The sequence below is a fragment of the Nesoenas mayeri genome (genome assembly GCF_963082525.1).
Source record: "Nesoenas mayeri genome assembly, chromosome: 1".
In the NCBI taxonomy this organism is placed as follows: domain Eukaryota; kingdom Metazoa; phylum Chordata; class Aves; order Columbiformes; family Columbidae; genus Nesoenas; species Nesoenas mayeri.
In genome coordinates, this window is record NC_137541.1 from 146377780 (window position 1) to 146498536 (window position 120757).

Below are 120757 nucleotides of genomic sequence, written 5' to 3' on the forward strand. Positions count from 1 at the left end.
CCCCAGCTACATCCACAAATTCAGGTAGGAATTGAGGGTTTTATTGCAGATCGGTCTGTTTGTAGGTGTTGATGTCAATGATTTACTGGAATATACACAGCAAATCTAATAAGAAAACTGCTCTGGTGTTAAGAACAGGAAAAGATGATAAGACTGTCAAGAGCGAGGGAGTAATTCAGTTATTTTAGGGTCTTGCAACAACTGGCACTGCAACAATACAGCTGATGGAACTCTTGTTTTTAAAAGAAAAAGTGTTTTTCCATGTGAAGTTACAGTCATCACCATACAGACGATGGGCTGCTGTAGTCTGTAATCCACCCTGGCAGAAGTATGTGCTTGACAAATGTTAGCATTAAGAAGACTGAGACTCACTCTTCATCCAAATCACAAAGGTGCAGACTTCCCCTTGGAGACATAGTTCCCACATAGAGCCTATAAATAGCCCTTTGGAAAATATTTTGCTGTATTTAGCATTTTATTAAAAGCATTGTGTAAAATGAATTCTCCATTACTCTGTGCTCTTCATCTGCATGTAATACCAATGCTAATTGATTTTCTGATTGTGCATGAACTGCTAATGTAAAAGCTCTGCAGAAGACTTAAAGGTGAAATCTATTTTCCCTGCAGAAAGTCTGTAAAATCTGTTTTTATACAGGAGAAGTACATCTTAAAGGAAGTGGAGGGGACTGCAGTTCCCACATCCCAGTTCCTACTGCAACCTGTGATGAGGGAGGTAAGTATCAGCCAAGCCTCTCCATGCCCTCTGCAAAGGCGGCAGCATCAGGCAGCCACTGGTGGTAATTTAAACACCTCTTATTCAGTATTAAATTGCTAACATGAATTTGCAGCATTTTCTCCCGCTCAGTCCCTGTGTTTGCACCCACACGCTATTGTGTTTGTGTCTCCGTGCCCATCGCTCCCGTTCCCTGCAAACCTCCCAGTTGGATGCTGCTCCCACTTCCAGCAGCAGGGAGACGGAAGACACTGGATGCCCCGTTGGGTTCGCATCTGTGCTCAATTAGTGCACCCACATCAGGATCAGGCCCCACGGGCTGAGACAACTTGCTTTCTCCTCTGCAAACACAGATGAGGGCAAATATTGCCTACAGCATTTGCTGATGCTGGAACACTGCAATTACTTCTGAAATCTAACCTAATTACAGTTGCTGAAGATTTTTTTTCTCCATCCTTTCTGGCTCATTTACAGTTCTCCCACATTCTTCTTTATGCCTTCTTCTTTGAGTCAATATTTACCTTTTCAAGACTTTCTCTTCCCCTGCTTCCTTCCCTCCTGCAACGCTCTGTGCAAGCAGAATAGCACAGCCTCTGCTAGCAGCCGTGTCTGAATGCAACCTGCCTTAACAACAGAGGCCAAATACACCTTCCAAGTTTTTACAGCCAAAGCTCTGACTTCGCAAAAGCAACAGAACACCTCACCTGATTTTGCATTAGTGAAATTGTGTTTGAGGGGGTTGTTTGTATTTTGATGCCTTCCTGTGGTGCTCACAATGAAATCAGAATCATGTTTGCATTAATATCAGTGAGGGGAGCTGACAGCCACAAAAAACAAAGAACAGTCCATGAAGCAGCCCATTTTCATTGACAACACAGAATGGAAATGATCTATATCAAAGGAAAAATGTTTTCTGGATTGTTTTCTTTTTAACTATATGACTATGCTCAAACTAAGTTTAAAACAGCAAAGTAAATTGTTTTTACATGCATGATTTAATTCGCTAGGGTATTCGTTTTTTTCATTGTCACCGAGAACTTAGTGTCTGTTTGGACAGGGGTGAACACGTTGCAGAACACTCCTAGTGCCTCATTGACACCTAGTGCCTACTGACTGCTGCAGCTTAAGCAACACCAGTCAAAACACTGAGAGACAATGAAGAAATGAACCTGATTTGGTGGTGGTGGTTTGTTTTCTTTTGTTTGTTTGTTTTGGTTTTTTTTAAGTCAAGATCAACGTATTTTTAAAATATGACAATAAGGTACCTGGTCAAATGCACTAAGAGGAAATTCGGTGTCCTGAATTTGTTCAGGAGGTCAGAATCAATGGTCCTCATAGCCCCTTCTCATATGTAGAGCTGTATAAGAGAACATAATGAGAAAGATCTGAGCACATGTGCTGCAAACATCCTGGAATAAAACCTTCTGAGCTGATTTTTTTTAAGTGAAGCAGCTAAATTCAGGTTTACACATTGTCTTGGTTGCTTACTGCTTCGAATAATGAATGGCAGAACTGCATTTGTGAGGGCAGATCCATATAAGCCTGAGTTTTAAGATTGTTTATATTTCCTCCGTTATTTACTTTCATATTTCAATTTCCCATAGTTTTACTAAAGTATGTTATTAGTAATAATAGCATAATACGCTTAAGGTAGGTGCAAGACTGGAGTGACGTGCAGAATCATGGCAAGCTGAGATTTTGAAAGAGCGAGTGTGTGGTATAAGTAGCATAACTCCAAGACTGTGTGCAAAAACATTACTCGGGTCAGGGGGAAGAAAAGAGGGAGCAATAATTAGCAAAGAATTAGCAAATAATTTGGAAACCTGTGCAGAATCCTGAAAGTAAAGATGAACTCCAGGTGTAACCCATTTCCTGCAGACGTCAGCAGAGAAGGTGATCAGGATGCCTGTTGTAAGGAGAGAAGCAATGGTTCATTACACCTTTTCTACTGCTCATCAAGTGTTTCTGAAAGAGGTAGAAGGTCTCTGTGAAATGGGCCAGAAATCAAAATATTTGTACAGATCCATAGGGTTTATGTCTTGCCAAAAAAATATTACAGCAGAAAATATTACAGCAGTCCAACATTGTTGCAGTTGTTTTTCTCAGTCAAGGTAAAGCTGAAGATGCTGTATTTGCCTTCAGACTTCTCCCAGCCGTTCTTAATTCAGCTGTGACACTACAGTCCTTTATTATTTGCTGGCTCAGGTTGCCCAGAGAGGTGGTAGATGCCCCATCCCTGGAGACATTCCAGGCCAGGCTGGATGGGGCAACCTGATCTAGTTGCAGATGTCCCTGCTCATTGCATTGGACTAGAAGAGCTTTGGAGGTCCCTTCCAACCCACCCCATTCTATGATTCTATGATTATCTTGTGTTGTACTGGGACTTCCAGAGAAAAGTAGCAGATGCTATACTCCTGGGTCTAAGTCTGAATTTGATGTTCTTGAACAGCTCCCAAGGCTGAACAAGCTCTCTCAGCCTGATTTCAGACCAGAGCCTTTCTCTCAGTTACAGCCTCACCATAATTCCTTATTCCAATTAATCGGTGCAGCCCCACTGAAACCAGACTTTGTCACAAGATGTATTCCCATCCTGCTGCAAGAGAAGGAAAAGTATTGTATGGACCAAGAGGTGCACTGGCACAAAGGCCACTGTCAACCAGAGGAGAAGTGGATCATCTTCTCTTTCCCACACGAGAAAGGATTATTTCCACAGCCTTGAGCTCGCCAGGCTGACAAACACACAGAGTACACTTTGTGGCAATTGAGCGCATATGTATAGCTCATGGTTCGGAACAGTTCTGCTTCAGGGGAAGGCTGTAAATGCTCAGCCACAAGATGCCAGGCAGTGGTAGGCCTCAGGGCTTTCTGGACACCCAGTAGCCATTTTAGCCCTTCCAGACATGAAGTCTACTCAGTGTTTAGTCACTAATTTTGCAACCCCTCCCTTTTTTCTCCTTACTCTGTGCATTAACCACTTAAAGAAAACCTGCAAACTCTTTTGTGAATAAGCTGGCAAAGTCAAACCTTTGGGTAGGTTGTACACATGACTAAGTTCTTCCATTAAAACCCTGGCAATTAATATATTTTTGCTTTAAAATAGATCAGACTAAGTTAAGCTCAAATCAGCAAATTTGTTCTGTTATTGTAGTAACTATACAGAAAAACAGGAAGCTTGGTTTTCTAGCTAAAGAGATCCTGAAGACCTATCAGATACCTTACTCCAATGCTTGGAGCAGCACTAGTAGGATGCATCTCAAGTCCATGTCTCTGTGACATCTCTCTGCCATTCCCTGATACAAAGGCTGAGCTGCTGCTTGATAAGTATGCTCTACATCTCCTTCAGGAAGCTGTAATCTGCAGAACGAAAAATAACGCTGATCCTCTGAAGACTGCTCCTCTCCGCAGAAATTTCTGCCAAAATTAGTTACAGAAGTGTGTTACCCAAAGAAGGAGCTCCCCATATGGGTCCCCATGCTCCCGTGCTAACCTCCACCAGACAGCCCAGCTGGAAATCAGTGCAGAGCTCCCAGCAACCATGGCTGGTGCAACTCCTTGGACTAACAGGAGCCACTAGATTTATTTGCCATGTATTTGTCCCTGTTGCTCCCTCATTCAGCATGGACAGTAAGGAAACAAGCGGCCCAAGGTCTGTCCTGCCCCCTAATTAATAATCAAATCAATCCTTTTCCATTTCTTTCTTACTCACTCTAAAACTTTAGAGAATAGCTTGGTATTCAGTATGATTTGATCTGCAATTTGGCCCTTAATTCTTTTCCATCATACCCCTCTCTCCCATAGTACCATTCCTGACTTTTGCACCATTGTTGCCACTTAGGTTGATTAGAGGATGATTATTTGGGGTACCTCTTTTTACTTCTGCACAAACACTAATTCAATTTAAATTAAGGGCTGCAAATCACATCTTATTTCCTCACAACCTGTACTTGTGTCTGTTAAAGGTTCGAAGCATTGATCTTGCACAGGTAATGCCTATGCTTCCAGGTTGTGGTAGCCAGGCTCGGACTCTGGACCCACGTGATGTCCAAGTGTCGCAGGTTAACACGAGCTAGCAACTCAGAACCATGATATCTACTCACTCACTTCTCCCTCCCACCCTAAAATAGGGGAGAGAATCAAAAGAGAAGGGAGAAATTAATAGATTGAGATAAACAGAGTTTAATAGAATAACAAAATAACACTAATATACTACTACTACTGTATGTATAAAATGGAAATAGAATATAAAATAAAAGATACTCAATGCAATTGCTCACAAACTCCATCCGCATCAAGCAGCCAGTTCCAGGAAGAGAGAGAGCACCCTGATCCTGAACTAGAGGATCCGATCCTCATCCAGTCCCAGAGGAAGAGAAAAAAACGCAGAACACCCCAGGAGGCCTCTGCAAAACAGCAGGATGGCAAAAAGCCGAACTAAAGAGAGCTCCCAAATGGAATCCCACTGAAACAGAGCAGAAGCAGAACAGGTCTCCATCTACATCCTCCTTGCCAGAAAATCCCAACTCTCCTTAAATATGAAGGATGATGCTAATGGCATGGAATATTCTTATTGATCAGTCTGGATGTCAGTCAAGGTCTGTGCCATTTTTGCTGCCCTTCCCAGCTGCCTCACACCTGTGGGCAGAGCTCAGAAAAGTCCTTGGTTCCCAGACAACAACAATTAAAAAAACATTAACTCTGTTCTGGGGTGTTATCTTCTTGTTCTCAAACTAAATCCAAACAATGACCATGCTAGCTATGAAAAAGAAAAGTTTCTAACTGCATAAAGAAAACTGATGCGCTTTCAGTCAAATCAGTGCACCAAGATAGTTCCCTTGCTGAGGGTTACATCACGCAGCAGTGGTGGCACCACATGATCCGAATCCCTGGCAGCGAGAGAAAGCAAGCCAGCAGAACTAAACCCGGCATGTCCGGGCTGAACTCGCACCCAACCCCACATCCCTCCCCTGGGCTTGCCACAATGGAGCAGTGGGGTCCCGGGGGAGCCGCTGTCCTCTCCCGCTCTTCCCCTTGGCCCTCCACCCTGGGAGGCACCTAGCTTGTGGTTCATGGTCCATTGAAAACCCTGAAGCATCATTTCTGGGCCACAAAGGTTGGCCAGCCTATTCTAGTCGAAACAAAAGGGATTGCAGCTTTGGATCACAGGCTCTGGGTGTCTGAAAAATTACTTACTGATATTTCATGATTATAAAATGATTTTTTTTTTTTTTTTTTTTTTTTTTACATTAAGCACTGGGCTCCTGCCCTAAAGTTTATACATGTGGCATCTAGTGTAACCCATTGTCTAATTTCCAAACCAAACACAATATTGAGAGTATTGGGTTATTTTACATGTGTCACCAGGCCAAGAGAAAGGCTGTGTGTTTGGAACGGTTGGTGTTTCACAACGGGGCTCAGGTATGCGCTGGGAAAAGCCTGCCTTACCCACAGCGAATCTGCTGTTTGTTGTCCTAATTAAAGTTTGCACTGGTGACCTAGGGAATGAATGAAGAAAAAAAACCTTAAGCAGTCTCACTTCTTCACTTGTGCAATAGAGACCTTATAAATTCACAGGGAAAATGTTAAAACATGGCAGAGATGTAATTTGGTATATACGCCCCTGTGTCTTGCTGATTGCCTTTCTCAGTGTGGTATTTTCCTCAAGTTACTTGGTTTCCCACTTTTGAAAGCATGGGGTTGTTTAGGGTGCAGGGTTTTGGTAGGTTTTGGTAGGTTTTCAAAAGGACTGGAATATCAAATCATGTGGTATATATAATCCTGGGAAATTCCTGTTCTCTAACCTTACAAGGCTTGAAGATTTTATGCTATACTTCATTGTGCAACACAAGAAAAATACCTCATGAACAGAAATGTCTTTTATTCCACTCCCCATGTATCTGATGCTTTATTCCCTCAGGCACTTCTTGTTTGCCAAAGGATTGTTTAACCACTGTTTGACAATTTCCAAATGGGAAAAAAATGCTGGGTTTCATCCAAAGGAAGGGAGGAGCTTTTCAAAGTTTTGTATTTAATCTTTGTTAAAAGTAAACAACTTTACCCTTTCAACATTAGTCATGCCTGTTGTATAAAGTACAGCGTGAAACATTCAGCAAAAGAGCGTAAGGTTTTTCCATACTTCGTAATTATTAACATTCGCATTCGGGATTGAATCGGATCGAATAACCCAGCTGGATGCGGTGCACGGGGGGAGCTGTGCATGGCGGCGGGGTGACTGGGTGAGCTGGGTGGTGGGAGAAGCAACACGGCTCCTTGCTGGAGCCAGGTAGCAGGAGCAGCCTTCAGCCCACACGCTGCGCCCACACACGCACACCCCGCGTGGGCAGAGAGATCTCCGCTGGCTGGTGTTTTGCGAGGATTAACGCGTCTTTAAAAGGGAGCAGAATGGACCGGGGAAGATGGGGAAACAGCCCGTGCCACACCACACAAACTCTGCCGGCATAGAGTGGGGACAGAGCCTGCACCAGCTAAAGGGGCTTTTCCCTCCCCAGCAAATCTCTTCTCTGAGAAAAAAAAAAAGGCGACTATCCTAAAAATCAAATACACCATCCCAGAAGGAGACGCCTTTTGCGGGTAGAAGAGGTGTCTGCTCCAGGTGTTTCCTTGGCATAGCATTAGGCACAAGGGGGGCTGGCCGGGTTGAAGCAGCGGTGCCAGCAAGCCCCGGTGCGGAGGCGGTGCATGGACGGCAGCGGGCGGGGGGCAACAGCCGGCGGGAGGGGCTGTGGGGGAAGCGAAAATTTGGAGGCTGCGTGGATATCAGGGACCTGCGCCCCAAACGTGCCCACGCTCCTCGGCCATTTCTGCCCTTCTTGGAGGAGAAGGGACACCCCAAAACCCACTCGCTGCCGCCGTCAGAAGTCGGCAGGAATGCCCGGCAAGGCGAAAGCAAGCCTCCGAATCAACAGCTCCTCCCAAGCTCCAGCACACTTCCTTATCTCTCACTGGCCACTTTGCAGGAGGAGTATTAGGAAAAAAAAAAAAAAGAAAGAAGAAGCAAAGTGGGGAATAAAAAGAATGACCTACTTTGCAACAAGGGAAAAAAAAAAAAAAAGCGCTGTCAAGGTTTTGCTCTAATTGCCGGTGCGCGTTGCATAACCAAATCGGGAGCTCCCGCCTGTGCCCGGGGAGGCCGGGAACCTGCCCCGAGGCAGCCCGGTGCCGTGTCCCGTTCCCGCTCGGCCCCTGCCACCACCGCCGCCCGGGGGAGCGGACAGGGTCACTCCCCGGGCCCGGGACAATGCGGGGAGGGTGTCCCCAGCCCGCCGAGCGAAGCTGGGCAGAACCTGATCCCGCCGGGGAGCCCCGGGAACCGGCGGCGGGGCACCTGAGCGCAGCCCTGCCCGGTGGGGACGGCGGCACCGTGGCCGGATAACGTGGCGTGGCGGCGGGTCCCGGGGTCAGGCTACAGGGGCGGCCGCCGGTGCAGCGCTGGGATGTCGCTAAAGACATATGTAAACGCAGGCTCGCTGGGGTTTGCTCGGGGCGTTGTGAATCCATCCTTGATGCGGGGCTGGCATTTTGGTAGAGGTTTTTATTATTTTATTTTTCCTTGCTCCCCCTTTCGTTCTCTTTCCAGCTTCTCCTTTTCTTGGATCCTCGCCTGTCTCCTCCCACAGAATGAGAGAAAAAAAAAAAAAAAGGTCACGTATGTTTGGAAAAATATGTAGGTCAGTGGAACATTCCCTGCACTTGTGCACAGGGAGCCGGCGAGGGAGAGCTCCTCCGCAGCCCTCTCGCTACCCACCGCCCCAGCCCGGCCCTCCCGCAGCCCACCGCGGGGTGGGGGGAGGCGAGCACCGGGTTCCCTTTTCCTCCTCCCTGACCCATTTTGCGCGCCGGCCTCCGGTTTGGGCTCCCCCCACTCCGTCCCTGCCGGGGAAGGCGAGCGAGCGGCGGAGGAAGCCGGCGCGGGCGAGCCGCCGCCAGCCGCCGGGGCCGCGGCCGCTCATGGGCGAGGGGCGCGGAGCGCAGCCCCCCAGTGCCGCCGGCTGAGGGCGCGGGGCGACGGCCCTGCGGCGGGGGCAGGCGAGGGGAGGCGGCGGCGGCGGCCGGCGATGAAGGGCCGGCGGAGAGGAGGATGCCCCCGCCTCGCCCGCCGGGCTCTAACTTCGCGGAGAACTATCAACCCCGAAGCCCCCGCGCCCGCCCTGCCTCTCCCGGCCGCGCGTCCAACTTAATGCCCCAGCGGGAGCCCCAGCCAGCAGCCCCTCCGGCCCCCGGCCTCCTCCTCCCCCCGCAGCAGCCCGGGCTCCCGGCGGCCTCCCGCTGCCGGCGGAGCCCCTGGCCCCGGCGCGCGTGGGTCCCGCGGCGCCCGGGGCGGCGGCAGCGCGGCATGCGGCGGCCCCGCGCACCATGAGACACGACACCGGCACCAGCGGCAGGCAGGAGGCGGGCAGCGTCCCCGGCTCCTTGTCGGCGAGGAAGAGTTTGCCGGTTCCCGAGGCCGGCCTCCTGCGCGGCTGGAGCAGCGGCGGCCGCTGCCGCAGCGGCACCGGCAGGCATCGGAAAAGCGGCGGCGTCCAGCCCGGCGGCACAGGCAGCGGCACCGCCGGCACCGGCACCGGCGGCGGCTCCCGCGCCCAGGTGGCCACCGCGGACAGCAGCAGCAGCGGCGGCTGGGGCTTCCCCGCCGCGCTCCCGCAGCACCGGCACCCCAGGTAACGCGCGGCCCTGCGGCCCCGGCCCTCCTTCCGCCCCGCGGGGCGCCCACCCGCGGGCAGCCTGCGCGGGGGGGTGCCTGCTCGCGCTTCCCCCCCTCCCGCGCCGCCCACGCAGGACGCCCGCCCACGCGTGAACCCCCTCGCGGCGGCGATCGGGGTCAGCTCCCCTCCCTCCCCGGTGCTCCCACGCCCCGCAGGGGTGGCGGAGGTGCCCGGCGGTGCAGGGTGGCATCGCCTCTGCCGCGGGAAAGTTTCCGTGGGGATTGCGCCATGTGCGGCGCGTCTGCCCCGGCCGGGCTGGCCCCTGCCTTTGGAAAAATTAAATACCCCCCGTTTTGTTCCCCATCCCATCTCGGCATGGTTGGCGGTTTCTTGACGTTGAGGGTTCATTTAGGCTGGACTGGCACAGGGGCAGTGACGTGGCCGGTCGAGGAGAACTTCCAGTGAGACCAGTGGGATATCTGAATGGGAGAGGGTTCCGAGTGGGAGCCGCGGGTGTGTGATGTGCCGTGGAGCCCCGCTGCTGCTGCAGCCCCGCACCGCGATCCCGCGTGTTTGCCTTCCTTCAGTGTGCAGAACGGGGCGGGAGGGGGGGGACACACACGTTAAATCCACGGCTGAGTGGCAGCACAGGACTTAATTCAACAAGAGTTGTGCAGTGGTGTTTCTCCTCGATGGTCACCAGCCTGATTTGTCAATTAACAAGCACGTTCATCCAGAAACTTTCCTCCGTACTCCTTAACTGTCTACAGGATGGCAGTTTACTTTCACTCGAGTGACTCAGAAATAATTAGTGGTTATAAGCGTTACAGGCAGCAGAGGAACTTGAAGATTTTCACGGTGCTAAATCTCCAGAAGGGCTGTGGGGTTCCCTTGGACAGGCACGGCTGACCTAAGCATGCAGCTCAACAAGTGGTCGCTTCTTGAAGTGGAAAATTCGCACTCTCTCACCCAGGTGTGAAATGTTAATCTGTATCCCACCACGGGTTTACTTTGTTTGGTGATACCAAATAATTAGTGGTCACAGTTTCCAGACCAAGCCAGCTGATCTGTGTCTGATTCTGAGAGCTGTTGGCTGGCAGAGGGCCCAATCCTGCATACACATCTGTAGATTAATCTCCACAGGACTTGCTCTGTAGGGATGGCCTGGAAACAGTAGTATTTGGAGAATATAATTGCCAAACTGTGCACTGTCTCACTGAACATGTGAAAACAAAGGTTTTCCAGAACTGGGTATCTGAGACCAGGGTGATTCCCCAAGCTGGCACCACTTCTGTGCCCCACATCGATGCCTGGAGACAGCAGGTTTGCCTAAAATTGCTTTCCCTCCTGAATAAAAGGTGCCACCCCGCACATGTGCAGGATTGAACACACAGACTAGACTTTGCAGAATTACAACTATTACCCCGTTTTCTAGAATAGAGCATACGAGAGCACTTGAAGAAGTTGTTGTTTCATCATAGACAGTAATGTTGTCTACAGTTAAAATCATCTAGTGCTTTCCAGTACAGTGCTCTGCTTTCAGGTGCTTGTGTGTTTGCTAAGCTTAAAACTAGGCTGACATTTTCCAGGTTGAGTGTTTGCTCTCCTTGGGACGTTTCAGATGAAATGGTTCAGCTATTTCCGAGAACGTGGTTAGAGGGAAATGTATTCTTTGGCCACGTATCTGATGAAGATGGTTTAGGTGCACATCACCCTGCATTAGGAGACCTTGATCTTTCTTTTTCTGTGAATCTGTGTTTTTTGACCCTGTTGAGAAACACTTTCATTAAGGCTGTTGTATTCTTGTGGCTTCGTGTTTAGAGCCGGAAAAAGATACTTGGCTTGGAATCAGTCTTGTGATAGGGGTGTGCCTTATGTTGAGACTATGAAAAGCTTCCAGAATTTGTCTTGCTTATCATTTTGTCACAATGCTCAGGTGGTGCGTGTGCTCAGTGGAGGAATGTTGAGGGCTTGACCATTGCACTCACTCACTGAAGATGCTCTAAGCACGGATTACGCTGAACACCCCAGCGTTGTTAGGAGCTGAGCAACTTCTTGTCTTCCTGGGAAGAATGAGAGTGCTCCAGTGGGTGGCTGAAAGGCTGAGTGGATTTTCTCCCACAGTTATTCTTCCCAGATGCTACTGCTGTGGTGAGCACCAAAAGGAGGGAGCACTGAAGGCTGTCTTGGCTGTGTCTTTGGTGGCAGATTGTGTCTGCTGATGTGGAGGCAGGGTGGAGAAGGAAACTGCTTGATTCACATGCATAGTGAGAAGAAATGGTGGAACCAGAGTGGAGAAGATGTGTTGTTGGTGGAGGCATGGGGAAAGTGAACAGAAGGAACATTGTATTAAGGTGAAGGACTTGATGTGGTCATAGATGATAAATCTTGGGAACAAGGTGCAGGGAATTGTAGGTAGAAATGGAAAATCCAGACCAAAAAAAGGAATGGCTGGCAGAAAAAGGTAATGAGAGAGTTGTGATGGAGAGGGACAGGAGATCTGAGCCTACAAAAGCAATGGTTTCCAGTCGTTCAATGATCAGGTCACAGTACTACTGCTTTTTCATACTTCTCATCTTCCTCTTCACACAACCTACTGTGTTCTTTAGCCCCTGCCTCCACTTCTTTGCCCCTCCCCTGATCCCCTCACAGAAATTATTGCTGTCTCCTTGCCACAAGGACCAACTGTTGTTGCTCCAGTCACAGACCTTGGACCTAGAGGGGAGCTATCTCCATTGTAGAGCCCAGGCTTTGGAGTCATGCTGACCCCATGTGTTTGTTCTCCTCCTTATCCTGTACCCCACCATCAGACAGCACCCCAAGGAGCAGGACTTGGCACCAGGGCCAGTCTTAGGCCTCCACCATGGTGTCTGCCCATCTTCTCCTAGCACTCACTAGGTTTGCCATGGGCAGCATAGTAACTTTGCCCCAGTGAAGTCTCATGCTAGCTTTTTTATGCTTTTTTTTGCATTGTAATACATTCATACAGGGTAGGAAAATTAAGATAAAAAACTTATGGTTTTGATTCATAGCTCTAAATTATTTAAGGATAGGACATTTTGCACAGCAAACTTAATTTAAGTAATCATTGCCTATGCTCTACTGTAAGTTTTGAGCAATCAGATTACTTACATCACTATACAACTGACTACTGTAAATATCATACAGTTGAAAATGACAGCCAAGCGTGTGTTTTATGTGCAGTTCATTGCTTTTCTTTCTAAGCTGGACAGTATAGAATTTAAGTGACTTTCAGTTGTGTTTATAGTTTTGCTTTCAGGCTCTTAGGGCAGATGCACTTGAGTTGCAGATTTTGTAGTAGGATTTAAATAAAAAGCAGTCATTTTCTTAGATTTGGTTTAGCTTTCTGTTGATCCTTGATCTTATAAAAACTTGTTTTTGAAAAACTAGGCAAAGGCAGTGCTAATTTAATTCATCAGAAATCAGCATCAGCTCATCAACTGACTTTATGAGTCTGATTACTGGAGTCTGAAAGAGAAACACCATGTAGTAGTATTTAGCAGAATGCATAGCTGTTGGTGGATTTGTTTATGTAGCGGTGCTTTTGGTATTTCACAGCTTTTTGGGAGAGACTAAAGCCATTACTCTTTGTCATGACCAGCTATGGGCCAAACAGGATACATATATATATATATATATATATATATATATATATATATATATATACTAGTATATTGCCAGCTGAATTCAGAAATACAAGAGTTAGAGACAGGAAAGACATGGAGGAGAGAAGGGATGTGGTCCTGTGGACTTGTGTTCTGAGTAAGCAGCTAAGAAACTGCAGACCTGGTTTACTCTCCACTGTTTGCATTTATCTTTCAGTGGCTCAGGGATGACAGAGATCAGGCTGAGGGATTTGGGGGTACAGCTTTCTTGGACTTGTACACAAAAATTCAATGTGCATTTTGGGAGGTGGAGGGGTAAGTAATATTTTTTAACCTTCTCTTTCTGTGTCGCTTTCCCCCAAAGGCAAACCCTAGAGCACAACTAAGTCCAAACAAAATGTTTGTTTAGTTACACTTCAGTAAAGATATTCTGTTCCAAGGACCATGGCAAAGATTAGTATTTCTTGCATGCTGCCTGCCACGTTTGGGAGGAATAGCCTTTTGCACCCCCAAAGCTAGTTTTAATCCTGCTTCCATCTGAAAATTCTCCTGTTACTTCATAAAAATGAAACTCTCATAAAAGTTAGGTCACCAGTGAGCTTGGACCTTTGTCACTGGGAAGCAGTATTGCCACACACATTGCTTCATGCTCTGTCAGTACCTGCCTGCTGTTCCTTATCTTCTCCTCTGCCTACAAGCTCTCTGAGGCAATGCCACCTCTTTCTTCTGTGCCTATGCAGCAGGTAGCATTCCCAGAGCTCCAAGATACTCCAAAAATGACCATGTAAATGGTGGGAACAAGGAGGTTATCTCATCTTCTCCTCCTTGGGCACAAGTCCGTGTAAAACAGCTGGTCTTTTGCTGGCCTGATTATGACAGAAGGTGTTTTTCAGCTGGTTTACCACAGTTCTTAGGGATCTGTGCATAAAATAGAAGATGTCTAGCCAAGTGAAATGATGATATAGCAAAAACATCTAATGGATGTGTATGTACATTTGAGATCAGAATGGAAATTTGGAAGTTTGGGTGCGAAACCTCTTTGTCATTTCAAAACACACAAGAAGTGCTAGCATGGCTGAGCATCATCTACTGGGACAATTCAGTCACTCTTTGAGTATCTTCATGTCAGATGAATGTAATATGTACGTCAGGTCGAAAGTTAATAGAAGAAAGTATACATATAATCATATGTAAGCATAGGTATAATAATAGAAATTCGTTTCTATGGGTCACTGAAGATGCAAAAGCTTAGACAAAATCTTCCATAGACAACTCAGAAAAAAAAAATCAATGCAACGCTCAGATGTTAATTAAAAAGAAAAAAAAGGCAAATAGAACCTTAGGGATTATTTTTGAAAGGATGGAAAACAACAAAAAAGGACCCCATTGTTTCACTGTATAAACTATGGCGTGCCCATGTCCTCTGTATCATGTGTTGTTGATTCCCCCACCTCAAAGGTAGATAATGGTGAGGGAGGAGATTTAGAGGGAGGCAGCAAAGGGGATCAGAGGGACAGAGCAGCTCCTGCCTGAAGAGTGACGATGCTGATAAAGTGATGCAACAGAAATTGGTGGAATTAAGCAAAAGCATGGAGAAGGCAAAGTGAGAATGAGTGATCACAGCAGAAGTGAGCATCGGGTGAAGCAGGCAAGTTGTGGGGATGGGAACAAAAGGAGGTGGCTCCTCACGTGGCGTGGTCAGGCTGCCGAGCTCCTCACCACAGGATGTGGACGCTGAGAGGTTACATCAGCTAATGAGGTGACTGGATGAGTTCATGAGAGAGAAATCCATCAAGGGCTATTAAACACAAAACCACTGCCTCTGGCTTAGGAAGTTCTGAGCTGCAAATTCTTGGAAGCTCTCTGAGTATCCTGAGTAAATATTGTGGTTGGTTTGCCTTGTTCTCTATACTTGCCCCTTAGCAACCTTGTCTGACCATGGCTGAGAGGAGGTGCTGAGCCAGGTGGTCCCCCAGGCTGTATCTGCTGTGCCAAATGAAGTGGGTCGGTGTCCAGCTCCTTCTAGGCTCCTGAGGTCCAGGGGCTCCTGGTGGCTTTCACCTTCACTGCTCAGGGCTGGCCCCATTATAGCACACCTGCCTTGGAGAGAGCTAGCTGGAAGAAGCTAGTTGAAGTGCTCCAAAGCAAAGCCAGGGCATGAGCTAGAACATCAGCGGTGCCACAAAAAGCAGGGTATGGTGCTCAAGCTCACTTCCTGGTGTCCTGTTACTGAGCTGTGCAGGCATGGCCAGGGTAGGCAGCCTTATCTTCCTGGGTTCAAGGAGGTTCAGAAAACAATTATGTTATTCACAGAAGCAACCACACCACGAGGCATTGAATACCGAGATATGATGCCTGGCTGAAGAAGTCTCCACTGGGACACTGTAATATTGCTCCAGGCCTGCCCTGCTCGTGCAGGCTTCCCCAGCCTTTGCTGCTGCCCCTGTCAGGGAGAGGATTCAGGGCAAGTGGGTCATCTTCCCTGGCCTGGTGTTGCTGTAGTTACTGTTTTATCAGTCTGTACAAGAACAGGCTTTGGAATTCAGAACGGACAACATGAGGAAGCGTTGGAAATTAATTTTCTTCAGCTATCCACTGCACTTAAGCACTGTTTAAAACAATAATGTTGTGTTGACTGCTGTTTACTAAACCAGACAATTTGCTTAATCATCTGAAAGGCAGATTTTAAAACCCTAGGTCATGCTTTCCACAGCTTGTATTATACTTACTACAGCTGTGCTAAACCAGAGCCTGTAATGCTGTTCTCTTAAGCAGTGGTCAAAGCACAATGTATTCAAATGTAGCTCGTGTTGTTGATATTTGCGAGCTTTTAGGTGAGATCTCTTGCTATTAAAACAAAAGCAACAATCCCCAACTTAGCAATGTCTAAGTACTTCTGATTGTTTCTTGAAATTTCTCGACGCGAACTGTAAGTCCTTCTGATCATTTATTGAAATTTCTAGATGTTAACCGGTACGGAAACTCCAACACAGTGCTTAATGGAGCTCATGACTGCCTGGCTGTATTTTTGGGCTACTTTATGTAATAAAATGGCAGGCCCTTGCACTGCCTGCGCGATCGAGGTTGCATAAGCAGCCTGGGGAAACAGCCGGAGCTCCCAGAGCCCTCCTGAATCCTGCGTGTCGTGTTTGATCTCATTTAACATTATTTAATAAGCTATATTAACCTCTCCCCTCCCTCTTCCCTCCCCCCTCGTCCCCCCACCGTGTTATCTCGGAGCAGTGATACTGATTTAATTTCACGCACAGACCTCACTTTTTAGAGAAGTCATCAAACTTTTCAGTCAATTGAGCAGTCTGATGTCCGGGTAGCCTTGAATTTTCTGTAATCAGCACTCAATCCAGTTAAAAATAAAAGCACATTAAAAAGAAAACCTTGAACAGGAAAATACTTGTTTTTCATTCTCAGCTCTCATTTAGTAACTATTCTTAAAGTTCATCACTATGATTTGTTCTATCTTGGGATAAACAATTTATTATTCAGGCAGCCTTTTTTTTTTTTTTTTTCTTTAAAAATAGACAATATTGTTCAAGCATTGGGAAGAAAACCAGCATGAGAAAATTGTAATCAACTTTAACAAGCTTACAGATGGCAATGAATTTCTCTAAGCATAATTTTAGCCCTGCAAACAATAATAATTGTGTTTGATTATTTATTATCATTTTGTTATTGATGAGCAGACCAGACTGTTTTTCTCTCAATTCCCTCTGTTAGGTGTGCCAAATTTTTAAGCTGGAGAGCAATTTTAATAAGGCAGCTCCCACCTGTAATCTCTAAATCAACAGGTGGATGTAACCATGCAAAATATGAGAATTGTTGGTTATCTGATTGAGTCGATGGCTGAATGAATCCAACTTTGAGCGTGTCCTAGACTTATTGGTTTGGATGGGACACCTCTCATTAATACGTCATGGAGAACTGACATGATATTTCCCATATTATGTGTAAGAATGGTATGCTCGCAAAATCTTGTTGATAATAAATATTATTACTGCGTGCAATGCGATCAGCTGGAGACGGAATAATTTTCTGCTTTTCCTAGTTCTCATACAGAATATCTGCCTTGGTGTTTTTGTTGGTAATTCTACAGATTTTACTTGTGGTATTTTGTCTTTTCCTGGTTCTGACATCTAAAACAGTAAAAGGTTTTAAATTGGAGGTTTTGCATCAGACTTACCCACATTCCAATTACTCTTTCAGTGAGAGGTCCTTTAATTTATGATTTATAAAGGGGAGAATAGCTATATAATTTCCACATGCACCATTAAGGCCACTACTTACTTAGACGGAGTCTTCATCCTATTCATCAGATGAACAAGATGCTTACCAAGCTGAGAAGAATATTTTATTCTCCAATGTGCTTATCTTATGCATTCTTCTCAATATATTTATATAACTTACGGGAAAGATACTTTCAGCCAAAGTATCAACAACAGTCGAGCCAAACAATAGTTCTGTGAACCAGATGGGTGCATTTCAGCAAGAGCAATACTAATAAAAAATAAATAGGTCGCTCATTCACTTTTGTATTTATATTTTTTTTATAAGAAGGACTTGCTTGTTTTCTGGGCTGTCACTGAAGTCAATTTGAAACTTTGGTGGAATAATTCTGGACCTTTAATTTGATTGTTTGCTAGGTGGCATGAGTCAGTTTTTTCATCTTTTTTCCTTTCTTTCCAGCACAAAAGACCTTATTGTCAGCTGATGCACACTGGTATAACTCAGCTGGTTGTAGCAATTACGTTTATAGTGCCTGGCTCCTAATATCTGTACTCCTTCAAAAATGCGTGTTCTTTCTCAACAACAGAATATCTTGCTATATCTTGCTGTTATTCAAGTATAAGAAGGAAACCTGCATTTGGTGCCTATCCTACTGTCCTCATTAAGGCAAAACTCCCACTGAAATCAAGGAGAGTTTGGCTGACAAAGAATTAAAGGCTTGAGCTTCTGAAAAGCCTGAACCTTCTCTGTCCCTGTTTGTTTGTTTGTTGTTTTAATTTTATTTTATTTTTTATCTGACCTTGTATATTAACTGTTCCCTCTCCTTCTTCTGTATATATATTTTTGAATCTTTAGCTTACTTCAATAGAATCTTTCTTTATTTTTACTTCAGGCAAGCCTTAGGACCATTCTACTTCTCACCTTTCCCCTTTTTTCTTCTCTCCTCTTACTATCTGTCTCTCTCTTCCAGTTTTCCTTCTGTTATCCTCACCTTCACTGACTTCACTGTAAAAAGTTGATATACATCATGCATGTATCCCCTTCTACATCCAGGTGCCTATATTCAGGTACTTGCCTTAGGGCAAAGCACCAGTTTGTAAGATAGGTGATTTAGGCAGAGATTTATTTGAACAACATTCATCTTTGTAATCTTTCCTCCTCTCTGGGCAGCATCTTAGAAGTTCCTCTGACATATTGATGCAGGGTTTCAGCACTAAATTGAGTTTTGGACTGATAAAATAAATATTTGGCATACTATTGTAGTCAGAAAAAAATACTTAAGGATTTTGAAGTCTGTGTAAAAGGGGTTTTGTTGAGGGCAACAAAACTGGAAATCTCCAGAGAAATGGGTTTTATTCATAATTCTTCTACTGTGCAGTGTTACGAGCTTAGACCACACATATAACGCCTTTGTGCATCACTCTTCTGATCCGCAAACTAGGGCAGCTTTGTGGAGTATTGTGGGCTATGATCCGTTCTGGGTGCCATTTGTAGCCAGCTATTTGAGGGGGGCATGAAGCTGCAGGCTCTGGGGTGCTAAATATCTCATTGATAGAAAGAGGAGCCACAGTGAAGGCTTTTTGAGGTGTTGATCCACCTGGGTGGTTAGTGTATGTCAGGCAGTACCGTGTCACCGCAGGTGTTGTGCTTCCAGCTGTGCCACACCTGGCGGCATTGGGGCTTTCCCTGAGTGTCCTGGCCCACACAAAGGCTTGGTTCCCCTCTCCTACCTCCTAATTATTTGCATTTTCTTGGATGCAAAGCATTTTGAAAGTGCCAAGTAATTGCTGTTTTCTTGCAAGTTTGACTGAAATTCAGGTTATTTTCCAGAAGACCTAATTCGTGCTTCTGAAATAAATAGTAGGTGTATGGCTTCTTAATGTATAGCGTAGCATTTCAAACGAATGTCATCAGCCTACTGTTTCTTAGCATCTGGATCCCTGCAGACATACTTCTTAAAGTAAAAGGCGTAACGCTAGACTTGCTTATTCTCCCTTAAATAAGTAAACACATTTTCTCTTATTGTAATGGTAACAAATACTTTTTCATGGTGTCCAATTGCCTGTTACTCTGGCAAAGCTAAAATGTATCAAAAACTACAGGCTATATAGAGAGAGTAATTCCAGTTTAAAAGGCATTTCTTCTTTTTTTAATGCAATTTCTATTTGATTTTCTCAAACCCCTTCTTTTCCAAAGAACAATTTAAACCACCTCTGAACAATAGATTTATTGTTGTCGACAGAACGAGAAATTTGATAAAGATAGCTTTTCAATTTCCATTAAAAATACATTATTTTTCAGAAGACTGAAGGATATAAGTTCAATTTTTAACTTTGAATTTCACATTTCGTTTGCCTAGTCTATAATATATATTTTTTCAAAGTCTTAATTGGCATTAGACTTGGCATATTTCTCTGCATATTTTTTCTCAGCGTGAAGCTACTGGAGGGTCATTGTGCTGGTTAATGAAAGAGGGCAGACATACTTTGTAAGCCGTGAGTATTTAAATATTTTTCTATGCAAATTTTGCCTTTTCATGAAAAAAAAAAGTTTAAAGAGACATCTTAAAAAAAAATCCTTAGAAGTGTTGAAAAATGCAGGTTGCATTCATTCAAAATCTAGATATCCAGTGGTGGGAGGTGATGACACATTTCGAATTTGCTACTGTATAATTAAGAGGGGATTCCATGTAGGAGATGCAAGCATAAAAATCGAGTACAGCTCTTCACAATGCTGCTACTTTTGCAGCTGAATTCCTCAGTACTTTTCTTAGAGTGTATAATCAGATATGCTTGTGGTGATTTAATCAATTATTCTTGTGCACAAACAAATACAAATAAAACCCCGCTAATTTCAGACTGTCTTTGAAATATCAGAACTAGAGATTTCACTTACAATGAAAGAAATATTAATTTCAAGCCTCTAGAATGATTTTTAAAATGGCAAAGATATATTTGGGAAATATCATACTTTTGGGTACTGGCAGCTGTGTATCCTTATGCGAAAGTGGATTTGGCTGAAAGACCAATTCATAAATATTGTATCTGAAGACTGCAGCAAGCTTTCATATTTGCAAGAGATAATGTAAAATGTGCAACGTTTTTTTCTTCACCCCAAGAAGTTTCGGCTTAAACAGCTCGGTCTCCCAAATCTAATGAATAATGGCTAACAAACAAAAGTATCTGTGACTTCTTGAATCACGAGGGCTGGACACTATTCTGCCCATGGAGAAGGAGAAGTCAGTCTGCTGTGGTCAGTCTGAAAACCCTCCTGTGACTGCCAGGCTGTGAAGCAGCTTGGAGGAGGGAAATGTCAATAAATAACTTGACTCCTGCGCTCCGTGACTTCCCATCTTACTGTCTAGGAGCTTCCAACAAGCAACAGACTGCTCCTAGATGCATGACTTGGAGAAACCAAGTGGGAGATGGAGGAACTTCTCATTTCTCTGTTAGAATTTCTTTTTCTCTAGACCTTCTCCACATTGACCTGCTGTTTGGGGAAGTGAGGAGTGTAGTGGGGGAGGTAAGACTTATCTTTGATCTGATGGCTCCTTTCATTCTGGACTGCTCTCCTGGAAAAATTTTTCCCATTGGGGACACAGCGTTTTTCACGGCAGAGTCTCTGCAGTGAGAGCGCTGAGGAAGATCCTGAGCTCGCCTGACGTGCGCTTGACATTTTAGCACAGATTCAGCAAAGCAGCTTTATTCAGGTAAACACTTACGCACATGCTTTTCATTACACATTTGCTCAGAATCACATCTGAGTTTTTCTCCTGAATATGGAAAGACTTAAGCATGTATTTAAGGGCTGAGTATGTCCTCGAACTGACTCACGTATAGCGTGGCAAGGATGAGTTGGGTGGAAAGGGAAGAGTCATCACGGTAGCACAGCAGCCGAGAAATGGGACGTCTTGTCTGAACATCAGCATGTTACAAAGGGGCCTTGTTCTTCTGGGAGGCAGCTTTTCATCTGGATGTGGCCCCAAGAAGAGGAGTTGGCCCGAACTTTCTACTTTCATCTGCCCATTTGTTCTCCCGTTTCTCTTCCTTTTGAATTTCTCTGCATAGGGCTTGGATGATCTGCAGTAGGTTCATAACTAAAATTAGTTTGATTGTTCTGCAACCTCGTGTTTGTCAGTTTTAAGATTTACCCATCTGGCACCCCAAAAAAGAGGACAGCGTTCTTTTGCAAAATATTTTGGCTGATCTGTGTGTAAAGGTGGTGCTGTATGCTAAGTCACAGAATCACAGAATGTTAGGGATTGGAAGGGACCTCCGAAGATGATCTAGTCCAATCCCCCTGCCAGAGCAGGAACACCCAGATGAGGTTACACAGGAATGTGTCCAGGCGGGTTTTGAATGTCTCCAGAGAAGGAGACTCCACAACTGCCCCGGGCAAAAAGTCCTCTGAAGGTTACTCGGAGCACATCAGCCATGGAAACTTTCTGAAAATGATGAAGTATTTGTCAGCAGCAAACACATACCCAAACCTTTTTGTCTCTTTCTGGTTACTTTACTGAGGAAAATGTTGGTTAACAGTTCTGCCTGCAAAACTTGAATTGATTCGGTTGAATTTTTTGCTTCTTTTGAGGATCTGAATTATGAACCTAGGTTAGTGTTTTGCAACACAGAGAAGAAAAGCGAAAGGCACTTTGGCGTGAGCTCAGAAACGCTTCTCCAGGAAGGTCATTTCGGTGAGCCAGGTCTTCTCTGCTGGTAAAGGTCTTTGCTGACAATAACACATGCAAGGGCACAGTTTTTTCACATCCCTCACTAACAATGCCCCCTGAAATCTGAAATACAGACTACACCTAGGTAGAAAATGGATAATGGGTTCTAAAGCCTTAATTGTTGCATTTCTTTTTGCACTTTAACCTGGAGTGTGGCTACTTTGGAAGTTGGATGTTTTTCAGGGATTATTACATAGGAAGTGGCTTACTTCAGGACAACCTTTTTTTTCTGCATTTTAATCTGGAGTTAGTAACTTTTTGTGGATGTTTCTTCCCAGTCTTGTTTCCCACCTAGTCTACAGGTTTCTTTTGGAGAAGTTTATCTGATATGAAACCCCGCTCACCCTTCCAGAACACAACAGCTTTTGCAAGACAATTGTCTTAAAGAACAAAGCAGTAACTGGGGAGTTGTGGGACATTTCTGGCATGAACTCAGGCAGCACTGCCCCCATAGCACGTTCTTCCATTTAAGACTGATTTTCCTTTGCTTTATCAAATGTTACCCATTAGTACTAAATCCGTGGCTGCAAGACTGCTTTAATCCACTTAAGTCTTTGTGGCTACTGTAAAGGAGGATCCTGCCTTACTGCCAGTTCTGGACACTCATTTCTGTTATTTCTCTTGTCCTGGAGAGGTGGGCCAGAGCAGGAAGCCAATCTTGCTGAAATTTAACCTTTTCTATGTGTGGATGCGTTAATTTCCAGCTGTTGTGTTTTCCTAAGCTGGTTCACTGTGCAGCACACAAATGGTGGCGGGGAGGTCAAAGGGGGAAAGTGGGATTTCCTTTGGAGCCACTGTGGGTTTAAGCCACTTTACAGTGCCCACTGAACATTTTCCATGTGGGTGTCCTGGAGGAGAAGTGGGAATGGGGTTTGTCCTGACGATAGCTTGCGAGAGAAGAAATGGATGCAAGGCTGAGACTGGCAGATGGAAGTTGTACAGGTCAGGCAAGAAGACAGTGAGCTGGGGAGAAAAATGGAGTAGAAAACATTGAACAGCAAGAGAGAGAACATGGAGAGTGGATGAAGTGGAAAATAATGACCAGGAGAAGAAAGAACACGGGGAGTGCATGAAGAGCAAGGGAGACAAGGAAATATGAGCTGCAATCCTTGGCAGTGGGGAGAGAGGAGAGAGAAGGGGTGGAGAAAGAGCCCCTGGTACAAGCTTGGGTAAGGAGGGGATGCTGCAGACAGCTGGAAAAAGAAGGTGTCAGGAAGGGAGTGAGCATGGAGCTGAGCCTGGGAGAGGGACATCAGGGTGGCAACATGGCAGCAGCGCAGTAGGGAGAAAGAGGCTGGAAGAGAAGTCAAGGAGGTCTTTGAGCTGTGTAAACACTGAAAGTGGGGTTGGAAAGCAGGGCGTGACCCTCAGAGTTGCTTGGGAAGTCCCTGGGACTTGGAAATCCAGAAATAAAGATGAGCCCTTAAAGCGTGGGGCTGGAGTGAGGAGTCTGGGATGTGGGAAGAGTAGTCAGGATGGAGTTTGGGAGGACAGACAGGGGCATCTCATTCCTGCCTCTCCCTGCTCCCCCTTGTCCCTACCTACTGTGGGACCCTGTGACCGCTCCAGCTGCCACAGCTCATTAGCTGAGGTGACGGGGAGGCTGCTGATATTTTGGAAATGTCACAACAATGCCAAGTAGTGAGGTTTTTCACTTTTTACAAGACTTATCAAAGCCACACGCTCACAGAAACTGCATTAAATGCTAACTGCTACGGATGCAGTCAAGCACTCAAAAATTAGGAAATAGTATAATTAAGTCTGCCTATGTAATTTTAATTTATTCACTTCCTGCATATTCATTATGATTCAGTGCTTAATGATTTAATGATCACACCATGATCAAATAATTTTTTTGTTTTGTTGTTGCAGGTCATTTTAAGTCCTTTTGATTCTCTGGCAGTTTCCAATCAGTTCACTGAGTCACTTCACAAATCCTGGCATAAGGAGGGGGAGCAGGGGAGGGATGTCACCGTTTTTGTGCCAGCAATTCTAGCTTAGCCTGGTCTAAACCAAGTCTGAAATGACAACATTAATCTCCATGTAGTAGGGTAACGACTTCAGTTTTATTAAAGGTCGGCAAATCCAGGCAGGTTTTTAAACAGGGTTGTCCTTGTTGCAAAGAGCCCGCACATGCAAAGCATTGACTAACTTTTCTCAATAACATGTCATCTCTACTTCTTAACTCTTTTGGCTGAAATCAGGAATAATTATAATTCCAAGGCAGACACCACACGGCAAATTTTCAGTCCAAATGGTTTGATGATGGAAATGTTCTGTGTAACCAAGAAAAGATCTCGTAACTGGATTGGACTAGATGATCTTTCGAGGTCCCTTCCAATTCGTAACATTTTGTGATTCTGTGAACTGCAAGAACCAGGCAAGGCTTCCTGGCAGGTGTCATCCCCAGACCCCTCCCTAGAAAAGGCAAGAGCTGAGGGAGGTTTGATGAGGCCAGCCCTAAATAAAATTCATATTTCCTCCAGGCAAATACTTGAGTCTTAATAAAACCCTGAAGACTTCAGACTTTCTCCTTGATCATTCTGCAAAGCTGTAGGTGCGTTTACTGAGCAAAGCTTTCTTAGAGGAGCTCCTCCGTTTTCTCTTAAAATTATTGTTCCTGTAACTTTAGGTCAGAGGAAAAATGGAAGAATAAAGCTCATTTACAGTTCTACTGGGTACAAGTGGCCATGTGCAAAAACAGGGCTAAAGAGTGGTATTTTATGCACAATATAATAAAATTGTGAAGGGCAGCGCCAAAGTACCTACCACAGGTAGAGAGTGGACATGATCAATGGCTGCCACTGCTACCAGCATTGCCTAGTTGGCCAAGAGAGCCAACCGTGTCCTGGGGTGCATCCAGCACAGCACTGCCAGTCGGGCAAGGGAGGTGATTGTCCGGCTCTGCTCTGCACTGGTGCGGCCTCACCTGGAGCACTGTGTGCAGTTCTGGGCAACACAAGATAAAAAGGATATAAAGCTACTGGAGAGTGTCCAGAAGAGGGACATGAAGTTGGTGAAAGGTTTGGAGGGGGAACTGTATGAGGAGCAGCTAAAGTCGCTGGGTTGTTCAGCCTGGAGAAGAGGAGACTGAGAGGAGACCTCATGGTGGCTACAGCTTCCTCACAAGGGGAGGTGCAGGGGCAGGCGCTGATCTCTTCTCTCTGGTGACCAATGACGGAACCCAAGGGAATGTCCGAAAGATGTGCCAGAGGAGGTTTAGGTTGGACTTCAGGAAAAGGTTCTTCACCCAGAGGGTAGTGAAGCACTGGAACAGGCTCCCCAGGGAGGTGTTACAGCCCCAAGCCTGACAGTGTTCAAGCAGAGACTGGACAACGCCCTCAGACACATGGTGTGAACTGTGGGGTTGTCCTGTGCAGGGACAGGAGTTGGACTTGATGATCCTTGTGGGTCCCTTCCAGCTCAGGACATTCTATGATTCTAGTTTAGCTGCTAACAGGCCCAAAGATAATTTCGAAGAGCAGGACGAGCACAATAAAAAGGTGTTTCTGGGTCATGGCCAGTCCCCTTGTACCCCTATGCAGCTGCAGGCGGGGGGACGGCACATGGTGGCTGGCTGAGCTTTTCAAACTGGGGCATTTCCAGTGACTGGCTACTGGCTTCACATCGACTTTGCACCAGTGACAAGCACATTTAGGATGAGATTCTGACTCCTTTGAACTTCAACGTGACCAAAATTTTGCCTTTATGACCCAGAGGCTTGGGGCTGCACTGAGGCCATTAGATGCTGTTTCCTGGTGAGCCCTTTCTGCTACTTTGGCTCAACAAACATCATTTCTGGCCTCTTTATGTGCTTTAAAAAGGGAGTCTTTGTGGTTCAGCAAGCTTGAGGCAGGTCAAAGGGGAAAAAATATGTATTTTGTTTAATTGCAAAGTATTTCCCTGGAATCTTTGTTTCTAACACATTATACAGTTTAAAAGCTAGTTTAAAAAATTAATTGACACAGAATTGGTAATTTGTATTTTGAAACGTACGTAATTGAGAAATAATAAATATTGAGCCCACAATGCTACTTTCTTGTTTGTTTTCATGTGTTTCTGCTGCTATGATATCTGTTTTAGTATGTTTAAATCAGCCTTTTGAGATTTTAAATTAAAAATTACAGCTGGTTTAACTAGAGTAAGAAAGACTTTTTCTTACTAATAGCTAAAGTCACTACCTTAGTGATATAATTTTCATTTTAAAGAACTATGGACTGTATTTATATCTTAGAAAAAATATCAGTTGTTCCTGTTCAGAAATATAAAGCTTCCACAGTTTTGCTTTCTGATATGAATTATTTCAAGATTGTCAGTATGTAACCAAACTCTTGAGATCAAACAGACTTTCTAATTAGTTTTCTGATCTTCTAATTACATCTTTTAGAAGCAAATTGACAGGCATTAATGAAACTTTTAATGTATATTTATAATTTATTCTCTACAAAGCCTCATGCAAAAGGAATTTTATTGTCTATTCATATACTCTTTAAGCTAAAGAAATACAAACTTTAAGAATCCTGCTGTAACAATGTTGCTTTTTGCTTGCTGAGCTGGAGTTGCATGTACTGTTTTGTAGTACATCTGTAATTCAACGAGGTATTAAAACTTGTGCTTAAGTTTGAAGTTATTTTTATTGTTGAAGTGACTTGATTACTCTCATGCATCAATGTCTTCAGGAGAGTAATAGGTCTTGTTTCTATCATGTATTTTTACACTCCAAGGCTATATGTATGCAAAATATCATCCTTTAGTTGTGAGCTGTTTAAGAGCAAAGCTTTATGCATTTTTCTTCTGCTGTGCAAGGCTGGAAAGCTCTGAAAAGAAGAATAATGTAAAGAGTAAGAATAAAAACCTTCGTGGTGTCCATACGTCACATCCTGTCAGATTGATGCATTAACTTGCTGGATTACGGGCTTCAGTCAGCAAAAAACAAAGCAAGTAAATAGAAATCTGACCTGTTTTTCCATATAATTAAAATAGTCAGTAAACTGATGGAATGCAGTGGACTTCGCTAAAAGAGCAGGCAGAAATTGAAAGCAAACGTAAGTTACCTGTTAGATAGCTCTGCAGTAAAGAGAGTTACTCTTTCATTTAACCTCATACATGGAGACCAAAAGCTCCCCTGTGGACTTTCGAGGGACCCAGTTAACATCTGAAGTCCATCTATTATAGCTACAGTAAATATGTTGTTGTCATGGTAATGCAATGATCAAAGTCTGAGAGAAAAACTCCGGCATTTCTATGGTTCATAGTGTGAGATGAAAGAAAGGCTTGACGAGAAATAAAATAGAATTGATAAGCTTTTAGTTTAAGTTGATTTTGCAACCTCCCAGAAAGATGTTATGAATTTTAATTTTAAATGAAACAATTTCAATTTAATTATGTGATTTTGTATAGCTATTCTGATATTGTTCATACTCAGAATAATGCTGTCATTGTTGCCTTGGAAAGGTTGTGATTTTCTTCTCTAAATCAATTTCTAGTTTTTCGGGACAAAGTTGACCCACCTGGGCCCCTTGGGAGGCTGTGCAGGGAAATAGCTGTGAGCAATTGGGAGGATTCACAGGCAGATCTACCGATGGATGTGAAGTGAGGTTTCACAACAGACTAGAGGTTTTTTAAGTCCACTCTACTATCGAATGCACTTAAATGGTGGAGAGCCGGTCCCATTTGCACCCCTCGCTGCCAGCCCCTGTCCCCTGCTCCTAGCCATGCACTCCTACTAGTTGCCTTCTGCTGTCTGACCTGGTGAGGCTTCTCCAGAAATCCCTTCAGCTCTCTACATCAGAAAATAAAATTAAAAAAAAAAAGGAAAATATGGCTATGTTTTGCCAAATTGCAGAACTGAACTGGCTCACAGAAGGAGCATGGAACAGCAGTAAAGAGGAGCAGAGCAGGAGGGGAGGGAGAAAGACCTCCTCTGTTTGGTGGCCATAAGCCATTTGTCTGGCCCTCTGTTTGTGGCCTTGAGCACTCAAGATGCAGGGCCCGAGCTGCTTGTTCACCAGGCAGGTGAAATGCACATCCCCAAGGAACTGCAGGGTAGAAATGTGGCTTGAAACCCTGCTTTACTATGCTACTTTGGTGCTGTACTAATGGTTGTGGTTAGGGCCAGCTGTAAGATTGGAATACAAAGCTCCAGTCCTTTTTTCATTTAGGTGACAAATCTTTCCTTCTGGGTTGTGAATCCTACCCCAAGGTGGCCTGCTTCCCCTGTTATATTGCACCGCATACATGGCTCGGGCTTCTGATATCCACTCTAGAAAGAGCTGCTCAAACATCAGGCCTGGCTGCACAGTATATTACCCACCTCAGATTCCTCTTCAGAGGAATCACCTCCTTTGCCAACATGCTCATAATGTGTTTCTAGCCCCAGTCTAATATTACTTGCTCACAGTGAATATCTCATTATTCCAAAGCTGTGTCCTTCACTACATTGGTGTAGCTTAATGGGGAATACGCATGCATGCCCATAAATCTTGATGGATCAAGCTGAGCAAGCTTTAGTCCCAGTGAAAGAGGATGACTCACCTGACGAAGTGCTCACTTGTCGAAGCAAAAGCTGCACAAAGGATATCTTAAGTGTTAAAATAATCTTTTGTCACAGGGACAGATTCTGACCTCTTTAATCACAGTGATTTCATCTTACAAATAGTTCCAATGAATGAACTGAAGCTACTTGCAGAGTAATAAAGTAGCTCTCCTGGGAGAAAGAGTACCAAATTCCAGCTATAGGTCATCAACCTTGTGTTAAAGTCTCAATCCATTTAGTTGATGTCTCACGGTTAATGTTCCATGACGGCCCTTTAATACACAAGAAAACAACTTAATCTGAAAGACCCCCTCCTGGCACATTATAAATTTCATCAGTATTGAAGGGGCCATTGAAATTACAGTTACAAAAAAGATGTGAAATGTCACACGACATGTTGATGATAAAATGCTGAGCACTCTCCTGACTTATTTCCTGGACACTGGACATTACCCAGCATCCTGAAGTAAAGGCATAAATATGGAAGGAAAGGCAAACACAAGAGAGAACTCAAACGCAGAAGTACAAAACCAACAAGGAAAGTAATATGGGAGAGTTTGACTTCCCAAGTGCTTGACTGACTGAATAGAATTGACGAGAGTGTGGAAACCACAAGGGTGGTCTCCATGCAGGATTAAGACTGCTTTCACTGTATCATTTAAATATAAACAGCACAAAAACTGAGTGCATGTAAGTCATCATACATAAGACCTATGTAAATACCACTACTACTAATCTGTAGTCTTCCCTGGATTTTTAAGAAAATCCCTGTCAGAAAAGGACTAGTTAACTTAATATTATTTTATTCAATAGATATTGTGTCAAAAGCTAATTTCACTTTGCAGACCTAAATGATACGAAAGTGCTTGTCTTGAGGATGTTGAGGATGTTGCTGCCTCATGCAGTTTTCAACCTAAACAAAGTAAATAGAAAAGTAGTTTTGTCTAAGTAAGGACTTTATGATGTGCCCCAGAGGATTTAAAACTCCAGGAAAGGAAATGGAAAAATCCAGAAAATTAAAGAAAACAATTACAACAATTTAATAGCATGTTTAAAGCATATACTTATTTTAGAACATGTGCTCAACATCTTCCTTTACTAGGCTTTTAGTATGTGCAAGCAAGTACCAGATGATGTACATTAGTAAATCACAATACAAGGGTCGATAAACATATCCACAAAACTTGCATTTTTCCTGGACTGCAACCTGGATATATATTAAAAAAAAAAAAAAGGAAGAAAGAAATGAAAGTATTAAATGCTTTTTTTTTACCTCCAAATAGACTATAAATCAAGCATACAGAAGTTTTTGTCAGTCTTAAGGCAGCACTTAGCTGTATAGAATATCAGGTTTCCAAAGGAAAGATCATCACTTCCGAGATGCACTCACCATTCTCATTTGTAATTTATCCTGTAAAAATATAGCAGTGGAATGTTAATGCTCTTTGGTTAGGTTTTTCTCTCTGTGACTAACAGACTCATCCAAATAGAGGGCAAGCTAAGTGCCAAGCCACATATATGAAGGAATAATAAAATAAAGGGTCATCATATAAACAAAGTGAAGTTGTTTTTTTAAAAAAAAAAAAAAATACAAAGATTTCTTTATTTTCCTTCAGATGACTGTCCTTTTTGGAGGGAAAGAAGGGGAAGAGAAGACTTGCTAGACTAGCTGAAGAGGCTGAGGCTTGGAAAAGGAAAGGAGTTTAATTTATTTAGGAAGGTGAGGAAGTGTGCATGTGAAAAGGCAGTAATGGGGTTTCCAGAGATAATGGGGAGCTCGAGAGAGGGAAAAGGGAGTGAGCCTGAGCCCATTTTTTTTACTATCAGTGGGCACGTCTTAAGCATGAAGTATTTGATCGGTTTTGATAACTCTTAAAATTGGGTTACTCATTCTTGTTTCTTTCCATTGGCTACAAAGGCAGTTTTGACAGTTGCCGCTGCTGTCAGCATCTCTATGGTAAGGGCGTGTGGTTGGGTGAGATGAGTCACAGCCCAGATGTATAAAAGTTAGGCATTGTTACCTCCAACTTACTGGGTTTTTTTAATCCTTACAGGATCCGGTCCTTGCAACCTGCCTGGTCCGGGTATTGAGATATAACCGCAATGATTTTTCTTAGGGAAATTAGGATTATTTGGTCATGTTTAGTGTGCATGGTTGGTTGTGTGTGTTTTGTGTGTGGCTGTCTGGCTGTCCTTTGAACCTGCTGGTCAATTTGTTAAGTTTGAGAAAAAGTTAAAGATCTTGAAACTACTGAGTTTCTTCAAATTTTGGGACAATAGATATCTGTCCCTGATGACACCAGAGCTTTCTGACAGAAACCAGTAACCTCATCAGCTAGTGTTGGTTTCACTGCTCACAGATCTTCATTTATTATCTGCCAATGCTTCCTTCTGGATCTGGATTCGGTGGAGGATTAAGTGGTTCACATTTGCAGTGAGTTGTTCCACGCCTGCAGAATTGCTCTTAGTGTAGGATTTAGGAGCAAAGTGACATTTTGCTGCTTGCTGCTAGTGCTTGCTTACAGCCTGCCACAGCTGCCAGCCTCTGCCTACAGCCATCCTTGACATGGGTCCTGATGTGCATAGGGACACCATAGTTTTGTGCATTTGGCTTTAGAAGATAAACGTTTTAAAAAGAAAAAGTCAGCAACTAGGAAAGAAGTAGGAACTGTTCGGAAATTGGGGAAGGTGGATGGGCTTCAAACCAGGTTTCTTGGATTCATGGCGGTAGCAGTTTTGGCAGATGAAGTACTATAGTACCGGTCACTCTGGAAAGGTTTTTGTGTGGTAATTGCACACTTCGTCTCCTCTGGCCACAAAAAAAAGAAATTGCAAGCGGAAGAGATTGCTAATGGGAAATGCTGTTTTATTTTCATAGGTCTAATAGATGATGTGAAAGAGTGAATTGCCAGGGAAAGCCACTCTGAGTACTGCAGCATTTGGACCTGCTCTTGGCTCATCGCTTCTCTAGAGGTGTACAAAAAAAAAACCAACAGAAAAAACAACCCAAAATGCTAGAAACATGGTGTTGTTGATTACCTCAGTAGGTCCACAGATCTGAGGATTCACATGCAGCCAGCTGCCTTCTTTTTGAACTCCGAGGCCAGCCATGTCCATGGCATGTGAGCTGGATACAACAGGAGAGAAAGGCAATCACCACAGAAAGTGAGGAGATATAGAAACTGCCTGCCGAGTGCCAAGCCTGCAGCTCACAGAGCCGCCGATAAATATCACAGATTTTATCTGGAAGGTCCAAGGTGTTCCCCATCATGGATTTGTACTTTTTCTCCTCCTCCACTGCTTAACATTTCAGAGCAAGCAGGAGCTGGCTACTCAGCTTGCCCTAGATGAGTCACTCCTCTAGATAAGCCTGGCTGACTTCAAAACTCAAGTTACTCTGCATCAAGCGTAAAACATTGAGACAGAAAAAAGCAGACTGCAAATGGGGAAATGCTTCTGCCAAATTCCAGTCCCTATCACTTAAAGCCATGCTATTTCGTGTGTGAGGTGACATGCTGTTTTGAACCGACTTCAGCTGATCGTAAAACAAAAATGATGTTGTAATTGTCACATAAAGGCTCCTGACATAGCAGGGGAGAAGACTTCAATCTGTCGCAACCTGTTCTTTTTGAGGAAGAAAAGGTGACTGAGAAAGCGTTATTTGGCACAGAAAAGCAAATCGGAAGCAGAAATATAGTCCTCTTTCATTTTTTGGATGCATTTACACTTGCTAATATGCCACTCGGTGCTCTTAAAAACTCAACTCTTCGTTCCTACCTGGCAGCAAACTGAGAATCTACTTTCCTCAAAAAGTGCCAGAAAAATACAGCTTCTTCAGAACCAAAAGTTTCAGTCAAATGTGCAATACAGCAGTTAAAACAGCTTCAGTTTCACTGACCTGTGGGCAGGCTGCTTTTCACATGGGATGTCCCAGCTGGGGAATTCCTGCACAGCTCCAAAGCAGGAAGATTGTTTTTGTTCTTTTCCATGCCTACACTTCTAAAAGTACCCAACCCACTGCTGGGAAGCTAGTTAGTGCAGCAGACAGGGCTCAAGCAAGATATAGAAGTTGGTATTCAGACCATCAGTCTTTGGTTGTAACACCTGCTTTATCTTTAGGGAGGCTGGAGGGGAGAAGGGGGAATGTTGGTGTAGGACCAGCAGTGAACCTCCATAGGAGCCTCCTGAAGCAAAGCAGTACTGCTTTATAGCAGCACGGTCAGACAGCATCAGGCAGCCATCTCACCCTTAAGGATATGAGCCAGGGCTTTTTCAAAGGAATTCTCTGATGAGTCAAAAGCTGAGTGGCATTTATTTGATATTTTTGTAGAGAAGGAAGAAAAAGGGGCTGTCTTGAAAAACATAAGATCTCTTCTATATTCTATACATAGCCATAACCAGGAAACAGTACATCATCCTGGATCAGAAGAACTTGCAGGACATGGAAGTAAATTTAGCTCTTCAGCCTCTGCTCTTCCTAATCCTGACCGCAGGTCTTCCCATAGGTTGTATAGTTATATGGCCCACACCCAGCTGAGACTGTAATATCCTCACCATGCACATCTTACAGCACCCATCAGTGAACATAACCCTCTGGACCCATGCGCTAATGGTAAAGACGAGCTCCAGTCTATAAGGCACACCATGCTCAAAGCTGCTCTCAGCTCTCTACTCCACATAGACCAACTTCTTCTGCTTGGCTGTGGGGTAGAGAAAATTAAAACTAGGATTAACATTCAGATTATTGCCAGCAATCACAGGAGCAGGAGAATTCAGTTTATTGCTACAAGAGATCACTGGGGTATACTTTTATACCAGATGATAAGAGGAAAACCTAGGTTTATTGCCAATTGAAGCCCAGCTCTTAGAACTGTAGGTGCAGAGGCTGACAGCCGGCTGTGGGGGAAAGGAGGCGATATCGGGCAACTTTTACACAGTGTTTGTGGTAAGATTTACGGTTGAATTTTAGATGTGGAATTTTTGAGCGAGGAGGGATATTCCTGTGCTGCACAATGCTAGAAGGCTGGTATGAAGGGAGAGCTGACAGGACTAATGCTCTAAGCTAAATTTTGGCCCTATTAGAGTTGCTGCGGTACAAGTAAGGAAGGCTGGGAGTACACGTGGAGAGGGGCTGAGTGGTAAGGATTACAGGGATGGGCTGTTCTGTTTGCTGCTGGGTCCTACAACATCTGTAGGAAGAGAGGCAGATGAGGCAAGAGTCTGTTTATACTTTTTTTTTTTTTTAACTGAGTCTTCAGGTGAGAATTAAATATAGGATTAGGTTTAGGATGGAGTTTGTGGTTAAAAACAGGCAGGCCTAAGGTGTAGAGTCTGCTGATACAGCCAGCAGGGTCTGTTGGGCTACTGAGTTTTACTTGCTTTTGGTTGAGATTAGGGGAAAGAGGATCTGAAGAATTTAATTTTTGGATTGTGTAAAGTCCAGGGTGGTAGGACAGTAGCAAGTTTCCCCGAGGCACTTAGAGAAGATTAGTTTTAATTTGGGGTTTAGAGGGGACTTCAGACACTGAAGCACCCCAGATTTACAGCCACAATTAACCCTCAGTCATTGTCTCATTCTTTACCAGGCCAGGTCCAAACCCTACAGATCCAGTCAGATATGAGACTCCTATCTCAGTCATATCTCTAAACCCAACTTGTATATCAAAAGAAGTTCACACGCCCTTACTCACAGTACAAATAACTGTCTGCTCTTCACCCCCAGTGTCCGCTGCCATTGTCCGGCCTTGCTGAACTTACAGGGTCTACCAGTGAACACTTCTGCACCCACAGCTGCCCACTGCCCCATCCTTTAACCCTGCCTCTAATGATAACCCTCATCCTCCCTATACTCTAGCAGGCCATATCTGCTCCAGGTTTATTCACAAGCCATTTGCTCTGCTGGCAGTTGTGGTCAATCTAGCTTAGTGGGCCTACAAGGCTTTCAAACAGTGCTCATAGCCATTCCTCACAAAATATTGACACTTGTGCAGGACCCAAGACAAGAAGGGGTTTGTCCCAGCACCTGTGATGTTCCAGCCAGAGCGGTTGTTTTGTGGAGTTGGGACAACAGCAGAAGGTAGAGGCAAGAACGCTAAAAATCTTTGCTGATGAGCGTAAGTCATATGCAAACATAACAATACACAGGAAACTGAAAGCTGCTTGACACCTCACATCAGTGATTGATGGTCCCACTTACTCATTCACTCAGAGGAAACATGTCACTGACCAGACACTCTTCTCTTCAGCAGTTGAGACACAATCTTTCTGCATTCTTAAAGTGGGCCTACTGCCTTTAATAGTATTATTCCTAAGCTACCTGCATGCGAATCCTCATTAGCATCTACACACACATAGCCAGTGCATGATCAGCCTTGCCAGAACATGTATATTTGGCAGGACAGTGAAGCCGCACTTGTTTTCAGGTCACTTTGTCCTGGTTTGGTATCAAAGCTTTTCATATAAACAGCAGTTTCATTTCAGTAAGCTAATAATAGCCCTTGAAAAACCCTATGTATCAGCAAAAAGACTCCCCACTGCTGAAAACTGGAATTAAGGATCACAAGGGTGAGTGATGAGGAAGCCTACGTGTTGGCCCAGGCTAAGGCATAGCCTTGTGATTGCATAGGGAAGCCTGCGGCAAGGTTTTGCCGTTGTCTGTAACTGGAACATCAGTTAAGTCCTGTGAGACCCAGTAATTAACTCAGCTCTTTGGATCCAAACTCTAGTCCTATCCCAAGCCATTAAACCCCAGACTAACATAACCTAAAGCACATTATTCTCATCCAGCCCTGCAGCTGGTCATGCTTTACTGAGCTTATGCTTTTCTGAGCTTTATAAGCTTTGTTCTTCCCAGCAATAACACTTGCTTTCCATCCCCAGCAATCCCCAGCCCCAACCTCAGCTCCAGATGTACCATTAACAGACTTGTGCAACTCACATCTCCAAAACTAATAAATATCAACCTGGACTGAATCACAGCCCTGTGGTCTGGAGAACTCTTCAGCTCCAGCCTCTCCAAAGCCAGACACCAGCTGATGCAGTTCCTAAACTTGTATTAGTGGCCACACTGGACAGCCCATGCTGCCTTTGAGCCGTCAACCCCTAACACACAACGATACTCAGCTTTGCTTGTCCTTTGTAAATGCTAGTAGAGCACGGGCAAGGTGCATTTTAGTTTGCCATTTAACTGTAGCCTAAGACCAGGCCCTGTATTATTTTCTGCTTTTCTTTATGAAGAAGTACAGTGGTAACTGCACATAGGACTCAATAATTTGTGGATAAAGGTTGTTTTTTCTCAATGCCCTATTGTAAAATGGACACCTCAGAAAACAAGACATATACGTCATGCTATAAGTGGTATTTGTGCACTGCTTTTGAGAAAGTGGGAGTGCATTAAGTTTAGTCAACGTCATTAGAACAGTTCCATTAGGATGATGCACATTTTCCTGGGTGAATAATTGTAGTACTACTTATCTCCAAGCTATGTTTTCACAATATGACTGAATCAATGTATAATATCTGATTCCAATTCACATACATTCATGTTACTTACCAGTGGAAACAGATATTACCAGTCTTTGATAAGCACTTAAATTAATTCCTTCCAGCCATTTTATTTAATGCCTTTCAGCCTGATGGAGTTAAATTAGCAGGACTAACTACTTATGAGCGCTGGAAAAGAAAGTAAAATATTTTTCAGGATTAGATATTTGAGACAGGTTTACATATTAGCATATTAAATCCGTACAACACAGGTGTTAAAAAGGGCTTCAGTTACTTCCTAATTAGAAGCAAACCTTTGATAAGAGCAGAGTGTGCGTATCTCAGAACACAGGCTCCCCTGTGGATGGGTACATCACATCGCTGTGCAGCTGCACACCGTGCTGCCGCTGTGTATTTTAAATAGCACCATGACGTCACTTGGGGTTTGTTTGTTTGTTTGTTTGTTTGTTCGTTTGTTTTTAGAAGAAAGGGATGCTTTACCAAGCTAAGTGGAAATTTAAAGGTATTATTTTCCTCAGTTTCTTTAAGAGCAGTGTTCAGAGCTGCCTTGTTGCTCTCACTCAGCAGGACCATCCCCCTGCTTGAAACCTTGGCCCTGTCATCCATGGGCATGATATTAGGGGGTCTCCAGTCACACCAGGGAGGTCAGGTGTGAAGGATTTAAGCCTGATATAAGGCTTTAGCATGGCTTTCTTACTGGAAATTATGGGTCTGGTTGGCATCTCAGCATCTCCTACCACTTTGAGGGAGAAGGTCCGTGTAAGCTTTCTGACTGAAAGGCATGAGCCACCTCTTAGAGGACCACGATCCTTCTCTGGTCTCCCAGAACTGGCAGCCTGCGTGGGCAGTTCGTGTTGTGCCCACACCACCTCCTGGATCAGAGTCTCAAGGTGATGATTACACAATGTAGGGGAAGAAGCAATAGGTCGTTTAGGACCTACAGTAGCAGACACTGCCTGCAAGTAGCTTCAGAGTTATGTGCATATGAGACACTTCCGATACGAATTTCTGGAACATTTATGTATCTTCCTGGTAGTTACTTTTGTACTGAAAAGGTCAGAAAATTTGAATTTTTCCAGTAAAAAGAAGATGTATTCCAGCTTTCCATAAAACCAGTGTCCCAAAGATTTCTTTGAAAGATACACAAAGTGTCTCTGATGTTAGATTTTTTAAATGAAAATATACACATTTTCAGATCTGTTTGGCAGCCCTCTTCTTAATTTGTATTTCATAAATAGCATTGGACACTAAGCTTTGTTTAAATGTGAAAAGCCTAGAGATGTGAGGATCTGAAAGCAGGTACTGAAACCTTCAAAAAAATTCCATCTCTACTCTCCATTCCCTCCTCCTCTTTCAGTTATTCCCTAGTGCAAAGTAGGAAATGCAAAATTGGAAAAGTTGGGAAAAGCTTGATTTGAATGTATTTGAGAAATACCTGTTGTCAGAATGAGCAGAAATATGTGTAATGTTTAAAATAAATGCTGAAATTTCACTCTTTGAAGTATTTTCCATACAATAAAATATTTCCATTTAGGTTATTATGAAGTCACTATGCTGTGTTAGCTGTATCATGCACATGTTTGTTTTCCAAATATTTCGTTTAGCAATATGGATTTGTGCTGTATGACTTTGTGTATTATGGCCTTAAGTCTGCTTACATCATATCTCTGAATCTTACAGAACCCTCTTCTTAATGGTTTCATAATGGCAGTACTCTCAATTTCCATCTTTCTAGCTACTTAGTCATTTTACTGCTTGAAAGATATGGCAACTAGCAAGAAATGTCAAGAAGTACTTTGTGTGCATTACAGCCCTGTCTTTAATATTGGGCATTTTAGATGGTGTTCAAAATCCAGGCATTTTTTCCCTTTTCTCAGAGCTATATCTAGCAGGAGTCTGTATGTGCTAACAAAATTAGGTGTAATAGAGTTCTTATTCATAAAAAATAGTTCTACGGTGAAAGTTGCAGATAGTTTAGTTTTCCCTTAAAGTGAAGAAAAGCCCAGAAAAAAAATATGTTACATTTTATAGGTACAGATATTTCCAGAAAATATAGATCTCTGGGTAGGTTACACTTTTTTTAACAGAAGTCAAATGGTGAAATATCCTTGACTCAGGATTGCAGGTGTGAAGTAAGTATGGAATTAGGGAAGAAAGTTTGTGAATGCATTGTTGCTTGAACACAAAACCTATGGGGAGAGGCTGAGGGAGCTGGGGTTGTTTAGTCTGGAGAAGAGGAGGCTTAGAGGTGACCTGATCACTCTCTCTAACTACCCGAAGGGAAGTTATAGCCAGGTGGGGATTGGTCTCTTCTCCCAGGCAGTCAGCAATAGGACAAGGGGGCATGGGCTTCAACTCTGCCAGGGGAAATTTAGGCTGGATATTAGAAAGAAATTCTTTACAGAGAGAGTGGTCAGGCATTGGAACGGCCTGCCCAGGGAGGTGGTGGACTCGCCGTCCCTGGAGGTTTTTAAACTGAGATTGGACATGGCACTTAGTGCCATGATCTAGTAAACAGACTAGAGTTGGACCAAGGGTTGGACTTGATGATCTCTGAGGTCTTTTCCAACCCAGTCGATTCTGTGATTCTGATGTTCACTTGTTCATTCTTCCTTGTGACGAGAATAAAAAAAACCATGAGGAAAGTCAGAGGCAGGAGATGGAGAAAGTGAGTCTTGAGGTTTCTTTAGTTTTCTCTGCTGCTCCAGAAAAAGCCTTTGCAATCCAAAGAACACAGATTATGGCAAAGAGCCAGACCCCCAGTCACTCAAGCTCGTTTCTCAACCTTAAAAGGTGCTCACAGGTGCGTGCTGTCTCTGCCGTGATGTAAATGTCCCCTTTTTTTGAGACAAAGTGAAAGTTTCCAAATCAAGGCCAACCTGCTCGTGTGGGTGTGAAGAGCTGGAAGGGTGCATGTGAGGCAAAAAGTTCCCAAATAAAGATGTTTCCACTTATTTCCCTATGCTCTACCCTCCAGGGCTGCCCAGTCCATGCTGGGGTGGGAGGGTTCATTTGGACTGGGCAGCCCTGGAGGGTAGAGCATAGGGAAATAAGTGGAAACATCTTTATTTGGGAACTTTTTGCACAATTGCCCAAGATAACATACTTAAAAAAAAAAATAATAAAAAAGACATTTGCATTTGTGTGACATGAGTTAGGTCTTAATTCAATACTATGTTCTCCTAAGCAAGCATCTCTGCTGTCCTGCAAAAACAGAACATATGTGTTTGAGCTTTTCATTGAGTTCCCTCTTTTCTTGCTTGTCTGTTGAAAGTCATTCTCCCTTATCTTCTAAAGCATGATGAATGGACATTGGCATTACATTGCAGGCTAAAGAAAAACTAGGGGTAAAGGGAAAATAATTGCTTCTGTGGCATCTTTGTCCTGCAGCAACCCTACGTTAAAAAGAAAATTTTAAAAAAGATGTAAAATGCCAGGGGGAAATGGTACGACATCAGAGCACTCAGTTTCCTAGTCCTTCCTGAGCTTTTTGCTGTTTTGCTTTTTCTGACAAGGAACAAGTAATCTCTCAGATTTGTTTCTTTCCAAGAAGAGTCAGAATCACATCTGTTTGAGGCTAAGGAGCATCCAGCTCAGCTTACTCAGAGGAACTTGGAGTAATTGAGGTGTTTGGTCTCTGGTGAATAGGAGAGCTATATCAAACAGGCTTTAATTTACATCAGAGACCGAACACCTGGAAGGAGCCCAGGCCACGCTGCTTCTGACATGGATTCTTCTGCCCCAGCTTCTTCTGCCCCTGCCCTCCATGGCTGTCAGGAGAGCCGCAGGCTGCTCTGAAATCCAAGGGCTTCTTTGCTCCCTCTGCTGTGGCACAGCCTTGAGCTGGCAAGTGGTTCCACCATCTCCATAAGGTCCCTGAGGAGTCAGTCTCCACCTCCCCATCCCTGAATCACAAGTCTCAGAAAACCAGACAGGTGGAGGTGGGGGTCACTCACTCCCTGTGCTGACTGTTTTCTTTAGAACTTTGCATTCCTCCAAAGTGGGACAAAATACCTTATCATTTCCCAGCCCTCCTGAGGTTGCATGTTCCAGCATTTGCCACCCACCTGGCAAGGAGAGAAGATATGAGCAAGGGAAGCAGCACTTGGATTAGTTATTGCAGTGACCAAGGTGCTAAAGTTGCTTGTGCATGCTTAAGTAATGACAATGCTGAGGATAGTGGAGAAGAGTCCCCCAGGAACAGAACATGAACATTAATTATAGGGGGGAAAATATGTTATTAACATCAGACCGCACACTACAGGAGATCCCAGTGTGACTATTAAAGGAAATTAATTACCACCTCTCTTTACCTTTCAGATCAACTCTTCTTCATAATGAAAATAATTCCTTCATTGTTACCACTAGTATTATCAGCTGTGAGAGAATAATTTTTCCTGGTATTCCACTCACTGGTACTATGCATCTGTATATTTTGAAAATAAATACTTCCAGTGGATGCATGGCATCCCCTTCAAGGGGAAGTCCCACAGAATAGGCTCAGGCTCAGTAACACAGAGCAATGTGCTAAAATACTCATTCCTCTGCATTGCTAAGTGTGAAACAGCATCAAAGTCATTCAGTGTGGCAAAACCAGGACTAGGCAGCATCACAGCACAGTGCAGGGGACCTCTCTTTCCTATAACTGTTCCTCTCGTCCCATCAGCCACATGTGGCCATCGTTACGGGCTTGCAGATTCTGGAACTGAGGATCTCTAGAAATAAATAACCTTTCAGAAATAGTTAGGCATTGATCCCTTTGAGGCCAAGTTAAAGAAAAAAAACAACGAAATTAAAGATTATCAGTCTGAATTGTTTTCCATGTGTCCCATTCCCCTAAAATAGAGCAGTTAAAAGCCAGGAAATACTCTTACTTTTTTAGACTAACTCCTGCTTCACAACCCCCTTTTCCAGATAGCAGTGTATCTCCCAAATATGTATTGTGTAAATTCACATGAGAAATTTTTGCTGCTAAAGTCAGAATTGAGGTCAAAACTGGACTAAAAGAAAGCTCATTACAACTTTAACATCCGTAATCCACCCTGAGGAGAGAGATGAATGCAGCGAGCGAGCTGTGTATGCATTGTTTCCATTGTACTCTTGATTAACTTATAATTCACAAGTGAGGGAGTGTGAAGGAAACTACTGATTGATGGAAGGTCACCATTTCCAAGAGGAAATAAATGATATATAGGCATCCTATTCATCACTTTATTTGTGTAACGGCATTTTGGATTCTGTCTCTCTGGGGCAAAACCCATTTAAAATCTTTTAATATTTTTGCAAAGACAAGGGTGGAAATCTTGTGTAACCTTAGTAACAAAAGAACCGTGTATAAAATCCACATTATCCCAGGGCAGCCAGTGGCTTTTCCCTTGAAGAGGGAGCTAATTCCCCAAATTCTTCATCATTGTCCTTGGAGAGAGGCCAGTAATTATCATGATTCTTTCAACCCCACATGAAGATCTGCCATCACCCTATTATTTCTACTATAATACCAGTCCTAAGCTTTTCTCTAAGGTTCACCTTTGCATTTTGAGGAGCGTCCTCTTTTCAGAAAGCCCTGATTACAGCCACGGCTCTAATTAGAATTAGGTTCCCAAATTCTGGTATCAAAGAATATATGAAAGTGTACTCGATCCTCTTTTCTTCATCCACCCTCAGTTTTTACAGGAATACACTTATTAACGAACAAAAGCTATAAAGCAAAGAAATTGCATCAATCGCTCCCTTCCTTTGTAGAAAAGCAGATCCCCCCTCAACTATGCATCAAGCTCCTGAATCGGTATCTCACTTTATCACATTGAAATGGAAGCAGTGTAACAGTAGCTAGTCTAAGCCTGGAAGAATTAGCAAGAAATCAATATACTCTACTTGTAAAAGCTGTAGAGGGTTTGGCTAAAACAAGAGTCAAAACCAGAAAGTGGCCAGTAATACAGACATCATGGTCAGATGGAGAAGAGCCCTGTGCGTATATCCCTGTATTTACTTCTCCTGTTAAATAATAACATGGCAATAAGGTGGCCAGACATGAATGAAATGCTCTCACACTTTATTTTTTTCTACAGTTTATTGCAGAAATAATAAACACTCTGCTGCACAGAGTCAAATTGACGCATGTGATCTTCTGCATTTTTGGTGGCTAATAGGATTGCTCTGGAGCAGGTCAGTGCACATTCTCACTTTCAGTTACTTTGGACAAATGCAAACTAAGTGTACCATGAAAAATTTCATCGCATAACATGGCGTCCAAAAGATGATGTATGTCTCTACTGTGATATTTTTATTATGCCTTGGAGAAAACTCATTTTAATGCACAGCTGCAAAAAGAACCACAGGTCTGAGAGCAAAAGAGCTACACAGTAACCCACACGGACAGGGAAAAATGCGTGAGATGGGACACAAGCCACATCTTTCTGAATTTTTATTTTATTTTTTTCAATGGTAAATTTGAATTGAGTCCTAATGCCAGATTTTGTACTAATGCCTGTCTGGAAGGTACTGAACTGCTAGATAAACAAGGGAAAGATAAGGCCTGCCTACAGAATCGTGAGGTGTGGAGGAATCAAAATGGTATGAGAATAAATTCTTAAACTCTGCAGAGCCTTTCTTCATTCAGAATACTATGCAACAAATATGACAGAAAAAAAGTCTTCAGGCAAATTCTGACCCTGTCCCACCTACAGCATGCAGCGTGGCTGGAGCTGGGCAGACTCCTCATGCAAACCATGACTCCATGTTAGTAGTAAAAACAGCGGAGCAGCTGCTGTACTCACTCATTCCAGCTCCACTTTAGTGGCTCAGTGTGTAGTGCTGGGTCGCAACTCCAGGTCAGTTTTACAGAGCTTTAGCTCCACTCATTTTGAAGGACTTACTTTCATTTCTGATATGAGTGAGAACAGAGACTGGCCTCATTCCTTTGTCCCAACTGAAGTGCTGGATGGAGGATGATGGTAGGCAGCTAGAATTTGCCCAGTACCAGACCTGGGTGGGGCAATCATAGAATCACAGAACAGTTTGGCTTGGAAAGGACCTTCCAGGGTCATCTAGTCCAAGCCCCTGCAATGAGCAGGGACATCTTAAACTAGATCAGGTTGCTCAGAGCCCCGTCCAGCCTGGCCTGGAATGTCTCCAGGATGGGGCATCTCCCACCTCTCTGGGCAACCTGGGCCAGTGTTTCACCACACTCAGTGTAAAAAATCTATTCTTCATGTCTGGCCTGAATCTCCCCTCCTTTAGTTTAAAACCATCACCCCTTGTCCTATCACAATAGGCCCTGCTAAAAAGTCTGTCCCCATCTTTCTTACAGGCCCCTTTTAAGCACTGAAAGGCCACAATAAGGTCTCCCCGCAGTCTTCTCTTCTCCAGGCTGAACAACCAGCTCTCTCAGCCTGTCCTCACAGCAGAGCTGTTCCAGCCCTCTGATCATTTCTGTGGCCTCCTCTGGACTCTCTCCAACAGGTCCATGTCTTTCCTGTGCCTTCCTATGTCCTTCCCTAACGCTGCAGTAGGAGGCCATTCTTGACCGAGACGTGAGCGGTCAGGAGGGCAGGATGAATAGCTTCCTGCACTCGAGAGAGGGACAAAATCCAGACTGAGCCCAAGATAACTGGCTTGATAGTTTAAGAATAAGGAAACAGCAGATATCTTTATATGTATGATAAGAACACCAGGTCAGAGAGTTGGCTTGTGGTGATTAGGTTTTGAGAGAGAAGGAGAAGAAGCATGTCTTCTGAAACTTGAAAAAGCTCCAGTCTTTTTTTTTTTTATCTCTTTGGTATGACTGCCTATGATCCTTCTTTTTTTTATTATATTTTCCTTTTTTTTTTCTTCCTATGGCTTCCATGTGAGAGTGACTGCTTCAGTTTGCAGTTTAGTTCCTCAGGAGTAGACTAGAGAAAGAAGAGTGCCTGCGTCTGTGAAATGGATAATGTGGGGGAAAGGGTCAGAGAGCCTCTGTTTCCCAGGGAGCCTCCTTAATATACCTCACCATTGACTCAAAGATAGATAGCAGTCCGTGGCATAATCAGTGTAATTCCTAACAGCACCTGGATTTTCTTTCAAGGTTTCTCAGCCAAGCTTCGTCCGGCCTGTTATTGCTTATCTGTATGATTGAAAATCATCCTAGCAGCCAGGGAATTGGAACAACACAAAATAGCTGAAAGCTAGCTATGAATTCAGGAGCTGTGCTAGCCATTCAGAGATTTATTATATATATTTTTTTTCTGGGTAATGGGCGAGTTAGAACCTTTCGATATTTCAAAAAGAGAAGAGCAGAAAATACCCCTGATGTCAGGCTGCATAAGCTATGATTCTGTATCTGAAGTCCAGTACCAATGTTTTTTCTGATGAAAAAAGTAATTCATTCGGCTGAAAGAGAGTGAAGTTGACTTTGAAAATTAAAATCAATGCTTTAATTCAATACACATACAATTACTGTCTGTCGAATGGCACGTAATGCACTTTTACTGAAAAAAACAGCACAAAAGACCAGAAAGGAGGCTTTGAAAAATGTTAGGATTCTCATGATGAATTTTTTGTGTGTTTTTGAAAGCAAAACTGCGAAGTTAAGCACTGCAGATGATAGGGCATTATGCAGAAGGCGTAAAAGGACCGATGGTGTTTTTTATAACACATATCAGTGCTCTCTGTAATGCTCTGTTGTCACAAATATATGGTGATTAGCTATTTATCAGCATGAAAGCACATCATAAAACATTCCACATATCATTGAGTTTCTAATAATCTGTGTCACAGTGAAAATTAATACACTCAGTCCGTATAACTTCATGAAACACCTTCCTTTGCCAAGATTTATGTTGGGTTTGGCGAATGGAGGATGAAACACATCTACTTTTGTTGAGTGGTCTGTAAAATAACACATTTGTTTTTTCACTCTGGAGTGACACTGTTTTTAGGTGGTAATAAGAATGTCCCCGGTAGCGTTGTCAGCATCTGAAATATCTCACCTGCCTTCTCTGCTACTACAGTCCTCCTTAGACTGTGTTTTGGGACATGACGTACCAGCACTTAAATCCATATTTACTCATCTGACTAACTACCCTTCCAAGCACCCACATGTCCTTCAATTGCAGTGATTTATCACTACCTGTGTTTCCACCAGTACTTCCCCAGAGCTCCACTGTGTCTAAGGATACACTGGAAACCATATTTTATCTAAAAGATCACCAGTGTATCTGGGGAAAAAACAACAACGACAGCAATAACAAAACCAAACCAAACCAACAACAACAAACCAAAACAACAATTGTTTTAAATCACATAAGACCTCTGAAAATCCCTCTGTATATTCAGGCAGCTAAATATACTGCCATGATTAGCTTAAAACCTCATATTTGAAAATGCTGCCCTGCACCCACTCAGAAATACACGATTCAAAACGAGATTAATGATGAATCCAAGAGAAATATGACCTTCTCAGGTTAGAGTGTGACTGATGACACCCATTCCCAGTTCGTGGGGGAAGGTGGGAGTTCATTTAGATTGATTTATTAATGTTTTTCCCAGAGCCAGTAAAAAACTTGATAATTAATGGCACAGAAATATGAGTTCAGCTAAAATTCTCCATAAATTAAAAGTATTTAATTTAATAGTAATTTAGAGGATTTTGCAAAGTGCCAATGCATGATAACTGCATTTGCAGAGGAAGCAAGATTGAGAGAACTGTCTTCTGGACTGATGCAAGTAATGTATCTTTATAGCCACACGGGTCAGAATTCAGTAGCAGTATTACTGTCCTTCACATCAATATTTCCATGAAGAGAGAGAGAGAAAATATATCAGGAAAAACATACTCTTGCATTTCACTCCTCACTCTTTAGCCAACTAAAAATTTACTGTGTGCTTCACAGTATAGTTTAAGACTCCTCATTATTTCTCAGGATAATATCAGTTTTTAAATAGCCTGGAACTAGACAGTGGACCAACTGAAGCACAGCTGAAACTGTGTTGTGGTACATTCCAGTAAAATATTTCTGAGTGATGAGAGACAAGAGCAAATATCAGGAATTCCAGTCTTTTATTTACTTGCTCTTCTGAATTCCTTTGACCAGCACCGACTTAAACCCTTTTGCCCACCCTTTCCGTCGAGGGGAGAGGGTGCTGGCCTGGGGTGCTGTGGGCGGTGGGAGAGGCAGGGCAGGGAGGGGTCAAAGAGCCCGTAACCAGGTTTCCAAAATGCACATCTTAGCCCTTCCATCTTCCAGTTGTTGGACCAAGATACCTGTTTTTCAAGAAAACAGGTCAGTTAGACATTAATGGAGCAACACTGGAAAGTGTGGGTGGCATAGAGTCATAGAATCACAGAATCATTTTGGTTGGAAGAGACCCATAAAGGTCATTGAGTCCAACCATAACCTAACACTGACACTAAACCATGCCCCTAAGAACCTCATCTACGTGTCTTTTAAACACCTCCAGGGATGGTGACTCCACCACTTCCCTGAGTAGCCTGTTCCAATGCCTGACAACCCTTTCCATGAAGAAATGATTCCTCATATCCAGTCTGAACCCTCCCTGGTGCAACTTGAGGCCATATAGGCAGACCCCAATCTGTGCTGCAGAAATGCTTATTAAAATTTCTGTGCAATTTTTCCCAGGAATTAGGGGAATATGATGCATTTTGCTTAGTAAAGGTAGGTTTTATTTTTCTCTGCTCTGTGTCCTTGAGAGTGAGGTGATTAGAAACAAGAAGTCATGAATTTTCGAAGGAGAGAGCTAAAGGGCTGGGACTGAGATTTGGATGAAGATCTCCCTCTTTTTCTCATACCCATTTGTAAAAGCTCCGCTCTGCTTTGGGGGATTTGAGAGACTCCCTGCTGCAGATTTTAGGACTGAAGCATGTTCAATCATGGCCAGAGAGGATAAAGTGTACTTAATTCTCTGCACTTTAGGTGGTTTACATTGGCACAGACTGAAAGGTTTAGAGTTCTGAAGTTTACACATTCACAAAGCCTTGGTGTTCAGATTTAACATCATGTACTTTTTTTTACTTGAAGTAGGAAACAATGGAAACCAGCAGAAAAGTTTTCTCAGGAGCTTGCCTTTTGAAGTATCTAAAGGAAGGAGGGCGAGGGGTGAAAATAACACCCAAGGGAAAGCAAATATTTTTTCTGCTTAAAAGCAAAAATCCCCAGACCCAAATAGAGCCAAAATAGTGTGGCAGTAGGATGAAGTATAAGTCATTCCAAGTGAAGTTCTGTGATATCAAATTTTATACTAACTTTGGCACATTTTCTACAAATTAAGGTATTTTCTGCAGACACTAAAATTACTGCAGTTTCTCTGGCCCCTCTTGAGGCTGCTTTAAACCCACCAGATGAGGAGCAGCCATAGCATCTCTGTGACCAAACATCCCAATCCATCCTGTGACAACAGCTTTTTTTTTCTGGGGTCTCCAAAACTGCCTTCAAGATCCCTTTTTTTGGTGCGTTTTCTCCCCATCTCAGCCCTGTGATTTAACTCTCCTGTCTGCTCCACACCAGGCTGTGAGCCAGAGGACCTGACCTGACACCAACCTCAGCTGCCTGCCAACTTCTCTTTCTTTCCTCCTCTTTCTCCTTTTTCTTTTCACCTAAATGAGATGCCCTATACAACATCTTTGGTGACACTTGGTGAATATGTAAACTAGCAGACCTACACTGAGCCACCCTGATGCTTCAGTGCTTGTTTAAAGCCGGATCAGATATGCCTGCAAGAGCTGAAGTCACAGTAGTGGCTACAGAATAGATGGCATGTAAAATACCTTACTTTCTGCAGGATAGTTAATCCTGATTTTATTTTTTTAGATTATCTGCAAAATTCATGGTGCATTGAGGGTTCAAGACCTATTTTTCCAGAGGTGGTGCTCCTGGAATGGCCTTGGCACTCTGAAATAAAATGTGATTCAGCATGAGTAGAGCTCTAAAATTATGTCAGGTTTTTTATGTTTTTCCCTCCTAGTTTTTACCCTGGTAATTATGAAAGATAGGTAAGTGTGCAACAACTCAGACCTTTTGGGACATAGACACATATTTAGTGTGTCTATATTAATATTTGACACAGATGGCAAATAAAATAGCAATTCAGCTTGACATTCTGACAGCAAATTTTCTTACAAGTGGAAAGGGAAAATGCACATTCAGAATAGAAAGCAGCACCCATCATAGCCAAAAGATGCTTTCCTACCAATATCTTTTGGCACAGAAAAGATGTATTATTTTGTAGTTCTAACTTGCACAGTACATAAGCATGAAGTGAATCAGCACATCAGTATTTCGCTGTGTTTTTCAGAGTGTCTCTATTCTTTCATTTCAAAGTTAATATCTGGCAGAGGCATAATTCGATATTTCACTATGGGGCTTTTAATGACTTCTCTGTTTCTGAAACACCGCAGTTGAGTGAATACGCTAAAATTTAAGAGCACTTTACACTCTGTGGACTTTATCCTGCATTTAGCCTGTGTTGAAGAGGACATTAGCCTGAGACTTTTTGAAGTCTCTATTTCATTTTGGTCAATAGGGAGAGTTTAACGTATAATATGAAGTAGGAAGATGCTGGTGTATGAATACAAAATATAAACAAAAGCAGTTACAGTTCTCTCTCATTCCCTCATTTCATCAGTTTAAAGCTGGTTTTATGCTAATCAGCCCCAGGTCACTGTAATGGACTGTGGATTAAAAAAATGAGTTTTTCAAGTTATTTTCTTGTGTAGGATCCTTAGGAGGGTACCTGAATTCTGGAGCCAGGTCAGTTTTAACTGATCCTAAAGCCTCAGATTCAGGACTGACTATATATTAAAATTAATTATTTCAGGCTCTGCATTTAAATTGAGCACACAGCTCAAGCTCTAAAATTTGTTGTCTTAAGTGTTCTTCAGGATCCCCCTTTTCAAGTGGCACCCATCCAAAGGGGTGCCTGGGATGGAGACTAATCCGGGAGCACTGAGGGAGAGCAATGCTGGCTGCCTTGCAAGCTGCCCATGCAGTATCGCCACGCCACGTCACACAAGACAGCGGTGCTGTGCCACAAAAATAGAACATCTATCAATTACGGTTGAGGAGACAAAACCTCCCTGTAAAATTCAGACAAAATCCTCTGCAAGTGGTGAAGCTGATAGCAGAAAAAGGGACATGAGGTGCAGGAAGCACTGATGAAATAGAGAAATCCCCATGTGTGGAGGCCATATCACCCTTTAAAGCTGGACTTCCACTGGAGAATGATTATGCAGAGATTTTTCGTACTTCTGTATAGGCTTTGGGTTTGTTTTCTTCATGTCTGATTTTTTTGTTGTATTGACCTATAGGAGTTATCATTACCTGAAATAAATTAAAAAAGAAGAGAACAGGAAATGCGATATGCTTGTTAAAGGTTTGAATTTTTCATCTCTTAACATTTTGTTTTTCAAATCACTGTATTCCCAGTAGCAAAGCAAAAATCATTTGCTTTAATGCAATTGCTAATAACGATGATATCAACACAAACCTCTGTTTGTTCATATGTTGAGCTCATTGAATAAAGCAGCTTATCATTTATCTGTGTAGAAGCTTTTAATTAGTTTTCTGAATTTACTCCAGAGATTAATGGGCAGATAATATTCAATATATGCTTTATTGTTTTCATTTCTTTATTGAGATATCTGAATTTGTATGCTCTTCCCTCTTTGATCTTTTACTCTCTGTGTTAGTAATTGTAAAATATGTGGCTGCGAAGAGACTCATAAAAAAATTCCACTAGTTCATTGCATCTGGGTGGTGGTGGTTGGTTTGTAATATGGGACACAGCAGCAAATTCTGCTCTATCAGGGATTATAAACTGTACTAAGAAAAGACCGTTTATACTGGTATCACTTGCTGACACTTCTTAAGATTTCCAGCAGCTGGTTGTGGAGGTGCCTTTTCCTGCTCATGCATAGGGGGAACAGTTTGTGAACTTAGGCATTTCTTTTTTATTTACATTTCTTTTGACCTTTTCCCCCAGCTTCCACATTTCCCCCTGGCCCTGACCATCGATTACAACCCAAAAAAGAAGGAAATAGGTGTATCAGACCTCAGTGTTAAATCACATCCCTGCAGAACATCTTCCTGGCAGCTGCTTGCCAGGGCCAGCTGCTCTAGGGGAAGAGGTGACACGTTTCAGAGTGTGATGGTGGAAACACATGATGCAGGGCAGGCTGCTTGCAGCGGGGCCATGGAAAGTGCCGGTGGGGTGGGACGGCTGTGGTGTCTGGCAGGATGCTGCTGGGCCCCCCATGGCAGCCAAGCTGCTCTGACATCTCTTTGCTGCCATGAATCTGGCCGCCACAGCACAGCTCCTGCAACCCCTTGGTCTCCTGCTTGCCCATGGGACTGCTCTGGTGTAGCAGTGCGGTCCAGTGCGACCACCCCATCTCCTCCCCCTGGGCAAGTCTCCATTTCATGCGGTGGGTCGCATCCTCCGCCAATTCACATGGTGCACATGGTCTTGTTGAAGTCCACAGGAGGACCCAGGGCGGGTGAAGATGTTGGGCTGTTCAGGAAAAGGGTTTGAAATCTGTGCTTCCAGGGGAGCAGTGGTGTAACAGGCTTCCCTGATGGCAGCCAGTATCCACAGGGAGCTGCCATCCTGCTGCCATTCACCCAGAGGGTGGTGGAGCACTGGAACAGGCTCCCCAGGGAGGTGTCACGGCCCCAAGCCTGACAGTGTTCAAGCAGAGCCTGGACAAGGCCCTCAGACACATGGTGTGAACTGTGGGGTTGTCACATGCAGGGACAGGAGTTGGACTCGATGATCCTTGTGGGTCCCTTCCAACTCAGGACATTCTATGATTCTGAGATCCCGGTGCAGGGATTGTGCCCTTTTGTTGCCAGGAAGACAAATCAGCCCCAAGCTGCTGAGTTCATCTTTGCTCTTCTTCATTTCCTGCATCTTGGGAGAAGATGCACCTTCAAAGTGCAGATAAAAGGGAAAGGAAATCCTAAGTAAACCGTGCATTATTTTTATTAAAAATAGTACGCCATGTAAATATAAAGTTCAACATTATGGTTTTGTTAGCCCAGTAGGAGAAGGATTAAAAGTGCTTATTAATGGGATTTAAAAGCAGGAGTTCAGTTATATTAGCTACAAAAATATAATTATCATAATTAAGATTGCAAAGCACTAATGAAGCTCTTTAATAATTATCCTTTTTCCTTAGAGATTCATTTCGTAAAACCTGATTTGAATTTTACAACACACTGGAGAAACTTTATCATTGTAAAAATGGGAACCAGTGGTAACATGAAGACTCTGAGAACGGCGGCACTTCTCACATCAGTGGGGACGTGCTGGCATCAGAGTTAGACTGTGACTCAGCCTGAGATAGGAGGCACTCAAGGACATAAATGTTTGAGATGGTGCAAAATACAGGTGTACCCTTGGTCTGATGCCGCATCCGAGCTCTTGGCAGGTTTATAGACTCAGGCACAAAGTTGGGGGACGGCAGCCGGAGAGCATCCAGCTGGAAGGTACCATGCAACCAGGCAGATTATGTGTCTCTGCCCTCCCTACATCATTAGGCTTAGTGGTGCCCAGCCAAACCCTGAGCTGACTGCACCCTCCTGCCTTGGTCTTGTCAGAAATTATCTTAAAACCCTGTAGGTTACATGGTTCACCTGCAAGGGAAGCAAGCCATAGAGAGCAATAGTCTGCATGGTAACAGGCTTGCAGAGTTCCTTCTGAGAGAAGAGAGAGACAGCAAGTTCTCGAAATTAAATGACAACAATTTGTCCATTTAAAAATATCTCCCCAAAACAGCTTTTCATGATTCATCTCCCCAGATGATTAAATATTTAGTTCTGCTGACAGGGATATGATACTTACTACAGCGCAGAAAATGTAGTGCAGTGTGTGAGTTATAAGCAGATATGTTATCAAGCTGTTAACACAAAAGTGATGGGATTATTGGTGTTGATATCTGTATTTATTTATATTCTGTAGGGATTTTTTTTCTCCCTGTATAGCAGCAGATTTAGGCCACAGCTTTGCCTCTTGCACAGGGCAGGGAAGCTGTTGCTTCTTGCAGGCGCTGTGCAGGAGCAGTCACGTTTCCCTCATACCTCAGTGCAGCTGAGTCCCCATGGGTGTCACCATGCTGGGACACCCCTGAGGATGGGGAAGGCCAAGGAGAGCACTCACTGCCTGGCTCAAGTCCTGGTCCATTCCTTGGAGCTGAGCCCACAGGTTCTAAATGATTGAAGAAGCAAAGGAGGCCCCACCAGGATGAGGAGAAGGCAGGGACATTGAGAGAGGACAATCCTTCACCTCAGGTCCTGCTCAATGGAGAAGGAGCTGCCACATTGGCTTAGGTGCCTAAAAATAGAAGGAAATTCGACTTCATGTTTAGTTTCTGCTTTCCTGCTTGAATCTCCACAGAAATGTGTGGCTTCTTACTTCAGCATCTTATGAATGGAGGGGACAGCTTCACATCTGGTGTAAATCGTGACAATTAATTTGACAACACTGTCAAAAATTCAGAATTCCGTTCTGGAGTAAGGGTGAAATAACACTCAGGCCCAGAGCTTTTAAAAGAAGAATAACTGGGTACTTTGAGAGCCATCCATAAATGGTTAACCAAGAAACAAACAGAAGAGTGGGGGGAATGAGACCAACCTATGTCAACTCCTGGGCATCTTGCTTTATACTCTAGTGCCACTGTAGCCTGTTTAATTGGATGGAAAGGATTAAAAGGATCTTGTCAAGGCTACTGCTGCCAGAAAAAAAAAAAAAAAAAGAGAGAGACTTTGACAACAATCCCACCGAAAAAGACTGATTTTCTGTTTGTGTTGGTGTTTCCCAGGTAGTTCATGCCAAACCAAACAACAATCCTTGAGTTTTTGACAGATTAATCTTTATACTGTTATGCTCACTTACTCTGCCAGTTTGCCTGTACTGGCTGAGCGCTTGACCATCAGAAGATCATAGATCAGATGTCCTATTATTCTGTTTATTTAAATATTTGCAGAAGCAAATAAAGTGTAACAGATTTTTATAACTGAGAATACTTCATGACTAAGACTATTTTCAAGGGAAGATTTCAGAGCTAGTAATTACAAAATAATCTGTGCAGCTCTACCTCCACATTTAGGCCTGGATTTTGCAAAGATACACATACATGAGGGACTTCTTATAGCACTATAGAGTTAAGCACATTTAAAGTCTTTGTACATTTGGGACTTCTGAGACTATGAGGATTAAAGTTTTATAAATATCTAAAACAGTTTAAGAACATGAGAAGTAGAGAGAAAAGAATAACAGTCAAGGGCCATTCTCATGAGAGGTATTTTTCTCCTTCATTTTTTTGCTAATGCTACCAAAAAGTGAATATTTTTTTAAACCATCAACTAAAAATGACATGACAGACACATGATATACAGGCATACAATATTGAGATGTGTATCTCGCATTCTTTTCTCCTAGATGTCAGGTTTATAAAGCAGGAGGGGTGTCAGTGTAGGGGAGACAGTGCACAAGCTATTTGTAGCACAGAAGAGCAAAAGCATAATAAAATAGTTTTCAGGAACATATACAATATAGGAACTAATTCAAGGGGACTGATATGCTTAGGGTGTTCCCAGTGGTAGCCAGCTCAGAAGATCCAGAATCACAGGACAATTCCAGTTGGAAGTGACCTCAGGAGGTCTCCAGTCCAACCTCCTGATCAAAGCAGGGCCAGCTTTGAGGTCAGACAACGCTGCTCAGGGCTTTTTCCAGTCAGGTCTTGAAATCCTGCAAGAATAGAGCTGGCACAGCCTCACTGGGCAGCCTGCTCCACCACCTGGCTGTCCTCATGGGGAAAAGGTTCTCCTCTCTTCTTTCCACTTATGCCCATTATTTCTGACTGTCCCATCCTGCACCACTGTGAGGAGCCCAGCTCTGGCTCCTCGTTGATTCTTTGTAGGCACTGGGGGGCTCTAAAGTGCCCCAAAGGTGTCTCTTGTCCAGACCAAACGAGCCCAGCTACCCCAGCACCTCCTGACCAGGCAAGTGCTCCAGCCCCCAATGCCTTGGAGGGGTGCCTGCTGAACTCCCTCCGGTTAATGTATAGCTCTTCTGTGCTGAGGGACCCAAAACCAGACTACCCTTGTTGTGACCTAACAAGTGCTGAGTCAAGTGGGATAATGCCATCCCTTGATCAGGCTGTGCAGTCCATACAGCCCATGATGCTGCTGGCTGTCCTTGTCATCAGGGCATAGCGCTGGCTTATGCGCAGCACTCTGCCTGCCAGGACTCCCAGGGCCTTTCCTGCAGAGCTGTTCCATGGTCAGTCCATCCCCAGCCTGTATCAGAGCCCAAGGCTCATCATTCCTAGGTGCAGGACTTGGCAGTTGTCCTCATTCAATTTTGTGAGGTTCATGTCAGCCCTTTCCTCCAACCTGTCTGGTCCCCCTGGATGACAACAGTCCTGCCTTTTTTTGAAGGCAATATTTGCCTTTCCCCAGTCATCAGACACCTTCCCCCATCTCCATGACCTCTCAAAGATGAGAAGGATCAACCTGGCAAGGACACCAACTCTCTCAGCACCCATTTAGGCAGGTGTTTGGGCCTCATCGACTTGTACAGGTCAACCTCCCTCAAACTCCCTCAAGATCCTTCAGTTGACCCTCACCCACTGCTGGTCCTTCTGCTCCTCCCTGGCCCTGACTCCAACACAGAGAGCTGGGAGACCTTGCTGGTGAAGACTGCAGCAAAGAAGGCTAATTCACCTCACTAATTCACCTCCTCACCCATCCCCAGTACTGCAGCAGTCCCGCACTTCCATTGTTCAACCTTTTACCACTGATGTAGGAGAAGTTGTTCTTCTTGCTGCCCTTGACATACCCTGCAAGTGTCAATTCTAGATGAGCTCTGGCTTTCCTGCCACCATCCCTACACACCCAATGTAGTCAATACAGAAAGACAATACCTCCAGCGGATGATTCATCATCCCTCATCACTTTTCTCATTCATAAGCTTTAACAAATGTTTGGCTTTGCACAAACTAGCAATAACTAAGCCTTTAGCTGCCCTGTGCCTCAGTTTCCTTGTTGAAATACAGCCAGTAACTCCAAAGCACCAGTCAGGCTTTGCAAAACCCCTGCCGCTACCACCGGCAGGTGTCATCATGCAGGGATGGAGGGTTTGGAGCCACCTCGTGTGCCCCATGACAAGGCCAGGTGCTTCATCTCTGTGGCTCCTACAGAAGGCGAGAGGGCTGCCAGCAGACCACTGCAGTCAAATCCTCCTCCGTTCATCACACACAGCGATGTTACCAAACTGACCTACTTTCCCCGTCCGCCCACGGAAGGCTAATCCTGTTCAGCATTGCTGGAAGGGGACAGGCACGCGGAGAAGTGCTCCCAGTTATACAGATGGCAGTCTTTGCTGATTAGTGTTAGTTTAATTTGTTTGTCTTTGTCTTTCCAGCCTTGCGAGGGTAGAACTGAGCAGTGGCTGAACCCAGGGATTCACTTTTAGCCTGTTCGCTGAAGTCTGAATGGCTTTAGTCACCCAGTAATAATAATAATAATAATAAGGAAGATAACGAGCATGTATGTACTGATCTTCATTGGAGATCCCAAGCGTTGTGCAAACTTTCCACGTTGCTCACAAGCTGGAGATAAAGGACACCTCTCACTTGCCCTGGCCGCCCTCCAGCACGGTGCTGCTGATGTCGGCCGTCTCACTCCTGACTTAAAATGATGCAAATTATACCGCATCTGTAGAGGGTTCGCAGGTGACACACCCTAAAATTCAACCAGCACCAGGGTAGAGGGGGGAAGCTGTCAAATAGCACACAGCAATAGGAGCAGCATTTCTTACCTACAGAAAATTTCCAACTAAATGGGGATAATATAAAGAATATACCCAGAATATGTCCCAAACCTTTATTCTCTTCGTTATAATCTCATAATACTCAGCTGCATTACCTGTGAGCATCTCCCTGCCATCCCCAGTTCAGAAGAGTGGAGCGTTAATTTATGTCAAATTTCATCATTTTCATTGTCTACATTTGGATAATTTTTTAACATCTGTTTTGCTTTAAGCGTGTTACCATCTAAAGTTTCATTGTACACTTACATATGAAACATGGAGAAGCCCGTGAAGTCAAATATTTTCTCAAAAAGTTTTCTTTCTCTTTTCTTTTTTCTTCTTTTCTTTTCATTTCTTTGCTTTGCTTTTTGAAATCTCTAAATAACCTCTTCTCTAGTGTAAACAAAATGTAGTAATCTACTGAATGAAAGAAGACTAAGCTGCACACTGTCAGGCAAAAATAGTCAGAGCTATAAAGTTGGACACTTACCATGCTACTGGATTTTCCCTTACTCATAAACACAGTAATTCCCATAACAATTGCAGCATTACATGACCCGTGGTAACTGCAGACTGCCATTCTCCCAGTGAAAAGTCACAGTCTCTTCTCGAATAACAATGTATGTCATCAGGAAAGTGATTTTTTACTATCTCCTCTTAAGGCTACTCTGTTTACTTTTTGATAAATCAATTTTGATTGCTATGGGCAGGACTGAGTTGCATTTAGTTACGGATTCCAGTGTGTTCTTGTAACAGTTCATAGGTTTGCATCTGAAAAATAAGGATGGAGGGTGGCAGATAAGTTTTATCTGTCTATAAATCCGTTGATTTATTCTGATTTGTGTTTATACAAATCCTTCCTCTGTGTGTGTTCACACCATAGCCCTCATGGTGGGATATCCTAGTGCTTCATGCACGTCAGAGAAACATGGAACAAGGCATATAAAATGCTCAGATGGTCACTTCTTGCCTGTCCCCATGAGCTTTCGTGCTGTTTCCCATTTGCTAATCTTTGTCCCCCAGCAAGGCTTGGAAGGGAAATACTTTGTTAGTATGTTTTACTTCATTTTGTTGTTCTACCTTAGCTGAGAAGAAGGGGGAACAGCTGCTAATGCCAAGCCCATGTAACCTACACTGTGGAGCACCCATGGGACAATGCCATTGTCCCACCACAATGCCCACCATACCTTGTCCTTTGCCCCCAGGCAGGGGACTCAGCAGCAGTGCCAGAACAGCGACCCAGCCACACTGTCCCCTGTGCTAGGAGGTGGCCAGAAACTGTCCCCCTTAGCTCATTCCTACAGCCTGTACTCGCCTTCAAATCTTTCTTCCTATCTCCTGGATCCTACTCACTGTGCATGGGATGCCACCACTTGCTCTCCCTTCCCAGGTGCATGGGTGGATCCAGCCTTAAATCCTCAAGACCCAAACATGTGAGCATGCCTTGTTTGAAATGCTGAGCTCTTCCTTAACAGCCTTTTTTCTTCCCCTTGGAAGAGGGAACTGAAGGGTAACTCACCATTGAGGCAGCATTGAGCATCTTGCAGAGGCATCACTCAGCAGAGATGGGCACTGGAGGCTGAGCAATGTGTCTGGAAGGCATGGGAGCATTTCTGCCTTCCAGCCTGTTGCTCTTTTTCTTCCCTCCTCACAAAGATAACAGTTGTTAGGTAGGGTCTGCCCAGCGGCCAGAAGGTAGTTCAAGATGTTTCATCCTGGTTTTCCATACAACACTTGCCCATCCCCTGTCTGTGAAAGGATTGTTCTCCAAGTACAATACAATCATCTTTACTTAGGATGGTGGTGTTATACCAGCATCCTAAGAGGTCTGAGGGTGAGGTCCAGGGGAGGGCTCAGGTGTATCAGCAGTGGGTGAGAAGCAACACCAGGGTATGGCAGGCAGCACCTCTCTCTCCAGGGCTGGACATGCCCTATCGAGGACAAGTGGCTGAATACCCCACGCAGGCCTGTGGGGTGGTGGAGGCAGACACCCCACCATGCTGGAGAGCAAAAGGGAGGAAAAACACAGTCTGCCTCCTCCCAGCTGCCCACCAGAGGAGCACAAACACCGATTTCTCAGCAGGCTTCCCCAGGCACATGCCAGGATCTCTAAAGGAGATGTACATCTCTGATTTAATTCAGCTGAGTTAAGCGAATATTATTTAAAAATCTTGATAAATATCAGGCTGATTTGTAGGAATTGAGATTAGCTGGCCACATGGCAACTTAGTGGGAAATCAACAGCTAAAAGAAGTTTGTGCATCAGTAATTTTATATCCTTATGAGCAGTAGGACAAGAAGGAGAGAAAGCACCCTCACCTACACAGAAGAGTAGTGGTTTAACTCACTAAAAAACATGTTTTGAGTGCAGGATAAGGTGATCAGTGCCAGATGAATTTTATAGTGCAAGCTCTGTGTCCACTGGGAATAGACTGTGTCAAAATAAACATGTGCAACCTTTCTTCTGGAGAGTCCCTGGAGCAAGCTGGCAATCTGCCCAAATTACTTCTTTCCCAAGCAACTATTCATTGTATGAATGAATGAGGGGTGGGGGGGGATGTTTCTGCTATAATTCTCCATATGATAACTAAGCTGGGGGTACGTGGTTAACAGTTTAAGCCAGTCTTTTGTTTCCAAGATGACACTCTTCCCCACTTGTGGATATGTGTCTTTCTGTGTGCCTGAGTACTACCCTGATGGGAGTACATGAGCTTTCCCCTCCTTATTCCAGGTGGTTCCCATCTTTCTGAGTGATAGGTTCTTCACTTCTTGTTAATAATGATTAAATTAATGAAGCTCCAAACGTAGCTGTCACTGTTAAATATTCCGTTGACAGGTGTTACGTCATGTGGTGTTGTTACTCGTAGGTTTCCAAATTCTCTTTGTTAGCATGAAAGGATAGTTCAAATTTTGATAAATCCTTGTGCTGCTTGGCTTTTATGTCAGCTCTTTGCAGGAGAACCATGGCACAGAGCCATGGCATTTACTGCCTGCCTCCCTCACTGCAATGAGCCAGAGTTGCCTCTTAAACCAGGCACTGATGGGGATGAAAGAGTAGATTTCCAGCTCGCTATTTGGGACCCTCCCAGCTCAAGGACTGGGAAAATAACATAAAGCAAGCAGGTTGTACTAAGTACGTGCCAAAGCTCCATGCCATGAGTTTCTCCTCCAGGTGTAAGGCAGCATCTGGTGCGGCTCGGGAGATGGAGGGCAGTACCAATTTGCAGCAGTTGTATACTCTGCCGTATCTATTTTATTGAGAACAGTTTTAATTTCGTATGGTACATATGTACTGGCAAATGCTGTTAACAATGCTTATGATGCTTTGGAGATTTTGCTGTGTGAGCAAACAGAAGCAAAATGACAATTAGATCTTGTCTAACACTAGCAACAGCACAGCAGGTCCAGAATTTCATGTCAGTCAGTGAGAAGCCTTGTTTACTGGAAGCTGGCCACAAATTGCTTTACAGATCTCGGTAAATCCTTGGCAGAAGAGACCAGTTAGACCTGTTGCTCTCCCGTAAGGGCAGAGGCTTCCCAGCAGTGTGATTCCTTGATGGCTTATAGGGCACAGCTGTAGGAAGCCCCTTTCCATTAGGTACATTGTGCCACTCCAAACCAGCTGGGACTGAGCTGTAGGGGTGGACCCATGGACCCCCATCCTTCCTCAGAGCTCTCACCCCCATTTTCCTGCTTTGTGCTGGGAATCTGTTACAACCAGAGGAGGCCTTCAGCAGAGGAAGACCCTCAGGGATTCAGAGGAAATGACTTCTGCTGCTGCCGCTGCCCCATTTTGCTTGTCATACCCTAGATTCAACAAGGGTGTGTGCAACAGAGCATTTTCAGTAAAGGCTGAGCAAAGAAAGATAGCAAAATCCTAAATGCTAACCCTTGCCCGTATTACTGATCCCTTCTTTACTCTTGAATAGTATAGGTGAACATTTTGGTTGCAGTAAGTGAGCGAATAACAACAAAACCCACTGAATTTTGTCACTACATTTTAGCTTGAATTATTTGAAAACAGATTTGTTGGGCTAGCAGGCTGATTCTGGGACTGGGCAAATACACACCTAGAATATTTGTAAAACATTAAGAAGTAAAATTTAATTTGGTCTATAAATTTTCCTAGTCTAAAATATGGATTGTGGTATGGCCGACTGGCTGTTTTGCAAGGCCAAATAAATATCTGAACAAAACAAAACCTAAAAACTACATGGTATTCTTTCTTAATTTGTTGTGTATAATAGAGTTCAGACACTTAAATTTGCCAGTTATGACTAAAACTGCCAGTTCCTCGGCCTTCATATTTCCAAATTATGCTCCTCCATCAACGAGCTGAATGCCTTAAAGCAGTAGCTTTACCCTCCAAACAGTGACCTATGGCTTTAATTCCTCATAACTCTTACATTTGTTAAAAAATTACAGGGTAGTTTCATATTCTTAGAGAACCGTTGAGTAATGAGCAGGTGGAATATTGCTATACGAGAACTAGTAGCAGAAGGAGGGAATTTATCCACTGTTCTTACTATCAGTAAGTTTTCACTCCTGTTTTTTTCATAGAATGTTCTTTAGCAGGCAAATTTATGTGTGACTCATATGTGGAAAATACCATGGGCTTAAATAATGCCTAGCAATTAACTTCCCTCTTCCCCTCCTCTGATTTTATTCATGTCTTACACGTTGATCGCTCATTAAATGAGAAACATTGATTTTTGAAAAAACAGTGTTATCATTGCCTGTCATTACACTGCTGCTTTGAAAATGTCGCTTTGACAATATTCGGGGTTTGCAGCAGCATGATGCTGCCAGTTCGGAAAATATTTGTGTGGGATGCAGCGGCTTTTGTGCTCTGACCCTGGGCGTGAGGTGCCTGGAGAGGCTGCAGCAGCTCCGGGCTTCCTCCTCTGAATGAAGCAGTCACGGCTGAAGCGTCGCTTTCTCATAAGGCCATGGAGCAAAGGAGAGGAGGGCACTGAGCTGGGGATAAGTGTTTCTGAGGATCTCAGCCTTCAACTGGGCTGCTTGTGTGTTTTTCCCTTCACCTTGCCTTCACCTTACTTAATTTACCCAGCTGACCCCCTTTTACTCTGTGGTTTTATGAACATATTTTGTGCTTGGAGTACTTTCTCCTCACCGCTCAAACTGCTGGAGCAATTGGACTATAAATCTGGTGAAGATTGTCAAAAAGAGTGACGGGGATGGTGTGTCCCCACGCTCGATGCCGGCAGCGCCAGGCGGGTAATCTGTTGGCCACTGCTGGGCACGGGAGAGTTTCTTTGCAGTGTGGTGTAGGCAGTGGGATTTATGAGGACTCTTTGAATTTGGGGAGTAGTTCAGTAGAGTTGTGACTGTATCTTTGGGCTTTGGGTTGGGGCCCACAAAGGAGGATGAAGAGCCTCCCAGTAAGAAGCTCCACCTGAGGAGTCAGAGGTGTGATGCCAACTCTTGCACTGGGGATGGTTTTTGCGTGAACATGGGGCTGCTGAAAATGCCTTTTTGACTTGGGCAGATCTCAGGGTTCATCCAGCCTGCAAGTTTGCAGAGAGTAACCTTCACACTGAAAAAAACCCCAAGAAGTAACTGTTTTTGTACTGTGCTGGCGCACCATGTTGTGCCTGGCAGCCTTGATCCCTGGCTGAGCCCCTAAGGCTGGCATGGTGCTCAGGAACATTATTATCCACAGTGGATGTATCCTAAAATCAAAGACTGTGGCATAAAGCACTGCTGACACATTTATCTGACCTGGATATCATCACTGTGTTATTAAAATGAAATAGAGCAACTCTGAGATTAACCTGCAAAGCAGTGCTAACAAAATGACAGTTCATAATGATTCTCGTATTCCTTCAACAGAAAAAACTGCTTAGACAATCTAATGGATGAAGATGAGAAAGACAGGGCAAAGAGGTGAGCACTTTTTCTCTTATAACTCTGTTTAACTTGTGATGAGCTTGATACTGTTTGTTGCTGCAGAAGCTGTTTTATCCATAATCAATTAATCAAAGAGAGAGAGAGAGTAAAATACAGCCAAGCACAACTTGAAAAACTGCCATCTCGTGGATTCCTATTCTTGGCTACCCTGTTAGAAGAAAATAACATAGCAATGTTTCCTGTGGAAAATGTCAAAAAAGCAAAGGCATTGGTCATTTTCTTCACATTACTGCAGACCATGAGAACTGAAGAATCAACAACATATTCCTGCTGCTATAATACATCATACAAACCTCCCAAGTGTATAAAAATGAGGGCTTTTTACAAAAAAAAAAAAAAAAAAAAGAAAAACCCACAAACATTTTGCAGAAGAAATAGAACTAAAATAGTGTTGTTATTTTTTTCTCCAATTATGATGGTCATTTATTCCGCAATGCCTGTCTCACAGTAATGAAAACACCCAGAAGTTACATTCAGAGCAGAGAAAGACCAGGGAAAGTGCTGTGTCAGCCCTAAACTGGCACAAACCTTGACTCAGATACATTGTGCACTCCATCATCAGGTCCTGGTTGGCAGGAAATTGTCATGAACACTTTGTGGAGAGAAAAAGGGTTTCAAGACAGGCAACCTTTGGCAATAAAACTCTTAATAACTGTCAGATCTGACTGGCATCTGCAGAAAAGCTGTTTGGAAGCATTTGAAGAGGTTTTTTCTGGATATGGTATCAATACTGCAGCCCACAGTTTCATTGCTTTAAAGGGAGCCATGTGTTGCCCACATTTTTCCCCATGGTTCCTTCTAATAAGAATATTTCCAGTCTAGGTACAACTAGTTGATCCAGTTTCATCTCTTTTGATTCCTTCTCTGCTTTTCTTCCCTGCAGCTTTTTCTCACCAATATAGGTCAGGACGGGCTGCAACCCAGCTCAACCATTCTCCTTTGCTTCCTCTTCTTAATGTGAGCATGCTCAGGCTGCAGAAGGCCTGACTTTCATAGAATAGTTTGGGTTGGAAGGGACCTTCAAAGGTCATCTAGTCCAAGCCCCTGCAATGAGCAGGGACATCTGCAACAAGATCAGGTTGCTCAGAGCCCCGTCCAGCCTGGCCTGGAATGTCTCCAGGGATGGGGCATCTCCCACCTATCTGGGCAACCTGGGACAGTGTTTCACCACCCTCACTGTAAAAAATTTCTTCCTCATGTCTGGCCTGAATCTCCCCTCCTTTAGTTTAGAACCATCACCCCTTGTTCTGTTGCAACAGGCCAGGTCCTTCTAAAAAGTCTGTCCCCATCTTTCTTACAGGCCCCTTTTAAGCACTGAAAGGCCACAATAAGGTCTCCCTGGAGCTTCCTCCAGGCTGAACAACCCCAGCTCCATCAGCCTGACTTTGATACTAGGAGCAAAGCCCCAACCTAACCAACTCCCCTTAGAACTGCAAGGCATTATCCTCTGAGGCCAGGGGCCAGCCAGCTGCTGCTCTTCATAGGAGGCTTCATGGGTGGGAGAAGACTGATATGGGGTACAGCTCTGCATGCAGCTCTGCCCAACCATCTGTCAACCAAGCAGGCACCTGGGGGCAGTTGGGAGGTACATTCAGGGAAGGGATGCCTCCCATGACCACACCACTTCGCAAAGAGGGGAAGCCATATGTGGAGCAGCTACCTACAGTCACTGGGTTTGTTCAGCCTGGAGGAGACTGAGGAGAGACCTCATGGTGGCTACAACTTCCTCACAAGAGGAGGAGGAGGGGCAGGTGCTGATCTCTTCTCTCTGGTGACCAATGACAGAACCCAAGGGAATGTCAGGAAGATGTGCCAGGGGAGGTTCAGCTTGGACTTTAGGAAAAGGTTCTTCATGCAGAGGGTGGTGGAGCACTGGAACAGGCTGCCCAGGGAGGTGTCACGGCCCCAAGCCTGACAGTGTTCAAGCAGAGACTGGACAAGGCCCTCAGACACATGGTGTGAACTGTGGGGTTGTTACATGCAGGGACAGGAGTTGGACTCGATGATCCTTGTGGGTCTCTTCCAGCTCAGGACTTTCTATGATTCTATGATTCTCTTTGGAGAGGGTGTAGGACAGCAGGAGATGTCACACTTCCCCAGATCCCCCCATCAGAGAAGGAGGGAGCAGGGGGAGCCCACCTTGCATTGCCGCTCCACATTCTTATGGCCTGTTGACCTTTACAATATTTGTGTGCTAATTGCTTTAAAAAGATACATTAAATGAATCCATCTAAGACAAAAATACGATAACACATATCCTCTCTATCAGCGACTGTCATCACCATCTGGTATGGTTTTTGTGCTGTTTGTTCCTGGAGGGAATTTTTGTCATACCCTGCGGCAGGCCTCTATCCAGGTGAATAAAAAAATGATAACTTTGAAAATGAAAAAAAAAAAAAAAGAGGGAATTGCTTATTTAAATTGTAATCTAAGTACATTTTGTGTTTTGTAAATCTAAATTTGAAATTAAATTTGAAATTGTGAGAAGCTTCATGAAGGTCTGAAGTTATTACAGTGTACTAAAACCATTCAAATTCATTTAATAGCTACATTTTTTCTTCCAAAGCTTTAAAGAGAGTCAAACTCGGGAGAAGCTATTGAATGAACATTTCACTGTTGTGTCTTGGAAACTGAGTACTCTTGTTTGTCCCATGCTACAGGCAAAACAATTGTTTTGTTTTCTTCTATTAAGTATAAGGACATGGTCCCTCAGTGCTGAGAAACAGTAGAGGTGGTAAAACAGCCAAGAAAATTGTTCTCTTCTTTCTGAGTTAAGAGTAGGTGAGACTGGAAATTTCTCCATGTAACTCTTTGGGGACGGACCCAAGTCAGGAGCTGAGTTTCCCGAGTTGGAGGTGTGATTAGCACACACACACGTGGACACCATTTACTACCTGCTGCAGTTTAGTAGGCACATACAGGTTGCATTTCACCGACATGACAAGGTCTGTCCTCTCCTGACAAGTGGCATCTGCACTCCCACCCCTGAGCCAAGTGTTTGTTGTATGGCCACAACTCATAGCTCTTCCTTCAGGACACTGGTTATTTTGAGCCCCATTCTGCATTATCTGACTCCCTAAGGCAAAACTTTGAAGACCAGAGGACTAAAATGTGGATATGATGGCTCCAGATCTGGGAGCATCAAAGACCCCTTTGAGGTCTTCTGATCTCCTGGAGATGAGAAACCATAATTTCATTTTCAGTTCTTTGCTGTAAGACGAGGTTTATTTTGTTTTATAGATTTAGTAATTTTAAACAAAAAGTGTGCTTTGTCCACTTTTTTCTCTGTCTGCTTTTCTTTCAGTTTGCTTTAATAATAAGTTGTTTTAAAATAACGCTTTTGCAATTCTGTTGAATTCTAAATTCCAAACAAAATTACATTGAAATGAACCATGAGAAAACAATAAATGAGGACTACCACTTGCCGTTTTTCACTCCAATAAAAAGTAAATTTACGAATCTGAATGAAGGTACGTGGTACAGTTATTTGCTTTGATGCATGTATAGCATATCCCACTGGAGAGCAAAAAGAAGTATAAAATCTCATGCAAAGTCACATTTCATTGTAAATCATCGAGATATAATGGCTAGTAGTCAGCAGGTATCAGTCTGTCTTTAAGACAACAATTCTCTTATATATGAGAATAAGAATGGCTATTTAAAACTCATTTTAAATGGGTGGTTTTGATCATTCTGAATTCAAGCTGTCATATATTGCCTTTAGCTATATTTACAAAAAAATCCAGATTTTATTCATACTGTGTCTCCTTCTTCCCCTTGGATATGTCCTGTTTTTTTGGAGTAGCAAGGAGGGTGGAGAACTGGGATTAATACCATGGAATTAAGAAAGAGACTGTTTTGGTTTGCTGTAAATGTTATGTCCTACCAGTGAAGTAAGCAAGGCTAGGGAATAATCTTCCAAGGGAAGTGATGAAAACTGCAATATTTAAGACATTTACAACTGGACTGAACAAAGCATTTACAACTGTGCAGGGATAGTTCAGATGACCTAATTGTGGGGTTGTTTCTCTTTTTTTTCTTTTTCTTTTTAAGATTTTACTGTGATCATTGATTCAGATCTTCATAGAGTTATTTCCACTAGAGGAGTTTTTATATTTCCTTTGTGAATAAAATGTCAAGTGTTAAAAATAGATACTTTAAATTTCTATCAAGGCATCTTTATTTTGTTTTTTTTTAAGCAATACTTTCCCTATAGACAGTTGGTGTTTTATTTTATTTTCAGGAAGATCAAGACCCTTTGAGCTTAAAATTAACTGAGGGCAGAATTATGAGGACATAAACGTTGAAAATGTTGATATTCCTAACATCCCCTAGAACTGTACAGAAATAGGATAAGGCTGGAGCTTTTCACATCTTGTTCTGACAGTGTTTTGCACTGTAATAAGAACAGGCTGAAATCAGGCAGTATCCACCCAATCTCTTGTGTTCAAAGCTGTAAAATAATCAAGTGTTGGCTTCCATCCAGTGTATCTCCAAGTGTGTTCAGGGTTGAGAGCAAGACAAACAAAAATTACCCCTCTGTCAGTAGTAACATCCAGAAGCCTCTGCAGTAATTGCTGAGAATGTTTATTGCCACCCTGATCCTTGGGGTATATGTATATGCTGGGCTAAATTCTGCCCTGATTTTCACCAGCATGCATCCAGAGCTGCTTTATGAGGTACAGCAGAGTTGGCTGGGACTGAACAACTCAAAGTGAGAACCAGCCTCTTGGCTTCTCTTCCCTGTCTACATGTAACCAGATTTTTAGAACTTTACGTAATTAATAAGGCAAATCTTGTCTGCTTGAGGACCTTTCAGAAGAACAAACAAACCTTCTGGGTTATATTTTTTTTTCTTTTTTCACATGGCTACAGAAGTTTGGGTGATACTCTCCAAGTAGAATGATTGTCGTGTTCATGGGAAGAATTCAGAAAACACTTGCTCCATGTATAGGTTCACATCTCATTTTGAATAAATAAAGTGCAGATGCTGAAAAGATTATCAACATCCTTAATGACAGTATTATGATGGTATCAAAACACCCCAAATGAAATCAAGTCCTTTCTTCCTATGAGCTCTTTAAGCACAGCAGCAGAAGCAGAGTCTCTCTGAGGAATCTGCAAGCTAGAGACAAGACTGGCAAAGAAAGCTGTGGAGTGTCCGTTTTGCACCTAAGGAACTGGGGCACCATGACATTAAGCAATTTGTCCAGAGGCACATGGCAATTAGGGGCAAAGCAGGGGACCCCTGCTAGCACTTCTGATCCCCCAGGCCTGGGAACACATCCCGGCCTCAGACCCAGTCCATGCTGGGACAAGATGTGCTGATGCCCTCTCCCTTGCTTGCCCTTGTCACCTTGGAAAGGAGCCTGAACTAGGTGGCATATGGCCTAGATGGCAGCTGCAGCAACGTCTGCTCAGGTCCCTGATCTTAATGGCTGGAAGACGACAGCTCAGTTCTTCTCTGTAAGCAGCTTGGAGGTAGCCAGAGGGACAAACTTGGCAGGTCCTTCTAGGTGGACCCAGCCCAAGTGAAATGGCAAGCTGCGGGACCAGGGTCCCTCTCTCCTGTTAATACTGCACAGATGAGTATGAACCATAGTTTTTTTAGTCTATCAGTCTAAAAAAAGTTTTACCAGTCCCCACTCTTCTCCTTTATGGATGATTTTACTGTTGTCACCATATTTCTATTTCATCTTGCTCTGAGTACCTCCTCAGAGTCTGTGTGAACTTTCAAGATCCTGCACATACCCAGGAGATGGACAGAGCTGCTTCACCTACAGGCTTAATGCCAACCTGATAGACTTGACCAGAGTGTCCAGAGACAGCACAAAGGGGCAAGCAAAGCTTCCATCTCTCCACTGGACTTTAAAGGAGACCCAAAGACAAGAGCAGGAGGTAGGAACAGTCACTTCCTACTTGTCTCTGCAGCTTTGCTGGAGGCCGGTGTCGATCTTCACATACTGAGGCACACAGCAAGCTAATTTCCACGTGTATACACTGCAAAGTGCAGGTATACGATGATTTTTCCTCTCCGTCTGCTCATCTTTCTTTTTTTATCCCCGTCTACAGGGCTTCGCGTAACAAGTCTGAGAAGAAGAGGCGTGATCAGTTCAATGTTCTCATCAAAGAGCTCAGCTCCATGCTCCCAGGCAACACTCGCAAAATGGACAAAACTACTGTGCTGGAAAAAGTCATTGGTTTTCTGCAGAAACACAATGGTAAGATTTACTGCAGCTCTTCATGCACTTGCCAAACAGTGACTACAATATCCTATTTCCCTCAGTGATTATCAGAATGGCTGAAGGGGCCTAAAAGTGCCAACATTAGGTATTTTTTTTTCTCTCATCAAAAAAGATCATTTGCAGGCACTGTGCTGCCCAAATCCATCTCCTCAGCTGCTCTTTAGTTGAGGATGACTCTCAGCCTGCTAGAGAAAGGGGTGAATGGCAGGAACCAAGGGAAGGAGGGCAGCAGTGCCCTGCAGCACAGGTGAAGAAGAGAGATGCTTTGAACAAGAGAGATTTGGGACCAGAGGGAAGATTCCATTCCTTGAAACTTGCAATATTCTGAGCAGAGAAGAAAGCATATGCCCCAGCTTTTCTGCAGAAAAATGCAGGAAAACAATCTGTTCAGCCCCCCTGCTCCTCAGTGAACTGTGTAGGACTCCATTTTCCACAGTAAGCAGAAAAGACAGATCAGAAAAGGCCCCAGTTTTTGAAGCTGGCTTCAGCAAATTGCATCCACAGGTAGCTGACATGCTTCACCTTGTTTGCAGAAGCAGAAACTACGTCACATTTGCACAGTGTGCAGTTGCAACAGAAAAGTTCAACCCTGGAAAGCCAGGCATTTGTTTTTTTTAAAATGCATACAGCATTTAAATATACACCCTCACAGAAGGCAGAGGAGATTTCTGACCCTACTGATCTTGTCTGGGTTGATCTAGTTTCTAGGTGATGAGAGGAACGTGCACTCTGGGCTCCCTGATGCTTGGACATGCACCAGCAGCAGATAATTGAAATGCTTTTCCTTTATAAATCAGGGCACTGGTTTAAAATGGGACTTTCTTTTCTCTTGTGAGGAAGAGGCTTCAGCAGGTGACTGTGGGGATTGTCCCTGTTCCCACAAAGCAGAAAGGGCTCTCGCAAGCCAATGTACTGCATAACTAGGTTCACCTTCACTCATCCATCACCTCCAGCCCTTGTTTCCTGGAGAGCACTGGGTGAAATAAAAAATACTGTAAAAACTCTTATGTCATGATTCCCAACATAGCGGAGTCATGATTGTCAAACTTACTGGGGAAATAATTATAACAGTTCTGTTGTTAGAGCACAGTTTCTCCTTAAATGAATTTTTTGCCACAGACAACGTGATTTCATACAGAAGGGCATGACTAGGACATCTCAAATAATTGTATATACCTATTAAAAACGACAGTAATAACATTTTTTTTCTTTTATCTGCCCAAGGCAGAGTAAAGGAGGATGCAAATATGCTCAATTATAAAGCCAAGCAAAGAACATTCACATGAGATTTGAATAAGTGTAGAGAAGAGTAGCTGATAGCCCAAATAATTTACTCCAAAAGACACTTCATTTCTGGAAGAACAACTAGGTAAAAGAAAGCTAACAGTCACAAATCCTTCCAGAGCAATTGGGTCAAACTGCAACTGTTTTTTGTGCACTTGCTAAAAAAAGCAAACATTGTCTATTTTTAAACTCGATTATTAGTCACACAATATAATACAAAGCATCAGCATTTAGAAATGTTGATTATCTTCAATGTACTTTGGATCTGTTTTATTCAGTCATATTTCCATTTCATTTAATACGCTAAACCAAGATTTTAGTTATAATGGAGGAGGATGTCAATTTTCAGATCTTTTTCTTCATAAACAGCCTCCTTCTTTATAATCCAGAGAATTTCCCAAATCTCAAATAATTGTTTAAGCAGTTGCTGTTTCATATATATCAGTTTTTCCAAGCTATGGATCTGCTGAAAGTATCCAAATTCTGAGACTATATAATAAAAGTCTGATCAGGCCTGACCTTTCTTTTTCCTTACCCTGTTTTTGAAATCTCTGTATAAGATCATGAGGGCTGTGGAAAGCCACCACGCTACCAGTAACAGCCTCCAGCGGAGGAGAAAACGAGCCAAATGAGCTGGTAGAAGCAGACAGCTGCATCTCCACTAATAAAGCCTGAATGGAGGCTTTGATTTCTTTATAGGCAACAATATGCACAGGCATTTGTATAAATTTGCAGTCTTTAGTATCAAAGAATCACGGAATAGTTTGGGTTGGAAGGGACCTTCAAAGCTCATCTAGTCCAACCCCCTGCAATGAGCAGGGACATCTGCAACTAGATCAGGTTGCTCAGACCCTCATCCAGCCTGGCTTGGAACATCTCCAGGGATGGGGCATCTGCCATCTATCATTGAGCCACTTCCATTTCTCTGGCCAGTTTACCTATATGTTGGGTATTATATGCACCAGAAGTGTTAATCAATAGGATTAATTAGAGGAGAAGACAGGCTGCACTCAGCATCCCCTCACTGCTAGTGCTGAATGAGGGAGCGCTTTAAGACAAGTGGAGTGAGCAGTGAACAAAATCACCTCAAGTCTCTCTGAATTATAAGATCTGTCCCCCATAATCCTGTCTGCCTCAGGCAGAGCTGATGTGAGTGGCTGTTTTTTGAAGGAAACAGATCACCACGGTGCATCCAGCTACCTGTGGTATGGTCTCCAGTTTCAGTGTGGAGCCACAACTTGTTGCCTCGGTGCACCTGCACTTCTCCATGGAAATCCTTTGGGGACCCAGTGTCCTCAGGCTGCTGCTAGCCAGGCTTGGCCAACAACAAGACAAACCAACTCTGGCGTGATGACAGCACAGAACATCCTTCTCTCCGGGGAGGATTTGGGATGAGACACCAATGCTCCAGTGCAAGGCTGGTTTGAATGCTCATGTTCCACTCACATTTTGAAGCATTTGCTCCCCTCTATTTGGCACAGAAGCTGTAGGCTGAACCCTAGCTCCCTGGCATCCTAATTTTGAAGCTGTGAATTGTAAATATAAATTTGACACATGCTAATCCTTGCCTTGATTTTAATTTCAGGCAAAGTGGTTTTATCTTTTGATCAATACCCTAAGTGAGGCTGACTGAAGCCAATGGCTACATGAAAACAGGGTCCCACCAAAGTCAGCTTAAGCTGAGCTGAGTGAAAATGAGGAAAACTTTTCAGGATGGAGCCCAATTTAGATAGACGTTATTGTCTCTGTATGGAAAACCCATGCTTGAAAACGGCAATATTTTATTATATTTTTGAATATAAAGGTGATTTCAACCTTTTAATAGCAGACTTGCAAGATACAAGGGGGTTTTGAATTTTAAAAAGTGAAATGTTTTATTTCTCTAGAAGTCTCAGCACAGACGGAGATTTCTGAAATTCAGCAGGACTGGAAGCCTTCATTTCTCAGCAATGAAGAATTCACCCAGCTGATGTTGGAGGTGAACATGCATGTATACCTTTTCTAATTTTGTCTAGCAGTCATGGAAATGCCCATGTGTCTAGAATTAAATGTCACCTGCTGTTCCAAAAGAGGAGGTTTGAGGTACTGCTGTATTTGACCATCAAGCAGAGGTGTCCCTGGGACAAGGGATTAGATTCCCCACGTGTTGCTTTTCAGCCTAGATGGTGCCTGCAAAGCTGGGCAGGGATTCCCAAGAAAGGCAATCCAGGGGAGAGGTTCACATCACAGGTTACATTTTATTTTAACAAACAGAGGTGAGGAGAAGGGCAAGCAGCAGTTTTTCTCCTGTTCTTGGAAGGTGTTATTATTACTTAATATTTATGCAAAACTAGCACCTAAAAAGCAACAGTGTCGCGTCCCTCTAGTGCTAGGTGCTGTACAAGCAGATAAAACCTGACAGCTCCTCTTGGTTTCATACAGTTAATACTTCCACTGTAACGATTTTCAAGGCCCTTATCTAACACCTTTTACTCTAACAGGGAGCAGGGTTATTTTGCAATGATAGTTTTTAAATTACCTTTAAATTATACCATGGGTGCTTTTAATGCTAGCTGGGATTTGAAGGGAGGTGACTCAATGGCATTTATGTAGGTTCGAGATGAAATGCAAATGAGCTGCTAAAATGTATTTTTCACTCTCAGTAACAGCTGGAACCTTCTTTAGCAAGGATCTTCTCCCATACTAAACATGTGGAGGTTGGGTGGCCCTGCAGCATCCTTTGGGAACAAGCTTCTCCTCCTCCCACAAAGGACATGAACATGGGGCGTGATCCAGGCTCTGGCTGCGGGCAGGGATGGATTCCGGGGAGCAGCCTGACCCACCAAGGGGTGGCACAAAGCCTGGGCATGTTGCTGGCCCCCAGAGACTTCTGGTCCCTTGGCCATTGCAGTTAGTTGTGATGAGACTCCCCTGGTTGAGTGTGAAGAGGCGCTTTGCTCCCATTGCACCGACAACCCCCAACTCCTGTTTCAGTGCACAGGAACTTAACGTACATAACTCCTTCGGTCTGCACTGAAATATTTCCTCGGATAGCAATAAATTGGCAGCTGGCTTGACTGGCTGGGTCTTTGTTGATTCTGCTTGTATGCCACACAATTTTAGATTAAAACAATTGCTTATAGTTTCTCAGCTTATAAATCACCTTCTTGCTACTGTGATTTTCCATGCCCTTCAAGATAACACTGGGTACTGGGATGTCCCGTTGAGCCAGTTGTTCATCATTCTCTGTTTTTTTGCCTTTCTACTAATCTTATTTTATTAACATTTGGACAAGACTGCTTGAAGTTTTTCCCATCCTGTTATTAAAATATGAGAAGGGTCTTTTCAAGAGCTGATTTGAAAGAATCAGAGCATAATTGACTGCAGTAATACATCAGCTTTCCTGAAAACGGTCTTTTCTTACCCTATTGAAAAGGCTGTCATCAGATTACATAGGAGTATTAGACTCTGTTTGTCCATCTAGGACTGTTGCAGTAGTGAAATCTTTGAAGAAGGATATGCCTTCTTAATGCTGGAAAGACCAGTTGCACATAAATAAAAATAGAATTATGAATACATAAATTAACTTGATTTTACCACAAATGTCTGATGTGAGTCACTTTGTTTAATTTGCATTGGATATGAAATAAAGACTTGATTAAAAAACAACAACAACAACAAAAAGACCCAAAACTAAAAACAAAACAAAACAAAAACCCACCACCTTCACCATAGTAACATGCATAATCCAGCTGCTTTGTAAAACCACTTCTCTCTTCTATGGGTTAACAGCTATCACACTTTTTTAGAAAACAGCTTGAATGTATTACACTAAAGAAAAACATATTCTCTGCACTTAGATTAACAAAATCGAACTAACTATAGCAGCTGGAGTGTTTTCAGAGATGCTAAACACACACTCTTCTACTGAGTATAAGTTATTGACCTGCTTTTCAAAGGATTGTAGCACCAGCAGATTCACATTGACTTAAATAGTTGTGGGTGCTCAGCATTCTCTGGAAAAAGGAACATATGTTTGTGTCTTTATTCAAGGCTTTGTGTTTTCCTTTTTTTTTGAAAACAATTAGCATTTTCCAGTGTTCTTAGAATTCTTTCCCTTATTGAAGTCAGCAGGGGGGAAGGATGTGCTTCAGCTCACAGGATCAACTGCTGGTCTGGCTTGGAGGCATGCCGGGGTTTGCAGTAAGGTTTTGTTACACCGTGCCACCATGATCAGGCTGTTTGCTGTACACCTGTCTCCTGAACAGGTATTGCCTCCGGAGTATAGTCGAAATCTGCTCTGATTCAGTCATGCTTGCAGTGCCTGTACTGCTCAAATACTGCAGGCAACACCGACTCCGTATCACCAGTGAACTGACAGAATCATAGAATAATTTTGGCTGGAAAAGACCTTTAAGATCATTGAGTCAAACCATTAACCTAACACTGTCAAGTCCACCACTAAACCATGCCACTAAGAAGCTAATCTACACATACTTTAAACACCTCCAGGGATGATGACACTACCACTTCCCTGGGCAGCCTGTTCCAATGCCTGACAACCCTTGCAGGGAAGAATTTTTTCCTAATATCCAATCTAAACCCCTCCTGGCACAACTTGAGGCCTTTTCCTCTTGTCCTATCACTCGTTACTTGGGAGAAGGGATCAACCCCCTCCATGCTACAACCTCCTGTCAGGTAGTTGCAGAGAGTGATAAGGTCTCCCCTCAGTCTCCTTTTCTCCAGGCTAAACAGCCCCAGTTCCCTCAGCTGCTCCTCATCAGACTTGTGCTCCAGACCCCTCACCAGCTTTGTTGCCCTTCTCTGCACTCTCTCCAGCACTTCAGTGTCTTTCTTGTAGTGAGGGCCCCAAAACTGAACCCAGGATTCAAGGTGGGGCCTCACCAGTGCCGAGTACAGGAGGATGATCCAGATCTGTTCCACTTGCAGGCATTGGGAGCTTCACCAATGACCCCTTAATTACAACTGGAAGGTTTTAACATAGTCTCTGAGCACCTACTATTTACTCTTAATTTTTAGGGGGGTTCTGTTTAGAGTAGGTTGCTTTAGATCTTGACATCTACCTATATTTAACTTCGAACATGATTTAGCTCAAAACTTTGCAGCTCAGACTAAAGACAAAACTGGTTTGGAAGGAGAAGTTGTTCAGGTGCAGAAGATGGGGAGAATGCTGACATTCCCCTTCAGTCCTAGGAGTGAAGGGACTTACCGCAAGATGGGACCAAAGTGAAGAAGAAACTCTGCAGAAGGGTGAATTTTGCTTGGAATGAGTAATCTAATACCACGACCTTTAAAATAAATCACTCAATTAAAACTCAGGCTAAGGAATATTTGATCATTTGCATTGCTTTTACTTACATGAAAGCCCAGTAATACACAATGTTACATTAATACAAACTGAGATTTATTGGGTTTGCAGAGAACTACCTTTTTGAGATAGGACCGCATCCTTTCATCGTCCTTTGATATTTACACAGAGCGCAAATGTTCATTTTAATAACTTCCAAGGGATCCAGTCTTAGTCATTTTGCATTATTAAAATGTGTGATTAATTTAAAAACTGAGACATGAAATGTTCCTGTGAGCCCTTTGTTGCTTCAATAGTAGGTTTTACTAGACTACAAAGAATGTTGTAAAAGTTAAATCAGACTGTGAAATCAGAGAATTACTGTTCTGGAACTTGAGATAACGTTCCTACAACTTGATAACAATATGGTGCTGAAGTCAAACAGTTTTGATCAACACACGATGAGACGCCCTGTTTACACCCCTCGTTGCTATATTAAAGCACTCTCCACTTCTATTTTCCATAGGCATTAGATGGCTTCATTATAGCAGTAACCACAGGTGGAAGCATCATCTATGTGTCTGACAGCATCACACCTCTTCTAGGGCATTTACCGGTGAGTAATTCTGGCATTGGCTTTTCAACTACACATCGTAGGATCGGGCCCTGCATTTTTAGAAGCATATGTAAAAGGGTGGTGAGTAGGTGGTGTTTTCCTGAAAATGTGGTGAGGAGTTTTGTCCCTGCGTTATGCTGGGCGCTGCTGTTGATCAGCTCTGTTCTCTCTCCATCTGATTCATACCCTTCAGGGTTTTGTTGCTATGAGGCACTACAGCTTGAATGGAAAAAGCTCTGCAGGAATACCGTGGCCAGGGGAGGCACAGGGTGACCTGCCTGATCTTTTCCGTCTCTGATTTCTAAGCTAGCAGATAATAGCACCAGTGCCACTGGCAGCCCAGCAAGGAGCTTGTTAAGGGCTTTATTCTGCTCGCAGGGAGGCAAAGGACAAAACCCCCATGGAATTCAGAGACATGTGAGTTCGCTGGTGGCTGCAGCTGAGCTGTCCCTGCAGCTCAGCTCTGCTTTCCCCAGAAGAAAGCTACCGGGTGGAGCTGGTGGAGCCGATGCTTGGCGCTCAGGGGCTCAAAGGGCTTGTTTTATCTGTGGGATGCTGGGTCTTGGTGTGGGAGACTCTCCTGTGTATGCTGGTGTGGACTGGAGGAGCAGGGGAGAAGGACTGCTCCAAACCCTGCTCCTGTTGCTAAGGCTGCTCCAGGAGAAATGGCACAATAATGACGGATTAATCCTCACACTCATTTTTAGTAGCTCGGTTTCAAATAAATACATGCCCAGGAGAAAAAGAATAGCTGCCAAATCATTATTGTACCACCCTCCCCAGCCATGTTCTTAAGAAAATTACAATTCTTTTTCTCTCGTTTACTTTTTCACCAAATGTGTTATGTTTTCCACACAGACAAATGTATTTCACACACACTACCTTGCTGTAATACGAACAAAAATTATTTTCTTCTGAGACGAAAGGAACTTGATGAAAAGCGGCAGCTCCTGGTAAATGCAAGAATATTGCTATGCAACAACATATTGAACTGAATCGATCTATTTCAGTTTTCTTTAATCCTCAACAGTTGAGGAAACCAGTAGTTGGCTATTTTCTGACATTTGCCTTTGCTTCAAAGGCAGAGAGAGCCCTGTCCTTCATGCAGGCTGTTGGGTCTTCATACATTTACTGATTTCTGTGGAAATTCATTGTCTTTCATGGTTTGGGGATTTCATCGCTATCCCTTCCAAATACTGATTCTTAGCGGAGATGGTAGATCTGCTGCAGGAAAGTATTGATTTTTAGGAAGATACATTTCAGACCCTGTGCCTAAAACTTTAAGCCCTGCCTGAACATGGGTGGACGCAGGTTCATAATTTCTGAGTTGTACCATCAGAGACTGAATCGTTTTTTCCTCCCAAAGTCATGCCTTCTGTGAGAATCTTGCACAGTATCCAGCCCAAAATGAGGACAAAGATGGGCATTATTTTTCATTTCCACAGCAGCATCATATAGCAGCCCAGGCCAGGGACCAACCTGCTGGGGCTGGAGATGGCAGGAGCTCCCACAGACCTTGGAGCTGATGGAGTGAAAATGGTCAACAACTGCCCCACCAGCCCAGGTGTGCAGAGTGACTGGGTGCATCCCAGAGACCACAGCTGAGCAAGCTATAAGGGATTCTGCCTGCCGGGGGTGGGCAAATGGCTCCAGCCATGGGCAGGGGCACATCTGAGTGCACAGACTGGTGCACACTGGGCATTTTAGTTCCATGTTGCCCTTACCGTGTGTCTTTTCAAGTTTTAAAACTGATCAGAGTGCTATCTGGAAAATCTACGTGGCTTATGTTGTTTACCTCCAGGGTCTATTTGAAAGCTCAATCCAGTCACTGTTTGAGGGACAAAATACCGATTCGTTCTCCTCTGTGACTGCAGGGGAAAAAAAAATACTCTGCAAATCTTCTGCTTTGAGCACTGAAAGGAAAGCAAAACTGGGCAGAATGCAGAACAGGGCTCTCTGAGGGCCCCTATCAAGAAATCTGATGCATTTTCTTTCATTAAAATCATGAAAGACTCTGGTGTTGAGAACAAATATATCCAATTCTCTTTAATACAGCCTCCGTAAGTTCCATAGAGCATTTTCAAACACAAACTTCCTCTGTTGTAATTCTAAATAGTCTGTTATTACAAGATCTAGAAGCTATGCCTACGGTCAGTTGATGTAAAAGGAGGTTCATCTCACATGGTAAGATTGACTACAGCTGAAGTGAACTCCTTGAAATCCAGTCACAACTCGTAGCAGGTACACTATGACCTCACGACTATGCAGGTCTCTGGAGGAGGGTCCTCCCTGTCCCTTCTTGCCTGCTTTGCTGAGTGAAACAGTTAAACACGGGCAGCTGAGTGACTATTTCCAAGCCAGAGGAGGAGACGCAGCTTTCTCATGGACATGCCCTGTCCACAGACTCCAACAGAAGGTGCCGCACCTGCTCACGGACGGGGAGGGTGGTGTCCATCTCACCCAGCTTTAGTCCCGTAACCTTGAGGGTCAGCAGAGGAGGCGGCTATGCAAAGGTAGGAGGTCCCTAGCAGGGCTGGGCTTCTCCTGGGGGGTTTGTTCTCCCCAGGGACTCCCAGGTGAAGCTCAGGTATCTGCTCTGCTCTGCTGGGTGCTTTAATTAAATGTCAGGGTGGAAAAATCCAGCACGTAGCACCTTATAGTGTACAAAAGTTTTGTATGCAGCGTTGCTGTTACAGGTTAGCAATGGGCATCACTGCAGGATATACAGACTGACATAGGGGCCAAATCCCAGCACATAAAACAGAGCTACCTTGATTGTTTTTTGGTTACTGGGAAGGAACCCTGTTCTATTTCCAGCCATCCACCTTCCCATTCCTGTAGTGACCATGTTTGCTCAGTTCACCTGCTTTTTTTTTTCCCCTGCAGCAGGAATAAGTCATATTTTCTCCTCACCCTGCACCAAAAAGCAGTGAAAAGGTGAGGAAGTAGCTTCATTTTGGAGTACAGCTGTCTCCTTGAAACTGCACAGATTTCAGCTGTGCATTGAATGATTGCAGAGCTTGTATTTAGAATGGACCAGCACCCACGTATGCAAAGGTTTTGTTTCTTTGCCTGACATAGCTATGAGGAGTAAATACTCAGAATTTTCTTCTAGCAAGATCCATAGATTCAAAGGTGCAGAGTAGATTCCAAGCTTAGCAGCATAAATATGCATTAACGTAGTTCATTTAACCACTTCACCTGCAGCCACTGCAATTCATCTTTTATCTGCTTTGCCTGTCTCATTCAGCAATGCTTTGTGGCTGTCTCTGCCAGCAGGGCAGAACTGCCTGCTGCAGAATAATTAGACAAAGGTGCAAACTATTCCCCTCCAACAGCTGTATTTTTGATTGTGGTGATTAAATTTTGTCCGTCTCTCTGGTCACCTTTCTGCTATTGCACCACATGTCCGCCTTTCAGGTCTGGTGCAGAATTAGCACTGAATAGCTTGCCTGGCATTTCCTACAGCTCCAGCGAGATCACAGAATATTTGCTTCCTTCTCTATATTTGACCTGTCGATATATTCTTGATTGACATATTGATTCAAGAGTCTTGACACATACAAGATCCAAAAACTCTGTTCCATGTGCTGCTTTAGAGGTGTGCCTGACCTCTGCAGGAGGCAAGAGCTGTGAAACACATTAAGAAGTAGACACCTTATCTCTTTTTTAAACTGTTTAAAGGAAAAAGTTGGTATTATCTAACAGCAAAGATGCAAACTAAACCTTAAATTCTGGATATGGTACATGATGGTGGCAAAAAATATAAATGCCCAGACTTGCAAATCAAGTAATAACTGGTGCTCAGATCTGGAAGTTGCTCTGATGGGTGCATGGAAAAAAAGGTCTCTTGCAACTCCTACCATAAACATAGTTGCAGAGCTCTACAGCTATCACCCTAAACAGAAATGACACTGCAGAAATGATAATAGGTTTTGAATCTGAGCTTGGTCACAACAGGGTGACAAAAGGTGGTACATCCTCAGGTCACTGAAGAAGCAATAGTGAGTTTGAGGAGTGGTGACAGCTCACATCTAATCCTCCTGCAGCTACTGCTGAGTGAATGCGAGATTAATTAACCCCCATGAGACTTATGTGAAACTGGTGGATAAGTGTCATTATCTGCCATTTACAGGTAGAAAATGAATGAGAAGGAAAAATTACTTTTCTGAGATTGTACCATAAGGCTTGAACAGGACTCACGTCTGCAGTTTTCCATCAAGTGTTCTTTCCTCATATGCCCAAAATTGCATGAACAATGTACTCTATTTTGTGTAAATATAATCTTTATATACATATGTAAAAACTTGAATTATGTGCAGTATCAGTAGGATGCATTTTAATAAGATATATACTGAAGTCACAAAAGTAATTTTGAAGTATTCATCACAAAAGGAATATTCAAGTAATGAGCACGTAATACTTGTAACTTAATAACCTAAAGTAATATATTGTTGCATCAAGATAAGTGTGTAGAGCATAGTAGCCTGATTTTCAAAGTATACTTGATGCATTTCACTACTCTAAACAGGAATTCCACACAGAACAGCAGACATGGGTGGAAAGCAGAGGGAAACCAAAGCACAGTCTTAAGTAAATGCATAAATAAATGATGATGATCAATAACTTTCCAGTCTCATACAGGGCTAACACATTTTCAGCACAGCTATACAGTCTGATAGCAGCTTCGCTGAGGACACACGAAGCTGTGTCAGTGTGCCAGCGCTGCCCAAAGGAGTCTCAAGTGGGATGGATGCAAGTCAATGCCATCCAAGGGTCACTCATCTCAGGACATCCTTTCAGATACACCTTTCTAGCATTGGGTTTGTCACCATGCTGAACATAGTGAGACCTTCCTCAATGCTTGTCTTCACCCTGGGCCAATCATGGCATTTTGAACAAATCCGTCTCCTCTTTCCATTCCCCCATCTCAGTACCTAGATTTCGGATGGATTTCAGGTTCGTGACAGCTGATCTTGGGGCTGGAGACACCCATGCATTCGGCCCACGGCTGGCCAGAGGGCTTGTGCTGGTGGCACCATGAAGTCCACCTCCCTAGGAACTAACTACTGCTGCAGCACAATGATGTCCAGACTGGGGGGTCCCCTTCTCTCTGCTCCCACCTGCTAGGATGCAGGAAGCGGGGAGCAAGGGCTGCCACCCTGAGGGCACTTCCCAGGAGCTGAGAGGGAGTGGGCTGGATTCAGGACTGACCCAGCTCCCAGCCCCACTGCCCTTGCCATTCAGAGTTTGCTGGGGAGACACCGGGCAGCGATTATCCACAAGAGCCCCGTTCATGGAGCTGGTGAGCGGTACGGGGAGCCAGGCACCAGTTTTCCAGTTCACTCCCAGGTCTTGTCATCTAGGTGTATGGACATACCCGATGCACCCTGTGGTCTCTGAGAAACATTAGAGGAGCATCACTGAGTGCTAAGAATTAAGCTGAGAATGAATCCATGGAGAAGCAGCCACTCTGTTTGCCCAGTCATCCCCCCTGGTTTAGATTTTGTCAAGAATCCCTGGAAATGCTTATAAATATCTGAAGGGTGGATGTCAAGAGGATGGGACCAGACTACTTTCAGTGGTGCCCAACGATAGGATGAGGGGCAACAGGCACAGACTGAAGCACAGGAGGTTCCACTTAATATGAGAAGAAACATCTTCTCAGTGAAGGTGCCAGAGCACTGGAACAGGCTGCCCAGAGAGGTTGTGGAGTCTCCTCTGGAGACATTCAAACCCCACCTGGAGGCATTCCTGTGCAATCTGCTCTCAGAGAACCTGCTTTAGCAGGCGGGTTGGGCTACATGATCTCCAGAGGTCCCTTCCAACCCCAACCATTCTGTGATTCTGTGAAATTTGTGGGAAAACTCCTGTTGACTGCCACAGGCTTCGTGTCTGCATTGCTGCACATTTCTGCATGCTCATTGTGATATTTCTATTTTTCTCAAAGGTTGTTTTTCTTTGCAGTGTGATGTCTTGGATCAGAATTTGTTAAATTTCCTCCCAGAACAAGAACATTCAGAAATTTATAAGATGTTATCTTCTTGTATGCTTATGACGGATTCTGCATCATCAGATTACCTAAAAAGTAAGTTTTATCTTTCCCAGTAAATGAAAAAAACATGGAGAGGATAAAAATGTTCTCTCATAATGAGTTTTTTTCTGTGATGTGCAGCTTAAAACAAGTGTATAGCCTTTTAAAAAAGATCTTACCACCTGGAATGACCCTTTGGTACTATTTTTAAATGAAACACATGGCCTTTATTTTACTAGGCTAAGACTGCTTGCAGTTATGTTAATTATTAAATATTGTATCTTTTGAGACAGCTAAGGAAAAGAGGTTAGCAAATGGAAACCGAGAGTTCGCCTGAGACAAATCACATCTTAATTGATATTTCAACCCATTCAAGTAAAATGATGTTCAGAGATCCGTTAATGTCACACACCTTTGGTTTGCATTGTAGTTGAAAAGAATCTGTAAAATCATTGTAATTATTTTGCAAATTGAATTTTGTTTTTCATAAAGACCCTTTTACTTGCCTCGCCTTATTCACTCTAGGAGGTAAGGTAAGGAAACACACAATAATATAAAATGTACAGCAGCTTAATCTACTGTATATACAAAACCTGCAGCTGGTAGCTAATATGGCAAAGTTAATTTAATAGATATTTTGAGGTAATTAGGCATAGTTTTCCAACACAAGATGTAGAACAGCTGTGAGTCATGAAAAGCCTAAATAGAAAAAAAGAAAAAAAAAAGCTATAAATGAAGGATCCAGTTCTCTCCTTGGCTCCACCAAAGCAATGTCAGTGTAACTCCTCCGAGGAAGGCGGTGTAAGAGGAGGACGAGTGAGTCTCGAGGGCAGGACCCTGCGTAGTAATGAGCTGCTCTCATGTTGCCGGTTACAGCAAGATTGGGGTTGGAAGACACCGTTGGTTGCGTTTAGTTTAAATAGTATATTTATTTCTTCTTCTTCTTCTTTTAACAATCCAGCTGACAATGAACTAGAGTTTTATTGTCATCTTCTGAGAGGAAGTTTGAACCCAAAGGAATTTCCAACATATGAATACATAAAGTTTGTAGGAAATTTTCGGTCTTACAGCAATGGTAAGCTTTGATTGTTGTATGAATGTTACTCTAGCTGTGTAAAATAAAATATAAGTATTGCTCCATTGAACAAGACAGGCTTTTAACTGAAAGGAAGATTTTTAACATTATGGGGTAAATTTTGCTTCACGTGGATCTCGCAGCTGATTTGCAAAAGCTGGACGAATACCTATGAAAAGTGAAACTGTGTCAGTTGCTTCTGTTATTATGCTTCACTTGGTAGCAATGATCCTCGACTCCGGGTAAGTTTGCAAATAATGACAGGTTCAGAGGAGGGTTTGTTTGTGCTCATTAATACTGTGTTCTAAGACTTTCTCTATTAGCTAAATAATAAGTTTGCTACCTTATCTGCTGGCTTGCATTAATCATTAATTCTGTGCAAGAACTGGTAATTTGCCAAATCTGCCCTCTCACCCTTCTCTGGAATTTTTTTGGGGGAAAAATGGCAGTGTCACATACTTGAATGCCTGCACCCACCGCCCCTTGCCACGGTGAGGGGTCCCCTGCCACAGGCATTGGAGCAGCTGAGGATGCTGCCACCCGCCTCCCTCTCCAGATGCCATTTTACATTCCTCTTCTGCATTGCAGAACCCAATAAGCAAAAAAAAAGGAAAGAAATACAGTCAGCATCATCACTAATGCACCACAGTCAGTCTAGGGAAACCATCTTTCAAGGGAGAAAGAGCAAATTTCCACCTCACCCGTTCCGTAACAACCAGATTGCTGTACGGCCATTAGTGTCAGAAATGAAACACTCTTTTATTACTTTCTCTTCTCCTGCCTGCCCAAGTTTGCTTTAGTTACTTGCCTGATTGAACTCCAGAGTGGCATTTCCAAAGTTGCTGGTATTGTTCCAAATAGGTCATCCTCAGCAAAAAAATTCCCCACCGTGCTTTCCAAAAACCACACACCACTCTGTGAAAAAAAAGAATGTCCCTGTCCCCATTTAACTTTCTGCTCTTGCTCCACATGACTAGAATAGAAACCTATGTGCAGGATGGAGAGATGCATTTCTTGTTGGTGCCATCTGATTTAAGATTTTATTTGTATAAAAAAATGAAACTGCCTGTATGCTTTCTAGTTTGAATGAAGTGAAATGCGGCTGCCTGACAGACGCTCACACCAAACTGTTCTGTTTTCTAGAGCAGAAATCGGATTTTGGGTGCTGACTCACAAGGATACATTTCTACCAAGGGAATTTCTGATCCATTTTTTTCAAGGATTTTCAGCCTTTTATTTTGGCATGACTTCAATACTGCCCTCTTACCCATTAGGATTTCATATCCCAGCATTTGTATCAGTGGCTGTTTCTCAGGAGGAAGATAAAACTTGCATTACAGATAACCTCTCTAGCTTAATGCATATAAACTAAATGTGAAAATACTGATTTCAGAAGACACCAAATCATTTTCCAAAGACCCCAACTTATAGCTTTCAAATAAGATATGTGCTTTCTGCCTTTTTTTTTTTTTTTTTCCCTTGTGCTACCTTTTTCTAGATCATTCACTTTATTTTTTCTCTTCCACTTTCTTCCCATCTCTGCTACAGTCTGACACTCTGGTCAATAGAGATGGGATGGCCCTTGCCTCCAGTCTGAGATCACAGTATCACAGTATCACAGTATCACAGTATCACAGTATCACAGTATGTTTGGGATTGGAAGGGACCTAAAAGATCATCTAGTCCAATCCTCCTGCTAGAGCAGGAACGCCTAGGTGAGGTCACACAGGAACATGTCCAGGTGGGTTTTGAATGTCTCCAGAGAAGGAGACTCCACAGCCCCCCTGGGCAGCCTGTTCCAGTGCTCTGGCACCCTTACTGAGAAGAAGTTTTTTCTCAAATTTAAGTGGAACCTCTTGTGTTCCAGCTTGATCCCATTATCTGTTGTCCTATCATTGTTTGCCACCGAGAAGAGCCTGGCTCCGTCCTCCTAACACTCACCCTTTATATATTTATAAACATTAATAAGGTCACCCCTCAATCTCCTCTTCTCCAAACTAAAGAGACCCAGCTCCCTCAGCCTTTCCTCATAAGGGAGATTCTCCACTCCCTTAATCATCTTTGTTGCCCTACGCTGGACCCTCTCCAGCAGTTCCCTGTCCTTCTTGAACTGAGGGGCCCAGAACTGGACACAATATTCCAGATGCGGTCTCACCAGGGCAGAGTAGAGGGGAAGGAGAACCTCTCTGGACCTACTAACCGCCCCCCTTGTAATAAAACCCCAGGATGCCATTGGCCTTCCTGGCCACAAGGGCACAGTGCTGGCTCATGGTCATTCTGCTGTCCACCAGGATCCCCAGGTCCCTTTCCCCTACACTGCTGTCTAATATGTAATTTCCCAACCTATACTGGAACCTGGGGTTGTTCCTGCCCAGATGCAGGACTCTACACTTTCCCTTGTTAAATTTAATTAGGTTATTCCCCACCCAACTCTCCAGCCTGTCCAGGTCCCGCTGGATGGCAGCACAGCCTTCTGGCATGTCAGCCACTCCTCCTGATGTTGCCTCCTGGCCGCCTTCTTTTCTCCCTGCTGCAGGACAGCAGCTTGCCCGTCCTGATCAGTTTCCCCAGTTCAGTGCAGAGCCTGGTGGAAATACTTGCTTCTTGCATCAGCCAGCTGCACCCTGAGCAAGGCATGGGGGACATCAGCTCCAGTGAGCACTGTGTGAATGCACCTGCTCTTTGGGCAACTTTCCAGCCCGGGGCTGGGGACAAGCAGCTGGGTTTTGGCACGGGAACTTGTGGCATGGACACCTTTGAGCATTTGCTGGGTGCAGCGGTGAGCTGGGTTCCCACCTCTGCTTGATCCCCCTCACCCCAGGGCGTCCTGTTATGGGCACTGTCCCCTAAGCCACACAACCCAGAGCTGTCACCTGTTGGCCCTGCCGGTAATTGCTCTGTTTTTCCTCCCATTAAATAAAAGCCTGTTCTCCAGGCAGCCCCCTCTCCAGATATGAGGCCAAGCAGGCAAGAAAGACAGTGGTGAGAAGGGTGGTGGAGCAGAGACAGGTGGCTCACAGAGCAGTGCTCATCCTAGCTGTGTAGGATCAGCTGGCCCCAAATCCTGGGTTTTGAAGGTGTTTGTGGAGGAAGGAGGCTAAGCTAAAGATAAGGAAAGAGTTAGCTGAGCATACTGTTGGGATAAAAAGACAGAAATTGCAAATTAAGCTTAATTAGCAGGAGACGTTCCTTATGAATGTATTCAAGAATGCTTTTTCCTGTAGCTTTTCACAGCAGTGGAAGTGTGAGCTTGTTTTTACACATGGGAGACTGATACAGGATGTTCTTCTCTAAATACAAATCTTTGCCGTTGCTTTTTAGCTGCCTGATGCCAAATCCTACCTTAATTTCCAAGGATTTGCTGAGTGTACTCCGAGTCCACCCTGCCTGCGCATTCCTGCTGCGGGGACACCAGAGCATCTTTGGATGGGGAGGCTATACCCCATCAGGATCCCATCAAGATACTTAACTATTCCATTCTCATTAATGTAGGGTCATGGCAGCGACAGTCCTAGCAAATCTCTCACCTTTCCTTCTCTCACTTAACCTTCGCTAATGTTTTGAAGAACTGGTAGGTCCTTTTTTGCCCTCTTTAACAGAAATGTCACCAGTTTTATTCTACTTCCACATAACCTTTTACATAACCTCTCTTGAATTATCATCTTCTTAGGCTCATTTTATTATTGTTCATTGCTCATATAATGATGGTGCCTGGTGGAAGGGGGCATGCCTGCTGGGGTCCCAGTGACCTTGCCCCCCCATCCCTCCTCCTCATACCTTGTCTGTTAATCGCATTGTGACTTATGGCTGAGAACATCATACAGGGATGGGTTTGAATGGATTAATTTGAAGGACTGAGGCTTAGAAAGCCAGTTAGGGGCTTAGCTGCTCTCCCTAACTTTAGTGGGAGCTCTGGAGCTTTAAAGGCCATTGTACTGAGACGCCAAAGAGATTTTTTTTTTCTGCTAAAGTAGAACAAATGCCTGATATCTACCAAGGTGACTTGTCACCAGGATTGCTGTCAGGGAGCCAGATCACACACAACCTACATCAAACCCATGCCACTCCCCAAGAGGAACAGTCACCGGCACCTTTCCCCCAGCCAAGAAGGGGGAGAGAGATGAATGTGCAAGCCCCAGACATTGCCTGGGAAAGATCACATAGCTCACGGCGTGTGCTCAGTCTTTCAGAAGATCGTCATCCCTGGGCTCAGCTATGGCTGGAGGCTCTTGGAGCTGCAACGGGCTGGTGCCAGGGTTAGCAGGGGGGTCCACGCTGGGGCTGGTCCTGGGGATGGTGTGCAGGAAGCCATACACTGTCACCGCTGCTGCAAGGACACTCCTGCAGCTGGATCCGCACTGGGGATGTGACACGAGCCGCCTGCACATGAGTGACCCCCCTTCTTGAATCAGCTGTGCCCAAGCGAGAGCAGCCGCCCAGCGCAACCGCAATGCAAGTGACTGCATGAGTCACTGGCTGCGCTAAATCAAATACGGGAGATTTGATTTTCCATTTGGGAGGATTATATAATCATCATTAATTAAGCTTCAATGAGTAAATCAGGACTGTAACCTGATGTGAAGATGCAGTAGCCCCTTGAGAGGAGGGGAGTTGGCCCACGGGCCACACAGAAGAGGAATGTGGAGTTCCCTCTTTGCTTCTATGAGAAACGCCTACTTGTTCTCAAAGCAAACTTCGTTTTTTTTTTAATTTGCAAATAGGAACTTGTTCCAATATTTTTTATATATTTTGGGTTCTGGTCACATAGTCCAGATGTTAACAAGAGAGGTGAATATATGCAAACATCTGAGGGAGTCAAGTGCCATCACCGTACCTGTTGACCAGTGGTACCTGATAAGTGGTAGAGTCGAATCAGCACCACCAATGAATAATACAGTGGCTTCCATCCAGTTTTGCCTGAGGGATAAGGAGGGAGGCAAGTAATAAAGATAACTCTCAAAAAAATCCAAGGGAATGCTTAGCCTCCGGTATAAAATGTCAAATTAAATGTGAATAAATTATTTTACAAAGCCGCTTAATAGCTCACTCTGATAAGAAAAGATAAGGTGAGCTGGATTTATCCCTCCTGCAAAATTTTTTCATACACATGTAAACAGAAGAAGATCTCTCACAATTACATAACCAAATATTGGCTTTGGTATCCGATTTCTGAGGTGACATACTTGCTTAAAAACTCCTGTTAATGACAAAGCCAAAGTCCTGCTTTTCAAAATGTTCACCAAAAGAAAAAAGAACCACCAGCATCTGTCAAGTGGCAGATCCATCCTTTAATCTAAAATGCCTAAAATTTCCTCTTAAAGGAGGAGATAAGTGTTATGTGAAGAGTTACTGATCAAGAAATATAATTAATTATTATAGTGGAATTCAAAACTGTGCATTTTTGTTCCCAATTACATGGATACTCGGGAAGTATCTGTTTGCTGGATTCTAATAATAGCAGATACTCTACTGTTAGCTGATACATCTATTAGAGATAAGAAAAAAATATTACACTGGGGAGAAAAAAATATTTTCACTCCCAGAACAATTAATTCAATCTGAATTCCCTTTTAAAGGAAATAAACAGATTTCTACAGAAGATACATTGATCTTGAGCCTCCATAAGCATATGCAGAAACATCTGATAACAACAATAACTCAAACTGAAATGAATGTTTTGATCAGAACTGACAGCCGCATATTATTATTTACTATTAGCAACATCGTAGGAGCTGCAGTGAGCAATCTGCAGCACTTATGCTGGGCTCTCTATGGGCACTTCAGAAAAAAGACACCATTCCTGTCCCAAAGAATTTACTTGGGGTTCATATCAAGAGATGATGGCGAGGGGAAAAACAGGAGGAGGAGCAAGGGGAGAACAGATCAAAGCAGACAAGTGATGTCTGGGCACCGTCACTGTTACTCATCTGAAACTACTGAGTGCAGTCTGGCTTGCTGTTAGCACCTCACGTTTCTTCATTATATTTACTAATTGCTGAATATTCTGTTTATCTGTGGTCTGAATTTATTTATATGAAACAGTCTTGATTTTATTCTGGTCTGTTTGGCGTGTGTTTTTTGAAATCACTGTTCAGTTTGTTTGACAGTCACTAAGACTGGTTCTTTAAACATTAACATCTACTGACAAAATAGGAAAGAGGGATTTCTTCTTTCAAAAGGCATAAATGAGAGGTTTGCTGTTATAGGAAGAATATATTTTAAACATCCTAAGTTAAGATAAGATGACCGAGCAACTGACTGCTGTACTATTATTAACTGAATAATGTGGCATCTGGGGGTTCTTAAACACATTTTCATTCATTTCATGTGGCATGATTTGTATCCCTAAGGATAAAAATCTTTTTGTCTATGGTAGTTAAGGGCTTGCTTCCTTTTTTTTAACATCTTGTCCTTAGTGTCCTGGTCTTTTTTCAAGAAAACAAAACTAAACAACAACAACCCTGTATATAGGCAAATCAGTTTCTTTCTATCTTCTTATATGATATTTGCAGGTAATTTAATGCTTCTTCTACAAAGAATTTTGTGGTAGCCCTAGGAGCAGCAAGTCTGATAGGTAACCACAAAAACTACTAAAATTCATGCTAAAGAGCATCAGCTAACCAATATATATGAGACAACAGTTTCATCTTTCTGATTGTGTATTTAGGTTTGTCACACAAGCTTCCAGTTCCCTACTCAGAATATTTTGCCTAGATCATTTAATTGTGAAACACACATGCCCTCATTTACCCAAGCCAATTTAACATTTTCATCAGGCGCCTTCTGACAAAAGCAATCCAAGACCTGTATTTGACTTATAATGTTAATTTCATCATAGCCTCAGACTCCATGCTACGTTTTCCATTCCACTCTTCTTCTGTGGCGCTCTCAGAAAGTTCGCTACTGAACTTTGCTACTTCAAGATATTGTTTCTTTTAAAGAGATTTGGAGAATTTTAAAGTATGACTTTTCAGAATGCATGCTTAAAAGACCGTACCAGGATTTGTTTTATTTTAACTCATGTAATGATCTCTTTTTTTAACTACACCTAAAAAAAAGGCTGAAATTTGCTGACCAGCTGCAAGAGCAGAGCAAAACAGGCTGTGCAGATGGAGTTGTGGGAAGAACAGATACTAACAAAATAAGTCAGGCAGCAAAGTAATTCAGAAACAAATGTGGGCTTTTTTTTTTCTTTCAGTTATTGTAGTTGTTATTTTCAGATGGAGGTGTACCCTGTGAGGTGGTGGCTACCTGCCTGCATCATCAAGGCTTTTAGTGCTCTGGACTTTGTCAAAGGCAGCTGAGTTTGGAGATGGCACAGTAGCTGTCTGAAGACAGGATGACTTTCCACCAGGCCAGCTCTGTCTCATCTCCTTGGGCTTATTCACCCACTGCTGCTTACGTTCAACATTCCCAAATGTTGTGATGAAATCCCAAATTTACAACGTAGCTGTCCTATACAATAATTATTATCCTCTTAGTATTACATTTACCTTTCGGAAATATAATCCTATTTGGCAAATGTCACATTCAGGGAAGTATTCTGCTCTCTTCTGGGAATATGTCTCAGGCTCATGGCTGTTTACATCAAACAGCTGATGTAAAAAAGCCATCTGCTCTCCTTGGTGTGACTCCGTCTCCACTTTCTTCTGCATCTGATGTCATCTGCAAGCCCATGGGTTCACTAACTAGGTTAACTTATCATACCAGTACTTCAGAGGCTGAATGTGCTTATCTCATTTTCATATTTTAGAGCCCAGTGTGCAAATATTCGCTACCAAACTTGGCTACTACAGAGAGAAACGGCCTCATTGACTTCAAATGTGGCAACATATTATGTAATAAGCTTGAAAGTAACTTTTTACAATGCCCTTAATGTGGGTTTATAGCAATCCCATCCATTTTTAAACAGGACTGACTACAGAAATCTATAGACTTGCACAAAATAATCATATCAGAAAAGAACCAACAGCTCTTTACTCAGGCTTCTCCTGTTTCCTGTAGCTCCTAACTCTTTCTTCTTTTTTTTTCACCTCTTGTATTAATAATCCCATAGAAGCCCTCATATATGCACATAACCCCAGGAGCAGAACATGAGTACATATTCCTAGGAAGTCCCCAGAGCAAGTGTGCTTTGCTCGTGAAAGGAGGAGAATTCTGCCCACATTTTCTACCTTAATATTCAGCCAGCCATGCCCTCCAGACTCAACTGCAAGGGAGGGCTGTAATCTCTGTGGATGTTCACATCTGCATTGCCTTCTCGGATGAGGAACCTTTCTTCCCCTTTTTGGTGCAATATGTATTGTCCATACAGTGGCCTAAACCAGTTAATCACAGGTGTGAATTCTCCTCAGAGTCCTTATTTTTTCGTCTCACACCCTGTTATCCTTGTTATCAGCTATGTATTGTTATTCTAAGACTTTTGATCTGGGTTCCAAAAGCACATGTGGTAAGTTGAGACTTCTTCCATCTCTACAGTTTATGCTAGCGAACTAAAGCCCAGTGCAGAAGCACCTCAGAACAAAAATGCTAGTTATCTCCTCCCCAGACAGGTACAAAAGTCTTCATTTTCACAGAAATGGACACACTTATCCTTGCTTTGTCCTGTGCAGAAGGGACAAACTGTAGGAAACTTCATAAAGTTGGATATTGGGGCCTAATAATAGGGAAAGAGAGTTTTGTGTTAGCACTGATCCCCATTACCTCATGCTCCTGAATTCTAGCTGCTGGATGGGACCTTCTCTGCCCCCACGGGAGACAGTCGGCTGGGCAGGGCAAGAGCCCATGGGGCCAGCCCAGTTCCCACTGCAGCTTAGCACACAATCTTATTTCACTGCTGTGGGAGCAGGATTGCCACCTCTAAATAGCTGCAACTTGGATGAAGAATTTGCATTATGTCATTCTAACATGGGACTGTGGGCTTGCTTAAGGCAAAGTGTTCTTTCAGCACACATCTTTACGGCAGGAGGTGCTAGCGGGCCCTCAAAGCAGCATAAGATCCATGCAATTACAAAAGACTGATAAAAAGCCATACACAGAATCTGTAGCCACATCACATCCAGTTTTCCCTTCTGCCCAGGAGACAGCAGGCCATCTGCAGACTCACCAGAAATGCCCAGCTCTGGAAGCCAGTGCCGCACGTGGAGTCCTCTTTGCTCTTCTTTCAAACAAGCAGAACTTGAGCAACGGCTGGGGATGGTTCTCCTTAGATGCAGAAGGGGGAGGCACAATTCAGCAGCCAAGAATCACAAGCAGCTTCTTGCTGGCTCAATGAAGCCTCGCTGGCTGTGGGCCCCCAGGGTTTTGCCACTGATGACTTGACGAACACCCAGCTACCTCCTGTGCCAAGGCTTTTTTTTCCCTGCCTCATGGAAGTCAGGGCGCTAAGCATGCTGCAGCAATACATTTTTTCTTGTGAGTGGTGAAAAAAAGAGCAATTGAATGCGTGGGGTTTCTTTCCAGAAAGCTGGTTTATGCTCTGTAATAAGGTTTGGCCTTCTTTTTATCAGGATTAACCTGTAAGATTCATACTTGAAGTTAAGCTCTGATGTCTTTCTGCCTGACATGACTGACTTGGATTTAAATATATGCATATCAGCTTTAAAAGCTTTTACAGCACTACTCTGAATAAAATTAGAATTAGTACACTTCAAATGTGCAAAATGTTCAGGGAGAGCAAATCTTGTATGAGGCATGACTCTGGGTCCTGGTTTTTTCCCTACCTAGTGCCTAACTCCACTTGCAATGGCTTTGATGAGGCGGTCCCAAGGGTTTACAGAACATCGCCAGGAAAGCAGGTCTGTTTCGTTGCAACTGTTCGTTTGGCAACGCCTCAGTTTTTAAAGGTAAGTGCATACCCTGGATCCCATTCATTTCAGAACTTCTCAAAACACTTTCAGACAGGGTGACACAAAAAGTTCTTAATTTTGCTAATTGAATGGATTACAGATATCACATTTCATGCATAAAAAATCCAGTGAAGAGGATTATCGGTGCAAGCCAGGATCTGCAGAAGCAATGTCACTTCTGCTCCCCTTGCATTAGGGATTACAAAGTCACTTTGAAATTGGGTTCTTCAATGCTGCTTTCTGTCCCTGCAATGGGGCAGTGTACAGATGCTTTCATTTGTGCCTCTTGGTGTCTTCAGGTGACTGTTGCTAGCTTCCTTCCTCCCAAATCCTGGTAGTTAGATAGTTGCTTGTGGAAATAAGGATAGACCACCCAACCTTGCGCCTGGCACTGCGGTTCTGTAATTAACAACTGTGAGCTACTGCCTCAAGTGTCTTGTCCTGGGAGGTTAAAAGATTAAAAAGTCTAATTGAGACCTAGCTGATATGAAATCACTGCTCCCTTGGCCTGCTTCCATTACTGCTCAGGGACCTTTGGGGCACTCGAGACTGACTGACAGCCCTGACAGGCAAGTATGGTCCCTTCTGGGTAAGTGAGGACACTTCCCATAAATCTTAAACACGGTAATCATATTAGCAGTAGGGGCTGAGTTAAGGTTCTCCAGGAACCCTGACTGCAAATTCCCTTGTCTTTGGCTGGCTAACATCTCAAAATAAACAGGGAAATGAAATGGGCTGCACATGGTAATGAGCTGCCCAGTGCCGGGGGAAACCAGCTGCTGAACGACTTGGAGGAGGTGTAAGTGGCCATGAAATCCTGGACACCAATCCCTCGAGTTCACCTGGGTGACTGATTTAATCCCTCTTCTTGACTTCCACCTCTAAAATGAAGGCAAAAATATTTATCTGACTGGCTAAGGAAGGCAGAATCAGCATTTTGGATGCACACAGCAATGTTTGTATGTTGCACCTTGAATTTTAGGGTATGTTCTTGGCATTAGCATGGATTTTGGTATAGACTGGAGAGGGGGGAAGAGAGGAATTTAAGGTATGCATAAAGCTTTTTGCCGCTGTACAGCCAGCAACTTTAAGCAACTTTGTGAGTATTTTGATATGTATCAAAGCAGTGCTTGATGGCAGCATGCCTCAGCTTGTCCTCTGGTCCCAAGAAGGTTTAACACACTGGTGGTCTGAAAGACTTATCTTCTTGAGAGTGACAACAGAGAGGGAAGTGGAGACAACGGGAGGCTGTCACTGAGCTCAATACACAGTGCGGAGAGGTGGCACCAGGGAGCAGGGGGGCAGATGTCCAAAAGCAGCAGGCAAGGGCCGTGGGTATCTTAGGTAACACAAAGAGGAAATGCATAGCAAACCCAGGTGGGACCAAGCAAAGGCTGGATGCTGGGAAGGAGCATTGCTCCTCAGGGCTGTGGGGGACACAGCTTTCACACCCAGGCACTGCTTCGAAGCCATAAAAACCTAGGCACCTGGAGGAATAGTCATGTCCACAAGCATCACAGGTTCTTGTCCCCAGCATCCTGCAAAAATTTTGGCACTGATAAACACAATAGATCATTCTCTGGAATTGCCAGAAAACATGTGAATACTCTGTTTTCTCTGTTTTCCTCTTATGCACCGTGTATTTATAGCTCACAAAAGCTAGATGAAGCAGAGGGATAACGCCATGACACTCAGTAAGTCAGTTTTCTTCACCATACAGGAGATGTGCATTGTGGAGGAACCTCTAGAGGAATTCACATCAAGACACAGTCTGGAATGGAAATTTTTATTCCTGGATCACAGGTTAGTGACAAGTAAAGCAGTCCTGGTTGTGTTCAGTGTTTGTCTACTGCTATTTTTGTAAGTGTAATTCTCTCAAATAGTGTTCCATTTCACATCTAAATTGCATGAACAGGAGGGCTGCCACTGAAATTCCTACAAAAGCTAATGCTTACTATTTTACATTTATTTTTGAATTTATTTTTATTAGTCTTTTAAAACAAAATTACTCTGTTTCTCAGGCCGAATTTGTGATCAGCTTGTTCTTGTTTCCTTTAAAAATATCAATGGGCCGAAGTCTGTCACACAGCAAAATGACCTAATTATGATACAGCTGCGGAAATCATACTTTCCAAATCCAGCCATTGATTGTGCGTGTGCAATTCCCACTGAGTTAATGAGGGAAAGTCTGTGCTGGCCTGCAGCAATGGTGCTGGCAAAGGTACAAAGCCTCAGCATGCCACGGATGAGCTCTGCAGGCACCCAGAGGGAAGCAGGACAGATGATCTCCTCTCCTAGCCCCCCAGTCCCGGCAGACGATGGCTTCTTGTCACCTTGCCACGCGTCTTCCCCAGTGCAAGGAGTGCGGGAGCCGCAGCAGAGCCCCTGACCAAGGAATAGCCAGGGAGCGGCTTCCTCACAGCAGGTTCCTGTGGGAAGGTCCCCAAGAAGCTGAGTTGCTTTCCACAGCCACACGTTCCCTGAAAAGATGGGCTTGTGGTGGCCTTGTTATGTCATGGCCTAGAGAAGAGGAGACTGAGGGGTGACCTCATGGGGCTACAGCTTCCTCACAAGGGGAGGAGAAGGGGCAGGCGCTGATCTCTTCTCTCTGGTGACCAGTGACAAAACCCAAGGGAATGGCAAGAAGATATGCCAGGGAAGGTTTAGGTTGGACATTAGGAAAAGTTCTTCACCCAGACAATGGTGGAGCACTGGAACAGGCTCCCCAGGGCAGTGTCACGGCCCCAAGCCTGACAAGTGTTCAAGAAGAGACTGGACAATGCCCTCAGACACATGGGGTGAACTGTGGGGTTGTCACATGCAGGGACAGGAGTTGGACTTGATAATCCTTGTGGGTCCCTTCCAATTCAGGATATTCTATGGTTCAAAGATGATTTTCCAGCACTGCCATGCCCAGCTGGGCATCCCAGGCACAAGGCGGGGGGGAAGTTGGGATCCCCTGTGGATGGTGACTGTATGCCTGTGAGTGAGAGCAGATCTTGGCTTTTTACACATCCACATCAACATGCAGAACTTCTGGGGTTTTTTGTGGTTTATGAACTCACTTATATTGTGCCTAACTGCAGAGCACCGCCGATTATAGGATACTTGCCTTTTGAAGTGCTGGGTACTTCTGGCTACGACTATTACCATATAGATGACCTCGAGCTGCTAGCAAGGTGCCATGAACACTGTAAGTACCACGTAGCCCAGGCTCCTGTGGAGTCACCGGGACACCTCTGTTCACTGAAATGTAGTTGCAGTTAAAATTGGTTTAAACTTGTATGGGGAGGTTTGACCCTTGCCTCATGCCTGTATGTCTTAGCAGCGTTAAAGCAGATTGGAGTCACCGCAGCTGATTGGTGTCTGGGCCAGACTTAGAAAGCTCTGAAAAATACAATTTTACCTTCTGTATTCCCAGAAGCAGTCAGTGAGACTCACTGGGTGGATAAAATACACCAGATTGGACACCTGCTCTGCTAGTAAAGAATATATAGAAATAGTTCAGGCAATCTCAGAGGAGATCCTATTTTGTAAAATTCTGGCAGATTATTTACCCTAATGTACCCCCACTATGTACTTGGGATTACCTGTGATTATTTAAATATAGTCTATTAAGATTTAATTGGAATCTCCTTCTCTGAAGACATTCAAAACCAGCCTGGACACATTCCTGTGTAACCTCATCTAGGTGTTCCTGGACTAGATGATCTTTGGAGGTCCCTTCCAATCTCTAACATTCTGTGATTCTGTGAATTGAAAAACTGTTTCACTAAGTAAAGAAAATGAGGCAATATTTTTCAAATATTTGCTTACAGAGCTGGCTGGAACATCTCAGTTTACCACCTTTGGGTGTCCTGAAAATATCCTGTCAACATTAGTTTTTATATGTTGACATTAAAATATAGAAAGGCTAAATGTATGCATATTTAGGAAGCCCTTGAAATCACTGGGGAAAAAAGCAGAGATTAATTTTGTTGGTGATTCTTTAAAACCTTTAATACATCCCCATTTACTGCACTTTGAATTCTTGTCATTCCTGGAATTTTCTTTCAGTTTCAAATTATTTTTGTCTTTGCATGATGGTATCTCCTATAATCACTTCATTCTGCAGAGAACACTCATCTTTTCAAGCATTTTTATAATGTACTTTTCTGCTATAGAACATTAAGATGATCACTCTTAAAAATGAATCCCAGATGCCTAATTAAGCAGTATGTGATCAGCACACAAACCAGGTTAAGATCTATGCTTAAGTTGTAGCAGACATTAATGCATTAGTGTCCAAAGTTAAGGATAATTGTACTGTGTAGGACTGTGCCATTCAAAGTGTCAGAAGAAGACACCTGCTGTTCTTAATTATATTTACTCTATCATACAACTGACAGGACCACTCACTCGAGAGGTGCTTAGCCTCCTCTCTCCCTTGGGAATCAATGGGGCCACAGATATTTTTATTGCTTTTTTTCACATCTCATGTCATTTTCACATCATAAATTGTGCTACTAGCTGTGTGTGTTTTCTGCTGACAGTGATGCAGTTTGGCAAGGGAAAGTCGTGCTGCTATCGGTTCCTGACCAAAGGACAACAGTGGATCTGGCTCCAGACCCATTACTATATCACCTACCACCAGTGGAACTCCAAGCCAGAGTTCATTGTGTGCACACACATGGTGGTAAGGTACGGAAAATCATATCTACCAGCAGGGACATAAAGGCCAGTAAGATAAGAGCATCCTTATAACTGCCAACATTTTCCCTTAGAAACATGATGTCTTTTATGTAACCAAAATGAAGCCTGAACTCTCTGAGGAAATATGTACATTACAAAAAATGATCAGACTAACCCTCACTTTATGCGAAGCTTCATTTGTGTATCATGAATCTCAGGGCAAATTAACTGTTGCATTTTTTCATTTTGTGAAAAAATAGGGAAAAGACAGATCCCTTAAATATTAACTTCCTCTAAATTTTACATTACTTTTAAAGAGATATGTTGAAGCTTTCCAATGAACTTATAAAATGGTTGTAGGATGGGAGCTTAAACTTTATATATACACTTCCTTAATATATATTTTGACTTCAAGAAGACAAGAACAGAGCAAAACCAAAATGAAAACAGTCTCTCAAATGTTATTCAGTAGCATTTAAGTGATTTTTCAGCTGTTTATTTAATGTGTAGAATGTTACAATAATTTGTTCCTCCACTTGCTTAAAGCACATTTTATGAAATATAACAATACCATGTTGATACCTAGAATTATATTTTCCATTCAGTTATGCAGATGTTCGGGTGGAGAGGAGACAGGAGATGGGCTTGGAAGAACTGTCCTCAGAGGTTGTGTCCTCAGCGCTAAAGGTATGAGTAAAGCTTTTTTCCATGAATATATGTATTAATCACAACTTGTTCCTGTGTTAACATCAGTGAAAACTCCAGCATTGTCTTTCAGGGTGGATTGCCCCAACTTCAGAATTCACTTTTCACCTGAATAATTTTGAAGTAAATTGGATAAGCTCATGAAAGGATAAACCTGGAGATCAGTAACAGACACACATTAAGTTGAACATGGTCAAGGGCATTGTGAGATATTTCCACCTTTCCTTGATGAGGTACTACACTTTAAAGATTAATTTGGACATGTTCTGGCAATCAGCTGTCCTGGCTTCATCTCAGTGACCTGCTGAGAGAAGAAAGAAAAGCTCCTCATCAGTGCACGGCTGAGTGTCTCACAGAGGTTGCAGTTGCTGTTACATCTAAACGAACACAAAAGAATGATGCAGAAAAACAACTGAAGGCACAAAATGACTATGGCAGTAGCTTGCTCTTTATTTCCAATTCAGTGATAGCTCTTTGTAAAATGGATTAGTTAGCTGCTCTTTGGATGGGACATTGACACCTGTGCCCCGGTCTTCTGCTGGCCTACCTGGGATTAGTTCTGCTCAGGTCATTTTAAGGGCAGCCAAAGAATTGGGTGCACAACCATTACTAGATGCATTTCAAAATGTTTTCACTCTGATGATACAACAGCTATTGTTGTTTTTTCATTTGTTTTAGGAAAGTGGCGCCAGCTTGGATCCTGAACAGCACTTTAATGCACTTGATATTGGTGCCTCAGTCCTCAGCGCTAGTCGGACACCCTCAGTATCATCCAGGAGCTCACCAAAATCTTCCCATACACCCAAGTCAGACCCAGCATGTGAGTGGCATTTCTGGATCACTACATTCTTTTTAATTTAGCCAAGTCGCAGAATGCATGTCTGTATACCACAGCTGCTAATTTAATACCTATTTATGAGGTATTGTTTATATGTGTTTGTCGCTGACAATGAAGTGCATAATCTGAAATGGTAATGTACAAGAGGAAAGGTTCTAGTGCAACCCACTGTACAATGGAAAAATGGGCAGCAGGACTAGCCATGAAACCTGCTGTTTTGATCTGTTACGAAAATGGGGACCACTCTCTTCAGATTCGAGAGCATCAGTATAAGCAATACGAGGCCCCTCTAGACTTACATGAGTAATAACAGCCTATGGGTGATTCTCTTCTGGCTGAGATTCAGGATGCTCTAGCCAAGACTTGGGCACACCTTATACACTCCTTCTGCTCTCTGATCTGGAAAGAAAGCCAATGAACTAACCTAAACTTATAGTTATTTGGCCCATATGAGGGGAGTTCCAGCTGTTTTAGAATAGCTCTTGGGTCCTTTTGCTCCACTCATTGGAGCACAGAATCATAATCTGTCTCATTTACTTTTATGTTTGCCCAGGCCCTGCCTTATCAGTTTGATTTTACTGCCACTGAAGTCAACAAGAACAGCCTTGACTCTTGCTGGAATTTAGCCAGGCTCTAATCATTTCTAGCCAGGTCTCGTAATTTCTACTTCAAACAGGGATGATTTCCAGTGCGTGAGAACTCACCAGTACTTCTCTTGCAGCTACACCAACGAAGCTGATTGCAGAGTCAAACACTCCCTTGCCAAGAATACCGAGCACACAGCAGGATTTATCCGTGCATAGACTCAGTCAGCCTACTCCTCTTCAGGTAACTTCACAAAGAGTCATCAAAATAGGCAGACAGTATAAAGTATGTGCCACATACGCAGCTTAGCAAATAGAAATGACACTAAATCCACGGCATTGGAAGAAACCTAAAATTTAAAGGAGCCCAACTTACAAATAAAGTTCTGTTTTGTTTCAAACCTAGGTTTCTTCGCCTTCTCAGCCTCCATGTGAGCTTCTCGCACAGCAGCTGCTGCCTCAAGCAGCTCTGCAAACTCAGCCTGCACCTCTGGCACAGGTTAGTTGGGGATATGGAAATGGAATATATCACTTGCCTATCTCCTGATATTTTCTCCTTTCATCTGGTAAATAAATTAATCAATAGAGTACAGATCTTTTGAGTCTTCTAGGTTATCATCTTCTTAGTAGCTAATATCTCCAAATCTCAGTTCTCAAAGGCTTAAAATATTGTAATCTGTAAGTAATCTGAATTGTCCACTTGAGTGTTTAAAAGTGTAACTGCATACAGGCATTTAGAGCAGAATCCCAGATACAGGTAGGCTGAGGTATATACACGTATCTATTTCACAGGAGGACAAAAAACAGATGGAAAAAGGAGTTTTCAACTTTGCTTCTACAGAATTAAGTCCCATCACAATCAAGATCACAATGAGAATTAAAACCAAAAACTAACAAAGATACCCAGTCCTCCTAAAAACACCCATTTGGCTGTGCTGATGCAGAACTAACCAGCAGTAAAGGACATGCAAGTTCAATAAAACCCATTTCAAGTGCCATTAATGGTGAGGATGCATCTGGAGACAAATTACTCCAATGAAATCTATTAACCCATATCTCAAAAGTGCGTGATGGCCCCAAAAAAACACCTCAGTGTTTCATTTGCAGTGGATTTTGAAGAAGCAAATTTGAGTACAATGTTCCCATTACATAGTTTCTCACCTGTGATCATGCTGTGATGATACATCCCATCATACTCAAATTTAGGATGTCCTACAAGGTCCAGAGTAGTCTTGAACCTAGGCTGCTGCTTCTACTGGTACCCTGTAGTCCCTCACAAGATCCTGGAATTTCTGCCTGTAGCATATAAAACATAGGAAGTCCTGAGCAACCCTGCTTTAAATAACAAATTCTCATTTATCTTCTATGTTTAATATTCTTTTCACGACTCCACACCACCGTGGAGTGAAGAAACAGCATATCAATTATCTGCTCTGAGCATTCATTTTCTTTTGCAGATATTTCTCTCTGTTATTCATTAATGTGCTTCCAAACATCAATTAGTTTATTTATTATAAACCTGCGTGTGTTTTGTTTGACTTTTTTCTACCTCACTTTCTTCTCCATCAAAGCTGTTTGTGAAGAGATGCTTTCCAGTCATTAATCAAGAGCCTTAGTGCCTTGCCTGTTCCCAGTACTTACTGTTCCCTCTTACTGGCACGCCATCTCCATTTCTTCTCCGCCAAATTGGAGTGCTGTCCAGTTGCATGGCCACTGGCTCAGCTCCTTTGGGCTGACTAAATCTTGGTGAAAGGAAGAGGGCTGACTCAAGTCTGTCTACACAGGCAGCCCTCTTCTCAACTGGCAGCAAAGTCACAGCAATGCTCTTGGTGAAGCTCAAGAGGGAGCTTCCCTTGATGTGGAGTAGGAAAATAGCATCAGGATGCTGCAGCTCAGGTTGTTGAGGTTCACACACCATAAATATACTCCTGGGAAAGGCAGCAATTCTCCCCAGTCTTGAGTGATTTTCATAAACTATTAATTGCTTCCTTCAGTTGCTTATCTCCCACCTTAAAATAAACATGTCAGCCTACAGCAAGACAATACATTATTTAAAAGACAAGGTGCACGTAGTGCTAAGCAATTGAGTGATGAAACCCAGGTACGTGTGCTTCCCACCACAAACATCTCTTCAGGTTTCTAGTTGACCATTTTGCAGCAGTTTGGTAGCAGAACACCAGCTCATTGCTTTTAGAAATAGCCTGGCCGGGCTTCTCGCTGCCAGCGCAGGAGGAGGAGCTGCACAGGCTGCTCACCGCTGCCTTCCTGCTGCTCACCCTCAGCTGAAGGTGACCGATGGCATGACCCCAAAGGCAGCATGCTCAGCCTGGCCACCCAGGGCCCCAGCACTCTGATGGGCATCCTTGTGGCTAGCATTTGCCCATGGGGTGGCAGTGGCAGGGAAGGACATTTTAAGTGGCCACAACTGCATCTGCAGCTTGCAGCTCGCTCCTGCCTCAGGCACCATCTGCTTGAACTTGGATTAGTTTCATTTTGAGCAAAGGCTGTGGTGGTTTTGTCTCCACCAAAATGCAGTTTTAGCTTCTGCCTTGCTTGTCTAAATGAACAGACAGCACTGTAGTAGATGTCACCAGAATGTAAATGGTTTACTTTGAACCAAGTGCTCCCATTTAGAATATTTGTTTGTTTGCCTTCCTTATTGTAATAAATTAAAATCCCCTGCAACACAGTGGATGTTGATGACTGAATAATAATTAGCACTAATAATCCATTTGGGATTACGCAGGTGTTATTCAGAAGACAGAAAGAAGGAACAAGTTGTTCAGTGAGCTGCAAAACTAATGAAACCTGGTTTCCCAGGGACTGCTCCTTGCAGGGCTGGAGCACGGACCCAGCCTTTCCTGCAGGTGGGACGAGTGGATCCCTCTCTCCTTTGCTCAGCTATAGTTTTCAGGAAATTACAGCAACCTGGTGTTTTTGAGACTCCTGCAACTCTGCTCCATGTCTCTAGCATTGGCCAGAAGGATGGAAAAGTGGAAAGTAGGCAGAAATGAAAGGTTCAAAGGAAACCAAGCTAAAAAATAAATAGGGTCTCTTCTCTTTACCCAGCTACCTATTGTCATGAAAACAGTGGGAAGAGAATGTCATTGAGGTGTCCATCTTCTTGTTCATCACATCTTGTTCATCCATCTGCAAATGGGGACCATCCTGATAGACACAGGGGCCATAGGTCCCCTCCCCTGGCTGCAGCTCCCCCACCCAGCACCTAGAGAGAGGCATTGACCCTGGGCACCCTGGGGTGGCACCCAATGGAGAGAAATGCTCATCCTGGGGCATGGTCCAGCTGGCCTGTTTCAGGTGTCTGTGCTGGTGAGGGGAGGCACAGCCCAGAAGTGCTGGTCCCTCTCCCTGGGCTGTACAGCCCGTCTGGACCATCAGCGCTGGTGCACTGAGCCCAGTGGATTGTTCCCATCCCTACCCTGACACCTGCCAACACAATTCCATTTTTATTTTGAGAAACTAGACTTAAAATTTTTGCTGTGGGTTTTTTGATCTGCGTTAACAAACCGTGATTCAATTGGTTATCCTCTGCAATTACAGATATTTCACAGGTTTAGTCTTCCATGTTTGACTGTATCTAGAAAGCTTGTTCTAAGCATGACATGCACTTTTCCTTGATATGCCTTGAGATGCACTACCATCTCAAGGCATAACAAGGATAAGAGGGTCATTAGGGGCAGTCAACATGGCTTCACCAAGGGGAAGTCGTGCTTGACCAACCTCATTGACTTTTATGAGGACATAACGAGGTGGATAGATGATAGCAGGGCAGTGGATGTGATCTATCTTGACTTCAGTAAGACATTTGACACAGTCTCCCACAGCATCCTAACAGCTAAACTGAGGGAGTGTGGTCTGGATGATCGGGTAGTGAGGTGGACTGTGAACTGGATGAAGGAAAGAAGCCAGAGAGTTGTGGTCAATGGGACAGAGTGTAGTTGGAGGCCTGTATCTAGTGGAGTGCCTCGAGGGTCAGTACTGGGGCCGGTAGTATTCAATATATTCATCAGCGACTTGGATGAGGGAACAGAGTGCATTGTCAGCAAGTTTGCTGATGACACCAAGCTGGGAGGAGTGGCTGACATGCCAGAAGGCTGTGCTGCCATCCAGCGGGACCTGGACAGGCTGGAGAGCTGGGTGGGGAAACATTTAATGAAATATAACAAGGGCAAGTGTAGAGTCCTGCATCTGGGTAGGAACAACCCCAGCTTCCATTATAAATGAGGGAATGACCTATTAGAGACCAGTATGGGGAAAGGGACCTGGGGGTCCTGGTGGACAGCAGGATGACCATAAGCCAGCACTGTGCCCTTGTGGCCAGGAAGGCCAATGGCATCCTGGGGTGTATCACAAGGGGGGTGGTTAGTAGGTCAAGAGAGGTTCTCCTTCCCCTCTGCTCTGCCCTGGTGAGACCGCATCTGGAATATTGTGTCCAGTTTTGGGCCCCTCAGTTCAAGAAGGACAGGGAACTGCTGGAGAGGGTCCAGCGCAGGGCAACGAAGATGATTAAGGGAGTGGAGCATCTCCCTTATGAGGAAAGGCTGAGGGAGCTGGGTCTCTTTAGTTTGGAGAAGAGGAGATTGAGGGGTGACCTTATTAATGTTTACAAATATGTAAAGGGTGAGTGTCATGAGGATGGAGCCAGGCTATTCTTGGTGACAACCAATGGTAGGACAAGGGGTAATGGGTTCAAACTGGAACAAAAGAGGTTCCACTTAAATTTGAAAATAAACTTCTTCTCAGTGAGGGTGCCAGAGCACTGGAACAGGCTGCCCAGGGGGGTTGTGGAGTCTCCTACTCTGGAGACATTCAAAACCCACCTGGACACATTTCTGTGTAACCTCATCTGGGTGTTCCTGCTCCGGCAGGGGAATTGGACTAGATGATCTTTCAAGGTCCCTTCCAGTCCCTAACATTCTGTGATTCTGTGATCACAGAATCACACAGAATCACAGAATGATCCTATAGAAATTTGTAAATAAGTGAGATGAAGAGCAACTTCATCTGATGCCAATGGAAGAGTTAAAGTTCTGCAGTGCTTTCTGTGGAAAGAAAAGAGTTAAGTTCTTTTAATTTGTTATACAATTACAGCTTTCTTCCTTAATTAGTAGAGGGGTTAATGATCTTGAAATAAATACTCTCTGGTGCAGGTCAATTGCTGTTAGTGTCTCATTGTACAAAAACAATAGAAGCTTTGTAATCACAGGGGTCACGACTAGAATTATCAACAAATTTAAGGGTTAGACTGGGAAAGGGAAAAAAGCGGAAGATAAAGTTCCTTGTCATCTTCTGCAATAGCTCTCACTCTAGTAGACCAGCTCATCATTGTTGTTAAGTGTATTAATAAAAAAGCACATGAAAGAAGAAAAAGACAATATTGGATTAATATTCTAAATATAAGAAGGTGCAGAAAAAAAATAAGGAATAATAATTTAAAAACAACAACATTTTTGTGTGCAACTTCACAAAGCAAATTCAGATTCAAAACTAAGGCCTATAAATGGACTTTGTGTCTTATGGAAGTATAAAATGATTGTAAAATTATCTGTTATAAAATTCCTTACATGTATTAATTGAAGAAAATTGGGTTCCTTTCCCAAAGTGTCTTCAAGGAGTTCACATGTGAGTGAAAGACTGCTAGCAGCAAGCCAGACAGCTTTTGGCTAAAAGTGTTTTTAATTCCTTCGTGATAAGGACACTTTGAAAGACTTAAGAGTAGTCCTTACTAACAGAGCTCACATAGAGAGAATTAGGTTGCAAGAATCGGCTTTTTTAAAAATCCTGTACAGACCCAGGTTAAAGCAGAACTTAGCTGCATCTCACCTAAGCAAGCCATAAAATGCAAGCAACCCTCCTAAAATAAGGGTACCTGAGATCTTCAGAAACATGGAGCTGGGCTACAACAAGCAGCACGAGACACCCTGTGAGTCACTTGTCCTTATTCCCAAACATCAGAGATTTCCATGCATCCATTCCTCAGGTTAATACTTTATACATGGAATAGAAAAAGAGAGAGACTCCTCCCTGACTACTCTCCTCTAACACCGATTAGAAGTAACACAAACTCCCCTTTGGGAGCTTTGACACCATTTTTCTGGTCTGTGGAGGGAACGGGGTTGCAGATGACAGTGCTGCTGTCTGAAGGCAAAAGCACTGGAGGGCAAGTGCTCACATCATCTCCTTGGGCAGAGGGTGCAAGCTGCAAGCACTCACATCAAAGCGAGCTTGGGGGACCTCTGCCAGCAATGGTATGTGCCACCTTAGCAGCCCTCCGTTCCCAAAAACAGGGCTGGCCATGGAACTCCCCTCCACCTTTGTCCTCCCACATTGCACGGAAAAGCCACCCACCACCTGATAAACAGAAATAAACCCTCTGAAGTTCTTGTCCTTTCTCACCTAAAGGCCATTTACTTGGAGATTTCAGCTTTGCTGGAGGGAATGTGAAGATATTTCACGTATTTAGCTAGCTTAAGGCAAAGCAGTTAGCTGATACAAATCAGACCTGTCACATTTAGATTTCTCTAAGTAGCCACAAATTTCATGTAATTGTACAGTATTTGTAGCACCAGGGCTCTCCTTAATTCCCTTCTTGTTATCATTTTTGTTTTCCTATTAAAAAGCCAGAAACGGTGTAAGCAAGGGCACCTCTGTGGAGCCGGAGAGCTCCATCAGCGTGTTTCAGTTCACCCACTGGCACAGAGCCCCTGGAGAAGCCACAGGAACAGGGTATCACTTTCAAGTCACAGCAAAATTATTATTTTTCATTTGCCTGGACACTCACAGCACCGCATGTTTTCAGAGATGTTTTGGATGCCTCAATTACAGAAAAGCGTACCGATTTTTTGAAGTTTTGATTTGTTTTGTTTTCCAAAGACTGTTTTTTACTTTTGGAATATGAGCTCATGCAAAGCAACTATTCCAAAGCCTATTAAAGTAATAGTTAACTTTGATGGACTTTGAATCATAACCAAAAACATTAAATAAGACTAAGAATTTATTGCCTTGTTGGTCCCCTCCGCACTTACTGAATGATTCCACTTTGTGCCAGGTATTGCTGCTACTGGAGGCTGCACTTTCTTCCTGACCCTCATTAGTGATCTCCATTTTATATTATTATTTAAAATAGCCCTTCTTACGTCACGTATAAACATAAATTAATGAGTATTTCTTGTAGCTTCACTACTACTCAGCTGTGGAAATCCAGTAAATGTTTATTGTGGCCAGCTGTTGTGTGATGATATAGTAATTCATCAGCAGAATAAACCATTGCACGCTGCTGTATCTGTGCAGTAAAAGGAAAGCATTAGTAAAACATGTCCAGAGTATATGGTTATGCCACACTGAGGGCTCCAAACTACAGGCTAATAAAAATAATGTACTCAATTGCCATCCAGTTAGGATGCTCTTGATATTTTAAAGTGGCACACTCTCAAAAACAGTCCTTCTGATAATTCACTAACAGAACAGGGTCAGTTGTAAGCAGATCACTCTAACTGAGGCAATTTAATATATGTGCATAAAACTGAACATGAACAAGATTTATCTCTGCCCAGGCATTAGTATATTACAAATACATCTTTTATTCCTTTGGCTGTGCTTTACAGTTAAGAAACCAATAATTTCTTACAGAACAATGTTCTACTGAGGCCTGTTTACATTATAATGACTGATTTCTTCCCTCTTTTTTTCAGTTCTCAGCACAGTTCAGCATGTTCCAGACCATCAAGGACCAGCTAGAGCAGCGGACCCGGATCCTGCAGGCCAACATTCGGTGGCAGCAGGAGGAGCTCCAGAAGATACAGGAGCAGCTCTGCCTTGTCCAGGACTCCAGCATACAGGTGTGTTACTGCTTGGAGGGGCAGAGCAAAGCATCCTCTCTCATGTGGCCATTGATAGAGCTGGCAACTTAAAATTAGCTCCAGAGTCCAGGAAATCTGGACATGTGCAAACCAGCTCATCAGAATGAGGATGTTGCCCTCTGAAAGCCCCTTGAGTAGCTATGACCAGAAAGATTTAAGAACTCTCTGGAAGAAGAGAAGGCAGAAATATCTCAGCCTTAGGAGGAGGAGAAGAATTTGGGTCATTTACAGTAGCATTTTAATACTTTATCTACTGAGTCTTCAGAGGGAGCAGCTGTAGTAGGAAAATGTTCAAGTTCAGACTTGCGAATGATTCTGTCTCTCCAGTTCATTAGCTTCCATCCAGTCACTGCTTGCTTCATGTTGGCATCACTCACACTCAGCATCTTGTCTGTCCAGCTCTTCCTTAGCCAACAGCCCTCCTTCAGGCAGTGCTCATCTCCTTCATTGCTCCCTGTTTTCCTGACCCTACCCCAGCCCAGATACAGAGCACAAGAGATTAATTTCCTTGTCACATTAAAAAAACCCCAAACCTCTGCTGATGTTCATTTGTTCACACCTGGGAAGTGTCTGAATTTGTTCTTCACTGGATCAGCTTAAGCCTTTAGGGCGAAGCTGACTGAGCCTGCTCTTCTTCTGCCTTTGATACCTCCTACACAGAGCTAGAATTCACTAAATACAGTATCTGCTTTTAGTTCACCAAGAACAGTATCTGCTTTGTACTACCCCTTATGTCCACCAAAGCTCAGAAATAACAGCAAGTGCAGTTCAGTACGTAGCAGGTTGTACTTAATGGCAAATGGACAAATCATCCAGTTTTATGGAAGTTTTCTGAATGTGGGGTGATTACTGCTGTGTTGCTCATAATTTAACTATAAATCTCGGGTTAAATGACCCTTGCTAGAAATGTTGCATGAGGGACCCACTGTGAGTATTACACGAACGAGATTTTTTTTAGAAAACAAGTTCTATCACAGAAAATAATGTCTCAAAGAACATTTTAAGCACAGGATGAAAACCTGAGACCTGCTGAAGACAGCAGGAATTTTGTTCCTGACTTCCACAGAAATAGACTCTCACCCATCAGCAGCATCTGTGAAATGCAGTTTCATGTATTGAAACAAATTGAGATTGTATGTTTAGGCAATTAAGGGATTAGTGAAGCCAAATCGGACACTGCACCCACCTAAGTTGCTGCATGTGCACTGCTGTAAGACAGCACAGCAATGGTGGGTCCCACAACCAGGACCCTCTGTTCCTGGTGACACAGAACCAGGTAGACCAGGTTTAACTTCAGTGCATTTCTTCTATTGGTTCTGCACTGACTTTGATTAATGGGAAGGGAAAAATCTCTCTGCAATTAACTGGCCTTCAGTTCAGAATCATGTCATATGTCTGAAAGCTATTATTGTTATTATGAATATCAAAAGACACGATATTCTCACTTCCTCTCTTTTAATTGGGTGAAAACCATTACTCTCTCCTAGCAAAGTCTTCAATAGTCACATATTCTCATCCCTTCTTTTTTTTCTTTTTCCATAATTCAGGTGAAAATAGAAGATCAGAGCACATTCTTATATACAGGAAACAGATTTTATTTTTACATAGTTGTCCCCCTACAAGTGCTGTGGTACATTTAATAACCCAAAGACCAAGGGACAGATTCTCAGATATGCTCATAGGGAGCTCAAGCAGAGAGAAGAAGAGGCCTACTGGGTAAATGGTGGGTAGTTCTGTACTGCCCACCTCATACCAATTTGTAGCTCTGAGTTATGCCATTTGGGTGGTCCTCTCCACCATGAAATCTGTACTGGGTTAGACCAAGTCTTCTCAGACCAGTACAAATTCTCTAGTGCCAGTACTGACCATCTCCTAGCTTACTGCAGATGCAGAACTGAGAGGCAGGGAGAATAGAGGGCAGCTCAGAGATGCAGGGGCTGCCTATCTGCCTAAAGGGGCAATGCTGGATGGGGAGGATCATCGTCTGTAGTTTGAGTGCCTTTAGTCCCCTCAGAGCAATCAAACAAGGTGATGAGATGCAAGCAGTCATGTCAACTCATGGCCTGGTCCTTTTCGTCCATGGCCAGGTCGTTTTCCTACTTCCACTTTCTCTGGGTTAAAAAAAACCCAAAGAAATTACTGTGCTGTTGCAGGGATAGAATGAGACCAGGAACTGGCTTTGATTTATTTGGCTAGGGGCAACTTGAAAGAAAGCCTAACACTTTCGCATGTAGCACTTCTGTGACTCGCAAGCAGCTAGAAGTAAACTGTTAAATCAGAAATCCAACCACGTGCTTTGCCACAGAGATTTCATCTTTCAGAGAGCTGGTTGTCTGCAGACATTGATCTGTGTCTATTATCAGAGTTACAAAGCATAGTAGCAAATAGGCAAGCATTACGATCAAGCACATTTCTGGTCCCTTTAATATTACACATATCAGAGCTGTAAGCATGGGGGAGTGCCGTAGGCTGTCTGAAAAGGGGGAAGTGTTCTCCGATTTTCCCTCGTTAGCTGATTTATTAGCATATCTTCCCCACTGGTTCACTCCCTTCCAGACAGAAGTGTACAAGTAGCTCTACAGAGAATTAAGCCCGATTTCCATTTCCTTCAGAGATCTTGAAAAGTGCAGTACAGCAGTCCACCAAGAAATGCTTTCCCAACCGGACAGATGTTGAGCACGGTAGCCTGCATTAGAAACTATTTCCAAGAGCCTTGTGCTATGAAAGATGAAACTAGCAGGAGGGTTGTGGGCCCTGAACAAAAGTGTTCAAACCTCCATTAAATCCCTGTGACTGCTTTTCCTGACAAAGGAAAGTGTGAAGGACAGGAGCAGCAAGAGTAACCTCAGAAGTCTGAAGGATGCTGTGTCTGCTCCAGATTTGAACAGTCTGGCTAATGAATTGCGGATGGGGAAGAAGGCAGAAGGGCTGTGCCTCACCAGCCTCCAAGAACTACAAATGAGGCCGTCCAAAGCCACCCATCATTTGCAAACCAGTCTCCCTTCGAAGTCAGTGAATCTCGGCTCCCCAGTGCTGTGCTTCTCATCTTTCCATATTTTACATAAAGAATCTTGATGTCTGTAATGATGAGCCCAGAGGCTACAATCCCCTGATTATCCAAAGGATGGGTAGAGTCAAAGAGCCGTTTTCCTCCTGTTGTCTTACCAATGTGATTCATCCATTAGCTGTAGGGACCCTCTATCTCAGAATGAGGGGGCAGCAGTGTCAGAGGGTCCCTCCTCTCCCTCGCTGCTTTTCTGCATATGTTAACAAGCCAGCCAATTAAAAAATATTTGTAAAATGCTCCACTGACCTTGCAGTCCACAAAATAAGCCATGAGACACGTCATTAGCAGCAGTGAATTTAGGGGGTTGCTAATTTATCTACTTGGATGTGCTCAGACCAGGAAAGATTTCAATCTTTATTAGGGGTTTCTGTCGTTATTTAAAGCTGTTCTTTGTCAGTGTTTCAGGGAATTCAGACAGGACTGTCACAAAAGAGGCGCATAATAAAAAAGAACACCATGAAGTTGTGTACAAATGAAGCATGTTCTTGCTTTTAGGCTTAACCAGCAGGCAGAAATTCCACACTTCGATCCTCTCTCAGGTTAACTCGTGTTTTGATGAGGCATCTTGAGTCTCCCAGTTCTATGGGGACATGGGTTAAATGGCACCATCGCTTCCTGCCATGAGCTTGTTTTTTCCAGGACATTTATGTTCAGACGGTAATGATGCTGCTTTTGCCATTAGAATGCAACAGAGGATCCCTAGGTATGAAACACTCAGCCCTCTCAGGGTATGAACACATGAACAAATGAAATTGGTTTACTGGGACAGATTTGGTTGTAAATTTATAGTGTGCTAGCTAGCTGTCAACCATCAACCGTGCACGTTCCTACCCAGTGGCGCACTCTGGTAATTGCAAAGTAGGTTATTTTGCTTTCTTTTAAGGAAAAGCTCCTTGGGCTTCATCTGGAAGTAAGACACACACACATGTCCCTACAGAGTAAGTCTTTCACCACAAGTTCATACCCTGCCTGACATTTGCATGGATAGATGTTGACTTTGCATTGGATGAACCTGGTATTTCTCCAGCCCTGTGCACCACATCCAGGGAGAACACTTAAGATAATCCTCCTTAAGGTCTGGATTTGCAGTGATCTGGCCAGTACTAGTGGGCTCACGTTCCCCATCACAGTTTTGAAACACACCATTTACTTTACCTGTTCTGAATTTTATATCAAGTGTTTTATATCAAATTTTGTATCAACGGTGACTAGTTTCTTGCTAGAGCTAATCAAGTGAGTTAATTTACTAAACTTGTCCAAAGCTTAGCTTCTATATACAGAAAATAAACAAGAAAATGAATTTTCATAATTTCTGTCTTTGATTTATTCATAATAAGACCTATTTACTTGGCAGAAGTTGCGAGACCATCTGTCTTTCTGATATGTAACGTCTCCAAACTCAGTGAGCAGTGTTTTTAAAAGAAAACACTCAGAGCTAGTTTCAGATCTGCTGCGAGCAGCCCCAACTCTGTTACTTGACCCATTTATTTCTATCAGACATCTTTGAGATGTGGTTAGCCTACAGCACCTGAAACAAGCCGTTGCTTTACGTCCATTAACATTTTCATTAATTGCCGCTCTCTCCCAGCTGACTAACGTTAAGCTTTGTTTGCACCTTTTTTTCTGAGTAAAATCTTGGCACACAAATTCATTAAAAAATTATCATATTTAAATAAAATATGTGCTTTAAAAGCTAGATAAGTAAGTACAAATATGATGGATCAACCCATACTTATGCAAAGAAAAGCAATGCCTTGTGCCACTCATTTGGAGAGAGGTATGGGTCTTTTTCCAAGGAAAATTAGAGGGGACATGGTAGTTTAGGGAATTGTTAATGTAGCAATAAGCTGCCGAAAGGTGTACTAATTACTGGGTGTGCCTCAGATGTACTGTTAGGCATGAGACTGATAGATGAATAATGAAGAGAATAATTGTGATTCTGATTTCATTTAAACACTAAGTAGCTCCCCTTAAACTAATGGAGTTCCACACAGGTAGTAGTGGTGTTGAATCAGAATCAGATCCAAAAATGCCTTCAACTACTTGGGGTGCGTACCTCCATACAGTCCATGGTGGTGAGAGACTAGGTTTGAAATATTGCAAAGATAGCTTGTAGCATTAATAATTCATTGCTTTAAAACCTTCCTTTTTCCTCCATACAGCTATAATAAAAGAAACGGCCCCTAGAAAAGCAAAAATTCCTAAGCCCTGCAACTTCTAAAGAAGAAAACCTCATCTTGCAGTGCAGGCATGGAGAGGGTATCGTTTACAGAAACACTAACAGAGGAGCCGCTAGCTCTTTTGCACAAGTCAAATGCACGGCACGGATAGGAAGAACACCGGGTGACAGTTACCTGATGGGAAATCAGATAAATGGCACTGGCTGTCTGTTTACACATCTTGTCAATGATAAGGACACAGCCATTCAACACGGACAGCTCTGGCCTGACTGTGGCCTCATTAAACACATTCAACAGCTCAACTCTATGTAAGGTGTTGAATTTCCAGAGATAAATTCAAAAGCAACCCTGTCTGAAAGGCAGACTGATTTTGTTGAAAGGAAAAAAATAAAGGACTGAAAAGACATGGAGTTACTCTGTTCTCTCTGGTCAGGATGCCCCAGAACACGGTGAATGTACAGGGAATTGCACTTAGGAAGGCTGTGCCTGCCCCATGGAGAGAGGATTTGTACCTTCAGGACACATTTTGTGAGTAGTGAGTGCAGTTGCAGAACAAGAAATCAAGAAACTAGAGACAACAGCATTGTTAATATAGGAAAGGGAGGTGATTTCCAACTAATAGTAAATGCACAGTGAATCCAGAAACGTGATAACTTTATTTTAGAATAAATCTTTGGTTTAATTCTGTCACTGTCGTTATCTAAGACAGCTGGGCTATGTAAATTAAACTCTCCCCCTTCTTTTCCAGATGTTCCTGCAGCAGCCAACAGTTTCTCTGAGCTTTAGCAATACTCAGCAGCCAGAGCCACAACAGCTACAGCAGAGGTCAGGGGCCATTTCTCAGCAGCAGCTTGTCCCCAGTCCTCAACTTCAAGGGCAAACTGTGTCTTCGCAAACAGCGAACCAGCAAGCGCTGAGAGAAGCAAGCGTGATATCCAGCCAGGTAATCATTTCTTTGAACAGAGAAGCATTTATATGGAAAGAATACGCTGTTATTACACACGCAAGTAAAATTATGTCAGTCCTGTAAGTGTGGCTTTGCCTTTCCTTCCCCATTCTCCTATATAAGGGCAGTCTCTGTAAGGGGTGTCTCTACAGCATTTACTTTACCTTAAATCCCTTTTTTAAGACTTCAGCCAGGACGGTTACTTGAACAGCTGTTTCCGCTTGAAAACTGGGCAGGGAGGGGCAGGTAAAACATGTGGATGACTTACTGTTGTTTAGCTGGTCCTGAAGGAAACTTGACCAACCACACTGGAAACTAGCAGTAGTGGTGTCAGCAGCATGACCTCTCAAAATAAGCTTTACCCCTGCTCGCTATCTGAATGCAGCTATATGCCACCGACACAGTGAGGCCTCCTGTCTGCTGTGGGGGCGCACAGCTGGGACACATGGAGATTTGTATCAGACCCCCAGGTTGTGAGTGGAAGAGATTCCTGCACAGGGAAATAAAGTTCTGCCTCAGCGAGTTGTAACTGAGACTTATGAAAGCCAGGAGTAGGTTTAGCATGGGACTTTTTTTTCTTATTGCAGGTTTTTTGGCATTTCAAGTGTTTGCTCTTCCACCCACCTGTTGTACCTCCCTTGACAGAAAACTTAGCTGCTATTTCTGCTACCTGAATGTGTGGCAAATATAGCCACACCATGATCTTCAGACCCCTCAGCTGTAGCTTTTAACCTCCTACACACCTGTCTTATAATGACTCTATTAAAACAAAAAGTGCATCTGTATTATAAACGGAGTGGGGGGGAATTATTTGACAAGGTTTATTCCCAGCACGGGGCTTTCACAGCAGTGCTATTCACACCCAACTTTGCTCGTGTCTTCACGGAGTGTCGTTTTTCTCCTCAGCGGCTCGATAGCACAACAGAGGCTGCTTTGCTTTCACAACGCTCTGGCCCCACGGGTTTTGCGGGCCAGTACACCGAAGCGGGGCTCAGCAGCGGGTACGAAAGCCGCGGCAGGTTACAGCGACGCTGTCGTTTCTTGAGTCCGACAGCCGCCGGGGGGTAACGCACCGCCAGCTATTAACGGCGCCGCGCCCCCGTCGCGCTGTCACGGTGCTCGCCTTTAGGCTTCCTCCTGGCAGCCCTCATGGGTGCGCCGGGTGTCGCTCTCCCACCCCTCTCTGTGTCTTGCAGGGCCCGAAGGCGCCGAGGAGCGCTGAGCTGACGCCGGGCGGCGGCCGCTCCCCCCGCGCCGCGCCCCCGCCCTTCGCCACGGCCCCCGCCGGCGGCACCGCGGCTCCCCCTGCCGGCCCGCCCGCCCCCGGCTGCAGCCACGACCAGCAGCTCAGGTACGGCCCGGACCCGGCCTCGCCTGCAGCCCCGGCCCCCGCACATGAGGACCCCGCTGGCACTCGGTTGGGATTCGGCGTGCGCGGTCACGGCTGCAGCGCCTCCTCTGGCCTCCCAGCTCTGGGGTGGCGGGATGTCGGGGTGGAGGACGGCCAGGAGCTTGGCATCCAGCTAGACATGTGAACCAAAAAAATTACACTCTGATACTGAGAGAGCTCAAATGCAAGCCATTCCCACCAGCAGGAGCAAAAGGAATTTCACACTCCTGAAATCCTAGTGCCCAGCCTCCCTGCAAGGCGCCCACCTTGTTACCACAGAGGGCATGCGCTGCCCCAAATCTCCACCTCACAGTGCACAGGATGCTGGAGCTGCTGTTAGTTCTCCTAACGCCCAGCCTTGTGCCATACCTATAAAAGCGTCCTGTTTCTGTTTTCAAAATGTGGGGTTTGTCTGGTCCTTCTGTCGCAGCAATGTCACTTTGTCTTTTCTCCACGCACCAGACTGTTGCTCAGCCAGCCCATTCAGCCCATGATGCCTGCGCCCTGTCATGCAAGACACCCTTCAGACCTCAGCATGGCGGGATCCCAGGCTAAGTATGTGACTTGTCAAAGATAAAACATCAAAGCTGCTTTGGAGGGGAAATAGCCTTCTTTAGTAAGATGACGAAGGAGTTATAAATATCAGGAACGTGTTACTGTGCTGAGCCTGCCTTCCAGTGTCAGGGTCAGCCTCACCCTCCCTCATCACACCAGAAAGGACAACAGAGAGAAACACAACGTGCCAGTGGTGTTTTAAGAAGCTGAGGGAATTTTTGTCCCTCACATGACTCTTGCTTCAGCGCTGGAACTCCCAACCCACCAAGGCAGATGTGAGAAAGTCAGCACTAGCCTAGTTGAAATGATGGGTGCCAAGAGAGCCCCTGCCCTTTGGGCAGTGGGATGCTCGTGTAACACCAGTGGAGCTACACCTGATCTACACCAGATCTGAAAGAACCAACAGGCCCTTGCATCTGAACAGTCTCAGAAAATCTGCTGAACAAACTACCTCAGTTGTTTGTCTCCTCAAAACTCAGATGAGGGAAGCAGAAAACATCAGTCACAAAATACCTTTTTTTTTCTTAGCTGTTTTTTGTCACTGTACTTAATTGTCAATGTCCAAAATAACAGGGCAGCTGTTTGCACATAATTCCTTTAAAAGTAATTCTGTATGTCGTTTCAGGAATGTAGGTATTCGGTACTTTTTTTTTAAACATCACTGTTGCTTTTTAAGATTATCTTGATTTAAAATTTTCACCTTTAAATATACATCGTTTTAGATCAGCTTTTAAACACCTAAATAATAAGAGGCCTGATGCACAAAAATACATCTCCCAGTTCATGTAGACTTCTTGACTCATGGGACCCTTTTTTAGGCACTTACATCCTAGAATAAGTACCCAAACCGTAGCGTTTCTGTCTAACCTCTAATGTTGAACAGCTGTTGAGCGAACACACACCACACTATGATCTCATCACCCATTACAGGATAAACAGAATTAGGCTGGGTTGGCAATATGTCCATTGTGGTTTTGCCCACAGCCTTCCACAAAACAACACATTTAAGTTTTGCTAAGCAAAAGCAGACTGGCAAGAGGAGCTGAGTATTTTGTTTCTGACCCATCTCTCATTCCAGAGGACTTTTGGAGGTTTCTTCTGTTCCTACCATGTGGCTCACAGCGATGGGAACTGCTGACCACACTTGGCAATATGAACATGAGCAGCTTAGGAAGTAATCACCCCTAGCCATCCTTCTGCAAGAGATTACCACCCCCACAGGCAGTCGCAGGGGACCACAGGCAGCAGAATGGGAGGTGCATTTAATTTGTTGCTGCTGCATTTCAGAGCTCAGCATATTAATAGAGAATCAAAGACCATTTGTTTTGAGCCTGGGATGTGAATGCTGCAGCCGAAGACATGCATAAACCAGAATCTTTAATGAATCTAAAATGTGGTCTGGTTTTGAGGTCAGATGTGCGCTGCCCTCCAAATCCAACTCGTGCACAAAGGGGAAACAGCGCTGCCAGTGGTGCCATCACTCATATTAGGTCCCGTGCACTAGAAATCTTCATTAGGAATTATTTATGAAGCCTAGAGACTTCCACCCCTATCCTAAGAGAAGACGTTTGCTTCCAACAGTTTGTTCATGATTTCTTCTTTCTTCCACAGGTATTCTCAAACACAACAAATGTTTCAAAGTTTGGAAGTGCAGACTTCCAGCAGTGGCTCTCCGATCGTACTGATGGGACAAGCAGTGTTAAACCAAGGGTTCGCCACTACGCCTCCTTCCCAGGCATCCTCTCTGCCACCTATGCAACTCCAGCACCAACAGCATCAGCAACAACGCTACCTGCAGGTAGGGTAGGACAAAGAGGACAATATATAAAATGTACACACAGAGTAATGTGCAAACGAGGCCCCAGGTTTCAGAGGGAGCCAGATTATGGCAGAATTGGCCACTTTAGAGATCCTGAAATGTGCAAGACACTGATACAGTGTTGCATACCTTTCCCATATAGCAAGGGAGCAGTAAGAACAGTCAGAATATTTCAAAGGAAATTAATTCTGTACCGTAGAAACATAATCAGATTATCCTGGATATATTTAATGTGTATTTCTAGATGAAGAAAATCGCTGCCCTAGGATTTATTCTGTACTCTTTGTTCAGTATAAAATTTCCTTAGTTTACAAGTCAAAAGATGATTTTTAATTACCAGCATCAACATAAAACGAGGTCTGGATCAGATATCTGGATCTCTTCAGTAAATTAACATATTTCCTCAACTCCACAAGGCAAAGAAGATAAATTGGAGCAAACTGCCTGGAAGAACTAGGTGATCTGAAGATGTAAAGATGCTTATTTTTTGACCTAATTCAACAGATATTAAAGAGCAAGGGGGAAAATGAGGTGTCTTGGTGTTAACTCAAAAGTAGCTGAACTCAGCCTCTAAAAACCTGATCACATATCCACTGGAATCATTGAAAGAGTATCATCAACCTCAAATTATTAAACTCTTGTTATTGAAATGATATCCTTATCATAGCTGAGAATGAATGAAAAAACTATAACAGATACCATTCCAAATAAAAGCAGCTGCAAAATTCACGTCAGCTTCACCACTGCAAGGTCACACCCTACCACAAACTCATAAAAAGGAAGGGCTGGAAGGGACAGCATGAGGTACACTAGGATCCTGGTTTGTTTCTGTTTCATTTCTATCATCCATCTCTGTTATTTCTGACACATTCGCCCACCTTGTTCCTAAACAGGCTTTTCAGGATAAACTGCAAATGCTAGGCAGTGCATTCTTGTTACAAAACCCTTCTCAATGCCTAATTGTAATGTTCTTTGTTGCAATTTATGTCCATTCCTTCTAGCATTAGGTAAGCTTACCCCATGCCAACAGCCCCAGAAATAAAAGCCAGCAAACTAGTAGTATTTTTAAGCACTCTGTACATTGAGGACGAAGAGCTTTAACATGTGAAAGAATCGAACACCACGAATTTTATTTTGTCTGTAGGTGCAAACACCAAGTTCTTTGCACAATGAGCAACCCAATTCTTTGCTCCTGCCATCTTACTCGCCACAGCAAGGAAATATGGGGTATCATCAGACACAGCAGCAGCAGCAGCAACAACTAACATCAAGAAGAAGCAATAGCGTATCAGAATCATCGAATTTACCACAGCCACTGCAATAGAGTCCCACCAGCACAATCAATGCACGATTAGCTTTAATCAATGGGCACATGGGGCAGAAGAGAATGACTTTGTACTTACTGTTTTGGCTTTTGCACAAGCGTTTCTTTCAAAGCTCTATGACAGAAGTACGGCACAGAGTGCAGACTGCCACAGACAGTGCATTTACGGCATGCTGGATTCAGTTTGCGCTGTCTCGTGAGCACAGTATGTACTGACAGAGCAAAACAAAAAGGAACACTATCCTGTGCAGCCTCCATCGTCAATGGGTGCACGGGAGGAGGTGTTCAGTCTCGGTGTGTCACTCTGAAAGCTGTCTAGCAGTTCCAAAAGACTGTCGACAGACTCATAAGGTACTTGGCCTTCACTGTTTCAGTTCTTCTTTTGTGTATGAAAAGCACTGCGTCAAAGGTCTATTGCGGAGAGAACAAGAGATTATTTTTATTATGATTATTGTTATTATTTTGCACAACTGCACAGAGGACAAAACCTAGGCACTTTCTGTAAAGAGAAGTTTGTTTCCTTATTCTTGTGGCCAAATTAGCACATCCAATGGAGGAGAAAGCCCAGTCATTGGTGAAGATGGTCTACAGCTCATAACCCTTCATTTAGAATCTGAAAGGTATTATGCAGCTTCCCCTAACTGTTCTTCATTACTAAAAAACAAACAAGAAGCCCCACAACCCACACTGGACTGTTTTCTATTTGAATTGTGATTGCAAAGGAGAACTCAAATTGTAAGCACAATCATGCAACTCTCCAATAGTACAACGTGGATCCTTCTTCAAACTAAACTCACCCACTGCAAGTCTCTGAGAAATATGCACTGTGTTTTGGCCCACTGACTCGGGATGCTGCAGACTATTACATATCTCTTTCATTATAACATTTAGGATTGAATTTTCCTTTGAGGAGAAAAAAAAAGAAATGCACTTTTCGCTTTTTTTGTATGTTTTCTGTTGATAAGTTTCTAAGAAAGATTTTATGTAATTATTAAATGAAAAGTAGTGTATTGTACAGCTGTTGTAATAATGACCTATTTCTATATAAAATAAAATTATATGGAATTATGTGGAAATTATTTTGTATATGAAATATCAACTCATTTCACAAGTATAAAGATTGTGCTTGTGCTTTTTTGTGAGTGGATATTTTGTAATAAACTAATGAATTAGAAATGTTTTGTGAAGTGAACTACTGTTTCATGCTATATACAACTCAAACTATTATTTTTTTTCCATTTAATGATGGACAGTTGTCTTTATTTGTAGAATAAAATAAAATAGCCAAGAGGCTTTATTGCAGGACTTGCACACATTTTCCTGTGGCTGTTCAACTACGTGATTCGCTTTAGATTGTTAATATTAGCCATAGCCTGGTAAGGTGTTTGGCTCCCAGTTAGCAAAAACAAGTATTATCCTGCAGGATCTTTGTCATGACATAGAAAATGAGAATGGTAGCTTAGGAAGTTATATTAGCTGCCAGCCAAGACAGTTCGCTTTAAGCTCCTCCAGCACAGAACAAGGTGGATAACCAAGCTTGGTAATGGAAAGGGATGGCCCTCAGGGCAGCTTGCAGCCGCCCAAGCCAGGGTTAGCTTCAAGAGAGCGTAGATTGTGCTGCCTTTCGGTACCAAGGATCACATCGCCAGGGCCCATGTGTTCAGCTCTGGTTTCTATGCTGAAGAGGAACAATGAGGAAAATTGGGCTGGGAGCTGGAAAGGCTAACAGTGAACTTTCAGAAAAAAAGGTTCTGAGTTCTGAAAAATCTTCTAAAAGTAAAAATCTCCTGGAGAAAACCCACTGGTAGAATGACCCCACTGCTTCCACAGCAAGACTGGCTGGTAGGACTGATTGGTGCGTGTGTATTTCAATCCATACAACCCCTTTGTTCATGGAAGGAAGATAAGGGAATCAGGTATCTGGTCTCTCAAAATGTTTCAGAGATCAGATCTGGTCTCTTAGAAAGTGTTTTTACTGCTAACTTTAGGTACTGGTCTGAGTTAGCCTTCTCATCTCTTTCAATTCTTGCATTCAGTGAAGCAAGAGTGACCCCACCAGATGAAAATTAAAGAGCTAAAGCTTAACATGCTTTCACTTGATGACTGAAGGAACCTCTCTCTTAACTGTAGACAAACCTTAGCAAGGGCCAGTCGGCTAAGTTAGTGGCTGACTTCATAAATGCCACCCACTCCTGTAAGGGCTTATTCTACGAAAGGGGAGGGGAAATCTGTCTGTAGGCCAGAAAATTCACACAGGAAAGAGGTCATGAAGGAATGTGAGCACCTCAGAGGAAATACCTGTGGAAGCACCACTTGATGCATCTCAACTACTATGACGGAAGTCACAGGAAGAGGAAATTCCTTTAAGAATTTGTTTTACTCTCAGGAATAGTTGTAATACACCCACATCTCTCCTGATTGCCAGTGTCTTTGTCCAAACCACGCTCAGCCTCGGAGCAAACATTTTTCTAAAAACAGCAGTACTCTGTTTACAGGGAGAAGCTGTAAATACAGTGAGGTTGCCTTCCAGTAAACTAGCTTATTATATTGTTTGAAAAGATACAGAGCCCTTCCAAGAACAGATTCATGTCAACACCTGGTTTCTCATGCTCTCATTGCTCCCCTGTACTCTCATTCTGGTTTT

The 120757-nt window shown here is 43.5% G+C and overlaps 1 protein-coding gene across 1 annotated transcript; it reads left to right on the top strand.

Annotated features, from left to right (window-relative positions):
- Window positions 1-9103: 9103 nt before the first annotated feature.
- Window positions 9104-118113, top strand: NPAS2 (neuronal PAS domain protein 2; the record flags this gene model as incomplete). The annotated part of the gene is made up of 21 exons (XM_080363320.1): window positions 9104-9408; window positions 61688-61741; window positions 67838-67986; window positions 71181-71272; window positions 75108-75197; window positions 81165-81285; window positions 82193-82306; window positions 92033-92151; window positions 93875-93957; window positions 95241-95347; window positions 96687-96834; window positions 97431-97512; window positions 98209-98350; window positions 99090-99196; window positions 99359-99451; window positions 106665-106811; window positions 112828-113022; window positions 114222-114376; window positions 114878-114970; window positions 116582-116768; window positions 117934-118113. The coding sequence occupies 21 exons, from the start codon at window positions 9104-9106 to the stop codon at window positions 118111-118113; spliced, it is 2763 nt and encodes a 920-aa protein (XP_080219446.1).
- Window positions 118114-120757: the final 2644 nt, after the last annotated feature.